This window comes from Mobula hypostoma, chromosome 13 (genome assembly GCF_963921235.1).
Source record: "Mobula hypostoma chromosome 13, sMobHyp1.1, whole genome shotgun sequence".
Classification (NCBI taxonomy): domain Eukaryota; kingdom Metazoa; phylum Chordata; class Chondrichthyes; order Myliobatiformes; family Myliobatidae; genus Mobula; species Mobula hypostoma.
The window spans coordinates 89,007,751-89,151,929 of record NC_086109.1 but is presented as its reverse complement, the minus strand read 5'-3'; the positions used below and the strand labels follow the sequence as shown (position 1 = coordinate 89,151,929).

General features: G+C 42.5%; 1 protein-coding gene across 1 annotated transcript; it reads left to right on the top strand.

The window, feature by feature from the left end:
* Positions 1-27,437: 27,437 nt before the first annotated feature.
* nox5 (NADPH oxidase, EF-hand calcium binding domain 5) lies at positions 27,438-122,030 on the top strand. The gene is made up of 17 exons (XM_063066554.1): positions 27,438-27,466; positions 32,608-32,692; positions 50,901-51,024; positions 54,625-54,775; positions 57,161-57,371; positions 59,601-59,838; positions 61,946-62,099; positions 63,550-63,725; positions 70,233-70,415; positions 77,830-77,962; positions 79,802-79,944; positions 90,962-91,006; positions 94,648-94,772; positions 96,416-96,500; positions 108,842-108,941; positions 110,933-111,099; positions 121,608-122,030. Exons 1-17 carry the CDS (start codon positions 27,460-27,462, stop codon positions 121,740-121,742), a joined length of 2,262 nt encoding a protein of 753 aa, XP_062922624.1. The 5' UTR covers positions 27,438-27,459; the 3' UTR covers positions 121,743-122,030.
* The last annotated feature ends 22,149 nt before the right edge of the window (positions 122,031-144,179 follow it).

Sequence of the window (144,179 nt, the reverse complement as noted above, 5' to 3'; positions counted from 1 at the left end):
ATGGAACTCTGTGAACACGATCCAATAACGGTGGTTGGTCAGGAAATACAGTAGGAAATGCATCTTTTAAAAGTTGAGAAAAATACTTCATAGGGTTATCAGATTCAACAGCTTCACGCACCCCAATCATTCGAAGATTCTGCAGTCGCATTCTGGATTCTAAGTCAGAGTTTTTAAAGGTCAGAAAGTTGAGTTTCTTCTTCATTACATTAATTGTTTCTTCGATTTTCTCCATCTTGAGCTCACCTTGTTGCGCGAATTTTTGAAGATCAGATATAGCCGACTGATGTTCCGTAATAGATATTTGTATCTTCTCGATTGAATCGGCAATTTTCTGGAAACTAGTTGAAATTTCCTCACGAATTAGCTCCGATATAGCTTTCAAAGTCACCGGTGGTTCAGTCGGAGGGAAATCGGTACCTTTCGGTCTACCCGGAGGTTTGCTGTCCTTCCCGTTTTTCCATTCTTAGACATAGCAGACCTTAAAAACATCCGATTATCGAAGAGCCTAATTTGTTTCAAAGTATTGTAAAAGTTGATGCCTTAATGATTAATTAAAATATAGCTGATCATAAGAAGAAAAACTCAGAGGTAATGGAGCGAGTCAGGAATGCGACTTCACTCCATGAGCGCTACCGGAAGTCCCCCCATCTTTTCTGTAGGTGGGTGACCAAAAGTACACACAATACTCCAAATTAGGCCTCACCAACATCTTATACAACTTCATAATAACATCCCATCTTCTGTACTCAATACATTGACTTATGAAGGCCAATGTGCTGAAAGCTTTCTTTATGACCCTATCCTCCTGTGATGCCATTTTCAATGAATTATGTACCAGTATTCCCAGATCCTTTTGTTCTGCCACAATGCTCAGTGCCTCACCATTCACTCTGTAAAACCTACCCTGGTTGGTCCTACCGAAGTTCAAAACCTGGCACTTGTCTGCATTAAATTCCAGCTGCCATTTTTCAGCTCATTTTTCCAGCTGATGCAAATCCCTCTGCAAGCCATGATAGCCTTCCTCACTGTGCACTATACCCTCAATCTTGGTGTCATCTACAAATTTGCTGATCCAGTTCACCACATTATCATTGAGATCATTGATACAGATGACAAACAACAAAGGTCCCAGCACCGATCCCTGTGGCACACCACTAGTCACAGGCCTCCAGTCAGAGGAGCAACCCTCTACAACCACTCTCTGGCTTCTCCCATGAAGCCAATGTCTAATCCAACTTACTGCCTAACTTTGAATGACAAGTGACTGAACCTTCTTGACCAAACTCCCGTGCGAAACCCAGTCAAGTGCTTTACTGAAGTCCATATAGACAACATCTACTGCCTTGCCTTCATCCACTTTCCTGGTAAATTCTTCGAGAAACTCTATAAGGATGGGTAGACTTGACCTACAACACACAAAGCCATGCTGACTATCCTTAATCAGTCCATGTCTATCCAAGTACTTATATATCTAGTCCCTTAGAATTCCTTCCAATAACTTTCCTACTCCTGATGTCAGACTCACTGGGCTATAATTTTTTGGTTTCAGTTTAGAGGCTTTCTTAAATAGTGGTACAACATTGGCTATCCCCCAATCCTCTGGTACCTCTCCTGTCGCTAAGGATGTTTTAAATATCTCTGCTAGGGCCCCCAGCAATTTCTTCACTTATCTCCCGTAGCGTCTGAGGGAACACCTTGTCAGACCCTGGGGATTTATCCACTCCGATTTGCCTCAGGGTAGCAAAAACCTCCTCCTCTGTATAGTGTCCATGAAGTTAATGCTGCTTTGCCTCGCTTTTATAGACTCTGAATCCATCTCCGAAGTAAATACAGATGCAAAGAATGCATTTAAGATCTCCCCCATCTGTTTTGGATCCACACATGGATTACCATTCTGGTCTTTCAGAGGACCAAATTTGTCCCTAGCAATCTTTTTGTTCTTAACATACCTGTAGAATCCCTTAGGATTGTACTTCACCTTGTCTACCAGAGCAACTTATTGCCTTATTGTATCCTTTCTGATTTCTTTCTGTTCTCTTGCATTTCTTGTATTCCATAAACACCTCATTTGTTCTTTCTTGCCTCTACCTGCTGTGCCCCTCCTTCTTTCTCTCTTAACCAGGGCCTTAATACCTGTTGAAAATCAAGGTTTCCTGTACTTGTTACCTTCACCTTTTATTCTGACAGACACATACAAGCCTTGTAATCTCACAATTTTGTTCTTGAAGGCCACTGGCTTTTCAAGAACACCTTTGCCAGAAAACTGCCTGTTCTAATCCGCAGTTGTCAGATCTTTTCTGATACTATCCAAATGACAAATGGCCTTTCCCCGATTTACAACTTCAACCCATGGACCAGACCTACCTCTTTGCATATTTACTTCGAAACTAATGGCATTGTGCTCACTGAATGCGAAATGTTCCCCGACACAAACTTTTGTCATCTGCCCTGTCTCATTCCCTAGTAGAAGATCCAATGTTGCATGTTCTCTTCATTGGGACTTTTATTTTTTTTATTTCAAAATATACTTTATTCAAAAATAAAATTATATACAATAAACCATTCAATAACTTTCCATCCTTTACATACGTTTCCATCATAGTCTGTACATATCCATACTTATGGCCACCCATGTGGCACTCCAGTTGTTCACCTTACCACATCATTGTTGAGGGGTATACTCCCCGCCACCCGACCCCTCCCACTCCCGCGGGTGAAGAAACCTATACCGTGGTCCTTCCCCACCAGGCCCTTGCAGTGGCTGCACCAAGTTTCTGTGCGTCCCTCAGCCCGTACATTGGGACTTTTATGTACTAATGAAGGAACCATTCCTGAACGCATTTGACAAACTCCATCTCATCCAGCCCTTTTACAGTATGGGACTCCCAGTCAATATGTGGAAGTTAAAATCACCTACAATAACAACCTTATGTTTCTTACAACAGTGTGGGATCTCTTTACAAATTTGATCCTTTAAATCCCTAGGAATGTTGGGTGGTCTGCAATATAGCTCCATTACGCTATTACATTATAGCTCCAACCCTGCTACGTGCCTCTGGTGAAGAGTAAACCTGCAACCTCGAGGACAGTGAGAAAATGGTCGGAGGAGGCTTATGAGGCGCTCCAGGGTTGTTTAGAGGTGACAGACTGGCAGGCACTCTGTGAGCCACATGGAGAGGATATTGATGGGCTCACAGAGTGCATCACTGATTACATTAACTTCTGTGTGGACTGCAATGTTCCGACAAGAACTGTTATTCAAATAACAAGCCATAGGTGACAAAGGACATTAAGGAAATCCTAAATGCTAAAAAGAAGGTGTTTAGAGTTGGAAATAGGGAGGAGCTGAGGGCAATACAGAGGGACCTGAAAGCCAGGATCAGGGAGGCTGAAGTCAGGTACAGGAGGAAGCTTGAGTGAAAACTCCAGCAGAACAACATGAGAGAGGTCTGGAGGGGGATGAGGACCATCACTGGGTTCCGGCAAACTAGCAACAGAGGAGCTGAAGGCAGTGTGGACAGGGCCAATGAACTTAACCTGTTCTTTAACAGATTTGACATTGTGGCCTCTGCCCATCCCCCACATGAGCCATCTGTTGTCAGCCCCCAACCAACACATATTCCACTCTCCCCTCCTACCCCTCCTCACAGTCCTCCACCCTGCTCTCATGACTATACCCCTTCCCCACACGAAACCACCATGGTGGGCTTCACAGCTGAACAGGTGAGAAGACAGCTGAAACGTCTCAACCCAAGCAAGGCTGTAGGACCGGATGGTGTCAGTACCAGGGTGCTCAAAGCCTGTGCCCCTCAGCTATGTGGAGTACTTCGCCATGTATTCAACCTGAACCTGAGGCTCCGGAGGATTCCTGTACTGTGGAAGACGTCCTGCCTCGTCCCTGTGCCGAAGACGCCACGCCCCAGCGGCCTCAATGACTACAGACCGGTGGCATTGACCTCCCACATCATGAAGACCCTGGAGAGACTTGTTCTGGAGCTGCTCCGGCCTGTGGTCAGGCCACACTTAGATCCCCTCCAGTTCGCCTACCAGCCCTGACTAGGAGTTGAGGATGCCATCGTCTACCTGCTGAACCGTGTCTCCGCCCACCTGGACAAGCCAGCGAGCACTGTGAGGGTCATGTTTTTTGACTTCTCCAGTGCGTTCAACACCATCCGCTCTGCTCTGCTGGGGGAGAAGCTGACAGCGATGCAGATGGGTGCTTCCCTGGTATCATGGATTCTTGATTACCTGACTGGCAGACCACAGTACGTGTGCTTGCAACACTGTGTGTCCGACAGAGTGATTAGCAGCACTGGAGCTCCACAGGGGACTGTCTTGTCTCCCTTTCTCTTCACCATTTACACCTCGGACTTCAACTACTGCACAGAGTCTTGTCATCTTCAGAAGTTTTCGGATGACTCTGCCATAGTTGGATGCATCAGCAAGGGAGATGAGGCTGAGTACAGGGCTACGGTAGGAAACTTAGTCACATGGTGTGAGCAGAATTATCTGCAGCTTAATGTGAAAAAGACTAAGGAGCTGGTGGTAGACCTGAGGAGAGCTAAGGTACCGGTGACCCCTGTTTCCATCCAGGGGGTCAGTGTGGACATGGTGGAGGATTACAAATACCTGGGGATACGAATTGACAATAAACTGGACTGGTCAAAGAACACTGAGACTGTCTACAAGAAGGGTCAGAGCCGTCTCTATTTCCTGAGGAGACTGAGGTCCTTTAACATCTCCCGGACGTCGCTGAGGACGTTCTATGAGTCTGTGGTGGCCAGTGCGATCATGTTAGCTGTTGTGTGCTGGGGCAGCAGGCTGAGGGTAGCAGACACCAACAGAATCAACAAACTCATTCGAAAGGCCAGTGATGTTGTGGGGATGGAACTGGTCTGTCTCACGGTGGTGTCTGAAAAGAGGATGCTGTCTAATTTGCATGCCATCTTGGTCAATGTCTCCCATCCGCTACATAATGTACTGGGTGGGCACAGGAGTATATTCAGCCAGAGACTCATTCCACCGAGATGCAACACAGAGCGTCATAGGAAGTCATTCCTGCCTGTGGCCATCAAACTTTACAACTCCTCCCTTGGGAGTCAGACACATTGAGCCAATAGGCTGGTCCTGGACTTATTTAATAATTTACTGGCATAATTTACATATTACTATTTAATTATTTATGGTTCTATTACTATTTATTATTCATGGTGCAACTGTAACGAAAACCAATTTCCCCCGGGATCAATAAAGTGTGACTATGACTATGACTAATGTGGTCATACCTTTCTTATTTCTCAGTCCCACCCATAATGCCTCACGAGTCGAGGTCTCCAGTGACGGAGCACTACCGTGTCATTTTCCCTGGCTCGTAACTCCACCCTCCTCCTTTAATCCCTCTCACTCTGTCACGTCTAAAACAATGGAACCCTGGAATATTGATCTGCCATCCTGTCCCTTCTGCAATTCAGCCTGTCAGGTCTGGTCTGTCTTTCAATCTTGGCTGATTTTGTTTTTCAACCCCATTCCAGCACCATCAAAGTTCAAAGTGAATTTATTATCAAGTACATATATGTCACTATATTCATTTTCTTGCAGGCATTCACAGTAGACATACAATAGAATCAATGGAAAAACTGCACATAAAGACTGACAAACAACCAATGTACGAAAAAAGACAAACTGCAAATAGACAAAAAACCTAATAATAAATAAATAACGCGGAGAACATGTATTGTAGTGTCCATGAAAGTGAGTCTGTAGATTGTGTTCAGTGTTGAGCTGTGTGAAGTTATCCACACTGGTCCAGGAGCCTGATGGTTGAAGGGTAATAACAGTTCCTGAACCTGGTGGTGTGCAGTCTAAGGTTTCTGTACCTCCTTCCCAATTGCAGCAGCAAGAAGAGAGCATGGCCTGGTTGGTGGGGTTTCTTGATAATGGATGCTGCTTTCTTCTGGCAGTGCTCTTATTGATGTGCTCAGTTGTGGGAGGGCTTTATCTGTGATGGATTGAGCTGTGTCCACTACTTTTTGTAGGCTTTTCCATTCTTAGGCATTGATATTTCCATACCAGGCTATCATGCAACCAGTCAGGATACTCTCCACTGTGTATCTATAGAAGTTTGTCTCTGCCGCGCATCTATACAAGTTTGTCAAATTTCTAGATGACCTGCTGAATCTGCTCAAACTTCTAAGAAAGTAGAGGCACTGCCATGCTTTCTTTGGCAATTTTTTAAAATAGGCATCTGTTAGTCTCTAGGGCGCAGGCCTGGGCAAGGTTGTATAGAAGACCGTCAGTTGCCCATGCTGCAAGTCTTCCCTCTCCACGCCACCGATGTTGTCCAAGGGAAGGGCATTAGGACCCATACAGCTTGGCACCGATGTTGTCACAGAGCAATGTGTGGTTAAGTGCCTTGCTCAAGGACACAACATGCTGCCTCAGCCAAGGCTCGAACTAGCGACCTTCAGATCACTAAATGAATGCCTTAACCACTTGGCCACGCACCAACACAATTACATTTGGCAATTACATGCTGGATAGTCATAGTCATAGTCATACTTTATTGATCCCGGGGGAAATTGATTACATCCCAGGACAGATGTAATGCCAAGAAGTTTAAAGTTACTGACCCTTTTCACCTCCAATCTTCTAATGAGGTCTGGCTCATGGATTTCTGGTTTCCTCCACTTGTAGTCAATAATCAGTTCTTTGGCTTTGCTGAAGTTGAGTGAGAGGTTGTTGTGGTACCATTCAACCAGATTTTCACTCTCTTTCCTATATGCCAATTTGTCACCATCTTTGATACAGCCAACAGTGGTGTTAGCAGCAAACTTAAAATGGCATTGGAGTCGTAAGTATATTGTGAGTAGAGCATGGGGCTAAGCTCACAGCCTTGTGGTGCACCTGATCTGAAGATGATTATGGAGGAGGTGTTGTCAATTTGAACTGACTGGGGGCTGCATTTTCCGTAACCCTTAACTCCTTTACCAATCAGTATCTGCAGTACCTTTGAGACACTCAGCATCACAACTTTTCCCAATTAAAATGTTCCTGAACTGTATATTTTTTTCTTTTGTAATAAAGCAGGGTGAAGTTGAGTAATAGCTGCTGGCTGCTGCCCCCTAGTGGATCAAGATCAACATAGTCATGTGTTGCAATCCAGAGCTAAAATTAATGCAAGTATGGGAGGCCAGATTTGTCAAGGGAAGTGGTTATTATACCTTCAGGAATCAAAGTCTAACTAATATAGGCACGTTGGAAAACAAGGATATCATTTAATTTTTATTTCTAATTAAACTGCAAACATGTACATTGCTGCTGCCATTTGGAAGGAGGTATCTCAGCCTTATGCCCCACGCCATCAGGTTATTACCCCTTCAACCGTCATGCTCTTGAATCAGCATGGATAACTTCATTCACTTCATCTCTGAACTGATTTCACAACCTATGGATGAAGGGTCCTGGCCTGATCAAAGGTCACAGCCCTAAACGACAACTGTTTATTCATTTCCAGAGATGCTGCCCGACTTGCTGAGTTCCTCCAGCACTTTGTATGTCTTGACCCACAATCTATGGACTCATTTTCAAGGGCTCTATAAAACTCATGCTCTCAATATTTATTATAATTGTATTTTTCTCTTTATCATCAATTTGTTGTCTCTTGCACAGTGATTGTCTGTCTTTGTGTGTTTTTTTCATTGGTTCTGTTGTGTTTCTTTGTACTTACAGCGAATGTGCAAGAAAATGAATCTCAGGGTTGTATATGGTGACGTAAATATACTTTGATAATAAATTCGCTTTGAACTTTGAATCTTCCCACATTGTACTTTACATAAATGTAAAGAAAAGGTTAGAACTTATTTGGAGGTATCTTGAATTCCCGTGGTATTCCTGGACTTCATCACTTGTAAAAGCCCATAATAAGGCCATAAAATATAGGAGCAGAAGTAGGCCACTCAGCCCATCAAGTCTGCTCTGCCATTCAATCATGGGCTGATCCAATTCTTTCAGTCATCTCCACTCCCCTGCCTTCTCCCCATTCCATTGATGCCCTGGCTAATTTCAGAATGTTGTGTCAGTGTAGAGATCAGGAACTTGCTGAGTGAAATCTCTCATTTCATAGCTACATTTTGTATTTGAGATGTTTATGGGGTCAACACCTGAGCTATGGGGTCAACACCTGAGCACAAACGACCTTGATATTTGCAACACCTATGCTGGGGGATCAGGCCACAGTACCAATGCCAGGTTTGACTGGCACGCGATCTATAAATCAGTTCATTTGAATGGGGGTTTTAAGGCTGTTGAAGAACAAAGGTAAGAAGAATAAGGCGAGTACTGTTTTCAAATTGTTTGTAGTTGATTATTTTGCTCAAAGATTTTTTAAAATTTTGGTAATTGTTTCCTGCTTCTGAATGTCAGGACTTTCTGAGTTGCTCAGGGCACTTGTCAATGTTTTGCTTATTTATTTAGAGATACAGGCCATTCTGTCTGTACCACCTAATTGTACCCATGTGACCAATGAACCGACGAACCTGTACATCTTTGGACTGTGGGAGGAAAGTGGATCACCTGGAGGAAACATGTGCAGTCATGGGGAGATCGTACAAACTCCTTACGCACAGGCGCGCAAGTTGGATATGGGTCACTGACCCTATGTTACTGTGTCGCACCTTTCAAAATTATTTTGGATGTTTCATGATCAGAGCATGCCCACACGATCAGGTTACATTGATCGAGGTTCTGTGGTCTCCTTAATATGGTCCTTGTTTTGGGACATGGTGTCTTAACGCTTCATCTGTGATATCTCAAATGTCTCGCATGCAATTAATAGCTGAGGGTATAGCCCACATCCTTTTCTGAATGTTTCCTACAAGATGTCCAGCAGAAACTTAAAAATAAGAGAACAGCAGACACTCAAGATATTAAAGGCAGATACTCAAAACTTTTTTTTATTGTTTAGATAGAGGTGGAACAATTCCAAAGTCAAAATTTAACAAAAAAGAGAGTAGAATTAAGATTTGACTTGTAATAAGCTTTGTATGTTCACTCTCCAGGGAAGACTGGATTGAGGAGGCTTTTGAGCATGATAAGAAAGCCAGATACCAGGCTGTGGTAGAGCAGCACCAGAGACGGGTGGAGGGCACCATGTGAGCCTTTAGAGGTGGGGTGTTCAGGTGTTGCAGGGCTGCTCGCTGTGCAGAACCCATTCTCTCCTTGGCACTATGGGGGCTGCAAAGAAAAGAGCCATCAGGACTGTCACAGAGGCCGCTGACTGAGCCTCTAGTTAGCTATGGATCAAGAAGAGTGACCCATGGACCAATACTGCTGGTACACAATCCGGGGCCTGATCGATCCTGGCTGGGAAGCCTGGGTGAGAATGTCTGATGGCGAAAGACCCAAAATACCCGATGACCCCAGGTTACATCACTGATGATGTGTCCCAGCTCATCCTAAGGTGCATCTCACCATCATTCCTTTGAATAGTTGAATTTGCCTTTTTGTAATCAGAATATCAGTATATGTAATTTTGTTGATGAGCAGTAATTCTTCTCGGGAGGAGAAGATGGCGGGACGACGCAGCTCGCAGTGGCCACTCCAGGGGTGATATCTGTTATCTGTCAAGTAGGGTGCCGTGCACAATCCTGATTTGATGGAGACGGACGTCAGAGCATGGTGGAACATCTGGTGAAACTTCTGAAATGCCTGCTTTGCTGCTGCTGCTACTGTGCGATCCAGAATCTCCGGAGGGGAAGGCTCCGAGTCCTCGGCTTTGCTTGTTGCTTGGCAGCCGGGGCGGGGTCGAAGTGCTCGGCAGAGGATGGCGCTCTGTGCTCAGTGTCTGAGGGCTGGTCGGAGCCTCGAAGCTTTTGGATGGACTCAGAGTCCGCTGCGGTTGGGTGCTTCCAATGGTGTGTCATTGGCAAGTTTGTGACGCCTGGAGGCTCATGGCAGGGAGAGTTTCTCCCTTCCTGCCGTCTGTGTGAGATGATGAGGCTATCGGAACTTTGAGACGTTTTTTTACCGTGCCCAAGGTCTGCTCTTTAACAAGTTACGGTATTGCTTTGCACTGTTGAAATTATATGTTATAATTATGTGGTTTTGTTAGTTTTAGTCTTGGTTTGTCTTGTGTTTCTGTGGTATCATTCTGGAGGAACATTGTATCATTTTTTAATGCATGCATTTCTAAATGACAATAAACGAGGACTGCGTGTTCTCATAATCTAATCTAATCTAATCTAATTCTGTGAGGCATAAGGATTGTCATGTGTAAGTCTGCTAAAAGCCGCTGAATAAACTGCATATTTATAACTATAGTGCAGAAACAGGCCTTTCGGCCCATCTAGTCCAGGCTACATTTTGTACTACTTTTATCATAAGCGCATCAGCCTACATCTTCTGCAAAAGTCATTATTAGACATAAGACATTAGAGCAGAAGGAGACCGTTTGGTTAATTGAGTCTGCTTTGCCATTTGATCTTGGCTGGTCCATTTCTCTCCAAACCCCATTCTCCTGCCTTCTCCCTGTAACCTTTCACACCCTGACTTATCAAGAATTTATCAAACTCCACCTTAAATGCAGTCAATAACCTGGCCTCCACAGCCACCTGTGGCAATGAATTCCACTGACCCACTACTCACTGTTAAAGAAATTCCTCCTCATCTCTGTTCTAAATGTACGTCCCTCTATTCTGAGGTGGTGCCCTCTGGTCTTACACTCCCCCACTATAGGAAAAATCCTCTCCACATCAAGTCGATCTAGACCTTCCAATATTCAATAGGTTTCAATGAGTGGTTATTTGAGTTATTGTCGCCTTCCTGTTAGCTTGAACCATTCTGGCCCTTTCTGCTCTTCAACAAGGTATTTTCACACACAGAACGGCTGGTCACTGGATATTTTTTGTTTTTCACACCATTCTCTGTGCACTCTAAGGACAGTTGTGCATGAAAATACCAAGAGATTCAGCAATTTCTTAGATACTCAAACCACATTGTCTGGCACCAACAATCATTCCACAGTCAAAGTTACTTAGGTCACATTTCTTACCCATTCTGATGTTTGGTTTGAATAACAACTGAACCTCTTGACCATGTCTGCATGCTTTTATATTTTGAGTTGCTGTCATATGAATAGCTAATTAGATATTTGCATTACTGAACAAGTGTACCTAGTAAAGTAGCCATTGAGTGTACTGAGCAGGGATAAAGAGCTCAATTATAAAAATGGGAGGTAGTACCTTTACCTGTCTGAAAGGTAGCACATTTCTGGAGTCTGCAGCAGTGAATAAGTCAACCTGACTGATTCCTCAAGAACAAGATGGAAAGAAAATCAGGATGCATTTTAAATCTGGCCCCTCAACTTTGTCAAGTGTGAGATATCTGAATAGATAGATAGATAGATATACTTTATTAATCCCGAGGGAAATTTGGTTTCGTTACAGCCGCACGAACCAAGAATAGAGCGTAAATATAGCAATACAAAAACCACCATCAATCAAACACCAAAATGCAAACTATGCCAGATGGAAAATAAGTGCAGGACCAGTCTATTGGCTCAGGGTGTCTGACCCTCCACGGGAAGAGCTGCATGTTCGATGGCCACAGGCAGGAACGACCTCCCGTGCCGCCAAGTGTTGTATCACGGTGGAATGTGGCCGAAGTCCAACAGTAAAAAGTTCAATATCCAGTCTGCAAACACGTTCCTCAATCGTAATATGCCCTGGATTGCACCATCCGTTGTTAGCCAGAACAGTAAGCACCCGATTCCTTTACGCTTACCGCTCTCAGTGCACTTCCGGTCAGCTGGAACGGTATTACCCACCGAACAAATGAGCTTGTTGATTAAAGTAAATGCATGACCTACTTTCTGATACTTCATTTTAATGTCTTCAATTACTTCTGGCACAGTAGTGTAGCCATTAAGACCATCTCGTTGCAGCGTCAGCAAACTCTGATTGGGTTTCAATTCCTCCTGCTCTCTGTAAGGAGTTTGTATGTTCTCCCTGTAACCATTCAGGTTTTGTCTGAGTGCTCCAGTTTCTTCCCACAATCTGAAAATGTACAGTTAGGGTTTGTGATTTGTGAGCATGCTACATTGGTACTGGAAGAGTGGCAGCCCCAGTATAATCCTTGGACTGTGTTGGTTGTAAATGGAAAACAATGGATTTCACAGTATGTTTCAGTGTTCTGATATACATGTGATAAATTCAGCTGATCAGTCAATCAATCTTTAGTTACATTCATATATTAAAAAAAGCAAATATTTTTATTTTTTTAATTGTTTAAACCCAGATGAATTTTAAAAAATGTTGCCGACATTTAAAAACTATTATCAGCAGACAAGGAATCTGATTTACAGTCCAAGTTGTCTGCTTAGTGTCCACATTGTCTCCCGAGGTGTCCTTTGGGTGTGGAGCCATAACATGGAACACTGTTGGCAAGCAGGCATTGTGGACAGCAGGCTAGGTCCCAGCCCATTGTACCTTAGAAAAAACGACCCCACTTACAGATTTAGTGATTTATTTAATAGCAACCACAATAGGAATACATTCTTAAACTTCTGATAAAAGTTAATTGAACTGGAACATCAATTAGGCCATAAGACCATCAGCCCATTGAGACTGCTCTACCATTTGACCATAGTTGATTTATTATCCCTCTCAACCCCATTCTCCTACCTTTGATACCCCTACTAATTAAGAACCTATATGACACACCCTTTTCTGGCATCTATTTTCAGCATATCCTTTCTAAATTAAGGGCTCAAAACTGCTCAGAATGCTCCAAGTGAGGCCTCGCCAGTGCTTTGTAAAGTCTCAACATTACATCCTTGCTTTTATATTCTAGTCCTCTTGAAATGAATGCTAACATCATATTTATCTTCCTTAATCTGCAAATTAACCTTTAGCAGACATCCCACCCTGCAAAAACTCATTTCAGGGAGGTAGCACCATCAATTTGTGGGAGACTTCCGGGAGAGGTGGGATGTCTGCAATAGAGTAGCTCCTTAGCAACTGGCCAGCTAGTTTAAATAATGTTAGCTATGCTAATGAATGAATGACACCTGTTAAACTCACCTCAGCATGTCTTTTACAGTCTTAACCCACCATGGGCAATAGAAAAGTCACTGTTGCAAACAGTGCAGCGAGCAACACTGTCATTATTTTGACCCCTATTAGGCAGGGGTACACTTTAGTGTAGTCTGGGGTGACGTACGTTTTATGTATTTTTTTGGAACACTCTGCCATGGCGTGTTCTCTCTCTCTCTCTCTCTCTCTCTCATGGTCGCTTGCACGCTCTCAAGCGCTCTCGCTTTCTCTCTCGCTCGTGTGCTCGCTTGCCTTCGCTCTCGCTTGCTTTCTCTCGCTCTCTCACGCGTGTTTTCTCTCGTCGCTCTCACGCTCTCTCTTGCTTTTCTCTCGCTCGCTCTCAAAAAAATTGATTTCCGTGATATTGTATATAATTTGCGGGCATCAGGGAGCCACTATTCATATGCGGGAGACTCCCAGAAGTTCCGGGAGAGGTGGGATGTCTGCTTTAGGGAATCTTGTACAATGACTCCCAAGTCCCTTTGTGCCTCAGTTTTTTTGTATTTTCTCTCCATCTAGAAAATAGTCAATCCTTTTATTTCTTCTGTCAAAGTGCATGACCGTATACTTCCTAACACTGTACTCCTTTGCCCACTGTCCTAATCTAAGTCCTTCCGTAGCGTCTCTACTTCCTCAACTTTACCTGTCCCTTCACCTATCGTCATATTGTCTGCAAACTTTGCAACAAAGCCATCAATTCCATCATCCAAGTTATTGGCAAATAACGTAAATACAATTGGCCTCAGCACAGACACCTGTGGAGCACCACTAGTTACCGGCGAAGGCTCCCTTTATTCCCACTCTTTGCCTCCTACCAATCAGCTACTGCTTTATCCATGCTAGAATATTTCCGGTAATACCATGGGCTCATAGCTTGTTAAGCAGCCTCACGTGTCGCACCTTGTCAAAGGCCTTCTGAAAATCCAAGTACACAACATCAACTGATTCTCCTTTGTCTATCCTGCTTGTTATTTCTTCAAAGAATTCCAACAGATTTGTCAGGCAGGATTTTCCCTTGAGGAAACCATGCTGACTACGGCCTATTTTATCATGTACCTCCAAGTACCCTGAGACCTCATCCTTAATAATTGCTTCCAACATCTTCCCAACCACTGAGGTCAGACTAACAGCCCTATAATTTACTTTCTTCTTCTTTCTTCCCTTCTTTTTCTTCCCTTCTTGAAGAGTGGAGTGATATTTGCAATATTCCAGTGTTTTGGAACCGTTCCAGAATTTAGTAATACTTGAAAGATCATTACTAATGCCTCCACAAACTCTTCAGCTACCTTTTTTGGAAGCCATCCAGTTCAGGTGACTTATCCACCTTCAAACCTTTCAGTTTCCCAAGAATCTTCTCTCTAGTAATGGTACCTTTACAGTTCATGACCCCTGACACCTAGAACTTCCACCATACTGCTAGTGTCTTCCACAGTGAGGACTGATGCAAAGTACTTATTCATTTCATCTGCTGTTTCCTTGTCCCTCAGTACTACCTCTCCAGCATTGTTTTCCAGTGATCTGATATCCAATCTCGCCTCTCCTTTACATCTTATGTATCTGAAGAAACTTTTGGTATCGTCTTTAATATTACTGGGTTAGTTTACTTTTTTATTCTATCTTTACCTTCTTAATGACTTTTTTAGTTGGTTTCTGCTTGTTTTTAAATGCTTCCCAAGTCCTCTAACTTCCCATTAATTTTCGCTTCATTATATGCCTTTTTTTGACTTTTATGTTGGTTTTGGCTTCTCTTGTTTGTTATGGTTGTGTCGTCTTGCCTTCAGAATAATTCTTCCTCTTTGGGATGTATATATCCTATGCCTCCGAATTGCTTCCAGAAATTCCAGCCATTGCTACTCTGCCGTCATCCCTTCTTTTCCAATCAACTCCCAAATCCTCTCTTGTGCCTCTTAAATTCCCTTTACTCCACTGTAATACTGATACATCTGACTTTGGCTTTTCCTTTTCAAATTTCAGGGTGAATTCAATCATATTAAGATCACTTTCCCCTAAGGATTCTATTACCTTAAGCTCTCTCATCAATTCCAATTCATTGCACAACACCCAATCCAGAATAGCTGATGCTCTAGTGGGCTCAACCATGAGCTGTTCTAAAAAGACATCTCGTAGGCATTCTAGAAATTCCCCCTCTTGGAATTCTTGGAATCCAGCACCAACCTGATTTTCTGAATCTACCTGCATATTGAAGTCCCCTATGACTATTGTAACATTGCCGTTTTGGCATGTATTTTCTATCTCCCGTTGTAATTTGTAGACCACATCCTTACTACTCTTTGGTGGTCTGTATACAACTCCCACAGGGTCTTTTTACCCTTGCAGTTCCTTAGCTCTATTCACAATGATTCAACACCTTCTGACCTCTTTCTAATGATTTGATTTCATTTTTTTTTACCAACAGAGCAATGCCACCCCCTCTGTCTTCCTGCCTGTCCTTTCGATACATTGTGTATCCTTGGACATTAAGCTCTCAGCTTATAATCTTCTTTCAGCCATGATTCAGTGATGCCTACAACATCATACATGTCAATGTATAATTGTGCATGTTTTGTATACTGCACCTTCATATTTTGTTGTGATTATTGGAGGTGGTTTGTGTGAGGCACTCACAGAGGCAGACCAAGCCACATGGATTAAGTGGTCCTGCAACTTCAAACATAATGCCTGTATGAAATAGCTTCCATTAAAATTTTCATGTGAGGATTTCAAGTGTGTTTGTAAGTCATATACAGTGGATTCCAGTTAATTGAGCCATCAGTTAATCGGGGCAGTCACCTATTTGAGACAACTCTTAAAGAATACAAACTAATTGAGAAAATAGCCGGGATTCCCTTTGTTTATTTGGGACACAATGTAGCTTAATTGAGACAGGAGACTATAGTCAAACAGTTTCTAACTAGTGCCAGTTGTGCACACTTGTGCGGCCATTAACCATCATGCTTAAATTGAACAGATTTTAAATAGCACCAATTTCATGTGCTTGTGTTCAAAAAGCAGTCATTTTTGACACTGATAATTGGTGAGAAATAAACAGTAAGACAATTCAGAACTGTTCTGCTCACTGCGGTTCAAAGTATTCAGGATTGGAGATGCCAGAATGGCCAGGAGTGAAAATGAAGCAATTTCACTACTTTAACAAGTTAGGAACTACAAAGAATTTGAAGGTATCGTAATCATCTGAACGTTACAATGAAAATAAAGATTTGGAAGATGCAGTTGTTGACAGTCCCATTATCTGCACTCAGTGTCTGTGCTGATTTTGTTCTTTGACAGTCAAAAGAGCATGATGCAGATCAATTCCCCCATCTAACTAACTCATACACAGTTTTCTAGTACTGTGGTATTATTGGTAGTGTTATAATTTTTCTGTACATCATTTAAATACATATTTTTCTTTTTTTTTATACCTTTTGAACTATTTCCATGAAACTTCGGCTAAATAGGGCAGCCACTTAGTTGGGTCAAATGTATTGGTCTTGATGTGTCCCAGTTAACCGGAATCCACTGTACTTTCAGGACGATTGTTGTACTGTCACAACAAACTGCAGATGATGGAATCTGGAGCAGAAAATAACCCACTGGAGGAACTGAGTGGGTCAATTGTCAGTGATTCTGGTTGAAAGCCTGCACTGACCTGAATTGTCAACAGTCCTTTATCCCTAAGGATGATTGCTGCTCTTTGTTCACTAATTCTGCTTTTGATTGAGTCAGAAGAATGTTTAGGTTTTGGAAAATATCTTTAATTTATTCAACTTTTTAAAATATCTTTTCCAGGGTGCTAATATGTCATCAAAGCTGTTTGAAATGTCATTACTTCATGCTATAAATGATTTCAACGATGAAAAAGGTGAAGCTATTTCATTTTAACAGTAATTACCTGTGAGTAGCATAACATTTGCAATAGCACATCAACAGCAAGCTATAGAAATATTGAGCTAGAATTCTGGATGTGTAGTGCAGTTTGCTTCAATGTTTTGCACCCGAGAATTCTGTTTCTTTAACAAGGAACAACAGTGTAACCATTTCTGAGCTAAGTTCCAGCTACTTACTGGATTTTCCAGGACCTCCACCATCCAGGCCATGCTCTCTTCTAGCTGTTGCCATTAGGAAGGAGCCTCAGGTCTTCTATCACCAGGTTCAGGAACGGTTACTACCTTCCAACCATCAGGCTCCTGAACCAGCGTGGATAACTACTTACCTCAACACTGAACTGATTCCACAACCTACAGACTCAACTTTCAAGGACTCTACAACTCAATATCATTTATCACTTGGCTATTTTTATTACTTTTTTTGTATTTGCACAATTACACACACACACACACACACACACACACACTGCCATTAATACATTAGTCATGGTATTTCCTTGCAGGTCAGTGTTCAGAGCCTTGTGGGAGAGATTAGATCATGTTGCCCTGGGAATAGCCATCACTAGCTAGGGATTTTTCTCTTTGCAGCGAAGGAAGATCAGTGGTGACTTGATAAAAAGGCACAAGATGATAAATGACACAGGTAGAGTGGACAGCCAAAGTCTTTTTCCCAGGGCTGAAATGGCTAATACGAAGGGCCATAATTTTAAAGTAATTGGAGTATAGGGGGAATGCCAGAGATAGGTTATTTAAAGAGTGATGGGTGTGTGGAACATTCTGCCAGGGGTGGTGATAGAAGTAGATACATTAGCGGCATTTAAGAAACTCTTAGATAGGCACATGGATGATAGAAAAATGGAGGGCCATGTGAGATCAATCTTATAGTAGGATAAAAGGTCTCCATACAGACAACACTAGAGACCAGGATTGAATGAGAGTTGACAGAGCTGTGAGTTAGCAGTGCCACCAGGTGCAGAACTGTGAAGTCCCTTAGTCCTTATCCTTCAGACCATAAAGAGGATGTGCTGGAGCTTTTGGAAAGCATCAAGTTGGATAAGTCACCGGGACCATTCAAGATGTACCCCAGGCTACCGTGGGAAGCGAGGGAGGAGATTGCTGAGCCTCTGGCGATGATCTTTGCATCATTAATGGGGACGGAAGAGGTTCTGGAGGATTGGAAGGTTGCAGATGTTATTCCCTTATTCAAGAAAGGGAGTAGAGATTGCCCAGGAAATTATAGACCAGTGAGTCTTACTTTAGTGGTTGGTACGTTGATGGAGAAGATCCTGAGAGGCAGCATTTATGAATATTTGGAGAGGCATAAAATGATTAGGAATAGTCAGCATGGCTTTGTCAAAGGCAGGTTGTGCCTTACGAGCCTGATTGAATTTTTTGAGGATGTGACTAAACACATCAATGGATATGGATTTCAGCATGGCATTTGATAAGGTACCCCATGAAAGGCTTATTGAGAAAGTAAGGAGGCATGGGATCCATGGAGGCTTTGTGGATCCAGAACTGGCTTCTCCGCAGAAGGCAAAGAGTGGTTGTAGATAGGTCATATTCTGCATGGAGAACAGTGACCAGTGGTGTGCCTCAGAGATCTGTTCTGGGACACCTACTCTTCGTTATTTTTATAAATGACCTGGAAGAGGAAGTGGAGGGATGGGTTAGTAAATTTGCTGATGACACAAAGGTTGGGGGTGTTGTGGATAGTGTGGAGGGCAGTCAGAGGTTACAGCGGGACATCGATAGGATGCAAAACTGGGCTGAGAAGTGGCAGATGGCGTTCAACCCAGATAAGTGTGAGGTGGTTCATTTTGGTAGCTCAAATATGATGGCAGAATATAGTATTAATTATTAGACTCTTGGCAGTGTGGAGGATCAGAGGGATCTTGGGGTCTGAGTCCACAAGACACTCAAAGCTGCTATGCAGGTTGACTCTGTGGTTAAGAAGGCATACAGTGCATTGGCCTTCATCAATTGTGGGATTGAGTTTAGGAGCAGAGAGGTAATGTTGCAGCTGTATAGGACCCTGTGTAGACCCCACTTGGAGTACTGTGCTCAGTTCTAGTCGCCTCACTACAGGAAGGACGTGGAAACCATAGGAAGGGTGCAGAGGAGATTTACAAGGATGTTGCCTGGATTGGGGAGCATGCCTTATGCGAATAGGTTGAGTGAACTCGGCCTTTTCTCCTTGGAGAGACAGTGGATGAAAGGTGACCTGATTGAGGTCTATAAGATGATGAGAGGCATTGATTGTGTGGATAGTCAGAGGCATTTCCCAGGGCTGAAATGGCTAGCATGAGAGGGCACAGTTTTAAGGTGCTTGGAAGGAGATACAGAGAAGATGTCAGGGGTAAGTTTTTTATGCAGAGAGTGGTGAGTGCGTGGAATGGGCTACTGGCGACGGTGGTGGAGGCGGATACGATAGGGTCTCTTAAGAGACTCCTGGATAGGTACATGGAGCTTAGAAAAATAGAGGGCTATGGGTAACCCTAGGTAATTTCTAAGGTAAGGCCATGTTCAGCACAGCTTTGTGGGCCGAAGGGCCTGTATTGTGCTGTAGGTTTTCTATGTTTCTATAAGAGTGTAAGACATAGGCCCAATTAGGCCATTCAGCCCATCCAGTCTGCTCCACCATTCTATCATGACTGATTTGCTATCCCTTTCAATCTCATTCTCCCTGTAACCTTTGACACCCTCACTAATCAAGAACCTATCCAGCTCTGCTTTAATTATACCCAATGACAGACAAAATAATTGTCTTTAATATTCCATTGGTGTAAACCAACTGGTCTAGCAGCATTTTGAATTTATAGTTTATATTCTTGTTTTCAATTCTCTCCATAGCCCAACTCTGTTTTCTACTATTGTCCCATTAGCTTCAGGTTATTCATAACTCCAGTGCTGGCCCCTTGCATAGTTTTGATTTCTTTTGTCCTTTCATTGGTGGCTTTTTTTCCAGTTTCCAAGACTCTAGAATTCACTCACTCAATCTTTACACCTCTCTTTCCTCCAGTAAGATAATATTCCATAAAAAGTACCTCTTAGTGTCATAGAAAAGTACAGCACAGAAACAGACCCTTCAGCCCATCTGGACCATGGTGAACCATTTAAACTGCCTACACCCATCAACCTGCACCGGAACCCTAGCCCTCCATACCCTTATCTGTCAAAACTTTTCCTAATTGTTGAAATCGAGCTCGCATGCACCACTTGCGCTGGCAGCTTGTTCCACACTCTCACGACCCTTGAGTGAAGAAATTTCCCCTCATGTTCCCCTTAATCCATGACCTCTGGTTGTAGTCCCATCCAACCTCAGTGGAAAAAACTTGCTTGCATTTACTCTACCTATACCCCCTCATAATTTTTCTACCTCTATCAAATCTCCACTTAATTGTCTACATTCCAAGGAATAACGTCCTAACCAATTCAATCTTTCCTTATAACTCAAGTCCTCTAGACCAGCGGTCCCCAACCACCGGGCTGTGAGGAAACGATATGAGTCAGCTGCACCTTTCCTCATTCCCTGTCACTCACTGTTGAACTTGAACATAGAGTTGCCAACTGTCCCGTATTTGCCGGGACATCCTGTATATTGGGGCTAAATTGGCTTCTCCCATACAGGACTGCCCTTGTCCCATATTTCCCTGCTAAGTTAGAGCCTTCCTATGAAACCGTCTGTGACGAAATGGCGTGAAGCGAAGAAGCAATTACTGTACCATTAATTTATATGGGAAAAATTTCTGAGCGTTCCCAGACCCAAAAAATAACCTACCAAAACATACCAAATAACACATAAAACCTAAAATAACATATCGTAAAAGCAGGAATGATATGATAAATTCACAGCCTATATAAAGTAGAAATAATGTATGTACAGTCTAGTTGGGAAGATGAAGGCAGAACCGATTTGTGGGAGAAAAAAATCGGCACGTACGCGCATGCACACATCACATACGCACGTCACGCATGCGCACACAGATGCTCGCGCAAGGCTTCATGGTCATGGCAGTCTTTCTTGGGGTAAAGTGTCCCAGGATTTGACTGCTGCTTTTGTCCCTTATTTGGGAGTGAGAAAGTTGGCAACCCTAACTGTAAAAGACATATTGAGGTGAGTTTATTCCTACTTAAGCACCCCCCAGTCAGCCGGTCCGCAAGAATACTGTCAATATTAAACCGGTCCGAGGTGCAACAAAGGTTGGGGACCCCTGCTCTAGACCCGGCAATACTCTTGTAAATTTCTCTGTACTCTTTCCTGTAGTAGGTAGGTGACCAAAACTGCACACAATCCTCCAAATTAGGCCTCACCAATGTCTTATACAACTTTAATCAAGGTTTTGGTCCCTTATTTGGACATCTACTTTTGTATGATAGCAACCCTGTGAAGCACCATGGGAAATGATAAAGGTGCAAGTCGGTTGAGTTATTAACCAGTGTTTTTAACCCATAAATAATTAGCAACACAAATTGGCATTATTACTGTACTTCTGGTTGTTCTATTGAAAAGATTCATGTAAATAAGTTCAGAGGAAATGTATGCTTGCTAAAATTGACTTTCAATGTCATATTTCTACCAGATCGTACATTGCATAAAGATGGTGCCCATAATCAAAGTGAAATACCAGAACTTACCCTGAAATATGTGGAAAAGTTAAATCAAAGTGCGACAACCCTCAACACAACAACAAATAGAGATCAAGTGAAAGAAGATGATAACAATCTAAAGAGATTTTCTAAAATCAACAGCCTATTGCAGAAACTGCACCTAAATGGAAACATTATAAAAATACTGAATGGGAAGTCCTTACTTCAACACCTCCACCAGCTACTCACTACTAAAGCAACACCGGTGAAAGACACCGAGCCTACAAGTAAAGTGGTTGCTCTCGTTGAGGTCTTGGATGGTGGTAACTCTTCACAGTCTAATGTTACAGAACAAGTTGGAAAGAAAAGTGTACCTGAAGATATTCTGAATGAGGAAGAACGTGAACCCAGTTATTTGGCTGCTCAGGTGGCAGAAGAAATCAACGATTTTTTGCAGAACCATTTATTAGCTAACAAGACGGCTGGAAATCTAACTTCGGACTCTCTACGTAGATATGAACCACGATTCTCAGAACTTCTTGGAAAACTTAACAAAACAGTAGCTACAGCAGCAGGTGACATTACAGCAGACAAAAAGAAAGACCTTCAAATTAGTGAACATACTATGCTTCACATCCTTGACCTCTGCAGTTCTATACTTAAAAATCTCAATAGTCGATTGTCTGGAAACTCGCAATACAAGGTTGGACCAGACAAATATTCTTCTGAGGAAGAAGAATTAGTCAATATAGAACCTGAAAGGGAAGAACCTGACCGAATGAATCACATTGTTCAATTGTTTCATCAGCTGGAAGAAATCCTTTCCAATCTGAAGACATTTTTGAAAAATTACAAGGAAGGAGAGAAACGCAACATGGCGGAACACCTTCTGGATCAATCACTTAGTGTGGTTAGTCAACTGGAACAGATCCCATGGCTGAAAGCGAGAAATTCTTTGACAGACTTTGAACTGGAGGCTTTAAGAGACCTTGCAGGAGTACTGTCAAATGCAGAATTAATCCCACATGAAACAGTAATTGCGTTAGTCCGAGGAGAGCAACAGTCAGAGACAGCATCAAGTTAAGCAGTTAGAGCTGTCTGCAATTGGAAATGGCAATGACAGTGGTCATTCCAAAAGAAGGCAATCTACATTTTGAAAGGAATGATAGCTGAAATGTACTTTAAAAGTTTACACAGTATATAAATACATACTTTGTATATATACCTACAGAAACAGTCAAAATAGAACATGTTTTTTTAATTAACTCTGAATAATCAAGTAAAAGTTTTAAAATCCTGGTTGGAGGCCACTTTTGTTGTATTTATTCAAAACATTCTGCTGTAAAGGTATGTGAAAAGCAAGAGGATAAGATTTGAGAGAATAGAACCAAGCAAGTGTGACAGTGGAAAAGTGTGTATGGAACCAAACTTTGCTTCAGTATTCACTATGGAAAAGGATGTTGGCGATTGTAGGGATGACTTACAGTGGACTGAAAAGCTTGAGCATATAGACATTAAGAAAGAGGATGTACTGGAGCTTTTGGAAAGCATCAAGTTGGATAAGTCACCAGGACTGGACGAGATAGACCTCAGGCTACTGTGGGAGACGAGGGAGAAGATTGCTGAGCTTCTGGTAATGATCTTTGCATTATCAATGGGGACTGGAGAGGTTCCGGAGGATTGCAGTTGTTGCTCCTTTATTCAAGAAAGGGAGTAGAGATAGCCCAAGAAATTATAGACCAGTGAGTCTTACTTCAGTGGTTGATAAGTTGATGGGGAAGATCCTGAGAGGCAGGATTTATGAACATTTGGAGAGGCATAATATGATTAGGAACAGTCAGCATGGTTTTGTCAAATTTGCTGATGACACAAAGGTTGGGGGTGTTGTGGATAGTGTGGAAGGCTGTCAGAGGTTACAGTGAAACATCGATAGGATGCAAAACTCAGCTGAGAAGTGGCAGATGGAGTTCAACCCAGATAAGTGTGAGGTGGTTCATTTTGGTAGGTCAAATATGATGGCAGAATATCGTAATAATGGTAAGACTCTTGGCAGTGTGGAAGATCCGAGGGATCTTGGGATCCGAGTCCGTAGGACACTCAAAGCTGCTCCCAAGATTGACTGTGTGGTTAAGAAGACATACGGTGCATTGGCCTTTATCAACCGTGGGACTGAGTTTAACAGCCAAGAGGTAATGTTACAGCTGTATAGGACCCTGGTCAGACTGCACTTGGAGTACTGAACTCAGTTCTGGTCACCTCACTACAGGAAGAATGTGGATAATCTAGAGAGAGTGCAGAGGAGATTTACAAGGATATTGCCTGGATTGGGGAGCATGCCTTATGAGAATAGGTTGCATGAACTCGGCCTTTTCTCCTTGGAGCGACGGAGGATGAGAGGTGACCTGATAGAGGTGTATAAGATGATGAGAGGCATTGGTCGTGTGGATAGTCAGAGGCTTTTTCCTAGGGCTGGAATGGCTAACACGAGAGGGCACAGTTTTAAAGTGCTTGGAAGCAGGTACAGAGATGTCAGGGGTAAGTTTTTTACGTGGAGGGTGGTGAGTGCGTGGAATGGGCTGCCGGCAACAGTGGTGAGGCAGATACAATAGGGCATGGAGCTTAGAAAAATTGTTGGCTATGGGTAACCCTAGGTAATTTCTAAAGTACATACATGTTTGGCACAGCATTGTGGGTTGAAGGGCCTGTATTGTGCTGTAGGTTTTCTATGTATCTAAAGGTGGGGCAAGGGTGATGAACAACTGATACAAAGTCAAAAATACAAAATGGACTTGCATTTCTATCCTGACATCCAGAACTGACTGTGTGTAGTTTGCAGTATTACCTCCCCACCCCCTACCCCCAACCCCCATGTGAGTTTCCTCTGAGTGATCTGGTCTCTTCTACATTGCTAGTTTAATAGAGAAACAGAGTCTTTACAGTATGGAAACTGGCTATTCAATCCAAATGGCCCATGCCAACCAAAATTCCACCTAAGATATTCCTATTTGCTCAGGTTTGGTTCTACATCCCTGCAAATTGTTGCTATCCACACAGCTGTCCAAGTACTATCTAAATGTTCTTAATGTACCTGCCTCAACCACTGTCATTAATTGTCATTCCACCATACGTGGAAACAGCCCCACGAAACGGCGTTGCTCTGGGGCCAAGGTGTAACACACAGTAGTAAGAGTCACACATAGCACAAAGCACATGTAGCAGATATAAGATAGCAAGTACATATAAGTTATCAGTAAAATACCGTCACATTAAAAAAAGTCCAAGTCTCTTGAGTTCATGAATGTTGCAGAAATCTACAGTCAACCACAATATAGCGTGTCTTTTGTTGAGCGAACACTGGGGGGCAGCACTGACTCCACACCACAACGCCTCTGGTTGAACGCACCGACTCCGCTGCCTCTCTCCTTGGCAGCTCCAAACAGGCGATACCACGGCTTGAGGCCTAGTCCTCACTACAACCAATGCCACAGAGCTCTGCTGATGAATCAGTAAATCAGACCTACAGCATTCCACATTAGCGATGTCCAACGGGGTCTTGCGATCACAAGAAAAGTGAGTAAGGTGATTACTCGCTGTTAGGCTGCACACAGCCTTTGCACACCGGCTCCTCTGATGCCTCTGACACAGGCAGCAGCACGGTCCGCACTGTCAGGCTCCTTCGGTTTCCCCGCCAACGAGCAATTCGCTGATGGAGTAGACCCGCAGTACTTTAAGTTCTAAAAGTCCGGAAGGGTCTTGTGATCATTAAAAAAATAGGTTTAAAAAAAAAAGACAAGAACACCTTTGGTTGACCCCATAGCAGCCGCTGCAACCGAATGCGTAGCCATCTTACTGGAAGACTGCTCATGCCATATACTAACCACTCCCTATGTAAAAATGTTACCCCTCAGCTTCCTGCTCAGCTGTAAATTGCCCCTAGTATGAGGGTGACTGTCAGAACCTAGGAAGGATGGAGAGAATTGATGGGAATATGAAGACACGTAGTCCTCTTTTATTGTCATTTAGTAATGCATGCGTTAAGAAATGATACAATATTTCCTCCAGTGTGATATCACAAAACACAGGACAGACCAAGACTGAAAAAACTGACAAAACCACATAATTATAACATATAGTTACAACAGTACAACAATACCATAACTTGATGAAGAAGTCCATGAGCACAGTAAAGTTCAAAGTCTCTCAAGTGTCCCACATCTCACGCAGACGGGAGAAGGAAGAAATACTCTCCCTGCCATGCCGACCACAATCCGACTCTGAGTCATCCGAAAACTTCGAGCTCTGATCAGCTATCTGACACCGAGTACTGAGCGCCATCTCTGTCTGAACAATTCGACCTTCTTTTTGGTCATCAAAAGCGGGCAAGGCCAGGGATTTTGAGGCCTACCCTCCGAAAGATTCCCGACCATGCAGTAACGACAGCAGCAAACGAGCGTTTCAGAAATTTCTCTAGATGTTCCTCTGTGCTTTCACGTCCATTCTCCATCAAATCAGAATTGTCCACGGCCTCTATTTAACAGATACGATATCATTTTTCACTGGAGGGCTGCGCACGCGCAGGTGCATCGCCATCTTCTCCTCCTGCTTTGAGAGGAATAAAATCAAGGATTATTATAGGCTTAATGGGTGTTTAATAGTCAGCACAGACTCTGAGTTTGCTTCTGTGCTATATGACTCTTGTGCCTATATTTATGATGAGGCAATAAACCAAGTCTCTATTCTCTTAATTAACATAAAGGGCTCCTGTTTGAAGCTCCTATTCATTCACTTCTGTTAATTGCGCTGTATATTTGCATCATCATGTTGTAACCTGCCTTCAAAATTTATTCCTGTCTTCATTTCCTAGGCATCCTTGACTTTATAGGAAGATCGAGAGAGGTCTCACCAGTGTCCTGCGCATCCTTTTACCAGAACATAGGACATCAGAATTAGATCATTCAGACCATCAAATCTGCTCCGCCATTCCATCAAGGCTGATTTATCCTTCAAAGCATTACTGAAACAGATGATCTAATAGAGTCATAGAGGGATGGAACACCACAGTACAGACACAGGCCTTTCAGCCCACCTAGTCTATACCAAACTATTATTCTGTTTGGTGCCATTGACTAGCACCTGGACCATATCCCTCCGCATAACAATGAGTGATGTTATTACATAGCCCTTTATGTGAATTTGCTGTGCAGGGTTTTGTTGTGATGTCTCTTGAATGAGAGCAGCAAAAAGGGGCTGTGAAGTATTTTGGTTGCGAAATGCATTACATAATGCAAGTTCTTCAAGGGCCACTTAAGACGGGCTATCAGCACCACCTGTTTCAAGATGAAATATGAATCAAGGACTGAGGGGAAATGAAAAATACCTTAAAGCCAATAGAATTGCTTGAATTTGGAATTTCCATTTATTTTTAGCACGGACTTATTTTGCAATTGTATATTTTGAAATCATTTAATACCAATTTGTTGTTTAGGCACACTGTCACTCATTTCTGAGTTTTATCTTTCCCCAGCAGAAAGACTCATGTACAGAATCAACACTGAAAGCAATATCTGAAAATGGAACCACTTGAAAAGTGTAACTGGGGATGGGTTGTCAGCAGCATATGCTCCCTGAGCAAACATGTAATTATGTAAGAACCTTCCATCGGGGGAGGAATTGCTCAAATCCGAGTGGGAATATAACTTGTAAGCATTCCCCACTATCAGAATTCCAAACCAGAGCAAAGTAATCTTTACTTGGACAATTCCATAGGCGGAAAGGCAGCAGGAGAAAGAGGACTTGACACAGAATTGTTGCAGGATGGCTTGGATGCACCGGTTAAAAAGTTAATTGGTCATTGTAACTTCTCCACAGGTCTTCAGGCTTGAATGTGAACGATGACAGGTAAATCCTTTCCTGACATTTTTGATTTTTTAAAGTAATGTAAATATTTGATTTGCAGACATCCAAATAATTCCATCAATGTTTTGGGGAACCTGTCTTGGATTTTTTTTTGATTTATATACTGTTGGTAAATTTGGGGTTTAGTTATATTGAATATATTTCTTTTCTTGCTATTTCTACAGTTTTTTCCTTTTGGTGAATAAGAGCTCATATTGGCAATTTGATTTCATGGTACTGAAATCCCCCATGGTCTCTCACCCAACTGATACTGGGCAGCAACTTGAACAGATCAATAGCCCTGTAGGCTTTTTGGAGGTTATAGGTGGTCAAGCCTGATCCTGAATGAAGGGTCATAGCCTGGAACGTCAACTGTTTATTCCTCACTTTAGCTGCCTGACCTGCTGAGTTCCTCCAGCATTTTGTGTGTGTGTTGCTCTGGATTTCCAGCATCTGCACAATCTCTGGTATTTCTGATCTAGTTGTCTCTAGATATTCATGACCGTAGCAACCACAAACAAAGCCAAATAAAAACAGGATGCTGGAAACACTCAGAAAGTCAGGCAGCATCTGTGTGAAGAGAAACAGGCCCAGTGTTTCAAAGACCCTTTGTCAGAACTGGGAAGCCCAAAACAATTTCAGTATTGCAGAACTCACAGTAACCCCTTATCATTATTGTGTGAAATTAGGGCAGACTATGAGATCAAGACAGATCAAGATAAGCATTAGAAGTTCTTGGCTTCCCGATCTCGCCTTCTTAATGTATTGATTCCTCATGCAGAATTCCAATAAACCAACTAATTCCCAGATACTTCCATTGTTGAGAATTCCAAACTTCCCTCTCACTTCTCTTTGTTAATACACTAGTCTTATTGATAAGCTTGAGAGATGCTGCATGGAGATTCCTTCAGTTATGAAGAGATGGTGTGAACTTTCTGAAATTTATTTTTAGGCTCAGCTGTAGCAATGTCGGGGAGACATTTTATCATGGAAAAATGCTTGGTGTCCTGGAGTCTTAAAGCTATTTAGGGAGGATTGGAGAGGAATTGAGGAGAAAAATTTTCACCGAAAGCATGGTACGGTTAAGTCTGAAATTGATATGGGGAGAAGGCAGGAACAGGGTACTGATTGTGGATGATCAGCCATGATCACAGTGAATGGTGCTGCAGGCTTGAAGGGCCGAATGGCCTACTCCTGCACCTATTGTCTATTGATATTAGCAGAGGCCCCCCTTTATTAAAAATAGTACTTAGAATGTGCTGATGAAATATAGATTACAACTAAATATTTGTATGTGAAATAAGGCTCTTCTGTGCATTTATGGTAAGCACAGATATGAATGGCTGAATGGCTCCCATGCTGCAAATTTCTTTGGTCCTCTAATTCCATAACATCATGAATAACTGGTTCTCTTTCCTGACTGTGTGTATACTTGATGTCAGCAGGGAATGTGCTAAGTTTAACAGAAGCTCTGATGGGTCCTAAAGGATTGGGGTTAGCCTTTATTTCAAGAAACAATTACATACTGTAGTCTTTCTTATTGAATATTTAGAGGAAGGAGATTAAAGAAAAAACAGCTAACTGACAGTTTGGAATCCCAACTGTCATGCAGTAGATAGGGTAATTGTTCCTGTTTTTCTGATATTGGCCTGGACGTAACATTGTCTGACTTGCACCTTTGATTAATCACATATAGGCTTTATAACAACTTGGTCTGAAGTGGAAAACTACATAGATCCCACACATCAATGGAGATTTTGATAGACCACTTAGAGAGAAAAGACTGTCTACTATGCCAGAAGGATCGTAACCTGAAGATATTGATTAAGCATAATTGACAACAGATCTAAAAGTGGGTGAGGGCAATTTGGTCTTGAGTAGAAAGTTGTTATGATCTGGCGTTGACTGCCTAAAGGGATTGAGTCTGCACATACAAAATGGATTGCACTGATTTTGGGGGTTCAAGAGTAAAAAGCTGGGCATGGGGGGGGGTGGGGTGGGAGGCAGGTGGAACTGACTTAATGTCTCTTTGAAAGACATAGGACGGCCACGATGGGCTTGAAAGTATTCTAGAGTGAAGAGTGACTCTATATATCAAATGGGGATAGTTAAAAGTTTAATTTTTTTTTTTTTATTTCGAGATTCAGCACAGAACAGGCACTTACGGCCCAGTGAGCCTCACCACCCAGCAACCCCCCTATTTAACACTAGCCTAATCACAGGAGAAGTTACAATGACCAGTTAACTTTTTAACGGGTGCGTCTGTGGAATGTGGGAGGAAATCCATGTGGTTTGTGGGGAGAATGTACAAACTGCTTACAGAGGACGTCAGAATTGAGCTCTGAACTGAAGATGCCCCAAACTGTAATAGTGTTGTATTAACCGCTATGCTACTCAGTGTGCTTGGTGGATAATCATAAATGTCATATAGAAACAAACTCAGTGATCTTTCTAGTCCGGGGATTCCCAAACTTCTTTATGCCATGGATGGAAACAAGGCGTATGTGGACTCCAGGTTGGGAACACCTGTTCTAGTCAGTGACATTCTTGACAAACTACGTCATAAAGGAGAGTCACAGTGTAATACAGCATGGAAACAGGCCATTCAGCTTAACTGGTCCATCCGAACCTGATGGCATGAACATTGACTTCTCTAACTTCCGCTAGGCCCCACCTCCCCCTCGTACCCCATCTGTTACTCTTTTTTATGCACACATTCTTTCTCTCACTCTCCTTTTTCTCCCTCTGTCCCTCTGAATATACCTCTTGCCCATCCTCTGGGTCACCCCCCCCCGTCTTTCTCATGATCCTCTCGTATCCCCTTCTGCCTATCACCTGTCCAGCTCTCGGCTCCATCCCTCCCCCTCCTGTCTTCTCCTATCATTTTGCATCTCCCCCTCCCCCTCCAGCTTTCAAATCCCTTACTCACTCTTCCTTCAGTTAGTCCTGACGAAGGGTCTCGGCCTGAAACGTCGACTGCGCCTCTTCCTATAGATGCTGCCTGGCCTGCTGCGTTCACCAGCAACTTTTATGTGTGTTACCCTCACTACTAGTCCCAGTTGCCTTCATTTGTCCCATAACCCTCTATGTACCCATCCATATGCCTCTTAAAAGTTGCAATCGTGCTAGCCTTGACCACGTCCTCTGGTAGCTCATCCCAGGTACTCACTGTCCACCATCACCTGCCTCTCAGGTCTCTCTTAATTCTAGTTTTAGACTCCCCAACACTGAGAAAAACATGACGACTGTCCACCTTATCCATATTCCTCGTAATTTTATAAAATTTGAGGTTGCCTCTCATTGTCCTATGCTCCAAGGAATGAAGATCCAATGTGGCCCTATAATTCAGAACCTGTTGTCGAGGTAGCATTCTTGTAAATCTCTTCTGACAACGCCTTTATAACAGGTGGCCAAAACTGTATGCAATACACAAGTGCGGTCTCACCAACAACTTGCAGAGCTGAAACATTATGTCCTATTCCTAAACTCGATGTCCTGACTGATGAAGGCTGGCACGCTGAGCGCCGTCTTCACCACCCTGTTGATTTGCTTGGCCACTTCCGGCAGACTTTGCACTTGTATGCCCAGATCCCTCTGTTCCGCAACACTTGTCAGTGCCCTGCCATTCACTGCACAAGTCCTCCTGTAGTCTTAATGTCCAAAATACATCATCTCACACTTATCTCTGTTGAAAGCCATTTGCAGTTCCTTGGCCCATCTTCCTAACTGCTCGAGATCTTCTTGCATTTCATTGTCACCTGCTATACTACCTCCTAATTGTGCATCAGCAAACAGTGGGCACCATGGCAGCGTAGCAGTTAGCATGACACTACTACAGCTTGGGGCATCAGAATTTGGAGTTCAGTCGCGGCATCCCCTGTAAAGTAGCTCTGTATCCCCTTCCCGTAAAATGCATAGGTTTTCTCCAGGTGCTCCATTTTCCTCCCACAGTCCAAAGATGTACCGGGCAATGAAAATCCAAGCCAACCGGAAGAAAGAAGCATCTCTCCAGCCGTTTTAAGTACTCAGAATCAGACCAAGGGAATGAATTTAAATTGTGTTCCCCACCACAGTTGAACAGATGCATTTCTACCTGGTGGAACAGAATTCATCCTCAGATCGGTATCTCCAAGGCTATTATCTACCCTTCTCCCTTGCTTCCGAAATTCAACAATTAAAACTATCCCAGCCTCAAAATCCATCTTTGGTTGTTTTCCCCCGGACCTGTTGATCTCTATCATTCTAGTTCTGCCCTTGTGATTCCTCAGCCCTCTGAGAAAGCGACATGTTCTTTGTAACTGCAGATCACTGCAACTTCCTAACTGAAAGAGCAGATTGGAGATTATTCTAGACCTCTATCAAATGCTGCACTGACTGAGATTAGTTACACAGTGATATAGTCCTTGCATGTCTTAGAATCAGAATTATTATAGTTGGCTTATACAGTATCATATGAAATTTGTTGTGCAAAGAATAAAATGACTATAAATTACAAAAATAGTGCAAATAAGAAGGGTTAACATAGTGGTTGTAGATTCATGGACAATTCAGAAATCTGATGCTGGAGGGAAAGAAGCCATTTCTGAATTGTTGAATGTAGGTCTTGAGCTTCCTGTACGTCCTTCCCAATTGTAGGAATGAGAAGAGAACATGTCCTGGATGGTGAGAGTCCTTAGTGATGGATGTCACCATCCTGAGGCACTGTCTCTTGAAAATGTGCCCGATGGGAAGGGTTGTGCCTGTGATGGAGCTGGTTGAGACCATAATTCTCTGCAGCCTCTTGTAATCCAGCACACAGGGGCTTCCATATCAGCCAAATCGTCCTCATACTTTGAAACTACCTTCTCAAACATTTTCACCTTCCCAACCTTCACAGGTTGAATGCAGGAACACAAAACAGAGATGGCTTCCACTTTGTGCAGTGTGTTGCAATGTTTACATGTTGTCTTAAGAAATCCCATCTTTAATAATATTTTATCTAGCAATCATTTAGAAGATGCATATTCTCATTTAACGATCGTAAAAGTAATGGCAAATAGCTTTAACGTGTGTATTAGTTTCAATTAACGATTCGGTGCAGGTTAACATTGTCGGTTGGGAAAGAAACCACAATTAATCTCTTTCTTGCTTTGACACTAAATCAGGAAGGGGACAACTGAGAAAACTACACATGGAGCCATCCAGATCAAGAGCAGGAATCCAGCTATACAAGCGGAAACAGAGTCTCAGGTAACAAGTAACTACACTTAACAGCAATCATGCCAAGTTAATTCAGGAAAGTAACTCATTCTGCCCCAAATTGTGCTGGGGATTTAACAAAAAAAATAGTTCTGTAACTTTTCTTTAAGGTATTTGCTGTTTTCAGTCATGTTTCCAGACCTGGCATCAGCTTGGGGAAGTTTCCTTTCAGCTACAACTATGATGTAATTGGGAGTGAGAGCACTGACAGTTTCCTCTGGCTGGTATGGGGGATTTTGAATTAGAGCATTGTCCTACTCCACCTGAAAACCAATCCAGGCTACACATAACAGATTAATAATATGTGATCTTTTTACAGTCTAATCTGAGAATTCTCTCCATAAAGCTTTTCTCCTTATTTTTTTTTGCAGTTAAAGATCAAATAATTGTCATCTACACAAGTACATGTATGTATAGGTGCAATGAAAAACTTGGCTGTATTGCACCATAGGCACATAGGATCAGATAAGCAGCATTTGCAAGAAAAATATCAATTAAACTTAAATTATAAACAGAAACAATGGTTCCTGAAGAAGGGTGTCGGCCCAAAATATCAATTATTTATTCATTTCCATTGATGCTGCCCAACCTGCTGAGTTCCTCCAGCATTTTGTGTGTGTTGAGACTTAAATTATACATGGTTTCTATAAAAAAGAACACTATTAAAACAAGAAGTAAAAAACAAAGACCATTTCAGTGCGAAGTGATAGAAGTGGTCATGGTGTTGCTAAACTGTAGTGATTAGGGCTTTGCTGGTTGGTTCAAGCACTGAATGGTTGAAGGGAAGTAGCTGTCTGTGAACTGGGTGGTATGGGACTTCAGGCTTTTGGACCCCCTGTTCGATGGTAGCTGCGAGAAGATGGCATGGCCCAGAAGGTGGGGATCATTGATGTTGGGTGTTGCCTTCTTGAGATACTACCGATGGTGGGGAGGGATGTGCCTGTGATGTATTGGGCTCCGTCCACTATTCTGCAACTGCTTATGTTCCTGTACGTTCGAATTGCTGCACCAGACCATGATGCAACCAATCATGAGACTTTCAACAATACATTAGTAGAAATTTTAAGGTCTGCCTTAAAACTTGATTCCTTCACCCTGCTTCAGACCCATTTCTTTAACCTATCCATTTAGCAGTTATACCTCTGCAAAGTGCTTCCACTTCATTAAGGCACTGAGCTGGGGAGTTCCCACTATTTTTACATTGGCTTAACAACTACAGTGTTTGGAAAGATTTAACATCTCTGAATGGGCATACAGATGAGGCCTCTGTCGGTCAGGGTCGACCATGGATGTTGTGTCCTAGCTGTCTAGATACAAAAGCCAGGGCTGTACAATATGGAGAGCAAGCTGTTGCCCATGTAGCAAGCTCCCCTTCTCCACACATCTGATGAACCCAAAGGATTGGCAGAGACCGATACAGTTTGGCTCCAGCAGTAGCGCAGGAGTTGACAGTCAGCGTTGAACTCAACATAGGACTACCTTAAGGACTCCAGCTCTGGATTTTTCCCTCAGGATTTACTCCTGAAGCCTTCCCCATGGGTATAGCCACAAGGCAGCGGAGGTTTGAGGTCAGAGCTTTCCTTCTCCTCGATGAGCTGTCAACCATGGCTGGTGAGCCCCATCTGCCTGAAGCAACTGGTTTTAGGGTGCTAGTAGCCTGCCTTTGCCCCTTCTCCTGTCAGTAGAAACAGTACCACCGGGCTTAGTAGCTAAGCCACATGTGAAAACCAGGAGCTGGACTTGGTTGTCAGAGGCTATTTGAGGCACACACACCATTGGGAGCGTTTAATAGATAGTGGGTGCTTGTCTCCAGTACCAACCCTGGCAATAACAACCTTAAGGAACCTTGGGCATCAGAAATCATAAATTAAATTTGTATCTCTTATAGAAGAGACATTACAAAAAGCAAAACATGGGATGAATCACTTACATCAGAGCACGGTCACTCAGTTTTTGAGAACAGCCTGCTCTAGAGAGAATATGTGTCATATTCTTTCCATTTCTTGATGATTGACTTAACTGTACTCCAAGGGATATTCAGTGACTTGGATATTTCCTCGTATCAATCTCCTGACTTGTGCTTTTCAATAACATTTTCACAGAGTTGCTTGGAGTGTTCTTTTGTCTTCATGGTGTAGTTTTTGCTTGTGATACTGACTCACCAGCAGTTGGACCTTTCAGATACAGGTGTATTTTTACTACAATCAATTTGAAATACCTTGACTGCACACAGATCTCCAAAACAGATCTCCATTTAACTAGTTATGTGACTTTTAAAACCAGTTGGCTGCACCAGTGATGATTTGGTGTGTCATGTTAAAGGGGATGGGGGAAGGGTTAAATACTTATGCAATCAATTATTTTGTGTTTTATGTTTGTAATTAATTTAGATCTCTTTGTAGGGATCTGTTTTTACTTCGACAGGAAAGAGTGTTTGTTGATCAGTGTTAGAAAAGCCAAATTAAATCCACTGTGATTCAATGTTGTAAAATAATAAAACATGAAAACTTCTGGGGGTGGGGAGGGAGAAATACATTTTATAGGTGTGTGTGTATATATATATATATATATATATATATACACACACACCTATAAAATGTATAGGTATATCTGGAACACACTGCCAAAGGGGATATGATAATGATATTAAGAGACACCTAGACAAGCACATGATCAGGCAAGGAATGGGGTGGTATGGATCAGATGGAGTTAGATAGGACTGCTTTACTTTGGTGTCATGGTTTTTGCAGACATTGTGGCTGAAAGGTAAGTTCTTTCGCTGTGTTATTCGCTGTCCTTTTTTGTGTGTTCAAAAGACATTGCTCAATTTAAAAAGAACTTATGGCTTTGTGGCCAAGTCATGGAAGCAAAGCATCTGCAGGACTTGAACGGATGAGGAGAATGGGCGAAAAGTGGCAGATGGAATCAGTGTTTGGTCATGCATTTTGGTAGAAAGAATAATAGCATAGACCGTTTTGTAAATAGGGAGCAAATTCAGAAATCAGAAGTGCAAAGTGATTTGAAAGTCCCAGGATTCCCTCAAGGTGAACTTGGAAGTTGAGTTGGTAGTAAGAAGGCAAATGCAATGTTAGCATTCATTTCAAGAGGACTAGAAAATAAAAGCAAGGAAGTAATGCTGAGGCTTTATAACATGTTGGTCTGGCCACATTTGGAGTATTGGGAACTGATTTGGACCCTGTGTCTAAGAAAGTATGTGCTGGCATTGAGAGGGTCCAGAGGAGGTTTACAAGAATGATCCCAGGAAGGAAAGGGTTAATGTATGAGGAGTCTTTGATGTCTCTGGGGTCACTGGAATTTAAAAGAATTGGGGGAGGGGACAAATCTTATTGAAATGCTTAGATAGAGTGTACGTGCAGAGGATGTTTACATTAGTGATACAGTCTAGCTCCTTAGGGCACACACTCAGAATACAAGGACTACCTTTTAGTACAGAGTTGAGGAGGAAATTCTTTAGTCAGAGTGTGTGAATCTGTAGAATTTGTTGCCATAGATGGCTGTGAAGGCTAAGTCATTGGTATATTTAAAGTGAAGGTTGATAGGTACTTGATTTGAAAGGGCATGAAAGGTTACAGGGAAAAGCCAAGAGAATGGCAGCACACACAAAATACTGGAGGAACTCAGCAGGCCAGGCAGCATATAACCATATAACAATGACAGCATGGAAACAGGCCATCTCGGCCCTTCTAGTCCGTGCCGTACTCTTACTCTCACCTAGTCCCACCGACCTGCACTCAGCCCATAACCTTCCATTCCTTTCCTGTCCATATAGCTATCCAATTTTATTTTAAATGACAACTTCGAACCTGCCTCAACCACTTCTGCCGGAAGCTCATTCCACACAGCTACCACTCTCTGGGTAAAGAAGTTCCCCCTCATGTTACCCCTAAACTTTTGCCCTTTGACTCTCAACTCATGTCCTTTTTTTTGAACCTTCCCCACTGTCAATGGAAAAAGCCTATACACATCAATTCTATCTATCCCCCTCATAATTTTAAATATCTCTATCAAGTCCCCCCCTCAACCTTCTACGCTCCAAAGAATAAAGACCCAACTTGTTCAACCTTTCTCTGTAACTTAGCAGATGAAACCCAGGTAACATTCTGGTAAATCTTCTCTGCACTCTCTCAATTTTGTTGACATCTTTCCTATAATTATAAGCATCAATGGAAAAGAGTACAGTCGATGTTTTGGGCCAAGACCCATATTTCTAGCATCCGCAGATTTTCTCTTATTTGAGCCAGGAGAATGTGATTGAAAGGGAAAAGAAGTCAGCTATGATCGAATGTTAGATCAGACTTGAAGGGCTGAACGATCTAATTCTGCTCCTGTATTTTATGGTCTTATGGTCTAAGAAGTATGTCAGTAAATTTTTAGATTATAAAACTGGCCCTTCCAGTGCAAGCTGCTGACTAGTTTATCAAGGATTTCCATCAATCTGTTTTTCTGTTAACATTTATCACTCTTTGACAACCCTGAGACGATATCATTGGCCTGGGGAAAGTGACAGCTGAAATAAAGCAGTTGGTTTACAGTCTGTTATCTGACATCTTCTCTTAGCTTAACAACTTCGAGATCATTTGTCTTGTGTCTAGTTTATAAATCCAGTCAGGCAGTTCTCCCAGTTCTCATTCGTCTCCAGTTGCTGAACTGAGCGGTGGGTCACAAAATCCTAAAGACAAGCAGGACATAAGGGCACAAATTTAAATAACAATTTAACTTGAGCCAATACATTTCTTGACTAAATATGTAACTTGAGTAATTTAGTAGAGACAACCCCAGTAAGGTCACAGCTAATTGGATTTTCAAAATCAGAATCAGGTTTATTATCTGTGATATATGACCTGAAGTTGGTTGTTTTGTGGCAACAGTACAGAGCAATACGCAAGAAATTACTATAAGTTATAACAAGAATATATAAAAATAAACGTGGCATGCAAAATGAAAGCAAAATTGTAAGGTGGTCTTCATGGAATATTCAGAAATCTGAGGCTATTCCCCACTCTGGCCTCTTACCTCTTCTTCTCACTTGCCTATCACCTCCCCCCGGTCCCTTACTCCTACGATCCAGTCTCTTCTCTTGTCAGATTCTTTCCTGTCCAGTCCTTTACCTTTCCCACCCACCTGGCTTCCACTATCACTTTCTAGATAGTCCTCCTTCCCTTCCCATCCCCTTTTTAAATCTGGTATCTGTCTTCCTCCTTCCTTTACCATCCTGAAGAAGGGTCTTGACCGGAAGCGTCGACTGATTATTCACTTCCATAGATGCTGCCTGACCTGGTGAGTTCATTCAGCATTTTGTGTGTGTTGCTAATCAATAAGCATCCATTCAAGTTAAGTTTCTGTTTAAATGTATGTCCCCTGATAATTTTTCTATTGCAGATTTAAAACCAACTGCATAAAGTTGGCAGGCTGAGGGTGTTTATTTAGGATCTTAATTAAATGTTAAGATGAGAGGCTTGAAGTTGTTTTGCATCCTGTTAGCTGGCTCTGACATCTCAATAGCAATGACAACCAATTTTAATCATGTATCACTGCCTGTGAAGTAGGATTTCTGTTTAAAGGAGAAGCAATGAATAGGCACAATTAATTAAAACTCATGGCCCAGGTGTTCCTGAGAGATGATAAATAAAGATGCAACTATGGGGTGCAAATACAGTTTTTAATTAGGTTCTCGTTAATTGCCTAGAATTATAGTTAAGTGGTTTTGTTTATTATTATTTTTCCAGGCTTTGGGCATCACTGGCAGGGCTGACTTTTATTGCCCTTCACTAATTGCCTCTGGGCTAGTTCAGAGATTAATCAGTGTTGGCTGTGAAATGTGGGACATCTAGCTAGTGCTCTCTGACCACAAGGGAATGATCAACTGATTTGATTTGGTTTGAGGAGATTTGGTGTGTCACCAGACTCTAGCAAATTTCTACAGATGTGCCATCATCATCATCATCATAAGACATAGGAGCAGAATTCGGCCATTTGGCCCATCAAGTCTGCTCTGTCATTCAATTATGGCTGATCCTTTTCTCCCCTCCTAAGCCCCATGCTCCAGCCTTCTCCCTGTGACTATGATGCCATGTCTAGTCAAGAAACTACCAAGCTCTACCTTGAATACACCCAACGACCTGACTTTCACAGCTACCTGCGGTAACAGGTTCCACAAATTCACCACCCTCTGGCTAAAGAAATTACTCCACATCTCCGTTTTAAATGGATGCCCTCTATCCTGAGGCTGTGCCCTCTTGTCCTACACTCCCCCATAACGGGAAACATCCTTTCCACATCTACTCAGTCTAGGCCTTTCAACATTTGAAAGACTTCAATGAGATCACCCCTCACCCTTCTAAATTCCAGCGAGTACAGACCCAGAGCCATCAAATGTTCCTTGTATGATAACCCTTTCATTCCCAGAATCATTGTAAAACCTCCTCTGAACCCTCTCCAAAGCCAGCACATCTTTTCCTAGATGAGGAGCCCAAAACCGTTCAAAATGCTCAAGGTGAACTCTCAGCAGTGCCTTATAAAGCATCACTCTTGTATTCCAGACTTCTTGAAATGAATGCTAACATTGCATTTGCCTTTCTCACCACCAACTCAACCTACAAGTTAACCTTTAGGGTGTTGTGCACAAGGACTCCCAAGTCCCTTTGCATCTCAGAGTTTTGGATTTTCTCCCTGCTTAGAAAATAACCTGCACATTTATTTCTACTACCGAAATGCATGACCATGCATTTTCCAACATTGAATTTAATTTGCCACTTTCCTAATCTGTCTAAGTCCTTCTGCAGCCTACCTATTTCCTCAGCACTACCTGCCCCTCCACCATCTGCAAACTTGGCAACAAATCCATCTATTCCATCATCTGACTCATTGATATACAGCATAAAAAGAAGCGGTCCCAATACCAATCCCTGCAGAACACCACTAGTCACTGGCAACCAACCAGAAAAAGATCCTTTTATTCCCACTGCAAGTTGAAATCTTCCGTGACTATTATAACATTGCCCTTTTGACACGCCTTTTCTATTTCCCATTGTAATCTGTGGTCCATATCCCAGCTACTGTTGGGGGGCCTGTATATTAACTGCCATCAGGGTCCTTTTATCCTTGCAGTTTCTTAACTCAACCCACAAGGATTCAACATCTTCCAATCCTATGTCACATCTTTCTAATCATTTGATGCTATTCTTTACGAGCAGTCACATCACCCCATCTGCCTACCTTCCTATCCCTCCAATGTAAAGTAACCTTGGACATTCCGCTCCCAATTACAACCATCCTTCAGCCACAATTCAGTGATGGCCACAACATCATGCCTGGCAATCTGTAATAGTGCAACAAGATCATCCACCTTATTTCTTATACTCCGTGCACTGAGATATAACACTCTGAGTAGTGTCTTTGCTACCCTTTTTGATTCTGCATCCCTAATGCACTAATACTCAGCCTGCTGGCTGTAATTTTGTCTTATCATCTGCCTGCCCTTCCTGACAGTCTGACTGCATGCTTTCTTTGTTTTTTTACCATCCATCTTCACTCTGGTTCCCATCCCCTGCCAAATTAATTTAAACCCTCCTCAACAGCTCTAACAAAGCTGCCTGTGAGAATATTGGTCCCCTTCAGGTTCAGATGCAACCCACTACTTTTGTACAGGTCATACCTCCCCCAGAAGAGATCCCAATGATTCAAAAACCTGAAACCCTGCCCCCTGCAGCAGTTTCTGAGCCGTGCATTAATCTGTCAGATCATCCTATTTCTACCCTTACTTGCTCGTGGCACAGGCACCAGTACAGAAATTACTACCCTGGAGGTTCTGCTTCTCAGCTTTCTGCCTAGCTTCCTAAATTCTCTTATCAGGACCTCTTTGCTTTTCCTTCCTATGTCATTGGTACCAGTATGTACCAAGACATCTGGCTGCTCGCCCTCTCCCTCCAGAATGCTGTGGACACGATCTGAGATGCTCCTGACCCTGGCACCTGGGAGGCAACATATCATTTGGGTGTCCCTTTCACATCCACAGAATCTCCTGTTTGTTCCTCTGACTACTGAGCCCCCTATTACTACCACTTCCCTCTTCTCCCTCTTTTCCTTCTGCACCATGGACCCATGCTCAGTGCCAGTAATCCATTCTCTGTGACATTCCCTTGGGAGGTCATCCCCTACAACAGTATCCAAAATGGTATATTTATTATTGAGGGGAATGGCCATAGGGATGCTCTGCACTAACTGCCTATTCACGTTTCTATTTCTCCTGATGGCCACCCAGCTACTTGCCTCCTGCAGCTTAGGGGTAACTACTTCCCTGTAACCCTGTGGCTTCACGTGACCCTGATAGGGGCTGGTGTGGTGGGGGTTGCTAACCAGATGCCATACCTTGCCTAAGATGACCTGCAGGCTAGCGGAGGGAAGGACCACTTTTCACCTCCTTTAGTAGAGACGTACAGTATCTCCACTCTGCCACTCTCGAGATGTACCATGGAGAGCATCCCGACTGGTTACATCACCATCTGGTATGGAAGCCCCACTGCACAGGATCGGACAGAGCTGCAAAGGGTTGTAAACACAGCCAGCTCCATCATGGGCATTAGCCTCTCCACCACTGAGGGCACCCTCAATTGGCAATGTCTCAAAATGGCAACATTTATCATTAACGACCCCCATCACCCAGTACATGCCCTCTCCACATTGCTACCATCAGAGAAGAGGTACATGAGCCTGAAGGCACACACTCAACATATTAGGAACAGCTTCTTTTCCTCTGCCAACTGAACACTACCCCTCTTTTTGCACTACTTTTCTTATTGTAACTTATAATTTTTTATGTATTGCACTGCTGCTGCAAAACAACAAATTTCACGGCATATGTCCGTGATAAAAATCCTGAACCTGAATTTAAGATTCAAGAAAGTTTTTTGGCTCTGCCATCTCCAAAAGGTCAACGGAAGATGAGGGTGAATATTATCACCAGAAGGATCTTGCCTCTACTCAGTTACTCATGTCATGTTTTTAATCAAATGACCAGAATCACATAAGACCGGACCATTTAAGGTTGGTAGGTGCCTCTGGAAGGGGGAAGAACCAGCTCTGAGCTGGAGGCATTCACGATGAGAAGATGCCAAGGAAGTGATTTCAATCAACTCTCATTAGAAACATGAAGGCAAGCAGAAACAACTGAGGGTGAACAAGGTAAAAGACAATGGTTGACATCTCAGAGCAACCACATCTCTTTCCTTAGCAATCAGGCTCCATCTCTCTTGATTGCCATCCTATCACAGACATTCCCCTTGTACTCTCCAAACCCCAATGGTAGCTCCAATATGTTTGACTTCAAACTTTTCTTGGTACTGCATTGCCAGGAAGTCTTTGTTTCTCTTTCCCAGAATTTGCTAATTTTTGCTTATCGCAAAAAATTACAAAAATGTACTGATCGGCATAAATCTTTTGTGCTTTGGTCTTAAAGGAGTAATTGATCTCCCATGTTAAGGGGCAGATTCATTGCATATGAAAAATATATTCTCATGAATCTGATTGTTGAACTAAACCAATGAATTTGGACCTGTAATGTATCAGGTTAATTGTAGACACAGTAGGAAGACTTTTTGCATTTGTTATTTTGAGTGTGATCGTAAATCTAGAGAGAGTGAGTTCCCCTACCACCCACTGGATTAAAAAAAAATTTTCCCTTGTCTCCCCTCTAATCCTTCCGCCAATTACTTTCAATCAGTGTCCACACTGAGCCCTCTGGAAAATAGGTCCTTCCTTTTTTCCCAAAGTATTTTGCATTCATCAGCACTTTTCACTTAAGGCTTGCTGACCGTAGCAGAAACACCACAGTATCTTCTACAGCTAACTTTTTACTAACACACTTTCTGTTAAAGTACAGTACTGTGCAAACGTCCTAGACGCAAATTTTGAGCTAGGGTGCCTAAGACTATTACATAATACTGTAGTAATTTTGTGTATTGTACTGTACTGCTGCCATGAAAAAATAAAGAAATTTCATGACATTTGTGAGTGATGGTAAACCTGATTCTGTTCTGGGTCTCTATTGTGTACTGAGAGTGGGAAGGGGACAGGGAGAGGGGAATCATGGCTGGGAAAAGGAGAAGGGAGAGGGGAGCGAGCAGGAAGCACCAATGAGACATTCTGTAATGATCAATAAAGCAATACTTTGGAAACAAATGACCTTGCCTGGTGTCTCAGGTCTGGGTGTGTCTACACCCATGTCATCTCCCACCCCGGCACTCCTCTGTCACTTGTCCCACACCCCTCCCGCAGCACTCCACCCTCGCCATTCTAACATCCTTTCCTCCTGCTAGATTTACAGACTTGCTCTCTGCTCCACGTTGACCATTACAGTACTGTGCAGAAGTCTGAGGCACCCTATATATGTGGCTAAGATACTTGCACGGTACTGTATAACTGCTAATCTTGAAGTATGTAAAATTCTGATGGGTTTCACAGGGTAGATCTTGGAATGTTAATATTAGAATCAGAATCAGATTTATTATCATCAACATGTGTTGTCAGATTTGTTAACTTAGCAGCAGCAGTACAGTGCAATACATGATAATATAGAAAAAAAAATAAGTAAATCAATTAAAGCAAATATATGTATGTTTATTAAATTGTTAGATTAAAAATAGCGCAAAAACAGAAATTATACAGATAAAGGGAGGTAGTGTTCAAGGGTTCAATGTCCATTTAGGAATGATATGGTAGAAGGGAAAAAGCTGTTCCTGCATCACTGAGTGTGTGCCTTTAGGCTTCTGTACCTTCTTCCTGATGGTAACAATGAGAAGAGGGCATGTCTTAGGTCATGGGAGTCCTTAATAAAGGACGCTGCCTTTCTGAGGCACAACTCCTTGAAGATATCTTAGATACTTTGGAGGCTAGTGCCTAAGATGGAGCTGACTAATTTTACAACTTTCTGTAGCTTCTTTTCATCCTGGGCAGACAGTGATGCAGCCTGTCAGAATGCTCTCCATGGTACATCTATCGAGGTTTTTGAATGTTTTAGGTGACAAGCCTTCTTTATAGCAGCGCTGATATGTTGGGACCAGGTTAGATTCTCAGAGATCTTGACAGCCCAGGAACTTGAAATTACTCACTCCCTCCACTTCTGATGCCTCAATGAGAAGGAGGTTATTTACTCATCATCCTTCTGCAACCTCCTTGTCCTGCATCGATGCTGAAGTGGTGTTAATTTAGTTTTATGTCCTCAAACCTCATATTACATGGAAACACGGGCTTTAAATAAAGAGGAGGCCACTGTGCCTGTCACTGCCCTGAATTTGAAACTTACTATGAAGAGTTGCTGTGGAATAAGTTTTACTAAATTTCATAACCTTATTTCCTTCACTATCCCTACATCTACATTACCTTCTGTAAGTAATTGCTGGTATTTTTCCAATGAATGAGTATAGCGAAGAATAAATTAAAATTCCTTTTATAAATGGTTATCTTTTTAAATTAGATTCTTTCAAGTCAAGTTTATTGTCATTTAATTAGATACATGTACGTAACATACATAACCATATAATATATATAGAAATAAGACAACGTTTCTCTGAACTAGGGTTTAAAGTACAGTAGTAGACATAACACATATTGCACAATACTTATGAAGGTAAGGATAAAACCTATAGATGAATCAAACATAAATAACAATCTAAAGTGCATAAATTAAATATTGTATGACATGTAACAGATTAACTGATGACACTTCGAATATGATGTGGCAAAGAGTTTAGAAGCCTAATGGCCAGAGGGAAGAAAATGTTTCCCATTATGACCGTTCTTGTTTTTATGCACTGCAGTCTCTTCCCTGATGGTAGAAAGTCAAAGGGGGATGCTGGATGGATGGGTGGGGTCCTTAATAATACACTAAGGACCCTGTGTACGCAGTGCTCCTGATAGTGTTCTTAATGGATGGTAGGGAGACGCTAATGATCCTCTCAGCTGTTCTCACAGTCCTTTGTAAGGACTTCTAGTCTGATGCTTGGCTGTTCCCATAACCAAGTGGAGATGCAGCTTGTCAGGATGCTCTCAATGGTGCTCCTGTAAAATGCATAAGATGGGTTGGGGGAGCCTTACTTATCTGAATCTCCGTAGGAAGTGGAGGCACAGCTGTTTCTTCATGTTCAGGAAGGTGATATTATGGGACCAGGTGGTGTTACCTGTGATATGAGCTCCCTGGAACTTGGTGCACTTAACTCTCTCTACGGAGGAACAATGTATTGTAGAGGGGGATGGTACTTCTGCCCCTTCCTGAAGTCCACAATGATTTACTTGGTCTTCTTCACGTTCGGGTTTAGGTTGTTCTCCTCCTACCAATTCACCAACTGCGCCACTTCCCCTCTGCACTCAATCTCGTCATTGGTGTTGATGAGGCCAACCAGTGTTGTGTCATTCGCAAACTTGATGACACAGTTTGAGCTGAATCCTGCGATATCGTAATGCGTCAGCAACGTGAACAGCAGTGGGCTGAGCACACGGCCTTGGGGTTTCTGCCTTTTATTAAACTATTTGACTTTGCATTACATTATTGGAAAGGTTCTTTTAGATCACTATCTCCAATTAAATCATTCTTTTATGAGTCAGTCTTCGTAATTTGAAATTAGATGAAGCAGACCATAAGATACAGGAGCATAATTAGGCCATTCAGCCCGTTGAGTCCCCTCTGCCATTTCATCATGGCAGATCCTTGATCCCGTTCAACCCCTTACCCCTGCCCTCTCAGGATGTCCTTTGATGCCCTCCAACCAATCAGGAATCTATCAACTTTTGCTTTAAATATACCCATGGACTTGGCCTCCACCTCAGTCTGTGGCAGAGCATTCCACAGATTCACCACTCTTTGGCTAAAAAAAAAACCTCCTTACTTCTAAAAGGTTGCCCTCAATTTTGAGGCTGTGCTCTCTAGTTTTGGTTACCCTCACCAGAGGAACCATCCTCTCCACATGCACGTATCTAGTCCTTTCAACGTTCGGTAGGTTTCAATAAGATTCCCCCCTCCGCCCAGCATTCTTCTAAATTCCAGTGAGTACAGGCCCAAAGCTGCCAAATGCGCCTCATATGTTGGAAGCAGTTTGAATGAAGATTGATTTGGAGGAGTTAAAGTCAGTGTTCAAAGTAAAATAAGTAACATATCTTAGAGTCATAGAGTTATTGCAAAGTACTGTACAGAAACAGGCCCTTTGGCTCATCTAGTCTGTGCCGAACATTCTTCAGAAGAGCAAAAGAATATTCCATGTATGTTGAATGGTGCCACAGCAGTAACCTCTCACTTAGCATCAGCAAAACCAAAGAGCTGATTATCAACCACTGGAGGAAGGAGCTGTAGGTCCATGAGCCAGACCGCCAAAGGGGAACAGAGGTGAACGGGGCAGCACTTTAAATTCCCTCACTTTTTCATATCACAGGATCTATCCTAGCACCAGCACATAAATGCCATTACAAAGAAGGCATGACAGTGCCTCTACTTTCTTAGAAGTTTGCACAGATTTGGCATGTCATCTAAAACTTTGATGAACTTCAAAGGTTCAGTTATTATCAAAGTACGTATCCAGTATACAACTCTGAGATTCATCCTCTCCAGATTCAAGATTCGAAGTACATTTATTATCAAAGAATGTATAAATTATACAATGTTATATTGCATTAAATTATAGTCAGGAAACAAAGGAAAGTCATGGAAGTAAGTTAAAAGAGAACCAGTAAACTGACCACCCCCCCCCCTCCCATGGCACAAAAAAAGAACGGCAACATGATCATAAACCCCACAAACCCCCTTTCTCCAGCACAAAAACACAATAAGTGGCCCCCAAATCTCCCTCCCCAACACAAAAAACCTAATAAAAATGCAACAAGAACATCGACCCCCAAATCCCACCCCCCACACAAAAAAGACAATGAGAAAGAACGGGCAACAACACATAACATGAAAACCATAACACTAAAAAAAATCCATAGTCCATGGCCCAAATCCATAAATGTAAAACCTTGGTAACATGCTAACACACCACATAAACGCAGAGGTTCCCCCCCCCCCCCCCCCGGGCCATGCAGCACCTTCTCTGACACATTTCCAGACACACATTTAAGGTGAGAAACAGACGTAAAGTGAAATAAACAGCTTCGTGGTCTATCTAGAAGGCGTTGACTGAGGGAGCATTGTTCGCAGGCACCATCTTGGCCAGATACATAGTGGAGAGTATCCTGACTGATTGCAGCATAGTCTGGTATGGAAATGCCAATGCCCAGGAATGGAAAAGTCGACAGAAAATGGTGGATACAACCCGGTCCAACTCAGGAAAAGGCGTCTCCACCACTGAGCATATTCACAAGGAGTGCTGCCAAAAGAAAGCAGCAACATCAACAAGGAACCCTGCCATCCAGGCCATGCTCTCTTCTCGCTCCTACCATTGGGTAGCAGGTAGAGATGCCTTGGGTCCCACTCCACCAGGTTTAGGAAGGGTTATTACCTGACAACCATCAGGCTCCTCCTGAACCAGCATAGATAGCTCATGTTCTCAGTTTTTATTGTCTGTCTATTTATCTATTTACCTATTTATTTATTTATTTATTTGTTTGTTTATTTACTTACTTGCTTCCTTGCACAATTTGTCTTCTTTTGCACATTGAATGTTTACCAGTCTTTGTTTATGTATAGTTTGGTTATTTATAATATGTCTTTATTTTCCTGTAAATGCCTGGAAGAAAATGGATCTCTAAGTAATATATGGTGACATATATGCACTTTGATAAATTTAATTTGACTTGAATGTTTCCTGTTCAATATACAGAGCCTGAAGATTTTTATAGTTTCAATACCATAAGATTATGTTGTGTTTCCCTTTAAGCTAACAGTGTATGAGTTTTATACCTATATATAATATTTAACATTAATTTGTAGGAAAAATAACCTTCCTTGCTCTGTATTGTATGTCTATAGTCCATCCTTCAGCAATAAAAGAGATGAATTAATATTTTAAGGGAACATTTTCAATGATTCTATATTGCTTAATTCCCTTTTTGTCTCAATATCCATAGTTCAAGTTTATTGTCATCTGACTGTACATATATACAACCAAATGAAACAATGTTCCTCTGGACTATGGTGCACCGACAATGCATATATCACGCATGGCATATAAGACAAAATATTACCACAAATAAGTTAATAAAATGTAATCATAATGCATGTGAAGTGCACAGCACAGGTATACAGTAAACAATTAAGTAAACAGCTCGCTGTGTGGTATTCACACTCTAGGGGAAGAAGTTGTTACCCATTCCTGATTCTAGGTCTGATGCTCCGATACTTCTTTACTGTTTAGAAACCAAAGAAACCATAGAAAAACTACAGCACAGAAACAAGCCTTTTGGCCCTTCTTGGCTGTGCCAAACCATTTTCTGCCTAGTCCTACTGACCCACACGGACCATATCCCTCCATACACCTCCCATCCATGTATCTGTCCAATTTATTCTTAAATGTTAAAAAAGAACCCGCATTTACCACCTCGTCTGGCAGCTCATTCCATACTCCCACCACTCTCTGTGTGAAGAATGTTCAATGTTCTCTTTAAACTTTTCCCCCTCACCCTTAACCCATGTCCTCTGGTTTTTTTTCTCCCCTTGCCTCAGTGGAAAAAGCCTGCTTGCATTCACTCTGTCTATACACATCATAATTTTATATACCTCTGTCAAATCTCCCCTCATTCTTCTACGCTCCAGGGAATGAAGTCCTAACCTATTCAACCTTTCTCTGTAACTGAGTTTCTCAAGTCCCGGCAACATCCTTGTAAACCTTCTCCGCAATCTTTCAACCTTATTAATATCCTTCCTGTAATTTGGTGACCAAAACTGAACACAATACTCGAGATTCGGCCTCACCAATGCCTTATACAACCTCATCATAACATTCCAGCTCTTATACTCAATACTTTGATTAATAAAGGCCAAAGTACCAAAAGCTCTCTTTACGACCTTAACTACCTGTGACGCCACTTTTAGGGAATTTTGTATCTGTATTCCCAGATCCCTCTGTTCTACTGCACTCCTCAGTGCCTTACCATTTACCCTGTACGTTCTACCTTGTATGTGTACTGTATTCTTTATTGTTTACCTGTGCTGTGCAGTTCACATGCATTTTGAGTTGTATTTTATTAATATTTGTGGTAATAGCTTTTTGTGGTACTATGCACTGTATGTGTATGCAGTCAGATGATAATAAACTTGAACTTAAACTTCCTGATGGTGGTGGGTCAAAGAGACTGTGGGATGGGTGGTATGGATCTTGAACAATGCTTTGGGCCCTTCATATTCAGTGCTGCCGGTAAATGTCACAAGCAGGGAGGAGGGAGACCTGGAGACCCTATTGGCAGTTTCTGCTGTCCACTGTAGGGTCTTGTGGTGCCTTGCAGCTTCTGTATCACACAATGATGTAGCTAGACAAGACACCTTCGATGATGTTCCTGTAGTAGGTTATTAGAATAGTGCCTGGGAGCCTTGCATGGCACAGTCTCCTCAGAAAGTGCAGACACTGCTGTGCCTTCTGGACTAATGAGGAGCTGTTGTGTCTCCAGGTTAGATCATTATTATGTGGACACTAAGGAACATTGTGCTCTTCACTCTGCACTGCAAAGCCATTGATGTTTAATGGGAGTGGTTGCCCTGTACATTCCCGAAGTCCACAATCATCTCTTTTGTCTTGTCCACGTTGAGAGTTAGGTTGTTTTCATACCATTGAAAGCACTTGCTAAAGCACCAAAACTTTCATGAAGGTTGGGAGCTTATATCTGCCCACACTGTAACAGTTATTACCTCCAAAATAACATGATGAAGGTAGAATAATGCAAATCTAGATTTGGATTTATTTATCACATGTACATAGAAACATACAGTGAAATACATAATTTGTGTTAACCAACACACCTTAGGGATGTACGTATGTATACATAATGTATGGAGGAAAAATAAACTTTTCACATTGTTAAGATCACAGGTCTCAATGCAACAGGAAGCAAGTTGGGATTAATAAATGAAATGAGGGGAATATTTACAGCCAATATCTCTTGGACTTCCAAGGAAAAGTATAAATGACTTCAATGTCTTGTCTCCCTTTCTCTTCACCATTTACACCTCAGACTTCAACTACTGCACAGAGTCTTGTCATCTTCAGAAGTTTTCTGATGACTCTGCCATAGTTGGATACATGAGCAAGGGAGATGAGGCTGAGTACAGGGCTACGGTAGGAAACTTTATCACATGGTGTGAGCAGAATTATCTGCAGCTTAATGTGAAAAAGACTAAGGAGCTGGTGGTAGACCTGAGAAGAGCTAAGGTACCGGTGACCCCTGTTTCCATCCAGGGGGTCAGTGTGGACATGGTGGAGGATTACAAATACCTGGGGATACGAATTGACAATAAACTGGACTGGTCAAAGAACACTGAGGCTGTCTACAAGAAGGGTCAGAGCCGTCTCTATTTCCTGAGGAGACTGAGGTCCTTTAACATCTGCCGGACGATGCTGAGGATGTTCTATGAGTCTGTGGTGGCCAGTGCTATCATGTTTGCTGTTGTGTGCTGGGGCAGCAGGCTGAGGGTAGCAGACACCAACAGAATCAACAAACTCATTCGTAAGGCCAGTGATGTTGTGGGGATGGAACTGGACTCTCTGACGGTGGTGTCTGAAAAGAGGATGCTGTCCAAGTTGCATGCCATCTTGGACAATGTTTCCCATCCAATACATAATGTACTGGTTGGGCACAGGAGTACATTCAGCCTGAGACTCATTCCACCGAGATGCAACACAGAGCGTCATAGGAAGTCATTCCTGCCCGTGGCCACCAAACTTTACAGCTTCTCCCTTGGAGGGTCAGACACCCTGAGCCAATAGGCTGGTCCTGGACTTATTTCCTGCCATAATTTACATATTACTATTTAACTATTTATGGTTTTATTACTATTTATTACTTATGGTGCAACTGTATCGAAAACCAATTTCCCCCGGGATCAATAAAGTATGACTATGACTAATGAGAAAAAAAGTTGTGGGGTTTTAGAGAAATGATTGAGAACTTTGGGGAGAAAGCGGAGAGGGACTGAAATGTTGAAAGCAATGATATTTACTGTCTCCAAGTACTGATCAGTTGTTTTATCATCCCTTGCCTGTTACAGCACTGTGACCATGGATGACGATGCCAAATGGTTGGAATGGGTAACTAAGCAGTTCGAAAACATTGCTGGCGAGGATAAGGAGATTGATTTGGAAGAATTCAAGACAGCACTCAAAGTGAAAGAGGCAAGCTTTTATTCATGCACAAAGAGAATATTCCATGTCTACTTTATACCTCAGTAGTTAAAGATTGCTGATTTTAACCAGAGAAAATGAGCTAACACTGTAGATGGACAACTGATTTGCAACACCCCGTACTTTTAAGTGCTGTGTGATTTAACTTCAGTGAGGTTGCAGAGATAACCTGAAGATTCAAACAGGCCTTCCAGGTGAAGACACTTCTCTTCTCCTCACCAGTTCTCCCTCTAGTGCCCCTCCTCTTTCTCTTTCTCCCATGGTCCACTCTCCTCTCCTATCAGATCCCCCTTCTTCAGCCCTTATTCTCTTCTACCTATCGCCTTCCAGCCTCTTACTTCGTCTCCTCCTCCCCTATCAACCCACCTTCACCCTCACCTGGTCTTAGCTATCACCTGCTAGATTGTACTCCTTACCCTCTCTCCACCTTCTTATCTCTTCCTCTTCCTTTCCAGTCCCGATGAAGGGTCTCATCCCTCCATAGATGCTGCCTGGCCTGCTGAGTTCCCTCAGCATTTTGTGTCTGTTGTTAAATTGAAGACTCTCCTTTCTGAAGTGTTCAAGTATAGAGGAGTACAGGGATGTACAGAGGCAACTGATGAACAAATGAATGCCATCACTATGACTTTGGATCACAGACAGGGCAGGTTACATGTGCAGAGAGTTGGCCTTTACAAAACTAGTGAGGGGTCAGCTTTTATGTTACCTACACTGTCTCTCCGGCTGTGGTGTGGATCCCTGACTGATGTGTCCAGCTTAGGGAATCAGTCACACTTGGATATGTACTGACCTGTCATGATGGCTCTCATTTCAGCATCCAACCCCCAGCAGCGATTTTTGTTTCATTCCGCCTCACCAACTACCTGTCTACCCCCTTGAAGCTCACATTTCATCATGATTCCTCCCCCCACCCCAAAAAGACAAACCGTGGAAAATGAGAACATTTTTTAACAGAGGATGTTATTTTGATCAGAGAAGTCCTGACCATTGTTACAATCAGTAATGCCATTTCTGGAGGCAGGTTAAAACATCACTTAAAAAAAAGAGGTACAGATAAGAAATCGAAATTTGGTTATTTACAAGCTTTTTGGCAACGAACAGGCAAATGAGCCTAATTGAATGGTTCAGTTATGTATTGCAACTTCAAAACATTAAACTAATTCAAAGGAAGACATGGGAGTCCGAAATGCGGGTCTAACTTCGTGTTTAAGAGAGGCACGCACGTATCACGTGGTGGCGTGATGATATATGCAATTCACCTATTTAAACGTATAACCTGCAATGAATTATTTAAATGAATATGAATGCTTACTCAAATATTATTGAAATATTAAACGCACAAGCCCTTTCAAAGGACTGACACTTGCACTGTGATAAGCCCCAGCATCAGAAAGGCAAAAAGAAGATTTTTGGAACAGACACAGAATGAAGTGGTTGACAAAAGAATGAAAGGTTCTTTTGACAATCATTTTTTATAGTATGAGAGATTAGGGTCTGGAATGACTGGCTGAATGTAATACTTGAAATGGATTTATTGTAATGATCAAAAGGAAAAGATTGAAGATTAAAGATTAGCTTTATTTGTCACATGAACATCGAAATGTGTCATTTGTGTCAATGGCTAACACAATTCGAGGATGTGCTGGAGGCTGCTTGCAAATGTCACCATGCCTCCGCCCCACAATGTAGGAACCCTAACCTGTATGTCTTTGGAACTGGGAGGAAACCACTTGGAGGAAATCCACACGGCCAAGGAGAGTGGCGGGAATTGACACTCACAACACGCTGGAGGAACTCAGCAGGTTGGGCAGCATCCGTGGAAAAGAACAGATAATGTTTCAGGCCGGAACCCTTCGTCAGGACTGAAGAGGGAAGGGGCAGAGGCCCTATAAAGAAGGTGGGGGGGGGGGTGGGAAGAAGGCTGGTAGGTGCCAGGTGAAAAAAACAGAAAATAATCTGCAGATGGTGGAGTCAAAGCAACACTCACAATACACTGGAGGAACTCAGCAGGTCAGGCAATTGTGGTGGGAATTGAACCTGGGTCGTGGGTGCTATTAATTGTTACGCTAACTGCTATGCTACTGTGCGGAAAGGATATACAGAATTTTGGGAATGGGGTTAGCTAGATTACTGTTAAATGGATCTAGCATTCTACTCAATCTTCTTCCATGATGAAACACTCCTGCGATTCTAGGATGGGCTGGTGACATCTACTTGCACATTGATTCCAAGAATCAATGTGGAAGTAGATACACATTGTAAGAGTGGGCTCCTTCACCTCCAACCCTCTGACTCTCAATAATAAGCAAATGCTTTGAGAGGCTGGTCAAGGTTTACATCTTCAGCTTGCTACCACCCAAAATGGACCCCCTACAGTTCGCCTACCGACATAACCGATCGACAGATGACGCAATAGCCACAGCTCTACACACAGTCCTTACACATGTGGAGAAGAAGGATGCTTATGTGAGAATGCAGTTCTTGGACTACAGTTCAGCATTCAACACCATAGTTCCATCCAGGCTCGACAAGAAGCTCAGAGTCTTTGGCCTTGACCCTACCTTGTGCAGCTGGATCCTGGACTTCCTGTCAGATCGCCGGCAGGTGGTAAGATTGAGCTCCCTCGCCTCCACCCCTCTGACTCTCAATACAGGAGCCCCTCAGGGCTGTGTGCTCAGTCCTCTCCTTTACTCCCTGTATACCCATGACTGTATCGCCACCTACAACTCCAATCTGCTAATTAAATTTGCTGGCGACACTACATTGATTGGCCTTAAATCAAACAATAACAAGGTGGCCTACAGGGAAGAACTTATCTCTTTGACACAGTGGTGTCAGGAAAACAACCTCTCCCTCAACGTCACAAAAACAAAGGAGCTGGTTGTGGATTATGGGAGGAAAGGAGACATCAATGGATCTGGAGTTGAGAGGGTAAACAGCTTCAAGTTCTTCGGCATCCATATCACCAAGGACCTCGTGGTCCGTACGCACCAGCTGTGTGGTGAAAAAGGCACAACAGCGCCTCTTTCACCTCAGATGGTTGAGGAAGTTTGGCATGGGCCCCCAAATTGTAAGAACTTCCTACAGAGCCACAATTGAGAGCATCCTGACTGGCTGCATGACTGCCTGGTATGGGAACTGTACCTCCCTTAACCGCAGGACTCTGCAGAGAGTGGTGTGGACAGCCCAGTGCATCTGTAGTTGTGAACTTCCCATGATTCAGGACATTTACAAGGACAGGTGTGTAAAGAAGGCCCGTAGGATCACTGGGGACCCAAGCCATCCCAACCACAATCTATTCCAGCTGCTACCATCTGGGAAACGGTACCACAGCATAAAAGCCAGGACCAGCAGTCTCTTCCACCAGGCCACCAGACTGATGAACTCACGCTGACTTGAGCGTACTCTGTATTACATTGACTGTGCTATTTATTATAAATTACTACAATTGCACATTGCACATTTAGATCGGGATGTAACGTAAAGATTTTTACTCCTTACGTATGTGAAGGATGTAAGAAATAAAGTCAATTCAATTCAGTTCAATTCATTTAGTCCTCTTTTTTTTCATTTTATTGTCTCTTTCCTCAGTCTTTCTTTGCAGAGAGGTTTTTCGCTTTGTTTGACTCTGACGGGAGTGGCAGCATAAGCCTGGATGAATTGTTGAAGGCTCTGAATCTCCTCACACATGGGAGTGAAACAGACAAGCTACGATTCCTTTTCCAAGTCTATGATGTAGATGGTAATATTTTCATTCCATTGCATCTGTTGATTAGCAAGACCTTGTGGTTACCAAAAAAATTAAGTTTTATATGTAACCCTCTCACCGGGCTCATATGCAAACTCTGGTCATTAGCTAGCTCTGCTAAAAGCTGTGGTGAGAAGGCCACTTTCAGAAACACTCTACATCTATGGTTGGTATGATTTGGGGCTCAACCAAACAGGAACACCATGATGTTGCAATCAGAGAAACCTCAAATTTGAGCGAATGCTCTGTAAATACTGCCCATATGCAATTATAGATTGGCAAGAAATAACAGATCACACACTGCATAAAATTATAAAATAAGTATATTTACCAATTTCAGCTTTATCAAACAGTAATTAAAAGAAAGAAAAATAAATAAACGGGCCTATTACAGTTAAACCAGTCTAAATGTGCACATGACCCTTGGAACTCGTCTCTTCCAAAGCTGGGTATAAATCCATGGTCTGCGTGAAAGCACCTGCCACAGTCTGAACTTCCCTTGAGGTCCATCTTGAACAAACTGACTCTTTCTCAGGAGTATTGGCTCTCCACTTTGGAGCCATTCATCTGCAGAAAGCACTTCTTGCAAAGGGGGCTGTCCTCCCCACGGCATTCTGCAGCATCTTCCCTTCTGTTCCACTCCGCAGGTCCCGCCAAAACATCCCCAAACTATCCCCAAACTAGACTACTGTCCATCCCACTCCCTCTCCGTCCCACTCTCTTTAGAGCTTTCTCCAGATCCCACAATCCTGATTGGTTGCCACAACATTCTTAAGTTGAACAGCAGGTCTTCTCATCTTTAGCCAAAGCCGAAACTGTCTACCTGCAGGACACACTGTTTTTTGCGGAAAACTGCTAAAATGAAATGCCTACAGCATAGCAATCGAAATCTTCACTAGGGCATTACATATATTATGAACTTTTGGATACAATAGGATCTTTTAAGACACTCTTAGATAGGTACATGGAATTTAGAAAAATAATGTGCTGTAGGTTTTCTATCTTTCTATGTTTTTATGTTTCAACGCTGCAGACAGGGCCTGGAAAGTTGCCTTCACTTTTTAGAAAAATTAAAGACGTATAAGATTTTGAGACAGATTGTCAGGGTAGATGGCAAAAAGAATAATTTCTCTAGCTGGAGAGCTGAGAACTAGGAACATGATCTCAGGTTCACAAATTGGCCTCTTGAGATTGTGATGAAAAGAAATATCTTGATTTGTTGTAAATATTTGGAATTCTTTAGCTGTGAATGAATATGTTCAAGGCAGTGGCTGAGACACTTTAAGGCACGGAGATTATGGCTGGGAGTTAGGTCAACCCACGTGAAGCAGGCGTAATGAACAATATGATCTACTCTGGCTTTTGCTTCCAATGTTCAGTTGCTGTTCTCACACCACAAAGAAAAACTGACTTCTGTTTTATTGATGGACAAAGTGGGACTGATTTCCATCACAAGGAAGGTCACTAAGGATGAGTGAGAGTAAATGAAGAATATGGAGAATCATGGTGAAGTCAATAGAAAATGCAGTAGGAGGAGAAATTTTGTTAGGTTTTATACTAGACACTGTCCAAGACCGGAAGAAGCTGCAGAAGATTGTAAACACGGCGCAGCACATCACACAAACCAATCTTCCGTCCTTGGACTCACTTTACACCGCACGCTGTCGGAGCAGTGCTTCCAGGATAATCAAGGACACGACCCACCCAGCCAACACACTTTTCGTCCCTCTTCCCTTCCGGGAGAAGACTCAGGAGCTTGAAGACTTGTACGGCCAGATTTGGGAACAGCTTCTTTCCAACTGTGATAAGACTGCTGAACAGATCCTGACTCGGATCTGGGCCGTACCCTCCAAATATCCAGACCTGCCTCTCGGGTTTTTTTGCACTACCTTACTTTCCATTTTTCTATTTTCTATTTATGATTTATAATTTAAATTTTTAATATTTATCATTGGTTTGTAATCCAGGGAGCGGGAAGCACAGAATCAAATATCACTGTGATGATTGTACGTTCTAGTATCAATTGTTTGGCAGCAATAAAGTATATAATAAGAATCTCAGTGTCACTTCAAACTTGAATTTAGCGTAATCTCCCAGTATAGAAATGTCAAATTGTCGAGGGCATAGCTTTAAGGTGAGAGGGGTAAAATTTAACTTAATTCAAAGAGGATGTGTGGGGCAAGTTATTTTTACATAGAAAGTAGAAGCAGAAATGATAGTTGCATTCAAGGGGCTTTTGGATAGACAGGTAAATATGCAGCGAGTGGAGGAATGTGGATCCTGTGCAGGTAAAGGTATTAGTTTAGTTTGGTATCTCGCTGGGCACACACATCGTGGACCAAAGGGCTTGCTGCTCTTCTGTACATCCTTTGTTTCTAGGCAGTGGCTCCATTGACCCCGATGAGTTACGCACAGTCCTCAAGTCCTGCTTGCGTGAAAGTGCCATCTCGTTGCCCGAGGAGAAGCTGGACGACCTCACTCTCGCTCTCTTTGAATCTGCTGACAAAGACAACAGTGGCACCATTACCTTTGAGGAGCTCAAGGAGGAGCTAGAGAGCTTCCCAGAAGTAATGGAGAACTTAACAATCAGGTAGGCACTCTGGATTGAATTCAGTTTCTTAACCTGTGCCTGTCTGTGCCAAAGTTACTCCTGCCGTTGTTCTAACTGGCACGATATTTTCTGTCTTGGAATTGGAATTGGTCAAGATACAGTGTTTTGCATACAGTTCGGATAAGATTCTGATGAAGAGACTCAGCCCAAAGTGTCAACTGTTTATTCCTCTCCATAGATGCTGCCTGACCTGTGAGCTCCTCCAGCATTTTGTGTGTGTTCCCTGGATTTCCAGCATCTGCAGAATCCCTTATGTTTGTCATATGCCCTGTGGTGTTTTAAATCTTCTTTATTCCCATTTCTTATCATTTATTCTTTACATAATCATTTATTCCTTACTCTTTCATATATTTCTCCATCATTTCCTTGATATGTTTAGGCTAAATGTTATCATTCCATGAGAAAAGACATTTTCCCATTAGAAGTTGATGTGACTATCTTCTATCTAATGCCTCTTGTTGTGGTATCGATCAAAGTGGTATTCCTCCACCAAACTCTTTCAGACACTCATAATTTTCTTTTTTTGAAAAAGAAATTAACTTCAGCCTGTTTAATCTTTCCTGATTGCTGTAAGATCTATAACACTTTTGCAAATCTTTTCCATACCCTTTCAAGTGCCTTTATATTGCTAATATACACGCAGTGGGCACTTTATTAGGTACACCTATACACCTGCTCATTAATGCAAATATATAATCAGCCAATCATGTGGCAGCAATAGAATGCAGAAAAAGCATGCAGACATTTTCAAGCGGTTCTGTTGTTGTTTAGACCAAACATCAGAAAGGGGAAGTAACTCTGACCATGGAATGATTATTTGTGCCAGATAGGGTGGTTTGAGTATCTGAGAAACTGCTGATCTCCTGGGATTTTTACGCACAATGGTCTCTAGAGCAGGGGTTCTTAATCTGGGGTCCACAGACCCCCTTGCTTAATGGTATTGGTCCATGGTGGAAAAAAGGTTGGGAACCCCTGCTCTAGAGTTTACAGAGAATGGTGTGGAAAATACAAGCATCTAGTGAGTGGCAGTTCTGTGGGTGAAAATGCCTTGTTAATAAGAGAGGTCACAGGAAAATGGTCAGACTGGTACAAGCTGTTAGGAAGTTGACAATAACCCGTTTCAACAGTGGTGTGCAGCAGAGTAACCCGTTTCAACAGTGGTGTGCAGCAGAGCAAGGGCTACAAGAGCAGAAGACCACGAAGGTAGTCAGTGGTCACTTTATTAGAGGCAGGACGTACCTAATAATGTGGCCACTCAGTGTATATTGCCATTTTACAGTATCAGAACGGTTTATTGTGCTCACAGCAACTTTTCATTTGTTGGAATTGGGAACTATCTGATTCAGCTCAGTATCAATTGAATTTGTGTTAAACAGCAGATCTCATAGTAGAGGTAAACAGGGATGAAAAATTACTCATAAGCTGCTTCAGCAAAGACCTAGCAGATACAAAGGAATGAATGTTTTTCTTCTGTGCTGTAATCATTCAATTGAGAAAGAGTTAGTTGTTCCTGTTTAAATCTTCTCTGATCCCATTTCTTGTCAGTATAATCTTCTATTCCTTGAAAAGCATCAGATTGCACTTAAGCTAAATGCTGAAAGTTTCAGTGAACAAAAATGTTGTCTGTATCTCGGTTTTATGTTCCTGAATCAAATATTTTGGATTTAGATCCCTCTGTAGAGGTTGAAGCATAGAATCCATATTGACACTGCAGTCCAGTGTTGAAGATCTCCAGCCTGTATTCACTAGAGTTTAGAAGAATGAGGGGGGATCTCATTGAAACTTAACAAATATTGAAAGGTCTAGGTACAGTTTACGTGGAGAGGATGTTTCTATAGTGGAGGAGTCTAGAACCAGAGGGCACAGCCTCAGAATAAAAGGATGTCCCTTTAGAAAAGAGATGAGGAGGAATTTCTTTAGTTAGAGGGTGGTGAATCTTTGCAATTCCAAGTGGCTGTGGAGGCCAAGTCATTGAGTATATTTAAAGTGGAGGTTGATAGGTTCTTGATGGTTAAGGGTGTCAAAGGTTATAGGAAGAAGGCAGGAGAATGGGGTTTAGAGAGATCCTAAATCAGTGATGATAGAATGGCAGAGAAGACTCAATGGGCAGAATGGCTTAATTCAGCACCTTTGTCTTATGCACTTAAGGACTTTAGGATATCTCCAAAGGACAGTAGCTAATTTGGTACTATGTTCACTCTCTTCTAGTGCTGCCAACTGGCTAAAGCCACCAACTGCAGAGAAATACGCAAGGAAACCCCCACGGTACCTGACACCAGCCTACTGGCAGAATAACATTCGCAAGCTGCTCTTCATGTGTGGCTACATCCTGGTCAACATCTTGCTCTTCACATTTGCGGCTATGAATTACAGCCGCTCTGGTGAATGGTTTATGCTGGCAAGGGGCTGTGGTCAGTGCCTGAACTTCAACTGTACCTTCGTCGTGGTGAGTGATGACGTACATTTCCATTTAAAGTCATCCATTCAGGGAAGAAAGTTGGGTGGACTTTCATACTGGCTCAAGGCCTGAATCTTCCATTCTGTGTGCTACTTAAGTAGAGTTTAGATTCGATGATTAGATTTAGATATTTAGTCCCCACCACTGAGGACGTCTTCAAAAGGCGGTGCCTTAAGAAGGTGGCATCCATCATTATGGAACCTCACCACCCAGACATGCCCTCTTCTCATTACTACCATCAAGGACAAGGGTTCAGGAGCCCGAAGACACACCTTCTGCATTTTCCTTTTTGCTAACAGACTTCTGAACGGTCCATGAACACTACCTCTTTATTCCTCTTCTGCTCTATTAATTTATTCTTTTTTAAAAATTGTAATTTACAGATTACTTTCTTTACATTCTTGTCTTGTACTGCTGACACAAATAGCAAATTTCTTTCTTTTCAAGTCTTTTTATTATTATTATCCAAAATTAACACGAGTACATTGAAGTAGGCAACACTTACAATGTCTCAAGAAAAAAAACATTGTTTTAAAGATTGAAAAAATATTGGTGACAAAAAAAAGAGGAAAAACCCTACTAAGCAAGGAAAAGTGGGGGAAAAACCCCATTAGGTGTTCAACCCCGGAGCCATGCGTCATACAAAAAGCTTCTAAAGATAAACATCAAACTGCCAGCAAGAAAAAAAAATACCAAAAATTTACAATTAGATCATGCAGGAGATCTATCAATTAACTCAAATGATAGTAACGAGCAAATGTACCCCATCTTTTCTCAAAATCAAACATAGGTTCAAAGGTTAAACTTCTAATTTTCTCCAAACTAAGACATAGCATCACTTGTGACAAAATGGGAACCGATGTATCCTTCCACTTCAACAAAGTGGCCCTCCTAGCTATCAATGTAACAAATGCAATAACATGTTGGTCAGACACAGAGCTACCACGGATATTTTGAGGAATTATTCCAAAAAGCACAGTTAATTTGTTGGGTTGTAAATTAGTTTTAAGTGCTTTAGAAATTGTAGAAAAAACTGAGATCCAGAACTGTTCCAGTATAGAACAGGACCAAAGCATGTGCGTCAGTATAGCTGTCTCAGTTTTACATCTATCACAAATAGCAAATTTCATGACATACGTCAACGTTGGAGAATGAAACTTCCTCTAACCAGCATCTTGTTAGCAAATGTACAGAATCTGGAAAAAAAAGATTGAGGACCTAAAGGCAAGATTGTATTTGCAAAGTTTGTTGTCTTTTGTGCATTGGTTGTTTGTCCATCTTGTGTATGGTTTTTCATTGATTCTATGGTGTTTCTTTCTGTCTACTGTGAATCCCTGCAAGAAAATGAATCTCAGGGTTGTATATGTATTTTGATAATAAAATTAATTCTGAACTGTGAATATAATAAGAAAGGAGGGAGGAGAAGATAGCAATGCGACACAGCGCGCGCGGCCGTTCCGAATGAATATCGATATGTATAACTAGGGGTGCCATGCACAATCCAGATTTGATGGGGACAGCCATGAGAAAGCGCAGAGGAACATCTGGATTAACTTCTGAAATGCCTGTTTCGCTGCCGCTGCTACTGTGTGATCGAGAATCTCCGGAGACGAAGGCCCCAAATCCTCAGCTTTGCATATCGCCTGTTGCCGGGGCCAGGGTTGAAACGCTCGGCAGAGATGGTGCTCGGTGCTCGGTGTCGAATAGGTGGTCGGAAGCTCGGAGTTTTCGGATGGACTCGGTCTGACTGTGGTCGGATGCTTCCGGGATGCTGCATCGGCAAGTTGGCGGCGCTGGAGGTTTACCATCTGCTTGAGATGATGGGACTTTCAAGAGACTCTGAGACTTTTACTGTGCCATGGTTGTTCTTATCAAATTACGGTATTGCTTTGCACTGTTGTAACTGTATGTTATAATTATGTGGTTTTTGTTAGTTTTTAAGTCGATTTGTCATGTGTTTTTGTGATATCATTCTGGAAAAACATTTTTATCATTTCTTAATGCATGCATTACTAAATGACAATAAAAGGCGACTATGTGTCCTCATAATCATAATTATAATAATAAACCTGATTCTGACTCTGATTTCTTAAAGGTGCTCATGCTGCGCCGGTGTCTGACATGGTTGAGAGCAACCTGGGTAGTGCGTGTCTTGCCACTGGACCAGCACGTTCTCCTGCATCAGTTGGTGGGATTTGCCATATTTGGATTGAGTGCCGTTCATACTGCCGCTCACGTTGTGAACTTTGGTAAGTGCTCAGAAACCGTCTCAACCAATATTGCTTAGATAGAAACATAGAAAATAGGTGCAGGAGTAGGCCATTCGGCCCTTCGAACCTGCACCGCCATTTATTATGATCATGGCTGATCATCCAACTCAGAACCCCGGCACCAGCCTTCCCTCCATACCCCTTGATCCCTGTAGCCACAAGGGCCATATCTAACTCCCTCTTAAATATAGCCAATGAACTGGCCTCAACTGTTTCCTGTGGCAGAGAATTCCACAGATTCACCACTCTCTGTGTGAAGAAGTTTTTCCTCATCTCGGTCCTAAAAGGCTTCCCCTTTATCCTCAAACTGTGACCCCTCGTTCTGGAGTAAATAGTAAAACACCACCAAGTAAAGTCTCGCAATCACTAAGAAAGCTGTAGAACTCTAACGACACCTTAACCCTGAATTGATTCCACAACCTATGACTCACTTTCAAAAGCTCTACAACTCTTATTCTTTGTATTCTCTCTCTGTCTCTGCCTGTCTCCCTGGGTCTGTCTGTCTATTCTTTTCACAGTTTGTCTTGTTTTGCACATTGGTTATTTTGTCAGTCTTTGTGGGTAGTTTTTCATTGATTCTATTGTGTTTCTCTGTTCTACTGTGAATGCTGCAGAAAATGAATCTCAGGGTAGTACATGGTGACATATATACTTTAATAAATTTGATAACTTTACTTTGAACTTTATTGTCACGTGCACAGGTGCGGTGAGATACAGGTACAGTGGAAAGCTTGCTGACAGCAGCATCACGGGGATATTGATACAGATAATACAGAGCTGAAATTATACCGAAATTCTACATGAAACCCAAACCACACACTGAAACAATTGACAGTACATAACAAAAGCAAAGCTACCATCAGTTACAAGTCCATGGTTGTGCTAAAGGTGGACCGTAGTGTTTCTATACAGATCATTCCAAAACAGGTGGTATGAAGGGAAAAGTTCATTTCATCACTTACATTTAGGATAAGGTTAGCTTTATTTGTGGCACTTACATTAGTACATTGAAACATACAGTGAGACTTGACATTTGTGTCAATGACCAACACAGTGTGAGGATGTGCCAGGGCAGCCTGCAAGTGTCGCTACGCTTCCAGCGTCAACATAACATGCCCACGACTTGCTAACCTTAACCGTATGTATTTGGAATGTTAGTCACAGAGAGAACGTACAGATTATTTACAGACTGTAGCAGAAATTGAAACCCAGTTGGTAATCACTGTCGGGATAAAGTGTGGTGCTAACTCCTAGGCTATTGTGCCACCCACATTATAGAAGAGAAATGGGCCATTAGTCTATAGTGGCCTTGCTGCCTGTGTTCCCTAGGCCGTTTGGTTCACCTTTGCCTCTGTTCCCTAACTGTGTCCGTGTCATTTGCCACAAACACTGGGGATGATTTACTGAAGTTTGCTTCTTTCTTCTTCAGTGAAAATGACTCACAGCGATGGAAGCTACCAGTTGTGGGAATACCTCTTCACCACAAGGCCAGGGATTGGATGGATCTATGGATTGGCATCCATTACTGGAATAATCTTGCAGTTCTTAATCATGTTGATGTTGATCTGCTCGAGCACGTTTATCCGCAGGAGTGGACACTTTGAGGTACAAGCAACTGTAGATCAGTATGTTAGTACAAGTTGAAACTCTCCAGTCAGCGTCCTTGGGACCTGACCAGTGCTAGATCAGAGAAAGTGCTCGACCAGGAGAGTTTCAGGCTGTGCATGTAAGCAAACTTGCCAAGTCTGTATGATGCATTGGTGTGTTTATCACTGAGCGCCTGAGTGCAATCTGAGAATCAGCTTAACAATCCAGACTCACCTTTCTTGGAATTCTCCTTGTTTCCCACGTGTTCCTCTGCTCACCCTATACTTTACCACTAATGACCAAGAGCCCAGAGGAGCATATGTGTTACACCAATGATAAAAAGCCACCAACAGCAAAGTAATTCATTGCATTTAAGTGACTGTATACTTGTGATGGTTGGATGAGTCAGACAATTCGCGATTAGTCACAGCAGCCACGTTCTTTCTTATTGCCACTTGCGTGATTTGTTCTTCTTGCATGTGGCGGGGGTGTTGATGTTTTTTCTTTGAATGGGTTCCCATGGTTTTCTTTCTTGTTTTGCTTTGTTTCATGGCTGTCTGTGGAGAAGACGAATCTCAGAGTTGTATACTGCACGCATACTTTGATAATAAATTCTTTGAATCCTTTGAAACTTTGGGGCTGGAGCTCAGATGAGAAGTAGGAGGCAGTACACGTGAATCAGAATCACTGATATTTGTCATGAAATTTGTTGTTTTGCAACAGCAGTATAGTGCAATACATAAAATATAGTATAAATTATTATAAATATCTTTATAAAAAAATTAAATGTTGTGCAAAAAGAGGGCAAACAATAGTGCAATTGTGTTCATGTATTCATTTTTGTTCATAAATCTGATGGCAGAGGGTGAGAAGCTGCCCCTGAAACGTTGAGTGTGTCTTCAGACTCCTGTACCTCGTCTCTGATGGGAACAATGAGAAGAGGTATCTACCTGGATGGTGGGGATCCTTAATGATGGATATTCCCTTAGTTCTTATCTCAAAAGAATGGAGATTAGGGATATGGAGGGCTATGGTCCAGGTACAGGTTGATGGGACTAGGCAGTGTAGCAGTTCAGCACGGGCAAGATGGATTGAATGGCCTATTTCTGTGCTGTAGTTCTCCATGACTCTGTACTTGAGAACAATCAATATTGTTGAAACTGAAGATAAGAGTGGGGATAGGCCTGGTCAGCCAAGAGCAGCTTAAGTCCAAGTTTATTGTTATAAACATACCTGTATATCAACAGGGTATAAATACCATGAAGTTTCTCTTTTGTAAACAACAGCAGCACAGTGCATTAAAGAGACTAAAGATTAGCTTTATTTGTCACATTTTCATCGAAGCACACAGCGAAATGCATCATTTTACTTTAAATCAAATCAGCGAAGATTGTGCTTAGCAGTCTTCGAGTGTCGCCATGCTTCCAGCACCAACAGAGCATGCCCAGAACTCAGTACCGCTGAACCTGTACATCTTTGGAATGTGAGAGGAAACTGGAGCACCTGGTGGAGACCAGCGCAGTCATGGGTTTCCATGCACACGGCAGCAGGAATTGAACCCTGATGGGTGATTACTTGTGCTGTAAAGCAATGCTCAAGCAGCTACACTGCTGTACCGCCACATTACAAAGATGAGAAAGAAAAGTTGATGTAAACTTAACATAAATAAATACTTTGAATGATAAAGTAAACATAAGGACGTCGGTGCTAGTTGAGAGAGAGAAAAGCACTTATTCTACGCAGACTTGATGAGTACGTCACTTTATCAAAGTTCAAAGTACATTTATTATCTAAGTATGTATACTTTATACAACCTTGAGATTTGTCTCCTTGCAGGCAGCCACAAAACAAAGAATCCCAAAAGAACCCATTAAAAAAAGTTGATCATCAAACACCCAATGTGCAGAGAGAAAAAATATCGTGCAAACAATAAAAATAAGCAAATAGCATTCAGAACAAAAGTGAGTCCACAGACACGAAGCCCGGAGCAGCCTCAGCCTCAGTTCAGCACAGAGCTGACTAAATGTCGCGGAGCCCTCAGGCACAGAGTCCGGAACCTCCTGCTGGGCATAAGTTATTCTGTTTGAAGTAGTAGTGGAGAGATTGCAGAGTCGCTTTAGCCCTGTACCATCAGAGATTGTAGAAAGTTACATAGTCAGAGCTAAAACACCTGTGGTCAGCTTGTTAACTGATTTCAGATGGCATTGGATGGGTTTGGATTTGCATGCAGCCAGATGAATTCCTCCCTTAAGCATACTTGGTGACCTAGATGGATTTCGTTCAATAATCCAATAGTTCCAAAATAGTCTTTCAAGTTAGACAATGTCTGTTTAATTTACTGAATGCAAATTATCAGCTAGAGACCCGAGAGACTGCAGATGCTGGAATCTCGAGCAATGAATAGTCTGGTGGAGGAACTCAGCAGATTGAGTAGCATCTGTGGGTGGGAAGGAATTGTTGATGTTCCAAGACAAAAATCCTGCTATGTTGTCTCCCAGCGACATCTCGGATCAGGTCCACAGCATTCTAAAGGAGGAAGGAGAGCAGCTAGAAGTCTTGGTGCATTAGAATTGGCACCAATAATTTAGGTAGGAAAAGGGAGGATTTAGAGAGCTAGGTAGAAAGCTGAAAAGCAGAACCTCCAAGGTAGTAATCTTTGGAATGCTGCCCCTGCTATGTGCCAGTGAGGGTAAGAATAGGACGATTTGGCAGCTGAATGCATGGCTGAGGAGCTGGTGCAGGGGGCAGGACTTCAGATGTATGGATCACTGAGATCTCTTCTGGGGAAGGTATGACTTATACAAAAAGGACAGGTTACACCTGAACCTGAGGGGGATCAATATCCTTGTGGGCAGGTTTGCTAGAACTGTTCTAGAGGGTTTAAACTAATTTGGCAGCGGGCTGGGAACCAGAGTGATAGGACTGAGGATGGGTTAGTTGGTATACAAACAGAGGCAGTGTGCAGTGTCCAGACTGTCAGGAAGGAAAGGCAGATAATAGGGCAAAATTATCATCAGTGGGATGGGTTGCAATGCAACAGGGGGACAAAATTGAAAAGGGTGATGAATACAGGACTGAAGGTGTTAAATGCACGTAATATACGGAATAAGATAAATGATCTTGCAGCACAGGTATGACATTGTGGACGTCACTGAGTCGTGGCTGAATGAGGATTATAGTTGGGAGCTAAATGTCCAAGGAAACACACTGTATCAATATCATATCGGCAGGCAGGAGGGCAGAGGGGGTGAGGCAGCTCTGTTGATAAAATAGGAAATCAAATCCTTTGGAAAAGGTAACACAGGATTGGAAGTTGTAGAATTAAGAACTGGGTAGAGTTAAGAAACTGCAATGGTAAAAATATTCTGATTGGAGTTATATTCGTGCCTCTAAAAAGTAGCCAGGATATGGGTACAAATTACAACTGGAGAAAGATGAGGCATGTCAAAAGGGCAATGTTACATTGGTCATGGGAGATTTCAATATGCAGATAGATTGGGAAAATCAGGTTGGTGCTGGATACAAAGAGATGGAATTTGTAGAATTCCTGTGAGATAACTTTAGAGCAGCTTGTGGTTGAGCCCTCTAGGGCATCAGTCATTCTGGGTTGGGTATTGGGTAATGAATCAGATTTGATTAGGGAGTTGAACATAAAGGAACCCTTAGCAGGCAGTGATCATAATATGATAGAATTTACCCTGCAGTTTGAGATATTGAAGCTAAAATCAGATGTATCAGCATTACAGTAGAGTAAAGGGAATTGCAGAGACATGAGTGAGGAGCTGGCCAATGTTGAGTAGAAGGGGACACTAGCAGGGTGATGGTAGAGCAGCAATGGTTGGAGTTTCTGTGAGCAATTTGGAAGGTGCAGGATAGTTAGATCCCAAAGTAGTATTTGAAAGGCAGGATGATGCAGCCTTGTCTGACAAGGGAAGTCAAAGCCAATATAAAAGCAAACAATAATATAATAAAAGTTAGTGGGAAGTTCGAGGATTGGGAAGCTTTTAAAAACCAATAGGGAAAAGATGAAATATGAAGGTAAGCTAGCCAATAATATCAAAGAGGATACCACAAGTTTTTTCAGACATGTGATGAGTAAAAGAGGCGAGAGTAGATATTGGACTCCTGGAAAATGATGCTGCAGAGATCGTAACAGGGAAAAAGGAAATGACGGACGGACTGAACATATATTTTGCATCAGTCTTCACCGTAGAAGATACCAGCAGTATGCTGGAAGATTGAGAGTGTCAGGGGACAGAAATGAATGCAGTTGCTAGGGAAAAGTTACTTGGGAAGCTGAAAGATCTGAAGATAGATAAGTAACCTGGACCTGATAAACTACACCCCAGGGTTCCGAATGAGGTAGCTGAAGAGATTGTGGAGGCATTAGTAATGATCTTTCAAGAATCAATTGATTCTGGCATGGTACCAAAGAACTGGAAAATTGTAAATGTCACTTCACTCGTTAAGAAGGGAGGCCGAAGAAAGAAAATTATAGGCCAGTTAACCTGACTTCTGTGGTTGGGAAAGTGTTTAAGGTGGAGTTTGATCGATTCTTAATTAGTCAGGGCTTGAAAAGTTACAGGGAGAAGGCAGGAGAATGGAGTTGAGAGGGAACTTGATCAGCCATGATGAAATAGCGGAGCAGATTCGATGGGCTGAATTACCTATTTCTGCTTCTACGTCTTATGGTCCTATTTACATCAACAACCAATGCATTCCAAGGATGTGCTGGGTGCAGTGCTCCTAGCGCTGATGTAGAGTACTCACATCTTACCAACTCTACCCCAAGTGTGGGAGGAAACCCACATGGTCTCGAGGTGAACATACAACTCCTTACAGACAACAAGCGGGAATTGAACCCTGGTTGCAGATTGCTGGCACTAGGAAGCGCTGCATTAACTGTTACGGCACCATCACGGTGATTGCAAGTAGCCAGTGGTAATGCCAAAACCTGAACATTGACTTACCAGTTTAGTGACTATTTAGGCATCTTAATGTAACCAGAACTGATGTGGTATTCAGCTTCTTGCACTGTTTATCTCATTGTATTACTGAGCAACAAGCAGAGGTTTCTAGGGATATTTAAGCAACCCTACAAAGAGAGGACAGCAGTTTGAGTTGTGTGGAATATGTAGATATTTCATGAGTAACTCCCCAACATTAATAACCCAGCTGATCAGGCATTAAACTGTGCAACTGGGTAGATAATTCAAAAAGGTTGTGTCAAATGACTGCTGTTGTCTGTGAGAGATGCTGATTGTGTTTTACAAGTCATAGAATACTAACTTTGTTACATTGTCAGCTTTCTACCAGATTGTATAGAACAATGCAAGCTTTGAACCATTTTAGTGGAGAGCCTGATAGCACTGAACAACTGACTCTATAAACACACACTGTGATTGTTTTTGATCAGCAGTTCAAGTTCAATTGACATTCAACCGTACAGCTAAAGGAAACATCATTCCTCCGGGAACACAGAACACAGTACATATAGTCACACACAGCACATGTAGTTACGATGGCACATACAGTCACAAAATAATATTCGCACAAGTCCTTAAGTAGCATGGCCCGAAGGTGATGATGCATGGTATGTTGACCCGGAGCCACGTTTCTGTAAGAACAAGCATGCAGCAGTTCCTCATCTCGCACTAGGTTAGCCGCAGGTGAAGGCGAATCAGCTTGTCTCATGCCCATGTATTAAATTGTCCTCCCTGTGACACTAATGGTCAACTGTTGTCCTCTTGGAAAGACCTTCATTGTTGAGATAGATGGTGGAGGGTTCAAGAATTAAGCATAGAAATTAAGGCACTTTGGAGCAGTACTGGTAGTGATGTTGTTTATGTGATGGTATGTTAAACCATGAACTCTTGAGTGGAAGCAGAACATCTATGGCACTATTTTAGTGAAGGTATCCCTGCTACACTGCCAAATATTCATCCCTTAATCATTTTGACTGAAGAAGATTATCTTGCTATTATTGCAAAGAGGCACAGTAGTGCAGCGGTTTGCGCAACTCTTTACAGCGGCAGCTGTAAAATCGATCGCAATTCAATTCCCTCTGCTGTTTGTAAGCAATTTGTACATTCTCTACATGACCGTGTGGGTTTCCTCCGGGTATTCAGGTATCCTCCCACAATCTAAAGACGTATGGGTTAGGGTTGGTGAATTGTGGACTTACTATTTTGGCACCAGAAGCATGGTGACATGTGTGGCCTGCCCTAGCACATCCTTGGATGTGTTGGTCATTGATGCAAGCAACACATTTCACTATATGTTTCAATGTACATGTTGCTAATAAAACTAATCCCTTTAATTATAAACTTGGCCAACTTGTTTCTTATGGTAGTGGGATAGTAGCAGTAAAACCTTTGGGAACTCTCAAAGTACTGTAAAAGCCATTGTGTAAGAGCAAGTATTTTTTCTTTCAATTCTCTTAAAGACATGAAATTAAAAGCTGAATCAGTTCTGTATGTTTGAATCTCATGTCACTCAGCCCTAACTGTTTGGTCTTCCCTCCAGCTGTTTTATTGGACTCATTTGTGCTATATTTGGGTCTGGGGTCTGCTAATTGTTCACTGCCCTAACTTCTGGAAATGGTTTGTGGCTGCGGGCTTCTTGTTTCTCATGGAAAAAATAGTCGGAATCACAGTCTCACGTATTGGCGGGACACAGATTGTGGAGGTCAACTTGCTACCATCCAAGGTGAGCAACTCTTTGCTGTTTCTTCATGTTTCTCAATGAAAATATGGGGATAGATGGATAGGCTGGATCATAGATCAGTATATTGAAATAGTGCATGGAAACTCTGTTACATTAATCTCATCACCTACTCATCTTCATCTCACCTAGTACTTTGTACAAGTGGACCTCAACACTCCTCTGTCTCTGAAGAAGATGGAGGAATAGATCAGAGCAGTAGAGTGTTGGGCCAACTTTGGGAGAAATGAGTCAGCAATTTGCATGTTTTTTTTCTTGAAACTGAGGGCTATTTGATCGTGTCTAGTAGGAACCTCTTCCACCACCTTCCTTTAATGAATGTTTGGATTTGAATGCCAAGTAGGTCACCTTGTGGCATTTTCCTACCATGAAAAGAAATAATTGATAACACACACATCTGGTGTGTATTGACATCCTGCAGTGAATTCTCACTGATTCACTGCTATGAAGTTTTGCAAATTCAGGGGTTTGTGTTTTTATCAGAATGATAAACCTGAGATTTATATAAAAAAAAAGTTGGCGGAGGAAATACCATAATATATGACCGGGAGAACTGGACTTCTTATTTTGTTCCGCTGCTTTATAGCTTAGAATTATAGAACACATACAGATCCTTCAGTCTATCATAACTCTACCACCCATTGTCTGTGTCTAGTCCAGGGGTTCCCAACCTTCTTTATGCCATGGACCTTTACCATTGACTGAGGGGTCTGTGGAATCCCTGGTCTAGTCCCAATTACCTGCATTAGATCCATAGTCTTCTATGCCTATGCAAGCACATGTCTAGATGCTTCTTGGAGTATTGTGAGCAGCTTTGGGCCCCGATCTAAGAAATGGTGTGTTGGCAGTGGAGGAGGTCCAGAAAGAGTTCACAAGAATGACCCTGGAATGAAAGGCTTAATGTATGAGGAGCGTTTGATGGCTCTGGGACTGTACTTGCTGAAGTTTAGAAGAATGAGTAGGGATCTCATTGAAACCTATGAAATATTGAAAGAATTAGATGGAATGGATGTTTCCTATAATGGCGGAAGCTAGGACTAGAATACACACTCAGAATAGTGGGACATCCACTTATAACAGAGATGAGGAGGAATTTCTTCACCCAGAGAGTAGTGAATCTGTGGAATTCATTGCCACAGATGGTTGTGGAGGCCAAATCATTGTGTATATTTAAAGGGGAGGTTGATAGATTTTTGATTAGTCAGGGTGTCAAAGGTTATGGGGAAGAGGCAGGAGCTGAGAGCGGTAATAAGTCGGACATGATGGAATGGTGGAGCAGATTCGATGGGCCAAATTCTGCTCCTATGTCTTATGGCCTTATGGTCTAAGTGTCAAGATGATTCTTATATTTTCAGGCAGTACATTCAGGATTTCAGACATCCTCTCTGTAAAAAAAAAAAATCCACCTCAGATCTCCTCGGAACCTATCTCTCATCTTAAGCATATACCCTCTTGTTTTTAATATCCCCACAATGGAGGAAATAATCTCTTTATCCCACCTATGTCTCCTATCATTTTGTACACCACTGGCATATCACCCCTCAGCCTCCTGTGCTCCAAAGAAAACAAGTACAGCCTCTCCTTTCAACTGTTATGCTCCAATCCAGGACTTGTCCTTCAATCTTCTCTGCACCCGTTCCATTATGGTCACATTTAACATTCAAGATTGTTTGTTGTCATTCTTCAGTATACAAATGTACAGGAGAGTGAAATGATTGTTCTGCAGATCTGATACAGCATTAAAAAAAACACAACAAACATAAAGAACACAAAAAGAAATGCAATAAATGTAAACACATAGCATTAGCTTATTTGCATTCAAAGATTCAAAGTACATTTATTATCAAAGTACGTATACAGTATACAGCCTTGAGATTTGTCTTCTTGCAGACAGCCACAAAACAAAGAAACAGCGTAGAACCTGTTTAAAGAAAACTCCCACACAAGACCATCAGACTTGTGGAAAAAAAGAACAAATCACGTAAACAGCAAAAAGCGAACAAATAACGCACAAAGCATTAAACTCAAACTATAGAGTCCCCAGAAGTAAGTGTACAAAATGATTGCATGTACGTAAAAGTGACAGTTGGTACCAGAGTGTCTGTACATAAGGTGACTGACAGGAAATGATAAAGTGTTGGTGGTGGGGGAATGTGAAAAGGTGGCTTAGTGGGTGGAGATGTTGATCATCCTGAAAGTTTGGGGGAAGTAACTGTTTTTGAGTCTGGTGGTCCTTGCGTGGATGCTACATAGCCTGTTCCCTGATGGGAGTGGGACAAATAGTCCATGAGCAGAGTGGGTGGTTCATAATATTGCTGGCCTTTCTGCATATATCCTTGATGGCAGTTAGGCTGGTGCCAGTGATGCGTTGGACAGTTTTAACTACTCATTGTGGAGCCCTCCTGTCTGTGGCAGTGCAGGTCGGTATCACACAGTGATGCAGCATGCTAGGAAGTTCATGAGCATTACGTGCGTAAACCAGTCTCCCCAGCCCTTTAGCCTTCACATACTTCCCAGAGTGTAGTGACACAATACTTCAGGTTTGGACTAACCACTATTTTTTAGAGCTGTAACATGATATCCATGCTCTTGTATTGTATACCACAGCCAATGATGGCAGTCATCCCAAATTTCCTCATTTCCCCATTTCCCATGTTTGTTCCATGTATAAATATACCTTGTTGCATGGCACAGACCTGAACAATCTACAGAGGACCATTGCAGAGGAACAGAAAAAGTTGCAGAGGGCTGTAAGCTCAGCTAGCTCCATCATCACATTAGCCACCCCAGCATCAAGGACAACTCCTAAAGATAAATCGAAAAAGGACGCATCCATCATTCAGGAGCCCATCACCTAGTGCATGCCCTCCTCTCATTACTACCATCTACAATACTCTGTACAGTATTTCATGATATATGCCAGCGATATTAAACTTGATCCTGATTCTGATTCTGTCTTCACCCTTGTCTATGCCTAATGACTTAAAGCTTAACCCCTGCAGGATGTTGGAATCTCTATTATTAATGGAGGCAAAATCTAAGAATGTTTCTGCTCATAAGTACTCTTTACTTGAACTTTTCCAGAATGTGCATGATTATGGAAGAACTGAACTTTATCCAAAAAATCTGCTTCACAATACCCTAACTCATACTAAATCCTATTCATCATTATATGCTTAGACCTAGTCTGCCAACATGCCCATTTTAAAGGTCTTGCCTTGCATTCAGAATCTTTTGTAGCCTAGTTTCTTTATCCATAAGACATAGGAGTAGAATTAGACCATCCCCCCATCGAGTCTGCTCTGCCATTCAATCATGTCTGATTTATTATCACTCTCAACCCCATTCTCCTGCCTTCTCCCCATAACCTTAGAAACCCTTACTAATCAAAAAGCTATTAATATCTGCTTTAAATATACCCAATGACTTGGCCTCTATAGCTGTCCATGGCAATTAATTCCACAAATTCATCACCTTCTGGCTAAAGAAATTCCTCTTCATCTCTGTTGTAAAGAGGCGTCCTTCTACGCCCTCTGGCCCTAGTCCCTTCCATTATTGGAAGCATCTTCTCCACATCCACTCTATCTAGACCTTTCAATATTTGATAGGGTTCACTGAGATCCCCCTTGTCCTTCTAAATTCCAGCAAGAACAGATCCAGAGCAATTAAACGCTCGGCATAAATTAACCCTTTCATTCCTAAAATCACTCTCATGGACCTTGTTTGTCCCTGAAATGTGAGGTTGAAGAGTTGGCCGATATATGACACAGTTTCTTTACGTTTTCCCTTCAAAAGAAGTGATGTCATCAGCAGAGGCAGTATTTATTTTTGTTCAGTGAAATGAAGGAGGATGAGAGGTGATTTGATAGAGGAGTACAAGATGATAAACAGCATAGATCGAGTGGACGCCCAAATACTTTACCCAGGGCAGAAATTGTTAATATGAGGGACCATGATTTTAAGGTGATTGGAAGAAAGTACAGAGGTAAGTTTTTCTTTTACACAGAGAGTGGTGGGTTCGTGGAACATGCTGCCATGGGTGCTGGTAAAGGCAGATACATTAGGGAGATTTAAGAGATTGTTAGATAGGCACATGGATGAATGAAAAATGGAAGGCTGTGTGGGAGGGAAGGGAGTAGGTTAAATATCATAAGCTGAAGGGCCTGGACTGTGCTCTGTTCTATTCCTGATTCCCCCTAGATGGTGGTGATGGGCTGCTCTCCTGAGCTGTATGAAGTTCTTCTGGTGAAGATAATTCTTTGTGCTGATAGCTAAGGCATCCCAGCATTGTGACCAGCAATCATAAAGGAAATGAGATTTATTTCCAGATCAGGATGATATGCCTTGGAGGAGAACCCTGCCAGCTGTATTCCTATGGGTCTGCTACTCTTGTTCTTCTGGGTGGGTTTGGGAGATACAACCAAAGAACTCTTGATGTGACGAGGTATTGAACTGCGTAGATCATGCACATTACAACAATGATAAAGGTAAAGGTAAGAATTAGCTTTATTTGTCACATGTACTTAAAAGCATACAGTAAAATTTGCCACTTGCATCAAATCAAATAAGCGAGGATTGTACCAGGCAGCCCACAAGTGTCGCCATGCTTCTGGCACCATCATACATTGATGATTTGGAAGAGGGGACTGAGTGTAGCATAGCAAAATTTGCTAATGACACTGAACTGAGTGGAAAAGTAAATTGTACAGAGGACGTGGAGAATTTGCAGAGGGATATAGATAGGTTAAGTGAATGGGCCAAGGTCTGGCAGATAGAATACAACGTTGGTAAGTGTGAGATCATCCACTTTGGAAGGAATAACAGAAGAGCAGATTATTATTTAAATGGTGAAAGATTGCAGCATGCTGTTGTGCAGAGGGGCTTGGGAGTGCTTGTGCATGAATTGCAAAAAGTTGGCTTGCAGGTACAGCAGGTTATTAAGAAGGCAAATGGAATGTTAGCCTTCATTGCTAGAGGGATTGAATTCAAGAGCAAGGAGGTCATGCTGCAACTATACAGGGTACTGGTGAGGCTGTACCAGGAGTGCTGTGTGCAGTTCTAGTCTCCATACTTGAGGAATGTTATACTGGTTTTGGAGGCAGTGCAGAGGAGGTTCACCAGGTTGATTCCAGGGATGAAGGGGTTAACCAATGAGGAGAGATTGAGTTGCCTGGGACTATACTGTATGGAATTCAGAAGAATGAGAGGGGATCTTATAGAAACATACAACATTTTGAAAGGGATAGATAAGGTAGAAGTAGGAAAGTTGTTTCCATTGGTAGGTGAGACTAGAACTAGGGGACATTGCCTCAAGATTCAGGGGAGAAGATTTAGGATGGAGATGAGGAGAAACTGTTTTTCCCGGAGAGTGGTGAATGTGGAATTCTCTGCCCAGGGAAGAAGTTGAGGCTTCTTCACTAAGTATATTTAAGATACAGTTAGATAGACTTTTACATAGTAGGGGAATTAAGGGTTATGGGGAAAAGGCGGGTAGATGGAGCTGAGTTTATGGGCAGATCAGCCATGATCTTTTTGAATGATGGGGCAGGCTCGATGGGCCGGATGGCCTACTCCTGCTCCTATTTCTTATGTTCTTATACCATGCCCATAACTTACTAACTCTAACCTGCATGTCTTTGAAATGTGGGAGGAAACCAGAGAAGCCGGAGGAAACCCACGTGGTCATGGGGAGAATGTACAAATTCCTAACAGACAGCATGCAAATCAAACTCCAACTTAAAAGCTAACCATTATGCTACTGTGCCACGGTACAGCACATTTTGGGCCCTTCAGTTTGCAAGGTTGTGTTGATCTTTTAACCTATTCCACAATCAATCTAACCCTTCACCCCACATAGCCCTCCATTTTTCTTTCATCCATGTGCCTATATAAGAGGCTATTAAATGTCCCTACTATCATCCCTGTCAGTACCTTCCAGGCACCAGGGAGGCAAAGCTTAGTTGTACCGAGGTCAAAGCAAAGTGTTTTTGGTCATTGGACGTGGATCACCCAGCTACAAGTAATCATTGTAGGAACTCGATGGGACAGTGTTCTCGCCCACATTCTTCAGGCACTTCATCAATAATTCCATAGGTGTACGGGTTAAGTTTAGTAAGTCGTGAGCATGCATGCTACATTGGTACTGGAAGCTTGGTGACACTTGCGGGCTACCCAGCACAATCCTCACTGATTTTATTTGACACAAACAATGCATTTCACTCTGTTTTGATGTACATGTGACAAATAAAGTTAGTCTATAATTAGATAATCTGTCTTTACTGTCCCTGTTCTATGATTCCCCGATTCACATTGACTTTAGTTTTACCAGACCTCCTTAATGCTGCATTCTTTCTGATTCCTGTGTGCCACTTGGCTCCCATAAGCCATAACTCAAGCAATACCCATGTCCAGGCATTGCATGTCTGTAGAGACAAGCTGTAAATAATGCTGAACATAGGAAATGCTTTGGGTAGAGATTAGTCAAATATACATCTCTCAAGGCCTCCCTTAGTCAGAGTTGACTATGGATGTTGCTCCCTAGGTGTCTAGGTACACAAGCCTGGGCAGTATGATATGGAAAGCAAGCTGTTGCCCATGTAGCAAGCTCCCCTTCTCCATGCATCTGATGAACTGAAAGAAGCGGCAGAGACCAATACACTGCAGGAGTTACTAGTCAGCTTTGAACTCAGTGTTGCACTGCCTTAGGTCTCAAGCTCTGGACTTCCCCATCGGGGTTTATTCCCAAAGCCTTCCCCACGAGTGGGTATAGCGGCAAGGCAGCGGAGGTTTGAAATCAGAGTTTTCCTTCTCAGTGAGCTGCCAACCACGGCTGATGTGTCTCATCTGCCCAAAGCAGCTGGTTTTAAGGCTCCAGTAACCTGCCTTTGCCCTTTCAACTGTCAGTAGAAGTGTTCCCGCTGGGCTTAGTAGCTAAGCCACACGTGAATATCAGGAGCTAAACTTGGTTGTCAGAGGCTATTTGAGGTGTATGTCATTGGGAACATTTAATTGGTAGCAACAGCCTGCCCCATTACCATCCCCGGTTATAACAACCTTAAGGAACAAAGTATATAGCCCACATTAACACAATAACACAACAGCATAAAAAAATCTACCCACCCACGCCCCACCCCATCCTGAGGTGTGATGGACATCACAAGTAAGTACTGGAGGGGAAATTGGGGGAAATTCTTGAAGAAGGGTCTCGGTCCGAAATATTGACACTTTATTCCTCTCCATAGATGCTGCCTGACCTGCTGAGTTCCTCCAGCATTTTGTATGTGTTATCCTGGATTTCCAGCATCTGCAGAATCGATCTGTTGTGCTTATGACTGGAGGGAAAATTATTGTGTAGGGTACTTTCATAAGAATATAATTCTTAATTTTTTTTGATATGTAGGTAACCCATCTAGTTATCAAGCGATCAGCATTCTTCCATTACAAGCCGGGAGACTATGTATACCTCAACATCCCAGAGATTGCCAAGTACGAGTGGCATCCATTCACGATCAGCAGTGCTCCAGAACAACAAGGTATGGAGTTCTGATGAAGGGTCTCAGAGTCTAAGTGTTGACCGTTTCTCCTTCCATAGATGCTGCCTGACCTGCTGAACATTTCCAGCACTCTGTTATTGTTGTGGAGTGAGAATATGCTCTTAGACCATAAGACAAAAGAGCAGAATTGGGTCATTCAGGCCATTGAATTGGCTGTGCCATTCAATCATGGCTGATTTATGTCCTTCTCAACCCTATTCTCCTGCCCTCTTCCCATAACATTCAACACCCTTACTAATCAAGAAATATCCCCCATGACTTGACATCCAGAGCCGTCTGTGGCAGTGAATTTCAGAGATCCACCACCCTCTGGCTGAAAAAAATCCTCCTAATTTCTGTTCTAATGGAATATCTGACGGGGTGCCCTCTGGTCCTAAACTCTCCCATTATTGGAAACATTCTTTCTATGTCCTGGCTATCTAGGCATATTCCGTATCTGTTCTTCTTCCATTGAAGATCGATGGTAGATGAAGTAAATTGGGATAGGCTAACCTAAGTAAAAGAGGCTTTGTTGCGGCCAAACAGCCATTTTCAGGCAATTGATTCACTCATTCCCCTTACCTTTTCATATTGATCATCTTACCCTACTTCTTCCTGATGAAGCGTCTCGACCCGAAATGTTGACTGCTTATTTCCCTCCATAGATGCTGCCTGACCTGCTGAGTTCCTCCAGCATTTTGTGTGTGTTGCTTCAGATTTCCAACAACAGTAGTCTCTCTTCTGTCTGTCATTTTTTGGGGTTATACACAAAAAAAAGTTTCGAATAGTAACTCATGCAAGGGATTTCTTGATTGATAACAGAAAAATGTACCTGTGTTGTTTGGCAAATGGAAATTCTTACCCAAAGGATGACAAACAAACACCAACATGGAACAGACATTGGACCAGGTTCCAAGGAAAATTAATAGAGGGAGAAAGGGAGAGAAAGTGTTGGGGTGGGGTAGGGAGAGAGAGATAGAAAGTGTGACAGTAGGGAGAGAAAGAGAGAGAGAAGGTGTGTGAGAAGGAGAGAGAGAGATAGATAGATAGATAGATAGACATACTTTATTGATCCTGAGGGAAATTAGGTTTCGTTACAGTTGCACCAACCAGGAATAGAGTATAAATAGAGAGAAATTGAGAGACAGAGAGAGAGATAGAGAAAAGTGTGAGGGGGAGGGAGAGAGGGAGATAGAGAAAGTGAGAGAGGGAGAGAGTGAAGAAAAGTAAGAGAAAACATTTTTTTTTACTTAGACATACAGCAAGTGTAACAGGCCATTATAGCCCAATGAGCCTGCACTGCCCAATTACACCCATGTGACCAATTAACCGACTCACCAGTATGTCTTTTGGAATGTTGGAAGAAACCGGAGCACCTGGAGGAATTCTATGCGGTCATGGGGAGAACATACAAATTCCTTACAGGGAGCAGCGGAATTGAACCCAGCTTGCTGGTACGATAATAGCGTTATACTAACTACTGTGTTGCCATACCAGCTCTCTGTTACCGCTTGGGTGAGTTCAAGATGGTTGCAGAGAGTCTCTAAACTTCTCTGATGAGGGGGTGAAGGAGCTCTGCATATGCAATCTGCGATTGGTCTCAAAATAACTATAACGTTGAAAAATGTGACCAAACAACTGTCTCATTTACCAGTGTTAGAGATGGCATTAATACTTCCCAGAAGAGTCTGTTGGTGATATATTTTTGCCGACTTCATTTCAAACTATGTGTAATGAGCAGCATCTAGTGGCAGGTTTTTATGACTTTGACTCATAGCAGTTTGTATGAAAGGGGAGAGAGATGATATTTGTGATGTCTGCATTTACTTTAATCCACAGACACCATTTGGCTTCACATCAGATCACTTGGCCAGTGGACCAATCAACTGTACGAATACTTCCGCCTCTCTGGAAAATCAGGCAACGAGCCAAAGAGGTTGACCAAAAACCTGAGGAACAAAAAGCATCAGAAATGTATCCAGGTCTGCTCCGCTCTGTGTGTTGTTTTCCAGTTCCTTGTCAAAGCTTTAACTTTAGCTCACAGGTTCATACTGTTTTCCAAAGCAGTTTCCCATCTATTATATGATTGTAGTTAATTCATTCCTATTTTAGTTCTTACTGGGTGAATTTTGTGCTAAGATTTAACTCTGAAAGGTGAGCAGTGTTTGTCAATAGCATCTTTCAAGAGTTGGTCCTTGTCCTCCTTTGTTCCATTGTACAGTATGATGTAGTTTTCAACATCCAGGCCAGTGAGTGAGAGGTCAACATTCCTATCCTGTCACACTCTGTCTGAAACCCGACGACACAACTTTAAGCTGATCAGATCCAGAGGGCACAGATTTAAGGTGATCTGAAATTAGAAGACATCAAAGTTCAAACAACAGGAATTCTGCAGATGCTGAAAATTCAAGCAACACACATCAAAGTTGCTGGTGAATGCAGCAGGCCAAGCAGCATCTCTAGGAAGAGGTACAGTTGACGTCTCAGGCCGAGACCCTTCGTCAGGACGAACTGAAGGAAACCCTTCAGTTAGTCCTGACGAAGGGTCTCGGTCTGAAACGTTGACTGTACCTCTTCCTAGAGATGCTGTCTGGCCTGCTGCGTTCACCAGCAACTTTGATGTGTGTTGATCAAAGTTCAAAATAAGTTTATTATCAAAGTATGTATATGCCACCATGCACTACCTGGCAATTCATTCTCTTGAAGGCATTTACAGTCAGTAAAAAAAACTACACACAAAGACTGTCAAACAGCCAAAGTACAAAAGAAGACAAACTGTGCAAATAAAAAAAATCAAATAATGAATGAATAATACTGAGAACATGAGTCGTCTTCAGGTTTAGAATGGCACCACTGGAAGTGAGTGACTACTTACTGATGGTTACCAAAACAAGGAATACAACTAGATACCGTACTAATAATATTTCATCTGGAAAAAACTATGGTAAACGATCACTGCAAACAATGAAGAGGCGAGTGAAGGTGAGGCTGAGTCAGCGGTTGATGAGTGTGGGTGTGAGGTGGGCTCGAGCCACCTTCTAGAAAAATTCAGAGTAAGTGGAGCAAAGCTGAGCAAAGTCAGAACGGCAGAGAAGCCGATTCCAGACCCATCAACTTAAACCAGAAGGGAGGTTTGATCGATCTAAACGCTGGGCTGATTTGGAAAGGTCAGGAATGGGCTGAAACGTGGAGGTGGGCTCCAAGACCAGAGCATATCAATGCCACAGGGCCCAGGTCTTAGACAGCAAAGAACGACCTGATGTTTAGACAATTTAAACGCCAGGCCAGATGGATTGAAAAGGCAAGGTGTCGGCAACAGAGGCGGCTGCTGGGCTGGTTCTGCACACTGCTCCATGACATTTAGTCGGCTCTTTGCTGCACTGAGGCTGAGGCTCTGGCCTGCTCTGGGCTCCGTGTCTTCAGGCTTTGCAATGTTTACTCTGCTGTACACTGAACCGAGGCTGTGGCCGTGGCTTGCTCCAGGCTTCATGTCTACGGACTCATTTTCATTCTAAATGCTATTTGCTTACTTGTATTGATTGCACGATTTGTTTTTTTTTCTCTCTGCACGTTGAGTGTTTGACAATCTTCTTTTCACTTATGGGTTCTTTTGTGTTTCTTTGGTTTTAGTCATAGTCATACTTTATTGATCCTGGGGGAAATTGGTTTTCATTACAGTTGTACCATAAATAACAAATAGTAATAGAACCATAAATAGTTAAATAGTAATATGTAAATTATGCCAGTAAATTATGAAATAAGTCCAGGACCAGCCTATTGGCTCAGGGTGTCTGACCCTCCAAGGGAGGAGTTGTAAAGTTTGATGGCCACAGGCAGGAATGACTTCCTATGACGTTCTGTGCTGCATCTCGGTGGAATGAGTCTCTGACTGAATGTACTCCTGTGCCCACCCAGTACATTATGTAGTGGATGGGAGACATTGACCAAGATGGCATGCAACTTGGACAGCATCCTCTTTTCAGACACCACAGTGAGAGAGTCCAGTTCCATCCCCACAACGTCACTGGCTTTTATGGCTGCCTGTAAGGAGACGAATCTCAAGGTTGTGTAATGTATGCATACTTTCATAATGAATGTACTTTGAACTTTGTAGAGTTAACATAGAAGGCTGTGAGTATATGGAAAGCCAGGGTGCTGATGAAAGGTCCTGGCCTGAAATGTCAACTCCATATTCCTTCCAAAGATGTTGCCTGATCTGAGTTCCTCCAACATATTTTGTCTGTTATGCTGGAAAGCCAGGGGAACGGGCATAGGCAGGTAAAAGAACATTTAAAAGACATTTGGACAGGTACATGGATAGGAAAGGTTTAGAGAAGGGGCTCACAACCTTTTTTATGCCATGGACTCTAGGTTGTGAACCCCTGGTTTAGAGGGATATGAGCCAAACACAGAAAAATGGGACTAGCTTGGACAGACATCTTGGTTGGCTGAAGAACCTGTTTCTGTGTTGTGTGACTGTAGAACTCCGACTCATCTCTACCAGTTACTGACATTCCCATTCCTATCTGGGTGTATTTGGCAGTTAGTGTTATGGCTGTCATGTGTATCCTGCAAGAGGGGACATATGCAAACTGATTGGAACATCAGCCTTATTCCTGAGCCAGTTATTTCCCTGTCCCCTTGCCTAATGTAAGACCCCTTCTCAATTTCCTTTGCATTCCAGGCCAGATAGCAAAAGTGAAAAATCACGGAAAAGAGGGGAAAAAAATACAAGACTCAAAAGATGAAGATTAGCTTTATTTGCCACATATACATTGAAACGTACAGAGAAGCGCATTGTTTGCATCCAATTAGATCAGTGAGGATTATCCTGGGCAGCCTGCAAGACTAGATTTTCTTCCAGTGCCACCATAGTATGCCCACAGCTCACTAACCCTAACCATATGTCTTTGGAATATGGGAATATAGAAACCCACACGGTCACGGAGAGAATGTACAAACTCCTTACAGGCAGCGGCGGGAATCAAGTCCCAACTGGCGCTGTAAAGTGTTGTGCTAACCATGTGCTACCATGCGCTACCACTGGACAATAGGTAACAAAATAATTTATTATGATTATGATTATGAGGACACGCAGTCCCCTTTTATTGTCATTTAGTAATGCATGTATTAAGAAATGATAAAATGTTTTTCCAGAATGATATCACGAAAACACATTACAAACCGACTTAAAAACTAACAAAAACCACATAATTATAACATACAGTTACAACAGTGCAAAGCAATACCGTAATTTGATAAGAACAGACCATGGCACAGTAAAAGTCACAAAGTCTCTCGAAAGTCCCATCATCTCACGCAGACGGTAAACCTCCAGTGCCACCAACTTGCCGATGCAGCATCCTGGAAGCATCCGACCACAGTCGGTCTCCGAGTCCGTCCGAAAAACTCCGAGCTTCTGACCACCTCCCGACACCGAGCACCAAGCACCACCTCTGCAGAGCGCTTCGACCCCGGCCCCGGCAACAGGCGATACGCAAAGCCGAGGATTTGGTGCTTTCGTCTCTGGAGATTCTTGGTCACACAGTAGCAACGGCAGTGAAGCAGGCATTTCAGAAGTTACTCCAGATGTTCACATGGCTGTCTCCATCAAATCCGGATTATGCACGGCACCCCTAGTTACACATATCGATATCACTCTTCCTCCTCACCCTTACTGAGCTTATGTGATGCGCTAACTTCTGGAGCAAATGATGTTTGGCGCCTTCTGTTCGCGTTACTTCTGGTCAGCTTTCATGAATCAGATGTGGGAGTCTGCCATCTGGAGTTCCTGAGCGATGTCCCTGGAGACCTATCAATAACGTCAAGTGATGTTAAGTTTGCAGATATTACTGCTTCCTGTGTGTCCTTAGGCAGCAGCATATTGAGAAATTCAGGCGACACTGATAAATGACTTCAGCTTCAGCCTCTGGAGAGATAATCCTAGCACTGTGCAATGATATAAAATGGCTGAGATTGAGGTAGCTATCTACTTTCAATGGATTTTAATGGAAATAAAATTCAGGAGAGTTGTAGCAACTGTTTTATGCTGTTGCAATGAGTCAAGATCTATTGAAATCTGTGGCATCTGCTCAGCATGTGGTTGCTATTATGTTTTTGTAACTACACGGACAAATGCACAAGCAATGTGTTTGACTGTATATTTCAATGTACATGTGACAAGTTAATGAATCTAAATCTGAATCTGCTGGCGGAACTCGGCGGATCAGGGAGCATCTATGGAGGAGAATAAGCAGCTGTCATGTCAAGCTGAGACCCTTCATGTGTCCTCTTTTAGCCCATACTGACTATTTATTCTCCTCCATGGATGTCAGGGTGGAGATACATCTCTACCAAAGGAGGTGAATGGTACTCCTTCCTTCCACTAGCCTGCAGATCACTCTTAGGCAAAGTGTAACATCTGCTTACCCACCCCCCCCCGGCCAAATCAGGGGCACGTGAAGCCATGGGAGCAGGTGGTGGACGGTCGTATGAGCAGCCAGTGCATATCACAAGACCAGGTAATGCGACCACAGACGCCACGTAGACAATCTCTGAAGAGCATTGAAAATGGGTGGAGTCACCCATCTGAAAAGACACTGCCCAGAAGAAGGCAATGGCAAACCTCTTCTGCAGAAAAATTTGCCAAGAACAATCAGGGTCGTGGAAAGACCATGACTGCCCTCATCATACAGCATGGCACATAATGATAACGACATAGATGCTACCTGACTTGCTGAGTTCCTCCAGCATTTTGTAATAACTTAGAAAATAGAACATTACAGCACAGTTACAGGCCCTTTGGCCAATGATGTTGTGCTGACCTTTTAACCTACTCTGAGATCAGTCTAACCGTTCCCTCCAACATAACCATTTTTCTACCATCCATGTGCCTATCTAAGAGTTTCTTATATGTCCCTAATGTATCTGCCTCTAACAGCACCCCAGGTAGGAAATTCCACACAGTCACCATTCTCTGTGGAAGGAACTTGCCTCTATTCACCTTAAAGTTATGCCCCCTTGCTCAAGATTGCCAGCATTGGCAGATTGTCTTGTGTCTATATTGTAACAGCTGCATTGCTGGCCTGGATCCAGTACAGTCCTAGTTAGCTGCCATCATTGCAGTTCATGCTCATTCCTTCCTACAGCATTGGACATGATCCGCCTCTGTATTACACTTTCTAGGAACACCTGATAAACTCTGCTACCTCGATTGATTCAGTCGCTACGAACAAAGATGATAGAGTGGAGCTGACATCATATAAACAAGGCTTGTCTTGCCAGAGTGAACCCTTGGAGATCACCATCAAGATGGATGATACAGATGGACCTCAACCCAAGGAGGTATGAGATGGACTAGGGTAGAAAAGGATGCATAGTTGGGATGAGAAGAGCAGGGTGCAATTGTTGGGCTGAATGGTGTATAAATGCTATGCTATTAGAGTCAAACAAAATGGAAATGGGCCTTTTGGCTCAACTGGACCACGCCGACGGTGTTGCCCAGCAGGCAAGTCCCATCTGCCCACATTTAGCCCATAGTCAACTTATCCGTGTAACTATCTGTATAGCTCTTTAAGTGTTGCTAAAATGCTTTCTTCAACTACCATATTCCAAATATGCACCTTTCTTTGTCTGAAGAAGCTGCCCTTGATGTCCATTTTAAATCTCTCATCTCTGATTATAAACCTACAGTATGCTGTTTTGTTTTTAGCACCTCCTTTGACTGTGCTTTCACCCTGTCTATGTCTCCCATGATCTTTTATACCTCCATCACATAACCCTTCAATCTCCTGCACGGCCACATCTCCTTATAATTCAGGCCCCCAAGACCAGGCAACAACCTGGTCAATCTTTTCTGCACTCTGTTAGGTTTCCTAAAACAAGGAGACCAAAATTGGTAGAAAAATGGAGGATTATATAGGAGGAAAGGATTAGATTGATCTTAGAATAGGTTAAAATATCAGTATAACATCACAGGCCCAGTAGTGTACTATGTTCTAAAACTGTACACGTAAGCACTTTATTACTAAGTTATCAAATCATTCTTGTCCTTCTGTCATACTTCAGTGTATTCCTGAGGAAGTATCATCAATGCAGAAGTAGAACACCCAGTAAGGTCCAACTCCTTGAACACTTGAATGCCTGCTTATCATCCTGGTTGTATCTACTGTTGTGTATTTAGTACTTAAGTAATGTTTGAGTAATTAGTTTGAACAGGCCATCTCAGGTTCGTTTTAAAAAAGCCCATCCTTGTCACCAATGTTATGCTTTGTATCTTCAAAACCTTAAACTAATTCAAAGGAAGACACAGGAGTCCAAAGTAAGGATCTAACCTTGAGTTTACTTTTAAGCAAGGAGTGCACGTATCAAATGGTAGCACGATGATGTGTGCAATTCACATATTTATACATTTAATCCATAATTATCTATATATATATATGTGTGTGTGTTTGTGTGTGTGTGTGTATATATATCAAGCAATTACTCAAATATTACGTAAATGTTAAATACCCAACACCTTCTATCTCAGTGAAAGTACTTGTTCTGTGTAAAATTGATTCTGCTGCTAGTATGGAATATTTCAATAATGTTTAAATAATCATTACAAAACTTTTTTAAAAAGTAAAGAAAAATATATAACTTTGTAGTACTAATTAACAAGAAAAAATTACTCAAAATACTAGAGTAACCCAGCAGGTGATGCAGCATCTCTGGAAAGAACTAAGGAGTCAATGTTTCGGGCTGAGATCCTTCATCAGGACTGGAAAAGAAGGAGCTTGTGTGTGATACTCTGGACTTCCAGCATTTGCAGAATCTCTTGTGTTAAGGAAATATGTACAGTTTTTTTTAGCACTGTTCAAACTTCTAATGGATTTGAAATCGCACTGTGTTCGTAAAAGGAACAACCAACCTGTGCACAGCAGGATCCCACAAACACTCATAAGACCTAGTTTCATTATATCAATTGGAATATAAATATTCCTAAGGCGAACGCACTCTCTGAATTTTGTGTGTATTTATTTGCTATGAAGGCCCACATACCATTTGTTTTCTCAAAAGCTTTTTACTTGCAGAACCATTGACTGGTGTACATGACTTCTGGGACTCATCGCACCCTCCCCTGTTCCCAATCTGTCAACAGAATTTATAAACACAAGTCCTGATGAAGGGTCTCAGCCTGAGCCAAGGACTGTTTACTTCCCTTCATTGATGCTGCCTGATTTGCTGAGCTGCTCCAGCATTCTACGTGTGTTGCTCCAGGCAAAAATTAGCATTGCTGGTTGTGCACCAAGGTGGATAGTCTCATATTAGCCACATTATATTGCATTTGTTGGCTCCTTTCATCTATCCAACTTGCAATGGAACCTCTGCATCTTCTGCAATGCTGACACTCATACCCAGCTTTGTGCTGTCTGCAAACCTGAAGCTACTATCTTTAGTACATTCACCTGAGTTGTTGATATATATCCTGAGTAGCTATCATCCAGTCACTGTATCCTGTGTTATTTCCACTGCTCACAGCCTGCCTCTTGGAAGAAGACACATTTATTCTGTCCTTTTTGTTTTTTTTTTGTCTGCCAAACAGTTCTCTGTCCGTGTCAGTAGATTACCCCGCAATCCCACATCTGTTAATTCTATACATCGACCACATTAATGGATTATTCAAAAGAAAGCACACCGTCAATAGTGCAGCGATCCCTCAGTACTGTGTGGGGGCATAAGCTGAAAAGTTTGTGCTCTGGGGTGGTCTTGAACGTGCTACCTTCTGTTAGCAGTCTCCAGTTAGCAGCTGTTGTATGCACCGCACGCCGAGCTGGGTTGGTATTATTTATGTAACTAATGTTTTCTGAGCTTTTCAGCTGACAGTAGGTTTGTTTATTAATTAATAATTTTGAATCATAAGGCTTGGAGGCTCAAATCCCACTCCAGCGACTGGAATGCAGAAACTTAGGCTGTTTCTCCTCTGCAGACTGAGCTTGTTGACAAATCCAAGGTTACTGAAACATGAAAGTTCTGCAGATGCTGGAAGTCCAAAGCAACACACACAATATCCTGGGGGAACTCCGCAGGTCAAGTAGCAGTCCTGAAGATGGGGTCTCAGCCTGAAACGTTGACTGTTTATTCATTTCCATTGATGCTGCCTGACCTGCTGAGTTCCTCCAGCATTTTGTGTGTTGCTGAAACACTGTCTTTTTTAAGTACCTTAAAATGAAAGTTGGGGGGGGGGCGCGGTGAGGGTGGGGGAAGGAGGAGAAACACATATATCTGAATTGCTAGAAGATTCTGGAAATGTACATAGATTGATGTTAGTATATTTAGAAAAAGGATATTTTAAGGATAACACGAAATGCTGGAGGAACTCAGAGGGTCAGGCAGTAGAGAGGAATAAAGAATCAACATTTCAGACTGAGACCCTTCATCAGGACTGGAAAGAAAGTTCAAAGTAAACTTATTATCAAAGTATGTATTGTTACCATATACTACCCTGAGATTAATTTTCTTGCAGGCATTCACAGTAGAATAAAAAGTAGAATAAAAGTGGCTGAGAAACAACCAATTTGCAAAAGAAGGCACATTGCACAAATACAAAAAATGCTAATAATAATAATAGTAATAGATAAGTAAGTTAGTAGATATGGATGAAGGGCTGAAGAAGGAACAGAGGGCAGCTTGGACCAAGGGAAGAAGGGAAGGAGGAAAGACAACAGAGGGAGATGATGGGCAGGTGAGGAGAAGGGGGTAAGAGGGGAACCAGAATGGGAAATGGAACAGGAAAAGAGAGAAGGGGAAGGGGGAATTTCAAGAATCTCACCAAACCATCTTTATTTCTTTATTATAGTAGTTTACAAACAATACAGGAACAAAACCAAAACTAATGAATTAGAAATGCCTGAGGCAGTTGTTCATCAAAGAAATAGATTTCCTGCTGTTTGTTAGATCTGCAGCAAGGTAACTTTATCTCCCGTTGTACACAGTTCTTGTCTATATTGCCAGGAGGAGATGCTTTCATGTCTGTATTTCAATCATTGTTCTTCGCTTGGTTGTACTTTAATGTAATTTCCTCCCCTTTACTTCTGCTTTCGTTAGCTATATGCCATCTCTTCGATTCTTACATCCTGAAGTCGTCCACAAGGTGGCACACAAAACTAGCCTTGTCCCTATAGTGTCTTTCTTGGCCCTTTCAGAATGTCTTAATGAATGTTACGCCAATGAGGGCTTTTGAGTTGAAAGTACTGGGTAACAGAGCAGAACTAACAGTGTGTTCTTGATCAGATCATCTGTCATCAGCATCAGTGATGACCATGTTGGCAGGACTCTGAAATACCCCTAGAGATTTTCTGAGCAAACAGAACCTCTCCTTATTTTTTTTAATGTGGTTTGTTAGTTATAAAAACGTAAAGTAAAAAGAAATATTTTGATGGCTAGATAGTGGAAGTTAGGAGGACTCACAGGAGTGTAGCTGGAAGAGGTGACTACCACAACCTCAAAGCCCAATTTCTTCCCGCTGTTGTCTGTAAAGAGCTTGTACATTCTCCCCGTGACCACGCCGGTTTTCCCCGAGTGCTCAGATTTCCTCCCACAGTCCAAAGATGTACCGGGTCGGTTAATTGGTCCTTGTAAATTGTTCTGTGGTTAGGTTAGGGTCAATTGGGTTTGCCAGAGGTTGTGCAGCTCGAAGGGCCTAGTTCATACCGTAATTCCAAATAAAATAAATAAACTGAACTCCAGAAGTCAGCCCAAACTCCAGACGCCCATTCCCGACTCCACAAACTCAGCCCCGACTCCACAAACCCAGCCCTGCTCCATAAAGCCAATCCCAACCAGAAGAACCCATCACCAACTCCACCAACCGAACTACCAACTCCAAAACCCAACTCGCCCAAGAGTAAACGTAGTTTCAAAGTCTAGATTGTGTTATTTTAGCACACTATAGTTATTACAATTATGTTAGGTGTTGACAAGACTATCTTTGGAACATTGAGTATAAGTCTGATCTTCCTTCCAAAGGAAGGATATATATATATAGAGTTGAGGGGTGGAGGAAGGGATTGTCCTTTAAAAAAGCACTTAAGCAGACTGAGTCCACACTTTCTAGAATTTCTAAAAATGAAGAATGATTTCTTTGAAGGGTATAAAACTCTTACAGGGTTTTACAGGGCAGATGCAGGAATAATGTATCCCCAGGCTGGACTGACTAACGCTAGAAATCACCATCTCAGCATAAGAAGTCGGCCATTCCAGGCTGAGATGAGAAGAAATTTCTTCATGAAAGTGTGATGAATCTTTAAACATTTCTCCCTTAGTGCTGTGGGAGCGCACTTGCAGAGTATATTCAAGACAGAGGTCTATAGATTTTTGGATGTTAAGGAGTATGATAGGTAGTGGCTGAATGGCCTAGTCTGGTTCTATTTCTCATGGTGTCAAAGCTGATCAAATTTGTCAAAAGTAATGAGAAGAAAACGGACAAATCGCATCACTATCCTATACCCCGACCTTCTGTTTTAAGATGGTGCTCAGCATGTCGTGACTATGGACTCACTTTCATCCTGAATGCTGTTGCTTGCTTTTATTTTCTGCATGTTTTGTGTTTGTTTTTCCTTCTCTGCGCTTTGGGTGTTTGTTAGTCTTTTAATAGCTTCATTAGGGTTTCTTGTTTTGTGGCTGCCTGTAAGGAGACGAATCTCAAGGTTGTATAATTTATGCATACTGTGATAATAAATGTACTTTGAATGTTGAACTTGGTCATTGTTAGCAGAAGTACACATGAGAGATTAAGGCACAGCTGGAGTTAGCATGGGCTCTAGTGTATTCCAGACTCACCAACAAAGCATGCCCATTTTCTAGAAATGCAGAAATGCAATAGGCATTTGCAAAATCATCTTTCCCTCACGATGAATAGCTTCAGAAAGAAAGAGCAAAAAGAAGGCAAAGAGGTCTTGATGAATCTGCGGAGTCTTTCGTATCACCAATTCAGCCATGGCTACTCTTGTTTTTAAGGTCTCTACAAAACTGGGTGAGAATCATCAATACTGCAACATTAAGGTAAAGAAAAACTTTCTAACGTTCAAGTCAGATTCTCTGGCACATTAGCACATCTTTAAAGGAAATGAAAGTGTTTCTGATGCACAATGCATTACCTTAAACAAGTGTCATTATTTCATGTATACAAACATGGGGTAATTTTTGACTCAACCAAGGTGTGTGAGCAGAATCAGAATCAGGTTTGGTATCACTGACATATGTCGTGAAATTTGTTGTTCTGCAGCAGCAGTACATAAAAATAAACTATAAATTGCATTAAGAAATACAGTACTTGAGTGTGTGTGTATATATATATATATTTTTAGCTAGGGTGCCTAAGATGTTTGCACGGTATTGTATTTGTCAACATGGAACAGAGAGTAAGTTTGTAAATCTGGCAGGAGCAAGTGATGTTGGAAATGGTGTGGGTGGAGTGCCGTGGGAGGGGTGTGGGACAGGTGGCAAAGGAGTGCCAGGGTGGGGAGGGTGACACGGGTGCAGACACACCCAGCTCTGAGACACCGGGCAAGGTCATTTGATTCCAATAATTGCTTTACTGATTGTTACAGAATGTCCCTTTGGTGCTTTCCCCTCCTCCCCGCTCCCTTCCCCTTCTCCCAACCATGATCCCCCTCTCCCTGTTCCCTTCCCACTCTCAGTCCACAATAGAGACTCATATCAGAATCAGGCTTACCATAACTCACAAATGTCGGGAAATTAGTTTTTTTTGTGACAGCCTCACAGTGCTGTATTACATTATTACAGTACTGAGCAAAAGTCTTAGGCTCCTTAGCTATTAATACATGCCTAAGACTTTTGCACAGTACTATATATATAAAAAATTAAATTAAATCCAATAAGTGGTGTTAATAGAAAGCTAAAATAGTGAGGTAGTATTCATTAGTTTAATGTCTATTCAGAAATCTGATGGCAGAGAGAAAGAAGGTGATATTGAGAGTGTGCCTTCAGGCTCCTGTACCTCCTCCCTGATGGTAGCAATAAGAAGAGGGTTTATCCAGGATGATGGAGTCTTTAATGATGGAAGCCACCTTTTTGAAATGGTTTTGGTTAGGTTAAAGAAATAACACTCACCAGGATACCAGGAGAATTTGCTGTTCTTTGTGGGGTGATAGCAGGAACATTAGTATTTAACAGAGCTATCAGAAAGCTAGGTGAAGATTCAGTTTAACAAGTTAACTGGTGGAGTTATCTTGTTAATAGGATTTGAATGAAGAAACCGCTTCAGGGGCCATATAGCCTACTGCTGTTCCTATTTCTTATGTTTCATATCTACTTAAAATTTCAATGGTACCTGTCAAAACAACATTGCTTCAATTTTGCACCATTCTAACTTCAATGGCATTGAGATACTAAAGTGATGCTAAGGTTTGAAGCCAGTGGCTTCAAAATGAGAATCAGAATCAGGTTTAATATCGCTGCCACATGCAGTGAAATTTATTGACTTCGGGGCAGCAGTGCAATGCAATGCATAATAATAGAGAAAGGAAAAAAGCTCTGCAATACAGTAAGTATTAAATATATTGACTACTTAAATAAATAGTGAAAGTAGAAATAAAAGAGTAGTGAGGTAGTGTTCATGGGTTCAATGTCCATTCAGAAATCGGATGGCAGAGGGGAAGAAGCTGTTCCTGAACTGTTGAGTGTGTGCCTTCAGGCTTCTGTACCTCCTGCCTGATGGTAGCAATGAGAACAAGGCATGACCTGGGGAATGTGGATCCTTAATGATGGATGCTGCCTTTCTGAGGCATCGTTCCTTGAAGATGTTTTGTATACTATGGCAGCTAGTGCCCATGATGGGGCTGACTGAGTTTACAACTCTCTGCAACTTTCATCGATACTGTGTAGTGTGCCCCCCTTCATACCAGGTAGTGATGCAGCCAGTTAAAACGCTCTCCATAGTACATCTGTCGAAATTTTTGAGTGTTTTTGGAGACATACCAAATCTTCTCAAACTCCAAATGAAATATAGCCGCTGTCGTGCCTTCTTTGTAGTGGCCACACTCATTCATTCAAAGATTCTTGAATTAGCCTGATCTTTGAGAGAATAATTCTGGCTTGTGTGAATTTGTCTTGTGCTCTGCGCAAGATACTTTAGCCAATAACCAGTTTAATGAAGCATGAACATAAAATTAAATAATGGTGCACGTGAAGAATCAGATTCAGATTTGCTATGTACATGAAATTCTCCGGATGCTGAAAATCCAGAGCAACACACACAAAATGATGGAGGAACTCAGCAAGCTGAGTAGCATCTATGGAGGGGAATAAACAGTAGACATTTTGGCTAAGACCCTTCATTAGCACTGGAAATGAAGAGGGGAGAAACCAGGATAGTAAAGAGAAGGGAGGGGAAGGTACAAGCTGGCAGGTGACAGGTGAAACCAGGTGGCTGGTGGGGGAAGGGAGATGAATTGAGAAGCTGGGAGGTGATAGGTGGGAGAGATAAATATGTGGCACTGTCTCATTTGACATGAAATTTATTGTTTTCCATCAGCAGTACAGTGCAAAGACATAAAATTGAAATAAATTACAAAATAAATAGATAGTGCATAAAAGGGAATAATGAGGTGTTGTTCATGGACCATCAGAAATCTGATGGTGTAGTGGATGAAGCTCTTTATGAATCACTACATGCGGAATTTCAGGTTCCTGTGCCTTCTCCCTGATGACAGTAATAAGAAGATAAAGCGTCTATCAAATTAACAAATTGGATGAAGAAAGCTCCCCCACCCACCCACCTTCCCCCTCACCTGTTTTCACCTGTCACCTGCTAGGTTGTAGACATTCCCTTCCCCTCAACCTTTATTTATCCTGTCTTCTTTTCCAGATGTAGCTTATAATAAAACAGTATTTTGACAAAGTAAATTTATTTCTTATTTCCTTCCTCCTGCAACCTCACAAGATTTCTTCAGTCCAACACTGTATGCTGGTAAAAGATAGAAAGAGATGTTGAAGTTGCAGGCTGATGCATAACTATGCTACTCCTGGAAAGAGTCTTGTTAGACCATAAGACATAGGAGCAGGATTCAGCCCTTTGAGTCTGCTCCGCCATTCCATCATGGCTAATTTATTTTCCTGCTCAACTCCATTCTCCTGCCTTCTCTCCATAACCTTTGACACGCTTATGAATCGCAAACCAATCAACCTTCTCATGGTCTCGTGACCAGGAATGTCTAGGCAAGTATTTCTACAGAAGTGGTTTGCCATTGCCTTCTTCCGAGCAAAACTTTAGCGATTATCTGCCTGACATCATTGGTTACATAACCAAGACGTGATGTGCACCAGTTGCTCATACAATCATCCACCACCTGCTCCCATGACTTCACGTGACCCTGGTCGGGGGGCTAAGCAGGTGCTACACCTTGCCCGAGGGTGACCTGCAGGCTAGCGGAGGGAAGGAGAGCCTTACACCTCCTTTGGTAGAGATGTATCTCCACCCTGCTACCTGTTATATTTATCAGATTTTTTTTTTGTAATTTTTTTTATTGAAGTTCATCACTTTAAAAATACAAGAAGAAACATTTATATTGGGCAAGAAATTTCACTGTCCTTTGTATCTCTTTACAGGGAATGGTACAGATTTAGTCAATACTTTCATCTGCAAGTGTGTACGTTAATGAATGTTCTGTGCTCCCTGCCAGTGCTACATTGACGGCCCGTATGGAACTCCGACTCGGTCCATCTTTACCTCCGAACACGCTGTGCTGATTGGAGCTGGCATAGGTATCACCCCATTTGCCTCAATTTTGCAAAGCATTATGTACAGGTGGGTTTCTATCACCAGCAATAATATTAACAGTAATTACAGCACCAGATTCCATCTCCCTTTTCTCCAGAATGGGTTCACCTTCTACTTTAGCCAAGCAGTGTCAACATTAAACACTCTCAGGTGAAATGAAGAACTAAAGGAAGGTATTTGGGGTATCCCAAAACTCATGACAGATGCTGTAAATGCAGGTTATTCTGCAGATGCTGGAAATCCAGAGCAACACGCACGAAATGCTGGAGGTGCTCAGCAGGTCAGGCAGCATCAATGGAGAGGAAAAGTCGGTCAATTTTTCGGGCTGAAACTGGAGAGGAAGAGGAAAGAAGCCAGAATAAGAAGATGGGCGACGGGAAGGAGTAGAAACTGAAAGGTGATAGGTGAGACTAGGTGAGGATAAGGTGGATGCGTGGGGGAGGGGGGATGAAGTAAGAAGCTGGGAGGTGATAGGTGGAAGAGGTAAAGGGTTGAAGAAGAAGAACTCTGATAGGATAGGAGAGTAGACCATGGGTGAAAAGGAAGGAGAAAGAGAACCAGAAGGAGGTGATGGGCAGATGATCAGAGAAGAGGTGAGAGGGGATGCAGGATAGGGAATGGAAAAAAAGAGAAGGGGAAGTGGGGAGAAATTAATGTCAAATACTCTTAAGCTGTAGTCAAGGCAGCCAGCTTGTAGGTAGGGAGGTCCTACACACAGCAAAGTAGTAACGTCTGGATAATCTGCTGCACCAGTATTAACTGGAAAGGGAGAGGGAAGAAGTCCCCTGCTCCTCTACGAATGGTGTCATGGGATACCCTAACAACCTCCTCAGCCCCTTGGTTGAAGTGTTCATCTGGAAACCACCTGGTAAATTCCAGCAGAAAGCAGAACAGAGCTGCCTTAACTCTGCCCAACACAAATCACCAGGTTCAATCCCAAGTGAGTGTTTCCCACTGCACCAGTGGAAAGGTTCCTAATTCCCATAGTCCGTAGCCTCTAGTTTCACGTTGAAGATTCCGAATCAGCAACGACTTCGAGCTGTACGCCCGTGTTCAGGATCTGAATTTACACCCCAAATAGAGTGTAAAGAGCTTGGAGACAATCATTTAGTCCATCTCTATGGGATAACATTAGGAGAGGTTTTATCCAGTAATACTGTAATTGAACTTCGTCCCGGGGAGAAATTTGTCTTTGATCATTGGACTAAGTATGAACAAGAATACTGGACCTTGAATGTTCATCTCTCCACATTTGGTTCTAATGAAGCTGGTGGAATTGAATGAGCAAAGACTTCATGATCAGTAATAACATTCATGCGTGTATTATGTGAAAGGTGAGTGTCTCCTCTAAAGGCTTGTTACATCATCAGGTGGCAGCCCTGATATGTAATAGGACTGCACATTGAATGGGTGGATGGAGCTCACAGGATATATATATATAAAAATTAAATAAATCGTGCAGGAAGATACTGAGGTAGTCCATTGTCCACTCAGAAATTTTATGGCGTTGGGAAAGAAGCTGTTCCTAAAACATTGAGTGTGTGTCTTTTGACTTCTGGCCATGACCAGCCTCTAAAAGGACTTACTATTGCCTGCAACTACCTTGAGTGTTTCAACATATAAAACTGATTTCCTCACCGTGGTAATCTGTTGCCTCTTGTTTATCGCAGGTATCGCATGAGAAAACAGAATTGTCCTAATTGTAACTACTCCTGGTGTGAAAGCGTCAAGGATAATGAGATGAGTTTGAGAAAGGTAATTAGACTCGCAGGAGGTGATTGCCTCGAGATACCAACAATCTGGGTGCTCTCTGTAGATGGTACACACAGAAGCCATGGTAGTGATTATAGCCAAGAAATTAAATTGCAGACCGAGTGGGAATATAACAAACAACATTTCAGAGTCACTTTCAGTCCAGAATTTCCCAACATGAGATGGTTTCATTGTTGGATTTGAATTTAATGACATCGTTCTCTGTCCTGTGTGTGTGTGTAGCTCCTTTAAGCTACTCACCCACTAATGATCCCCCCCGACAACCCACCTTCTCAAGGCTCCCAGTCCTGAAATGGGTAGCTTTTCCTATCCCACTAGCACTGACCCCAATGTTGACCACCAACCCAACCATCACCCTTGCCCTTAAACTTGTTGCTGACTCCCCACCCATCCACTGGACTCCGCCCTCTCTTCAAAACAGTCATAGGTGGTTTGGGCCCAGAGCCTATTCTGGGTCCTTATTTAATTCCATATAAAAATTGTATTATTTACAAAAATATGATGAGCATTTGGGGATCCTTTGATGAATACAAGGTATGTGTGTCCTATCCATCAAAGAACCAAGGGAATGATTCCTGTCACTAAGATGGGTGGTTCATAGGGTTGCCAACTGACCGATATTAGCCGGCACATCCCGTATATTGGGCTAAATTGGTTTGTCCCATACGGGACCGCCCTTGTCCCGTATTTCCCCCGCTAAGGTAGAGCGTTCCTATGAAACCGTTTGTAAGCCGAAATGGCGAAAAGTGAAGAAGCAATTACCATCAATTTATATGGGAAAAATTTTTGAGCGTTCCCAGACCCAAAAATAACCTGCCAAATCATACCAAATAATACATAAAACCGAAAATAACACTAACATATAATAAAGGCAGGAATGATATGATAAATACACAGCCTATATAAAGTAAAAATAATATATGTACAGTGTAGTTTCACATAACAGAATCGGGAAGATTAAGCCAAAACCCATTTGTAGAAAAAAATCGGCACGCACATGCATGCGCACACAGGTGCCCGCACAAGGCTTCATGGTCACAGTAGTCTCTCTCGGGGTAAACACAAGTGTCCCGTATTTGACTGCTACTTTGTCCCTTATTTGGGAGTGAGAAAGTTGGCAACACTAGTGGTTCAGGAAGGACCAGGTTCCAGAAGGAAGGGACAAACGCCAGGAGGGCTGGGCAGAGGCAGGGTCCTTCTCCCTGTGGCAACTGAAGAAATGCTACTGGTGAATTTCTTGCCTTCAGTGCAAGCTTTAGAGTTACAAGGCCATAAGACATGTGACCAGAATTAGGCCATTCAGCCCATTGAGTCTGCTCTGCCATTTTATCATTGATTTATTATCCCTCTCAACCCCATTCTCTTGCCTTCTCTCCATAACTTTTCATGCTTTTACTAATCAAGAACCTTTAAACCTCCACATTAAATATATTGGATGTCTTGGCCTCCACAGCCTCCTGTGGCAAAGAATTCCACAGATTCATCACCCTCTGACTAAAGAAATTCCTTCGCATCTCTGTTCTAAAGGGACGTCCTTGTATTCAGAGGCTGTTCCTTCTGGTCCTAGACTCTCCCACTATTGGAAACATTCTCTCTACATCCACTCTGGCGAGGCCTTACAATATTTGACAGGTTTCAATGGGGATCCCCCTCATTCTTTTAAACTGTAGTGAGTCAAAGAAAATTACTGAGCAGAAACTAAATCTTTGGCCAATCAAATCTGCACTGACAATCACATTAATCCTACAGTAGTTACATTTTTTTATTCTCTTCAAAATTTTTGTCAACTCTATTCATTTTTATTTATTAATTGAGATACAGCGCTGAATAGGCCCATCTGGCCCTTAAAGCTGCACTGCCCAGCAATCTTCTGATGTAATTCTAGCCTAATCATGGGAAAATTTACAATGACCAATTAACCTTCCAACTGGTATATCTTCTGGACTGTGGGGGAAAACCCACGCGGTCACTGGGAGAACGGTCAAACTCCTTACAGGCCACAGTGGGAATTGAACCCTAGTCGCCTGTACTCTAAAGCGTTATTGCTAACCACTACACTACCGTGCCTGAGGCTCTCTATGCTCACCTACACACAAGGAGCAACTTACAATACCACCCTGGATCTTTGGGATGTGGGAGGAACAAATGCTCTGTGGAAATATGGGGTTTGTTTAGGTATCACTCTGGACAGATTTGTCCCACAGAACCAGGGAATGGATGGTAGGGTGAAGAGACGATGGTTGTCAAGAGAGGTGAAACACATTGTCAAAAGGAAGAAGGAAAACAAAAGGCTTGGGAAGCAATAATCATTCAGAGCTTTTGAGAATTATAAGGTAAACAGGTTGGGTGGCAGGGTGATATGTCTAAATCAAAGGAGGTGTAATGCGCTCCTTCCCTCCACTAGCCTGGAGGTCACCCTTGGGCAAGGTGTAGCACCTGCTTAGCCTCCCGATCAGGGTCACGTGAAGCCATGGGAGCAGGTGGTGGATGGTCGTATGAGCAGCAGGTGCACATCAGAAGTCCTGGTTATGCGACCACTGACGCCAGGCAGACAATCTCTGAAGAGTATTGATAATGGCTGGGGTCGCCCGTCTTGTAAAGACACTGCCCCAAAGAAGGCACTGGCAAACCAGTTCCATAGAAAAAAAATTGCCAAAAACAATCATGGCCAATAGACCATGATCACCCACATCATACAGGATGACACATGATGATGATGATGATGAAGGCAAACAGGAAGGAGCTTAAGAAGGGATTTGGGGAGCCAGAAAGGGAAATAATAAGTCCTTGGTAAGTAGGATTTAGTTCTGGGATTCACTACGGTAATGTGGTAGAGGCAGATACAATAGTGCCATTCAATAGGCAGATGGATATAAGAAAAATGGAGGTTATAGGCAGAGTAGGAGGTGAGTAAGTGTTAGATTGATCATGGAGTAGGTTTATATTTGCCTGCGCAACATCATGGGCTGAGGGACCTGAAATGTGCCGCAGTATTCCATGTTCTCCGGGAGAAACCTGTGCGTCAGAATGAAAATGTGCAAACTCCATCGGGATCGAACTAGGATCTCTGGTGATCTCAGGCAGCAGCTTGACTCAATGAATCACTTTGCATGGGCCATGCTGCTTGTGTCTTGACCATCGTGGCTTCAAAGTCAGGTCAGGAACCAAAAGAGTTCGTCAGATGTCAATAGTTAAACGTTTACAAACCGCCTAACGTCTCTCACAAATGTTGAAATTTGATCGGAGTGTGGTGTCCTTTGGTGGTAAGTATTCTTCTCTAAACTTGAACCTTTAATATTCTTGTCAGGTACTTAAATTACGACTCAAATCCAGGCTGAAAAAGTTTTGATTGATTTATATTTAATTGTTTATTTTGATTAAAAATACTGCTATACCCAATGGATAACTGGACACCAGCCCTTTGTCTGAGATGCTCTTGCATGTAACTGTACTGAGCACAATACAGTTACAGTGGCATCAGCCCTTTGCAACACAGCGCACAACAGTTACCTATTCTATCCGTAGGCTGGGTCTGCCTCATGCTGTATGAGGCATTAACATGCTGTGTGAAATCACTAATTGAGTTGGCATCAGCTTATGGAAAAGTTAGGGACCACGCTGTGATCCCTGAAGATTAAAACTGTACGCCTGTCAATGGTCTTTTCTGTCAAAGTGAGTGGAAATAGGACATTCTTCACAGTAGGCCAATATCATTCAGAAGTCTTTTCCTTCAATTACAAATGCTAATTGCTTAATGTTATGAAATATGAACTGGTATTTTCTGACAGTAACAGACGTGGGTGGAGATTAACAGGGGTAAGGAAATAACTGGGAGATCATAATTTAAGGGAGAAATCCCAGCTGCATGTCAGAAACTATAAGAAAGAAATGCATGTGGTTTGTATTTAAAATAGGTTGGTTTTCTTTCCGGTCCTTGAGGTTCTTATCCAATGGGCAATTGGCCACCAGTCCTCTCTTTGAGATTTGTTCTGGATATTTAACCTAACGAGCTAATCATTGCATATTTAGCTCATTATGTTAAATCTGGCTGATCATCTAGAAGAAAAGCAACACGCACAAAATGCTGGAGGAACTCAGCAGGTCAGGCAGCATCTATGGAAATGAACAAACAGTCGAGGTTTTGGGCCAGGACCCTTCTTCTGAACTGAAAAAGAAGGGGGAAGATGTCAGAATAAAAAGGCAGGGATTGGGAAAGGAGGATAGCTGGAAGGTGATAGGTGAAGTCAGGTGGGTGGGAAAGATAAAGGGAGAAGAAGGAATCTGTTAGGAGAGGAGAGTGGATCACAGGAGAAGGGGAGCCAGGGGGAGGTGAGAAGAGGTAGGAGGCCATAATGGACAGTAGAAGAAGAGCGGAGGGGGGGAAGGATCTTTTAAAAACTGGAAATAGTTATCTATAAGAAAAGCAGCATTGTCACTCCTAATTCTGTCATTATCCATGTCCCCTCTCCTTTCCTGCCCCTGAATCTACATAGATAGATAGAGCTTACAGTTCCTCTCAACAGCCAGGTGGGACCCAGTCATTCTTTTCCTCATCCCACTGTATATCAAAACGTACAGTGACATGTGTTGTTTGTGTGAACGGGCAACATAGTCTGAGAATATGCTGGGGGCAGCCCGCAGGTGTCATCCTACTTCAGGGGCCAGCATAGCGTGTCTACAGCTTACTAACTCTAACCCGTAAATTTTTGAAATATGGGAGGAAACCACAGGAAACTCATGCGGTCATGGGGAGAATGTACAAACTGTTTACAGACAGTGCTGGGAATCAAACCCTGATCACTGGTGCTGTAAAGCGTCATAGATCTGTGATGCACAAATCTAAAACACGTTTGTGCTTTTTGCCTTTAAAAGTAATTTTTCCTGACTATCCTTTCAGGTTTTTTTGTGACATTCCCATATTACTGGGCCGTTTTGCTGGTCTTGTTTACAAGTGGAAACATTTTCCCTGATCTTACTGATCAAAACCTTTTATAATTTGAAAGACGTTTGTCGTCTCCCAGTCTTCCTTTTCCTGAAGATCCTTAACTTGTTCAGGCTTTCCCGATGTGCATGATTTCCTTTTGTGCGGGCGAGGGGGATTTGGGGGTCGATATGCCTGTTCCGTTTTTTTTGTATAGGGGAGGGGGATTTGGGGTTGATGATTGTGCTGCTATTCTTTTCTTTCCTGGTTTTGTGGCTATCTGGAGAAGAGGAATTTCAGAGTTGTAATCTTTGATAATAAATGAACCTTTGAACCTCTGAACTCAAAGGTCTGATTTCATTCTGGTAAATTCCTTTCTCCTATCTTCTCCTTTGGCAAGGATCAGAGAATTATTACAGCCCACTGAGTCTATACTGGGTGTTTGTAGAATGATTCAGTAAGTCGTGTTGTCTTGCTCTTCTCCTGTGACCCTGCAGAGTCATTCTGAAGTGCAGTTTAACTAACTTTCTGAATCTTTTAATTTTGCCACTTTTAAAATGAGCCACAGCTGTTTATTTCATAGTTACAAAGTGTATTATATAAGGTTTTTCAGCTCAATATGCCCATGCTGACTATCAAGAGCCTCTCTATCATTCATTTGTTACGTGCTGTGTTGTACAACATAGGCGATCATGGTCTTTCCATGACCACGATAGTGCTTAAAAGGCTGTTTATGGATAGACACGTGGATGTGTAAGGAATGGAGAGATATGGATCATACAACCATAAAACATAGGTGCAGATTTAGGCCATTTGGCCCATCGTATGTACTCTGCCATTCTATCGTGGCTGATTTATTATCACTTTCATCCCCATTCTCCTGCCTTCTCCCCATAACCTTTGACACCCTTACTAATAAAGAATCTGTTAATCTCTGCTTTAAGTATACTCAGTGACTTCGCCTCCACAGATGACTGTGGCAATAAATTCCACAGACTCACCACTCTCTGACTCAAGAAATTCCTCCTGATCTCTGTTCTAAAGGGGCATCCTTGTATTCTGATACCGTGTCCTCTGGCCCTAGACTCACCCACTAAAGGAAACATCTTGTCCACATCCACTCTATTTAGGCCTTTCAATATTCAATAGGTTTCAATGAGTTTCTTGCCTATTCTTCTAAACTCCAGTGAATATAGATCCAGAACCATCAAATGCTCCTCATACGTTAGACCTTTCATTCTCAGGATAATTCTCATGAACCTCCTCTGGACCCTTTCCAATGCTAGAACATCCTTTCTTAGATAAGGGGCCCAAAACTGTTCAACATAATCCAAGTGAGGCCTCACCAATGCTTTATTAAGCCTCAGCATTACATCCTTGCTTTTATGTACTAGTCCTCTTGAAATGAGCGCTAATATTACATTTTCCTTCCATACCTCTGACTTAACCTGCAAGTTAACCTGTAGGGAATCCTGCACGAAGACTCCCAAGTCCCTTTGCACCTCGTATTTTGAATTTGCTCTCCAATCACCTTAAAATTACGCCTCCTCATATTAGCCATGTTTATCCTTCAGGTTCTTCAGCCCATGACATATTAGATTATGAGAACACTCAGTCCTCTTTTATTGTCATTTAGAAATTTATACATGCATTAAGAAATGATACAATGTTTCTCCGGAGTGCTATCACAGAAAACAGGCCAAACCAAAGACTAACACTGACAGAACCACATAATTATAGAAACATAGAAAATAGGTGCAGGAGTAGGCCATTCGGCCCTTCGAGCCTGCACCACCATTCAGTATGATCGTGGCTGATCATCCAACTCAGAACCCTGTACCTGCCTTCTCTCCATACCCACTGATCCCTTTAGCCACAAGGGCCATATCTAACTCCCTCTTAAATATAGCCAATGAACTGGCCTCAACTGTTTCCTGTGGCAGAGAATTCCACAGATTCACCACTCTCTGTGTGAAGAAGTTTTTCCTCATCTCGGTCCTAAAAGGCTTCCCCTTTATTCTTAAACTGTGACCCCTTGTTCTGGACTTCCCCAACATTGGGAACAATCTTTCTGCATCTAGCCTGTCCAATCCCTTTAGAATTATATATGTTTCAATAAGATCCCCCCTCAATCTTCTAAATTCCAGTGAGTATAAGCCTAGTCAATCCAGTCTTTCATCATATGAAAGTCCTGCCATCCCAAGAATCAATCTGGTGAACCTTCTTTGTACTCCCTCTATGGCAAGAATGTCTTTCCTCAGATTAGGGGACCAAAACTGCACACAATACTCCAAGTGTGGTCTCACCAGGGCCTTGTACAACTGCAGTAGTACCTCCCTGCTCCTGTACTTGAATCCTGTTGCTATGAGTGCCAGCATACCATTCGCCTTTTTCACCGCTTGCTGTACCTGCACGCCCACTTTCAATGACTGGTGTATAATGACAGCCAGGTCTCATTGCACCTCCCCTTTTCCTAATCGACCACCATTCAGATAATAATTTGTTTTCCTATTTTTGCCACCAAAGTGGATAACCTCACATTTATCCACATTAAATTGCATCTGCCATGAATTTGCCCACTCACCTAACCTATCCAAGTCACCCTGCATCCTCTTAGCATCCTCCTCACAGCTAACACTGCCGCCCAGCTTCGTGTCATCCGCAAACTTGGAGATGCTGCATTTAATTCCCTCATCTAAGTCATTAATATATATTGTAAACAACTGGGGATCCCAGCACTGAGCCTTGCGGTACCCCACTAGTCACTGCCTGCCATTCTGAAAAGGTCCCATTTATTCCCACTCTTTGCTTCCTGTCTGCCAACCAGTTCTCTATCCACATCAATACCATACCCCCAATATCGTGTGCTTTACGTTTGCACACTAATCTCCTGTGCAGGACCTTGTCAAAAGCCTTTTGAAAATCCAAATATACCACATCCACTGGTTCTCCCCTATCCACTCTACTAGTTATATCCTCAAAAAATTCTGTGAGATTCATCAGACATGATTTTCCTTTCACAAATCCATGCTGACTTTGTCCGATGATTTCACCGCTTTCCAAATGTGCTGTTATCACATCTTTGATATCTGACTCTAGCATTCCCCCCCCCCCACCGATGTTAAGCTAACTGGTCTATAATTCCCAGGTTTCTCTCTCCTTCCTTTTTTAAAAAGTGGGGTTACATTAGCCACCCTCCAATCCTCAGGAACTAGTCCAGAATCTAAAGAGTTTTGAAAAATTATCACTAATGCATCCACTATTTCTTGTACTACTTCCTTAAACACTCTGGGATGCAGACCATCTGGCCCTGGGGACTTATCTGCCTTTAATCCCTTCAATTTACCTAACACCACTTCCCTACTAACATGTATTTCCCTCAGTTCCTCCATCTCACTAGACCCTCGGTCCCCTACTATTTCCGGAAGATTAATTATGTCCTCCTTAGTGAAGACAGAACCAAAGTAGTTATTCATCTGGTCTGCCATGTCCTTGTTCCCCATGATCAATTCACCTGTTTCTGACTGTAAGGGACCTACATTTGTCTTAACCAATCTTTTTCTTTTCACGTATCTATAAAAGCTTTTACAGTCAGCTTTTATGTTCCCTGCCAGTTTTCTCTCATAATCTTTTTTCCCTTTCCTAATTAAGTCCTTTGTCCTCCTCTGCTGGACTCTGAATTTCTCCCAGTCCTCAGGTGAGCCGCTTTTTCTGGCTAATTTGTATGTTTCTTCTTTGGAATTGATATTATCCCTAATTTCCCTTGTCAGCCACAGGTGCACTACCTTCCCTGGTTTATTCTTTTGCCAAACTGGGATGAACAATTGTTGTAGTTCATCCATGAGATCTTTAAATGCTTGCCATTGCATATCCATCGTCAACCCTTGAAGTATCATTTGCCAGTCTATCTTAGCTAATTCACGTCTCATACCTTCAAAGTTACCCTTCTTTAAGTCCAGAACCTTTGTTTCTGAATTAACTATATCACTCTCCATCTTAATGAAGAATTCCACCATATTATGGTCACTCTTACCTAAGGGGCCTCTCACGACAAGATTGCTAATTAATCCTTCCTCATTGCTCAATACCCAGTCTAGACCCAGCCTGCTCTCTAGTTGGTTCCTCGACATGTTGGTTCAGAAAACCATCCCGCATGCATTCCAAGAAATCCTCTTCCTCAGCACCCTTACCAATTTGGTTCACCCAATCTATATGTAGATTGAAGTCACCCATTATAACTGCTGTAATATATAGTTACAACAGTAACATATAGTTACAGCAGTGCAAAGCAATACCATAATTTGATGAAGAACAAACCATGGGCATGGTAAATAAAGTCTCAAAAGTCCCCGAGTTGATCGACTCCCGAGTCCCCAATAGCAGGCGGCAAAAGGGAGAAACTCCCTGCCATAAACCTCCAGGCACCGTCAACTTGCCGATGCCTTGGAAGCAGCTGAACACAGCCGACACAGTCCATCCAACCGAAAACTTCGAGCTTCCGACCAGCCTCTCCGATACAGCCTCCCGAGCGCCTTCGACCTCGCCCCGGCCGCTGAAACACGCAAAGCCAAGGATTTCGGGGCCTTCTGCTGTGGAGATTCCGGTTACCACACAGTAGCAGCGGCAGCGAAGTGGGCATTTCAGAAGTTTTCCAGGTGTTCCTCCGTACTCTCACATTCGTCTCCATCAAATCAGATGAACCGACTATAAGATCAATCTAGCCCTCCCCTCCCACATAACCCTCCATCTTTCTTTCATCCATGTGTTTATCTGAGAGTCTCTTAAATGTTTGTGCCTCTACCACACCCCTGGCAGTGTGTTCCATGCACCCACCACTGTATTAAAAATCACCTCTGACACACCCCCCATACTTTCCTCCGATCACCTTAAAATTATGTCCCCTCATACTAGCTATGTTTATTCTTCAGAATTTCACAACAACTCGTGTAAGGGTGCTGGCATAATTGGTTCATCATTTGGCTGCAAGGTAGGGAGAGATAATACCACTTTATTCTTTTAACGCCATACCTTCAGTCCATGTTCGAACTTGTGGGACTTTTGTTCACGGGCAACAAGCTGTTTCAGCACAACCTTTTCATCCAGCAATGAATGTCTTCTAATTACAGTGCACATTTATTCTCCCATGCTTTGAAGAACCGTGCTCAAACAACGCAGGCTCTGAGCAGCTAAGCCCCGTGAATTTTTGTGTGTAATCCGATTGCTGGTTGATAAGCCTGAGAAAGTTCATTTTAACCCTCTGTGAAGTCCCTGCATCTGGTACACTGAAACAAAACAAAACTTCTGGTTGTATTGCTAGATTTTTTTTTAAAGAAAGCATTAAATAAAAGGAAGAAAATAGAGGATGTCAGTTTAAATAGTTAAGTGGAATGTCTGTAGCCAGAGATAATTTGGAACGGTTCCCAGATGGGTTGATCAAAGTGGAGCATCTGTGGGGAGATCAGATTAGCACTTGGGAGGGGTGGAAGTATAGAGGGTTATAATGAAAGGATTAAATGAGGAAGGGTGTGAGGAGGTTTGAATGGGACGTGAGCATCCAAACACATCAAAGAGGTTCTGCAGATGCTGGAAATCCAGAGCAACACCTACAATACTTTGGAAGAACTCAGCAGGTCAGGCAGCATCTATGGAAAGAAGTAAATAGTTAACCTGTTGGACCGAGACTATTTAGTCCTGAATCCTAATCCTCTCTGACTTGAGTTGAGTGTGTTTCACACACAAAATGCTGGAGGAACTCAGCAGGTCAGGCAGCACCTATGAAGGGGAATAAACAGTTAACGTTCTGGGCAGACACCCTTCAGTCCTGGCCTGCTGAGTTCCTCCAGCACTTTGTGTGTGAAACACACTCAGTTTTGCTAGTATTTAATCTATAATGAAATTCTCAGTCACTTTCATCAGCAAATAATCAAGTAAAACTATTCACTGTTGTAGCTAATACTTTTCTCCTCTTCATCAACTTTTTGCTTGTTGGCTCCCAGGAGCAAGCTGAAGGAATTCAGTTTGTTCTGCCGTATTCCTTGCTGGTCTGTGATCATTGAGAAATTGAAGTTTACTTGGGTTCATTGGCGTAAAATGGAGGGGCAGTTTACCAAAACTGAGGCGAAATTTCCCTTATCCAGTTTGTAAAAGAAATTCATTGCAAGCGTGAATTATTGAATCAAGCATAATTCCTTGAATTTGGTAAAACAGGGATGGAGGTTTGCCTCTATCTAACTGAGGATGGCATGGTAGCGGTTAGCGCATCTCTTTACAGCGCCAACTATGAGATCGGGGTTCGATTCCTGCTGCTATCTGTAAGGAAATGGTACTTTCTCCCCATAACTGTGTGCATCTCCTCTGGGTGCTCCAGTTTCCTCCCACATTCCAAAGACGTAGGAGTTAGAGTTGGTGGCTTGTAATCATGCTGCAATGACTCTGGAATCATGGTGATATTTGTGGGCTGTCTAGCACAGTCCTTGCCGATTTGATTTGATATAAACAATGCATCTCACTGTATGTTTCAATACACATGTAACAAATAAAGCTAATCTTTGAGATGGTAAACCAGAAGTCTAGATTATGACCCCCTGATATGCTCATGTACCACCATGGCAGCTGCACAACAAATTTAGGTTTATTAATAAAGCTTGTGACTAATGGTGTTTCAAACGGATCCATACTGGGACAACTTCTGTTTGTGATATTTTGGATGAAAACTTGGACCAGTAAGTTCACAAAACCTACAAAGATTGGTGGCATTGTCAATAGTGTAGAAGAATACAAAAAGATACAATTCAATTGCCAATATGGGCAGATAGAGGAATGGGGGTGGCTGGGCATTCAGACAGGGTGTACATGTACTGTATGCTGGTTGGCGGCTGGGTGTTAAGAAATCTAACGACCAGTTCTGGAATTATAAAGGAAGTTACAGTGAGGACCAAGGAACTGCTAAATTGTTGTTAAGCTCACCCGGTTTACCAATTCCCTCTGGAGAAGGGTGACATCCTTGTGACTAAATTATAAAGGATCTCAAAATTGCACAGAGCATGTGTTTATCCTACACCTTTTAATCTTTCTTTGCAACATAAATAATGATCTTTAACAGAGTGACAAAGGAAGGTATATTTTCTTGAGTTAACTCTACTTAAGATGAACGAGCCTTCATAGTCCTTCTCTAGATCACAGCCAACTTACAACTTGCATTTAAAAACATATATCAGTGTTTGTATGGAACGATCAGGGTTTTGTTGGCAACCAGAAATATTTCTTTGCTGTGTCTGCTGATCTAATGCTGAAGTTAAAAGAAATAATAAATTTTAGATTGGAGATATAACCTTGAATAGAGTGCGGATTATGCATTGAAACTGGTTTTCAGTGAGAGACTTAAGGCTGTTTGTGGTTGCAGGTTGACTTTATCTGGATCAACAGAGACCAGAAGTCATTTGAGTGGTTTGTTAGCCTCCTGACTAAACTGGAGATGGACCAGGCAGATGAGGAACCTCAAGGTAGGTTCCTAACATATCTTCAAATTTCAACATAAGTTTATTATCAAAGTACAAAGACTGCATGTCGCCATGTACAACCCTGAGATTAATTTTCCTGTGGCATATTCAATAAATCCTATAACCATAAATCAATGAAAGACCACACCAGCAGGGCAGACTACCAGTGTGCAAAAGATAACAAAGAGTGCAAGTACAAAAAGAAAGAAACAGCAGTAATAATAATAATAAGAAATAAGAAATAAGTATCAAGAATATGAGATGAAGAGTTCTAAGAAGTGAGACCATAAGTTGTGGGAACAGGTCAGTGGTGTGGTAAGTGAAGTTGAATGAAGTTACCCCCTTTGGTTCAAGAGCCTGATGGCCGAGGGGTAATAACTGTTCCTGAATTTGGTGGTGTGAGTCCTGAGACTCCTGTACCTCCTTCCTGATGGCAGCATTGAAAAGAGAGCATATTCTGGGGGATTGCGGTTTCTCTTGATGGACGCTGCTTTCCTGCAACGGTGTCTCATGTAGATCTGCTCAATGGTGGGGTGGGCTTTACCTGTGATGGACTGGACAGTATCTTTTACTTTTTGTAGGATTTTCTGTTCGGCATTGGTGTTTCCAAACAGAAGCCTGATGCAGCCACTCAATATACACACATCTACAGAAGTCTGTCAACGTTTTAGGTGTCATGCTGAAATTTCACCAACTCCTAAGGAAGCAGAGGCACTGCCGTGCTTTCTTCACAATTACACTTAGATGCTGACCCCAGCTCAGCTCCTCTGAAATGATAGCACCGAGGAATTTAAAGTTGCTGACCTTTCCACCAGGATGAAAATGCACCCTGATGAAAACTGGCTCATGTATCTCCAATTTCCTCCTCATAAAGTCAGTAATCATCTCCTTGTTCTTGCTGAATTTGAGTGAGTGGTTGTTGTTCAGCACCACTCATCCAGATTTTCAGTCTCCCTTCTATGTGCTGATCCGTCACCATCTTTGTTTCGGCCTACGACAGTGGTGTCATCAACAAACTTAAATATGGCTTAGAGCTGTGCTTAGCCAGTCAGTGATAAGTGTAAAGTGATAAGAGTAGGGGGCTAAGCACACATCGTTGTGATGGAGATTATGGAGGAGAAGTTGTTGCCAATCCAAAGAATCGTCCTCTTATTCCATGCAAAGTTCTATCAAAACAAACAGTGATACATGGATGCACAGTACAGTTTAGTTATTACCACGCAATGTGAACCTAAATCATAGGCAAGACTCAATTTGATTATGATGTGGAACTCGCTCAACATCTAGATGGAATCTGATGACAGTAGTCCTTCCCCATCCCTTGCAGTGGACTCACATAGTTTTGAAGGGCTAAGTTCTAAGTTAAGAATTAGTAGTTTAGATTTTCCATAATTATTTCAGCACTTGAAATGCTATGTGTTGTTTTAAGTTTCAGGATTTTTAATTTAGGTTCTTCTTTCAGAAGGTTTTGATAGTTTTAATAATTTGAATGTTTCTAATTGTTCAAAAAGTTTGATGGCTTTAACAGTTCCAAGAATATTGTTTTGCTGAAAAAAAGGACTTTATTTCTCCTGATGAAGGGCCTCGGCCCAAAATGTCGACTGTTCTCTTTCCCATAGATGCTGCTTGGCCTGCTGAGTTCCTCCAGCATTTTGTATGTGTTGCTGGGATTTCCAGCATCTACAGATTTTCTCTTGTTTGTGATAGGAACCTGGAAGTCTTTGGAATGTAGGAGGAAACCAGAGCACCCAGAGGAAACTTTTCACACTAGCCATCTCGCCTCTCCACTCTCAGTCCTAATACAGGTTTTTGACCTGAAATGTCAACAGTTCCCTCCCCCCCTCCCCCCCCCCACCAATGCTGCTTGACCCACTGATTTCCTCCAGCAGATTGTTTACTGGCTTAGTTGCTATTTTCCTTATGAAACATTATCAAATACATACGCATATTGACAAACAAACACTAAATTGTTAATTTTTTTTCCAAATGTGCAGGCAGATTTTTGGAGATGCACATGTATATGACCTCTGCTCTCAGTAAAAATGACATGAAGGCTTTAGGTCTACAAATGGCTCTGGATCTACTGGCCAAGAAGGAGAAACGCGACTCTATTACAGGCCTGCGCACCAGAACACAACCAGGTCGACCAGATTGGAGCAAGGTAACTGTTCGTGCAGAGACAGAGAATGAATATAATTGTAAACCTTTCCTCTCTGATAGCCTGGGTTTTTAAATAAATCAATTCCACTGGTGACAGGTATAATCTTCACTGTAAGGGATAAGGCCATTCCGCTCATCGATATCATGCTGGCTCCCTGTGACATAATTCCACTTTCTGTTCTTTCCCATCTGTACTCCATTATTTTTCCTTGTTCCTGTCCAGATCTCTTTTGAAAGTCTGGTTCTATTTCCAGCACCCTTCCATGCAGTGAGTCCCTGGTTAGATTCTCCTTAATTATTTCAACATTTTTAAATGCTTATGTGTTTTTAAATCTCAGGATTTTTAGCTTACCTTCTTATTTTTATGAAGATTTGATACTTTAAATCATTTGAATGTGTAAAAAAAAGATTAAAAATTCCCTGGTGTTATTTTGGTCAGATGCATTAACTCTGTGCCCCCAGTTCTTAAACCATGGGCTAATGAAACCAGGTTTACTCTGTTTACCCTCTCTAAACTTGTCATAAACATATATGCCTCAGCTAAATCTTCTCCAACCTATCTGCCCTAAGAAGGACAATACACCTTTCTCTTCGCTAACCTTGTAGATGAAATCTCTCATCTCTGCAATCCTTCCAGTAGATCTTTTCCACACCCTGTCTGGGACCCTGGCCCCATTTCCTTCCTAAAATGTGACACCCAGATGAAACACAGTGGAGACTGAGCCAGTGTTTTATAAAGATGGAATGCCACCATTCCCATCATTCTGTTTATACTGCTCACTACCTCATTAAAGCAGCCAGCATAATCGAACATTTCCGCTCCCATTAGGGAGAAAGTACAAAAGCCTGAAAGCAGATTCTACCAGGCTCAAGGGCAGTTTCTGTCCCATTGTCATCGGACTCTTGAATGGACCACTTGTGTGATAAGCTGAACTTGACCTCACAAATCTAAATTGTTGTTATCTTGCCCTTTGCTATCTACCTGCACTGCACTTTCTTTGTAGATGCTACACCTTATACTGCATTGTTTTAGATTATATTGCCGCAATGCACTGTGTAATGATTTGATCTCAGTCACCATATGCAAGACAAGATTTTCACTGTAGCGCTGTGGTTGTCCATTGCGTCCAAAGAAAAGTAGGTGTATGGAGCGGTATGGTCCTGGTGTAGGTCAATGGGAATAAGCAGTTTAAATGGTTTTGGCTTGAACTAGATTGGCTGTTGCATGCAAGTAGGTCCTTGGAGCCACAGGTGAGAGCTGAGTGTCCGGTGGGGATAAAGGTGAGTGAGCTATCCCGGAATGGGCATGACAAGCCCCTTCACCAGAGGTGCTTCCCCTCCCTGGACACCCCATACATGGTGGTACACGTGACAATAATTAACCAGTGAACAAAGGTAGCAACAAAGAGCCAAATAGCCTTGGTGATAGAAAATAGTGTCATCAGTGAGGATCTCTCTTGCTAACAGAGAAAATGGATTTTCTATTGGACCTCCATCCAGTCATTCAGAACTCCAAACACTTCTGAGGGGAATAGCAACTTACAATTCTCTAATCTGGTTTGCTGCAGTCACTGTATGCAGTGCATTTCGTTGCATTGCAGACTAGATACTGCTTACACTATCCTCCAGTATGATTCTCAGCTCTCTCTCAAATATCTCTTTAATCCCATGTTCTGTTCCACCTCCCCTTCTTTGTCCAAGAGCAGAGGAATCTGTCAAAGTGGTGGGGGTCTGTTGGAAGTTTAGACCATAAGACTTCCTTACTTATTGCCCATTATGCCACTGACATTTAGGACAGCAATGAAGGTCCTCCATCAATCTGTCCATACCTTCTCAAACAGGATTCCTCATTGCTGTTTCCGTACAATTTTCTTTACCAGTCAGGGTTGTTAGCTCTGAGCTGAACCCCTGAACCTGGAGGAGTGGTGGACCACTCTCAGTCTGGCCTCTACCTTTTGACCTATTTGGCATGGGTAGCCCTACCAGGAGCCAAAACACAGGACCCTGACTCCAGCCAACATAGCTCTCTGGGTCATTAAGGCATCCAAACCTTATGGCAATGTTGTGGTCCTCCTGGAAGAGACCATAAGATATGGGATCAGAATTAGGCCACTTGGCCCATTTAGTCAGCTCCACCATTCCATTATTATCCCTTCAACCCCTTACTCTTGCCTGCTTTTGACACTGTTACTTATCAAGAACCTATCAACCTTTGCTTTAAATGTACCCAATAACATGGCCTCCACAGCCATCCATGGCAATGAATTCCACGGGTTCACCATGCTCTGGCTAAAGAAATTCTCCGTTCTAAAGGGAGAAGGGTAGTTTGTGTGGATACTCTGCCGTTTCATCATCATGGTTGATCAATTTTCGCTCTCAGCTCCAATCTCTTGCCTTCTCTCTGTATCCCTTCATGCCCTGACCAATCAAGAATCTGTCAGCCTCTGCCTTAAATATACAGTATGTAAAGACTTGGCCTCCACAGTTGCCTGTGGCAATGAATTCCGCAGATCCCCACTCTCTGGCTGAAGAAATTCCTCCTCATCTCTGTTCTAAAAGGATGCCCCTCTATTTTGAGATGGTGTCCTCTGGTCCTAGACTTCCACCATAGGAGACATCTTCTCTACATCTATACTATTGAGGCCTTCCAACACTCGACAGGTTTCAATTAGATCACCCCTCATTCTTCTGAATTCCAGTGAATACAGGCCCAGAGCCATCAAACTCTCTTCATATGAAACATCGTTCAATATAGGAATCATTTTTGCAAACTTCCTTTGAACCCTCTCCAGTGTCAACACGTCCTTTCTAAGAAAAGGGACCCAAAACTGCTCTCAGTACCCCAAGTGAGCGCTTTATAAAGACCCATCATTGCACCCAACCCGGATATTCTCACTTCTCCACTCCCATTGGTCAAAAGATGTAAAAGCCTGAAATTACATACCAGCAGACTCAAGGACAGCTTCTACCCTACTGTTAAAAGCCTTAAATAGCTCACCAGTGTGATCAGATGAACTCTTGACCTTACAATATATCTGATTATAATCCTGTATCTTATTGTTGACCTGTACTGCACTTTTCCTGTAGCCATTACACTTTATTCTGCATTGTTATTGTTTTACGTTGTTCTACCTCAATGCAATGTGTAATGATCTGATCTATATGAACGGTATTCAAGACAAGCTTATCACTGTATCTCAGTACATGTGACAATAATATTCCAATCGCAATTCCAATTCCAATCTTGGTGACTTTTCATCAGAGCGTGAATTGGGATCAGTTCTGTAGAAGCAGAGGCTATCTATGTTCTGAACTATAAGTTCATTTATGTAACAAGACAGGTACTGATCTTACCAATAATATCCAAACAATGTTGCCTTATAGCTGCCTCTTCAGTTGGGGGCAATCAGGGAGAAGAATAAGTGGCTGGTGTTCCCACCCTTGTCCAACATTGTGGCCAATCAGCAGCAGCATTTGCTACGAGGAATCCTTGTGGTGCAGTGCCACGAATGAAAATCACTTCAACTGGTTCTACTAGCAGGGACAATTTTATTTTATGTTATTTCTTTACTTATTTAGAGCTGTAACAGGCCCTTCCAGCCCAATGATCTGGCGCTGCTCAATTACACCCACGTGACTACGTTAACCTGTACATCTTTGGAATGTGGGAGGAAACCAGAGCACCTGGAGGAAACCCACATGGTCATGGGGAAGATGCCTGAACCCCACACCAAAAGCACCCAAGATCGGGAATTGAAATTGACTCGCTTGAGCCCTCTGGTGGTTCTACTGCGCCACCTCTAATTTCTTTAATGTTTCTTTCCATAACTTGATGAAAATATTATTTTAGCCGTGCAACAAGGAAAAGATAATTTAGGAGACAAAGTAAGGCAAGAGTGTCTCTAATAGAGTTGACTTTGCTGCTGTTGGCTATTGTTTAGAATCAGAATCAAGTTTATTATCACTGACATATGTTGTGAAATGTGTTGTCTTTTAGCAGTACAGTGCAATACATAAAATATACTATACATTACAATACAATATATACTATATATATGCAAAAATAGCAGGGTTGTGTTCAGGGGTTCAAGGTCTGTTCAGGAATCTGTTAGCGGAGGGGATGAGGCTGTTACTGGAACGCTGACTGTGTATTTTCAGGTTCAGGCTCCTCCTTCCTGATGGCAGTAGTGAGAAGTGGACATGTGTGGCTGGGTCCTTAATGATGGACGCCACCTTTTTGAATCTTTGCCTTTTGAAGACTGCCTTTTAAAGCTGCTAGCCTGTTGTATGTGGGTTGGAGAGAGTGGGGTTCACTGTGTTTGTAAAGTGGTTACAGCATCAACATCCAAGCCCCACCTTCTAGCAAGTTCAGTTTGTATCTCTCTGTTACAGAGGAGCGATATTAAGGAGGAGGAGGGGACAGGAAGAGAATACTAATTTTGGTTATATAAGATGGTAATTGTTACCTCTGGGAATTTAATGTATTGGACAGTTCTTTGCATTCAAAAGGCAAAGTGTTGAACAGACACATCAGAAATAATTTATAACACAGACACTTTACACGGCTTCTTAAATTACAGAACAACTGTAAAAAGAGCTTTTAGATTATGACAGAGTGACACATTGATTGTGCTCTTGTTGAGCCGTAAATCAATTGATTTTCATTCCCACCTACCTTCCTTTTGTGCTATCGATTTCAGTCAGCCATTATGTGGGTGTGAAAGGTGTATCAAACGCTTCAGGAGCAATTTAATCTAATGATGCATGATTTACAGTAACAACCTCTAATGAATTACAAAGAAAAAGTTATGCCAAGAGATATTTTAATAATATGTTGTAAAACCCTCAGTTGTTCAATACCAAAGGCAGTAACCTTGCCTTTTAACTTCCCATGGGGGTCTCTGTGGCAATTCTATTAGTGGTGTATGCATATTTAATAATTCCCACTTAGACTTTTCCTCATTGTGGTTAGTGGCTAACCACACATCCTATGGAACTAAGAAGGAACTGATAGGAATTTCGTTTAGTTTGTTTTGAAGAAAGTACAACTTTTATCTTCAAACTTGGGTCCTTGAAGAACTGGGCATTAGTAAGTGTCTGCTTCAGCCCAACTAGAGTTCAAGCCTGGGCAGTAGGTGGTTCAACAGAGAAACAGACCAAACCTTTGCTGCTGAATTCTCATGTCATGAGCCTTGCACAGTAACATTGAGGCAGGAGTAGCCCATTAGGACCTCAGAGTTTACCCTACATCATGTCAAATCACAGTGAAATGCCCCTAGAAACTGCTCATTCATCCTACTTCGTCACTGTTAGTATTTGTGGTCAGTGTGAACCTTCGTCCATCCTACTTCACCTCAGCATCCATCTACGCACCCTATCTACCCGAAGTGACTGGTCTTAAGCCGCCAGTAACCTGCCTTTGCCCCTTCTCCTGCCAGTAGAAACAGTTCTACCAGGCTTACTAGCTAAGCCACACGTGAAGGCCAGAAGCTGAACTTGGTTGTCAGAGGCTATTTGAGGTGCACGCCATTGGGAGCATTCAATAGGCAGTGGGAGCTTGTCCTCATTACCACCCCTGTCTATAACAACCTTCAGGAGCCAATCTAGTCAGTGTTGAACTATTATTCTGCCTGGTTCCATCAGAATCATATCCCTCCATATCCCTCCTATCCATGTGCTTATCTAAACTTCTCATCTGTTGAAATTGAACCTGAATCCAACACTTCCACAGGCTACAGGAATTCTGCAGATGCTGGAAATTCAAGCAACATACATCAAAGTTGCTGGTGAACGCAGCAGGCCAAGCAGCATCTATAGGAAGAGGCGCAGTCGACGTTTCAGGCCGAGACCCTTCGTCAGGACACAGGCTGCTCATTCCACACTTGCACCACCTTCTGAGTGAAGAAGTTCCCCCTCACATTCCCCTTAAATATTCCACCTCTCACCCTTAATTCCAGTCTCACCCAACCTCTGGAAAAAGCCTGTTTGCATTTATCCTATCTATGTCCCCCATGTTTCATCCCTTCCTATATCTTCCAAACCCTTTGGATTAGCGCTGCAGATTTACTGTTACTAAAAATTCCCACTGATATTTTGATTTCCATTTTGTGTTACATTCAGTTTAAAATTATGTCCACAGGCACAGAATCAAATCCTCTTTTGATTGAATGGGGTTCCAGGATTTTTTAGAGGATGTGCTGGGGTTAGACTGCAAGCCTCACCATGCTTTTGACGCAACATAGATTCAGATTTATGCATCACATGTACATCAAAACATACAGTGAAATGTGTTGTTTGTGTCAAGTCAAATCAGAATGACTGTGCTGGGCAGGCTGCAAGTGTCACTATGCTTCCAGCACCAACACAGCATGTCTATAACTCTCTAACCCTAAGTGTACGTCTTTGGAATGGGAGAGGAAACCGGAACAGCCGTAGGAAACCCACATGGTCAATGCACAAGCACCTTACAGACATGAGTGGGAATCAAACCCCAATCTTACAGCTGGCACAGTAATCGCGTTACGCAGACTGCTATGTGACCATGACACCTCTACTTGGAGTGGAATTTTTGGAAATTGCATCCCAAGTAGTTCTAAATTGATGCCCTCGCTCCTGATCTCTGCTCCACTGCTTTTCTGCCATCTGTCTTTGGCTTCTGCTGTCCCTGTAAACATTCATATTTATGGACTAAACATCAGTAAACAGAAGAGAAACAGATGCTGCAAGCAAATGTTATTTTTAAAGTGTATCTTCCCTCTGATTGTGCAGGACTTGATGCTAATGGAGTCCTTGTACTAAAATTGTTCCCAGGATTTTGCAGATCTGAGTGGGTACAAGATTCATATTGCACCTCGTTTATGTATAAGAGTATTCCAGCTCTTTGGCACCAGAATTTGTGGCGACACTTGTGGGCTGCCCCCAGCACACCCTTTGGTGTGTTGGTCGTTAACAAAAAAAGATGCATTTCCGTGCTTATTTTGATGCACGTGTCATAAATGAACTTGAATCTTTATGGGTCAAGGTATGTACATTGTTGACAATAGTTTAGATCAGGGCATGGAAATGACACATCAGAAAGCTCTGAAGCAAGCTCTGCAATTTTACACTGCACTGCTGATACCTTGACAGCACCTTGGATTCCTACCAGTTGTTCAATGAAATGTGTGGAACCAGGCAGAGAATTGGGTTACTGTGGACAAAGCTGGCAGGATGTCAGTGAGATCCTTGGAGAATTCAAAAAGAATTCAAAGAAAATTCTTTCGGAACTGAATTGAAGTATTGAAAGTTCAAAGTACCTGTATGTCACCATATACAACCCTGGGATTAATTTACTTGTGGGCATACAGAGTAAATCCAAGAACTGTAATAGAATCATTGAAAGGCCACACCCAACAGGATGAACAAACAACCAACTCGCGAAAGACAACAAATGATCTAAATACAATCAAAATAATAAATAAATAAGCAATAAACATTGAGAGCATGAGCTGAAGAGTTCTTGAGGGTGAGTCTACAGGTTGTGGGAACAGTTCAGTGATGGGGCAAGGGAAGTTGAGTGAAGTTATCTCCTTTGGTTCAAGAGCCTGATTGTTGAGTGCTAATATTGTTTATGAACCTGGTGGTGTAAGTCCAAAGTTTCCTGGACCTTCTTCCTGATGGCAGCAGTGAGAAGAGAGTATGGCCTGGATGGTGGAGGTCCTTGGTGATGAATGCTTTTCTCCTGCAACAGTGCTCTGTGTAGATAGGCTCAATTTCAGGGAGAGCTTTACCTGTGATGGACTAACTGTGTCCACTACTTTTTGTAGCCATTTCCATTCAAGGGCATTGGTGATTCCATAAACTATAACAAGTCAATAAACTGTCCTTCACACGTCTATAGAAGTTTGTCAAAGATTTAGATGTTATGGCGAATCTTCGTAAACCTCTAAGGAAGCAGACACACTGCTGTTCTTTCTTATAATGACCAAGGACAGAACCCCTGAGAGGATAACACCAAGGAACTTAAAGTTGCTGACTCACTCCACTTCTGATCCTCTGATGAGGACTGGCTCATAGACTTCTGGTTTCCTCTTCCTGGAGTCAATAATCAGCTCCGTAGTCTTACTGACATTGAGTGAGAAGTTGCTGTTGTGCCACCACTCAGAAAGACTTGCAGTCTCCCTCCTGTATGCTGATTCACCACCAGCTTTGTTTTCGGCCAGTGACAGTGGTGTCATCAGCAAACTTAAATACGACATTGGAGTTGTGCTTAGCTTCATAGTCATAAGAATAAAATGATTAGAGCAAGGGGCTAAACACACAGCCTTGTGGTGCACCTGTGCTGAAACAGATTGTGGAGGAGATGTTGTTGCCAATCTGAACTGACTGGGGCCTGCAAGTGAAGAAATTGAGGATCCAATTGCATAAGGAGACCGAGGTTTTAAAGTTTACTGATGAGCTTTGAGGGAATTATAGTATTGAATGCCGAGCTGTAGTCAATTAAGAGCATCCTGATGTATGCACCTTCACTGTCCAGATGTTCCAGGGTTAAGGGAAGAGCCAGTGAAATGGCATCTGCTGTGGACCTGTTGCTCCAAGTTGGAGTGGATCCAAGTTGCTTCTCAGCCAGGAGATAATGTTTCATCATCAACCTCTCAAAAACTCTTCATCACAATAGATGTAAGTGCTATTGGACTATAGTCATTAAGGCAGTCCACAATTTGTCTAAAGATTAGCTGTATTTGTCAGGTACATCAAAGCATGCAGTAAAATGCGTTGTTTTGTGCCATTGACCAACATAGTCTGAGAATGCGCTGAGGGTAGCCCGTGAGTGTCGCCATGCTTCCAGCACCAACATACCGTGTCCACAACATATTGCCCCTAAACCTAAACCATAAGTCTTTGGAATGTGGGAGGAAACCAGAATATCAGGAGGAAACCCACGTAGTCCCAGGGAGAACGTACAAACTCCTTACAGAGAGTCATGGGGAGAACGTACAAACTCCTTACAGACAGCCCCAGGGAGACGTACAAATTCCTTACAGACCACCCAGGGAGACGTACAAACTCCTTACAGACAGTCCCAGAGAGAACGTACAAACTCCCTACAGACAGCAGCAGGAATAGGACCCTGATCACTGGCGCCTGAAAAGTATTTTGATGATTGCCCCACTAGGAAAGCTTTGGTGAGAAACTCACCACCTAATTCCCTAAACCCGTCCACCAAAGCTCATGTCAGGAATTTGATGGAACACTCTCCGCTAGCCTGGATGAATGCCACCTCACCAATGTTCAGGAAGCTTGCACCATACAGGACACAGAAGCCCATCTGATAAACAACCCATCCACATTCATTGACTTCAGCCAACAACACACAGTGGCAGAAATTTGTACCATCTATAGGGTGCACTGCAGCAACTCACCAAGACTCCTTAGACAACACCACTTCAAACAACTAGAAGGACAAGAGGCAGAAAGACTCACCCCATCTTCCCACTGCCTTAACAGGGTTAGAGTTCCTCTTGTCCTCACCTACCATCCCATGGCCCTCCACATCCAACACATCATTCACCATAACTCCCCTCATCTTCAACAGGATCCTACCACCAAATGCATCTTTACCTCCCCCCACTCTCTGCTTTCTACAGTGGTCGCTCCATCCGTGATTCTCTTGTCCGTTCATCTGTCCACACCAATCGCCCTGCCGGCCCATATTCCTGCAAGTGACAGAAATGCTACACCTGCCCATTCACCTCCTCCATCACCTCCATACAGGACCACAAACAGTTCTTCAAGGTGAGGCAGCACTTCACTTGCAAATCTGGTGGGATTGTCTCTTGTATCCCGATGCAGCCTCCTCTACATTGGTTAGACCTGACAAAGATGGGACAATGCTTTGTTGAGAACCTCCACTCCATCCATCAAAAGCAGAATTTCCCCATGGCCAAATATTTTAATTTTGATTTGCATTCCCGTTTTGACATGTTGGTCCATGGCCTTTTCTTTTGCCATGATGAGGCCACTCTCAGGATGGAGGAGCAACACCTCAAATAACGTCTGAGTCGCCTCCAATCTGATGGTATGAACATTGATATCTCCTTCCGGTGATTTTTTTCTCCTCGCTCTTCCCTCTTCTATTTCCCACTCTGGTCTCTTACCTCTTCTCCTCACCTGCCTATTGCCTCCCCTGGTGCCCCTCCTTCTTCCCTTTCTCCCATGGTCCACTCTCCTCTCCTATCAGATTCCTTCATCTCCAGCCCTTTACCTTTCCCACCCACCCGGTTTTTCCTATCAACTTCTAGCTAGTTCTCCTTCCCCTCCACCCCCCCCACCTTTTTATTCTGACATTTTCCCCCTTCCTTTCCAGTCCTGATGAGGGGTCTCAGCCTGAAATGTTGACTGTTTATTCATTTCCATAGATGCTGCCTGACCTGCTGAGTTCCTCCAGCAATTTGTGTGTGTTGCTCTGGAGAATCTCTTGTGTTTATGATTTGTCTGTGCACTAATTGACATTTTGCTTTTAACTTCCAGGTTTTCCAAAGGGTTGCAGAAGAGAAGAAAGGAAAGGTCCATGTTTTTTTCTGTGGCTCTCCAGTCCTGGCTAAAACAATCAAGGCCCAGTGTGAGCATTTTGGCTTCAAGTTCTACAAAGAAAACTTCCAGTGACATGTTATGGTCGTGCATCAAAATAGGCTTTCCTCTGGTACCATGTACTGTGTAGCAGAATCAGAATAAGGTTTAATATCACTGATATGAGATATGTTCATATGTGGCAGCAGTACAGTGCAATACATAAAAAGCTACAAATTACCATAAGACCATAAGATATAGGAGCAGAATTGGGCCATTTGGCCCATCGAGTCTGCTCTGCCATTTCATCATGGCTGATCCATTTACCTCTCAGCCCCAATCTCCTGCTTTTTCCCCATATCGCTTCATACCCTGATTAATCAATAATCTACTAACTTCTACCTTAAATATACGTAAAGATTTGGCCTCCGTAGCTGCAGGTGGCAATGAATTCTACGGATTCACCACCCTCTGGCTAAAGAATTTCTTCCTCATTACCATTCTGAATGGACATCCCTTTATTCTGAGGCTGTACCCTCTGGTCCTAGACTCCCCCACCTTAGGAAACAACCGCTCCACATCCACTCCACATCCACTCTATTGAGGCCTTTCAGCACTCAGTAGTTTTAAATTAGATTCGCCTTCATTCTCCTGAAGTCCAGTGAATACAGGCCCAGAGCCATCAAATGCTCCTCATATGATAAGCCTTTCAATCCCGGAATCACTTCAGTGAGCCTCCTTTGAACTCTTTGCAATTAGAATAAGAATGTAAATATTAAACAAGCGGTGCAAAGGGAGAGCAAAAATAGTGAGGTACTTGTCATGGGTTGGTTCATTGTCCATTCAGAAAGTTGATGGTGGAGGGAGTGAAGCTGTTTCTAAAACAGCGAGTGTGTATCTTCAGGTTCCTGTACCTCCTAGCTGATGGTGGCAATGAGAAGAAGGAATGTCTTTGGTAATGGAGGTACTTACTGATGGATGCACTTTTGAAGATGTCCTCAATGCTTGGGAGGCTCCTGCCCATGATGAAGCTGGCTGAATTGCAGCCCTCTTCAGCCTTTTCTGATTCTGATGGTGAGGCAACTAGTTAGAATGCTCTCCACGGTCCATCTGTAGAAATTTGCTAATGTCTTTGGTGACATACTGAATCTTTTCAGACTCCTAATAAATATTGCTGCTGATGTACCTTCTGTTAATTGCATCAATTTTTGGACCCACATAAAATCTTCAAAAAAAAAAACACTGAAACCTTCACTAATCAGCCTTATGGAAAAGATTTTGCAGGGGTTTCTCTTCAGAGATTGCCTTCCTGGTGTCTGTGGTCAATAACCAGAACTTGTGATATGCACCAGCTGCTCATATGACCATCCATCACCAGCGCCCATGGCTTCACGTGACCCTGATCAGTGAGGGGTGGGTGGGGCAGGGGGGGCTAAGAAGGTGCTATACCTTGCCCAATGGTGACCTGCAGACCAGCGAAAGGAAGGGAGTGCCTTACACCTCCTTTGGCAGAGACGTATCTCCACTCTGCCACCCTGTCTGGGGTCACCCGTCTTGTAAAGACACTGAATAAGACAATGGCAAACCACTTCTGTAGAACAATTTGCCAAGTTATGGATAGATAAAGACAGATGGAAGACCATAGTCGCCCATGCAATACGACATAGCATATAATGATGATGATGATAGGAAGTTGCTGGTGACAGGGTGATCCAAGTTTTTCTGTGGAGGCTTGGTACAGAAATAGCCTAGACGCAGGAATATAGGACAGTAACAAAGCCTCGATGTTGAACTATTTTTGTCCACGAGTCTGATTAATGTCTGATAGAGGAGATTGGGCAGGCTAGCGAAGAGAAACCTTGTCTGAGCTTTATCAGAGGAGTATCTTTGCTGATAATCAGAAGGATACAGAGAGAGGCTTGTATTTCGGCTGTACCTTTCACAATTTCCAGATATCTCAGACTGCCGTGCAGCCTATAAAATAGGAAACACAGCAACTAGTTGGTACAGAGAAAGCTCCCCCCACAATAAAACAGCACTGATTCTCCATTTTTAGTGAACTTTACTGTAGATTCTGGTAAATGGTGGCATATTTGATCACAGTGGCTTCTACGGGGCCAACCAAAGCTGCAAATGTCTTTTTTTAAAATGTATTTGTTATGATCACAAGACCCTGCTGGATTTTAAGAGCTTAGGGTACAGCAGTTTTACCCCCCTAAGCGAGTTGCTTGTTGGTGGAGAAATTGAAGGAGCTGGACTTGATACGGATCTCACTGCTGCCTGTATCAGAGAGGCATCTGAGGAGTTGCAGTCTAACAGCAAGTGATTTGTTTTAATTGCTTTCCTTATGACCTCAAGTCTCTGTTGGACATTGTTAATGCTGAATGCTGCAAGTCCGATTCACTGATTCATTGGCGGACGGCAGGGGCAGACGACGGGAGGGCAGCTTGTCCTCGGTCCTATTTACAGCTACCCAGGAGAGAGATGTTGGAGTCGGTGCGCTCCACCAGAGGTGGTGTGGTGAGGCATCCATGCTGGAGTCGGTACTGCCCCCAGTGTTCTCCCTCGAAGCCAATATATAATCTAATTTACTACCTCATCCTGAATGCCTAGCAGCCAAACCTTCTCGACCAATGTCCCACGTGGGACCTTGTCAAGGGCCTTGCTAACGTCCATGTAGACAACATTCATGGCCTTGCCTTCATCAACTTTCTTGATAACTTCCTCAAAACTCCATAAGATTGGTGAGACATGACTTACCACGCACAAAGCCATGTTGACTATCTCCAATCAGCCTCTGTCTATCCAAATACTTATGCAGATAGAGTACCCCTTATCTGAAATGCTTGGAACTGGAAGTGTTTTGGATTTCAAATTTTTTTTGGATTTTGGAATATATAATGAGATATCTTGGGATCACCATCATTCCTGTATGTGAATTTACATGCTACCATTAAGCAGTTTTTGTTCTACAGCAGTTCATCACACACAGGTACTAAAACAACCATTCAGTATGTTAGATTTTCACCAGTGATGATCTTGGCGAACTGATCAATGAATTTCCCTGCTGCTCCATGATCAGCAGGTGCTTTATCACCATAGATCTTTAAAAAATTAATGCTGTGCCTTTCTCAAATTTCTGCAACCAGCCTGCTGAATACCTTCAATTTTCAGTTCATCTCAATTGATCTTTGATTGTTTCATGATCAGCATACTGTTAAGTGACATATAGTCACTCCGCTGATGAATCCACTCTGCAATACACAACTGAGATCTTCATTTTTTCACTTTATACAGTGTTTTTCTATTTTTCATGAGCTTCTGTTCATTACCTATCTGATGTCATTTCTCTGAACTGTCTGTGATGCACAAAGACCTGTGCATCACTTGGGAACCTTCCCAGTACCTTGTGAAATTTTCCATTAGTGACGTCATGTCAGTGCTCAAAAACATTTCAGATTTCAAAGGTTTTCAGATTTTGGAATTTCAGGTAAGGAGTACTCAACCTGTATATCCGGTCCCTTAGAATAGCTTCCAGTACTGATGTCAGATTCACTAGCCTATAATTTCCAGTCTTATTTTTAGAGCCTTTCTTAAACAATGGAACATTAGCTATCCTCCTTTTCAACATGGCTAAGGGTGTTTTAAATATCTCTGCTGGAGCCCCTGCAATTTCTGCACCAGCCTCCCACAAGGTCCAAGTGATCACCTTGACAGGCCCTTGGATTTATTCACCCTAATTTGCCCCAAGACAGTAAACACCTCCTCCTCTGAAATCTGCATATTGTCCGTGAGGTTGGGAAATGGATATTTGACATGTTTGGGTGGTGGGGTGGAGATACATCTTTACCAAAGGGAGGTGTAAGGGACTCTTCCCCTCTGCTAGCCTGCACGTCGCCCTTAGGCAAGGTATAGTACCTGCTCAGTTCCCCCATCAGGGTCATGCAAGCCATGGAAGAAGCTGGTGCATATCACAAGTCCTGATGTGACCACTGTTGCGTGGTAGACAGTCTCTGAAGAGTATTAATAATGGCTGGGGTCAGCTGTCTGGCAAAGACACTGCTCAGAAGAAGGCAATATCTAACTTCTTCTGTGGAAAATTTGCCAAGAGCAACCATAATCAAAAGATCATGGCACATAATGATAATGATGATGAGAATGCCAAAAGTTCTATTTACGCACCTATCCACCTGTGACACCACTTTCAAAGAATTATAGATCTGTATTCCCATTTCCCTCTCTTCTCTTTAGTCTGAGATCTTTCCCTTGCTGGTAGTTTCTTGCCATCCTCTGTCTCTCCAGCAGTTTCTCCATTTGCTTAGATAACTGAAACCATCACTTGACCAGCAAAGCAATGATCAGAACCTGCCCTTCACACACTGCCAGCTCAGTTCCCTCCATCAACCATCAGAGATGCTGGATGAATTTCTGCACTCGATTCGCCAATGTTACTACAGTGAGCACACTCCATTAGTGCTTCACCGCCTGTGAATCGTTTAGCGACGTACTAAAGATGCAAAAGGCGACACAGAAATGCCTGGCTGTCTACTGACACTGAGAATATAGTCGCAAGATAATTAAGCAGAAGGGCTGGGTCACCTGTTTTGTAAAGACACACCCAGAAGAAGGCAATGGCAAACCATTTGTGTTGAAAAATTAGCCAAGAACAATCATGGCCATAGACCATGATCACCTACGTTTTTAGACATGGCACATAACAAATGATGTTTTGCTTTTTTATATTTTGTTAACATTCTCTGTCTTATAGTGGATGGAATCAAGTCATTAAATATATGCATCATAACAGAGGAAATCCCAGGTACTTGCAATAAGTAATCCCAATGACAATTGGGGAGCTCATAATCTAGTTCATGTCTGCACTTGTCCATTTTTTCTAATGTGTTTTGGCATCTACAGAAATAACAGCAGCAGTACATGTCACTGGCCATCTTTGTGGCTGTATCATGAGTACTTTTAATGAATGGAATGCACTGCCAGCGAAGGTTGTAGAGGCAGATATAACAGAGTCTTTTAAGAGACTCTTAGATAGGTACATGGAGCTTAGAAAAATAGAAGGCTATGCAGTAGGGAAATTCTAGTCAGCTTGTAGAGTAGATTACATGGTTGGCACAACGTTGTGGGCCAAAGGGCCTGTAATGTGCTGTAGATTTCTATGTTTCTATGTGTTTTAAAGAGTAATGTAACTGATTCACGTTTCTTTGAGTAACAATAACTTGGTCGGTGCAGCTTGTAACAAGTTCCACGAAATCATCATGTGTAGCAGAAACTGAGTCTGCCTCCACACTACGGAATTATGTCCCTGTTTACATCCTGCCGTAAATCCCATTATTACAGAGGATATGAATACAAGAAAACAGAAGCATGATTAGGCACCTCTGCCACTCAACTCTGCTCTTCTGCATCTTGTTGACTTCTCCCCGCTCCCTCAAGGCCTTACAGTCTCCTTTGTGCAGACTTGCCCATTGCAGACTCTGTCTGGATACAGTCTGTAGAAAATAGAACGGGCCCTTCAGCACACACTGTTGTGAAAAGCTTCTTAATGTTCTCTTAAGATCTGTTTAACTCTTCCTTCTCATGTAGATATGCCTATCTAAGAGTCTCTTAAATGTCCCTAATGTATCTATCTGCCTCTACCACCACTCTCTCTGTGGGGAAAAAAAACTACCTCAGTCATCTCCCCTATACTTTCTTTCAAGAACCTTGTATACCTGCTCACATTCCTGAGCCCACACTCCAACCCAGCACTCCGTAGAATCCTCACTGAGAATGGACGGGAGTTCCCACTGATTACTGGGGATTGTGATGAGATCACGTACTTAACCATTATGGTGCCATATCCCAAGTTAGTGCCTGTGTGATAACATGCTCCGTTCCTCATTCATCGGCTTTCCCCCATCCCAGGTCTTCTTTTCTGAACTGTACAGTGAGAATTTATTTCAGCAGAGTTGCCTTGCTATCTAACATATTTAACTGCAAATGGCCATAGAGTGTTTCTTGCAAAATGCAGAGAGTAAAGCTACTTTGGTTCTTTGTGCAGATGCTCCAGAGACAGGCAGACACACACACCCACACACACCCACCCACCCTCCGGAGCAACTCAGCAGGTTGGGCAGCATCTTTGAAGAAAAGTAAACAGTTGACGTTTCAGGCCGAGACCCTTCATCAAGACTGGAAAGGAAGAGGGAAGAAGCCAGAATAAGAAAGTTGGGAGAGAGGAAGGAGTATAAGCTAGAAGGAGAGAGGTGAGAAGGGAGGGTGGATGGGTGGGGGAGGGAGGATCCAGGAGTTGATAGGTGGAAGGGGTGAAGAAAAAGAATCTGATAGGAGAGGAAAGTGGACTGTGGGAGAAAGGAGGGAGGGAGGAGCAACAGTGGCGCTCCAGATCCTTGCCTTTTGTCAGCTTAACAAGAGCTGGAATTCTCTTCCCTGGAATTCCTGCTCTTTTATATATGAATTTTATTTTTCATAGAGTCTTCCTTCCCCGCCTTCTTTCAGGCTATGAGAGACTAATGCTTCATCTTGGTGGCAGAGGTTGGGGAATGGATGGTGGTGGCGGAGGGGAGGGAATCTTGGGATCAGAGTTTGATAGGCGACTTTCAAAAGCACTTAGTGTGGTTTGAATGAGAAGTCAGGCGGAGTGTCCGCAGTGCTCCAGATTTCGCATTCACAAGTATAACCTTTCTCATTAGTTGCAGTCAGTCTAAGGATTCGTTCGTTAGCCATATATCATCATGTTTTTCCCAAATGCAACCAACCCCATGTGACCACATGTCAGGCTCAGCATGTAGAAAGGCTGTTTATTTCAGAAGTGGGCCCTGGGAATTTATCACATTGCCAACATTGCTTTGACGCCCAGTGTGTTTCAGGCTAAATTTGGCCACTCATCAGTCTGCCGTTGTCTACCTGAAGGTTACGGCAGCCACCAAGACCAGCAATGAGGAAATCCCTTATTGGCAATCAGGCAAAATCTCTCCTGCTCATGAACCAGGAATGGGGCAACGCCCGGAGCAAAATGCAAACTGATGGGTGCTGGAAATCTGGGGAAAGGACAAACAGATAATGCCAGAAGCACTTGGGGAAAAAGCAAAGCATCTGTGCAGAAGACGAATACAATGGCCAGGATTTTGTGTGAGACAAGCACACACAGTTTGCGAATCTCTGTTGTAAGTTTGAACTTGCCTTATTTACTTCCCACAGCAGGAATTTGCTGAAGGCAGCTGGTATGACGTTCCAATAAGCCCTGCTCACTAACTGCCGTAAGAGACTTTCACACCCGGCTCAGTCACACCAGCATAAACCAGCAAGAACATTGCCAGTTCCTGACATGTTCCAACTATGTAAAAACAAACTAGTAAAGTCTTTATTATTACTAAAACAGTGAAATGTATTTAAAATTATTCAATTATACTAATTTACTCCAAGGTCTGAAACATCTAGTGCTATCTTAAACAATGACTTTTTAAATTCTCCATTGCAATCAGCTGGAGGGATGTCCCTGACTCAGGAACAGGGTCAAGGATCAACTTTACTCACCACTTGCTTTCAGGTTTTAAGAATTTGCTGTGGTGTGTTGGTCAGTGTGTGACATGCAACAAAAACAAAACAATATTCAACAATTATAAAGAACAAAGAATTATATAAACTAAAGTATGAATGTGGAATAAAATGTGCATAAATAATTAAATATCAGCATGTATTTTCAATGTAAACAATGTTATAAAAAGTGGATTAAAGTGCTTACAGTGCAGTACAGTGACAGGGATAATAGAGGGGGTTGGGGGGGGGGGCTAACTAGAATGGCTGATCAGGTTAAATGCCTGGGGGAAGAAACTTCTACGATGCAGTGAAGCTTTTGTTTTAATATCCCGATAAGCTATTAAAACCAAAACTTCACATCACTTTAAAAGTTTCTTCCCCCAGACGGTTAATGTTCACACCATCTTAAAAGGGCGATTCCATTGGATTCCGTACCCTAAGTGATGAGCAACCGATACAACTTTGTGCTGCCTTCTGGATTCCACTCCATACCTGTCCCAAGAAATGAGGAAAACAGAGGGGAACTGAGGAATTTTGTTTCTAGTGGAAGATGAAATCAAGCACAGAATAGAGATTATAAAATGGAAGATAACATGACCTTCATGAAACAATTCTTTTAGAATATAAATACTAGAGATTCTGCAAATACTTGAAATCCAGAGCAGCACACATGGCATGCTGGAGGAATTCAGCAGGTCAAGCAGCATTTATGGAAAGGAATAAGGAGTTGATGATGAAGGGGCTCAGCCGGAAACGTTGACTCTTTATTCCTTTCCATAGGTGCTGACAGACCTGCTGAGTCCTTCCAGCATTTTGTGTGTGTTACTCTTTAAAAATATATTTTTTCCATGGGATTCGAGTGGCTACTGAACATCCCACACTGGTTCTGAACCTGGTGACTTGCTTTTCCCATTTGTATCGGAAGTGGCCAGTTCTCCTGTAAGGTTACCCCCTCTGTGATAGTAATTCCACTATTCCCCCCAACACTGTCTAAATAGATTAGCTTTATTAGGTTTATTTCTCACATGTACGTTGAAATATTAAAACATACAGCAAAAGGCACCGTTTGCGTTGATGATGCGCTGGATGCAGCCCCCAAGAGTCGCCATCGTTCTGGCATCAACATTGCATGCCCACATTTAGTAACACGTACATCTTTGGAATGTGGGAGAAAACAGGAGCACCCAGAAGAAACCCATGCATCATGGGAAGAACGTACAAATTTCTTACAGATAGTGGTGTGAATTGAACCCTGATTGCTAGCACTATAAAGTGTTGCACTAATTGCTGCGATACCATGCCATCCATGGCAGAGCTCAACACCTCAAAGGCACATCCACACAAAGTGTTGTTGCAGGAAAGCAGCATCTATCATCAGGACTCCCAGCAGCTAGGTCATGCTGTCTACTTACAGCTGCCATCAGGAAGGCGGTACAGGAGCCTCAGGACTCACATCACCAGGTTTAGTGACAGTTATTACCCCTCAACCATCAGGCTCCTGAACCAGAGAGGATAACTTCACTTATTTTCACTTGTTCCATTGTTTCATTGAAGTTTTCCAGCGACCTATGGTTTCACTTTCAAGGACTCTTCTCATGCTCTTGATATTTATTGCTTATATATTTATTATTATTTATTTCTTTTTGAACTTGCAGTTTGTTGTCTTTTGCACTGTGGTTGATCACCCAAGTTGATGTGGTCCTTCTATCATGGTTATTATTCTATTATGGATTTATTGAGTATGCCCACAAGAAAATGAATCTGGGGGTTGTATATGGTGACATATATGTGCTTTGATAATAAAATTACTTTGAACTTTAATGGATTATTGCACGTTTTTTTTTAGATTTGCAGCAAACCCATTCTGTATCAATTGTCCCAGTATATTTTTGTTGTGGCTTTACTCCTCGGACTGTGTCCCATTCACTCTCTCCTATCTCAAGCCTTCTTGTTCTCTTCTTCCTTCCCTCTCCTTTTGCAACTTAGAAACACATTTGATTTCTGACTTTTCTTATGTCTGATATCAGGTCTTCAACCTGAAATGTGAAATTTGTTTCTCTTAGCTTGGACACAGCCTGACAATCTGAGTTTTTTCAGTATTTTCTGTTTTTGTTTTAGATCTCCAGCATTGACAATCTTTTCCTTTTAGATTGTGGTGTAAGAGACAAGGAAGTGAAAATAATGAATGATGTCCAGGATAACTTCAACCCAGGACTTGGTTAAAACTTTGGCAGCCTCATGCCTCAGTCTCATTTCTCTTTCTTCTGGCTTTTGTATCTCATAAAAAATGTAGGTTGATCTTTAATGCAATTTATAATTGAACTGAAATATCAATCAGATCTGTCAAGTTAACAAAGCAGCATAAGGCTTGAATTCCACAACCCTCACACATCATGAGGCTGAGAGAAAAATGGAAGAAATCAATTTAGATTAGCTTTATTTGTCACACGTACATTGAAAAATACAGTGAAACGCGTTGTTTGCATCAACGGACAACATAGTCTAATGATGAGCTGGGAACAGCCTGTAAGTGTCAGCATGCTTCCGACACCAAAATAGCATGCCTACAGCTTACTAACCCTAACCCGTGCGCCTTTGGAATGTGGAAGGAAACCCACGTGGTCAAACTCCTTACAGACAGCGGTGGGAATTAAACCCTGATAAGTGTTGCACTACTATGGTGGCCCATTGCATGTCATGATAAAGTTGAAATCACCAGAGAACGAAAATTAAAATTTCAAACATGAGAAGTCTTCAGATGCTTGAAATCCAATGCAACACATACAAAATGTTGGAAAAACTCAGCAGGTCAGGCAGCATCTATGGAAGTGAATAAACATTCGATGTTTCGGGCCATGACCCTTCTGGACTGAGAATAAAGGGGGAGGATGCCAGAATAATAAGGTGGGGGGAAAGGAAAGAGACTAGATGAGAGGTGATAGGTGGAGCCAGGTGAGTGGGAAAGGTCAAGGGCTGGAGAAGAAAGAATCTGATAGGAGAGGAGAGTGGACCACGGGAGAAACGGAAGGAGGAGGGGACCCTGGGGAAGTAATAGGCAGATGTGAAGAAGTAAAAGTGGGGAATGGGGGTGGGAGGTGGATGGAAATTGTTTACCAGAAGGTAAAATCAATATTCATACCTTCAGGTTGGAGGGTACCCACACGGAAGATAAGGTGTTCTTCCTCCACCCAGAGAGTGGTCTCATCATGGCACAAGTGGAGGCCATGGATCAACATGTTGGAACAGGAATGGGAATCAGATTTCAAATGTTTGGCCACTGGGAAGTCCCACTTGTGGTGGATAGAGCAGTGACACTTGATGAAGTGGTCCCTCAATTTCCGATGGGCCTCACTGATGTAGAGGAGGCCACATTGGGAGCACCAGCCACAATTGACGACCCCGGCCGATTCGCAAGTGAAGTGATGCCTCACTTGGAAGGACTGTTTGGGGCCCTGAATGGAGGTGAGGGAGAGGGTGTATGGGCAGGTGTAGCACTTAGACCACTTGCAGTTAAAATTTATTTATTTTTTCTGTATACTGACCGAAAGTTTAAAAAACATAGGCATGATTGGATCTACTGTGCATATAATATTTGACTATTAAACCCTGAGTCTCTGTTTAATATTCCATTCTAAGACTGCCTTACCATAGGTCTTGCAACCTTTTTTTTCATTTGTTATGCTTTGTATTTGCAGGGAAAGAAATATCTAATACCAACATATTTTGATGAAGTCTTCACTTGTGCCTGGGGTAATTGTGTTCCTGTTTTGTGAGATGGATCTCATTAGTTCCCTTTGTCTGTGCTCAGTCTGTGACATCTGGCTTCTGAATCCAGAATTACTTTTTTTGGTTTGAAACCATTCATAAATCTGGGTAACCATTCATAAATCCACAAATCTTGCATTTGGCCTGGAGTGATGCTGTTCAGCTTTGCTTTCCCATCTGTTCAGTACAGCAGAGAGCAAGGTGCTTAATCCAAAGTACTACTGATACCTTTTTCTATGGCAACCATCAGACAGATAAAAGGTCAAGAATTTGATCTGAGCAGTCTGTGCTGAGACAGATGGCTGCAAACAATATTGTTTCGGCTCTGGAGGAGGAGAGAATGAGCCGTGGTTAGTGGCTACAACATGGAACATGCAACATTGAACATAAAGCAATACTTCAGAGGAACAGGCCCTTCATCCCACAATGTCTGTTCAGAGTACTTTGCCAAATTAAACTAAATCACTTCAACCTGCACTTGATCCATATCCCTCTATTCCCTTCATTGAAGATAGGTGTTCCAAACCAGGGGTCCACTGACCCCTTGGTTAATAGTTGGGGCCCATGACATAAAAAAGGTTGGGAACCTCCGGTTTAAATTTTTAAAGATTAGCTTTATTTGTCACCTGTAAGCTGAAACACTGAAGTACACAGTGAAATGTGTTGTTTGTGTCAATGGCCACTGCCAGTCCAAGGTATGCTGGGGACAGCAGGGCAAATATTGCCAGACTTCTAGCACCAACATAGCAAGCCCACAACTTACTAACCCTAACCCCTACGTCTTTGGAATGTAAGAGGAAACTGGAACACCTGGAGGAAACCCATGGGGAGAACATACAAGCTCCTTATAAGTACCAGCAGGAATTGAGCCCAATTGCTGATCACTGGCGCCGTAAATTCAACCAACATCCTTTTAAATGTTTCTGCTCTCAGCACTCTCCCCTGGCAACCAGTTCTGGGCACCTGACACTCTCTGATAAAAGCCATGCCCCGCACTTCTTTAAACTTTCCCTCTTACCTCAAACATACTTGCTCTCTTATACAGGCAGATCTTGAATGTTCCTGTTAGAACAAAAGCCAGGGCGAACAGGTTCAGGGAACTTTGGTTTTCTGGGGATATTGAGGTTCTGATTAAAAAGGAGGAGGTACTTAGAATCAAATGAGATGCTTGAAGAGTATAAGAGATGTAAGAAAACATTTAAGAAGGAAATAAGTAGGGCTAAAAGAAGACATGAGGTTGATCTGGCAGACAAGGGAAAAGAGAATCCCAAGGACTTCTATAGATATATTAATAGTGAAAGGATAGCAAGGAACAAAATTGGTCCTCTTGAAGATCAGCATGGTCACCTGAGCACGGAGCTGAAAGAGATGGGGGAGATCGTAAGTGAATATTATGCACCTGTATTTGCTTGGAGACAGACATAGTGTCTATAGAACTGAGGCAAAGGAGTAGTGAGGTTTATGGACCGTATCTGGATTACAGAAGAGGAAGTGTTGCTGTCTTGAGGCAAATTAAGGTGGATAAATCCCCAGGGCTGGACAAGGTGTTCCCTTTGACCTTGCAGGAGGCTAGTGCAAAAATTACAGGGGCCTTTGCAGAGATATTTAAAACATCGTTAGCCACAGATGAGGTAGCAGAGGACTAGAGGATTCCAAATCCTAAGAACAGCAAAAATAGTTCTAACAATAACCCAAGAAATTTTAGGTTAGTGAGCCTGATATCAGTCATGAGTAAATTACTGAAAGATATTATAAAGGATGGGATATATAAACATTTGGATAGACAGGGCCTAATTAGGGGCAATTAACATGGCTTTGTGCATGGTAAGTCATGTCTAAACAATCTTGCAGAATTTTTTGAGGAGGTTACAAGGAGGATTTTGACAAATTCCTGCATGGGAGGATGGCCTAGAAAGTTAAGCCACGTGATATTCAGGATGAGGTAGTAAATTAGATTCAATATTGGCTTGGTGGGAGAAGCCAGAGAGTGGTAGTAGATGGTTGTCTCTCTGACTGGAGACCTGAGACTAGTAGAGGGCCACAGGGATTGGTAGTGGATCCCTTCTTGCTTAGGTGAATTAGGTGATAATAAACTGGATCAGCAAATTTTCAGAAAACACTAAGACGGGGTGGGGGTGCAGTGGACAATGATAAAGCTTGACTGAGAAACTGGGCTGAAAAATGGCAAATGGAATAATGGATCTTAATGTACACAAGTGTGAGGACACTTTGGCAGGACAAACAAAGAAATGGCTGACACGTGGAATGGTAAGGCCATGAGGTGTGCGGTGGAACAAAGTGATCTAGAATATAGATTCACAGTTCCTTGAAATTACTGTCAAAGATAGATAGCGTGGTAAAGAGAGCTTTAGGCACATTGGCCTTCATATACCAAAGAACTGAGTACAGGAGTTGGGATGTTATGTTGAAGTTGTACAAGATCACACACAAAATGTTGGAGAAACTCAGCAGGCCAGGCAGCATCAATGGAAAAGAGTAAATAGTCAACATTTTGGGCTGAGGCTCTTCATCAGGACTGGAAAAAAAAAGATGAGAATATCTAACTGCATGCTTCTCATCTAAAATATGCTTCTTACCTTTTTTTTTCCAGGCCTGATGAAGGGTCTTGTCCCAAAACATCGACTGCTTACTCTTTTCTATAGATGCTACCTGGCCTGCTTAGTTCCTCCAGCATTTTGTGTGTTGCTTTAGATTTCCAGCATCTGCAGATTTTCTTGTGTTTGGGCAAGACGTTTGTAAGGCTGAATTTGGAGTATTGTGTGCAGCTTTGGTCACCTACGGGAAATATATCAAAAATATTGAAAGAGTACAGGGAAAATTTACAAGGATTTTCTGGACGAGGACCAGAGTTATAGGGAAAGGTTGAATATTGCAGGACTTAACTCCCTGGAGAAGAAGAGAATGAGGTGAAATTTGATAGAAATGTACAAAATTATGAGGGGTAAAGATAGGGCAAATACATGTAGACTTTTCCACTATGGTTGGATGAGACTAGAATGAGAGGTCATAGGTTTAGGGTGAAAGGTGAAATATTAAAGGGATCCTGAGGGGGAAATTCTTAACTCAGAGGGTGATGACCGAGTTGCTAGCTGAAGTGATCGATGCCGATACAATAACAAAATTTAAGAGAAGTTTGGATGAAAGTGGTGTGGAGAGCTATGGTCTGAGTTTAGATAGATAGTACTAGGCAGAAAAATGGGTCTGCATGGACTACATGGGCTGAAGGATCTGTTTATTTGTTGTACTGTTCTATGACTCTAGTTTAACCTTGGGAAGAAGATATCTGTCTACTTTATCTATATCTCTCATAATTTTATATATTTCTAATAAGCTTCCCACAGACAGTCATAGAAAACAACCCAAGTTTGTCCAACCCCTCCTCATATCTTTGGTCCAAGTTTAGGATGACCCCTGCATGCAAGAGATACCTCTCTCTCTTGATGGAGGGTGACAGCCTGTCGGTCCCTGAGTCAGGGGGCTTGGAGAAGCGACGTGGAAGATGGTAACATTGGAACAGTAAACTGCTAGTCTGCCTCTCTCGTTGCAGGAGCGATCTCTCTCCTCTCTCTCCCTCACTGGTGCGACACAGCCTGTCCGAGATACCAAAGTACCGGTTGTGGATTGTAGTTTTCAATTGGCTCTGGATTAAAGTCTCTTTGGGGGCTTTGCTATTTCTTGCTTGCTGGTGGGGGGTGCTTTTGCTGGTGCGGGGGGGGGCGAAGGGGAGGGGGAGGGTGGATGTTTTTGCTGCTGCTTGTGCATGGGAGCGGCGGGGGGCTTTGGGGTTCTGATATTACTATCGTTCATCCTTTGGGCTTTCTTGTTTCATGGATGTCCCTGTGAAGAGTAAGAATTTCAGGTTGTATACATTCTCTGATATTAAATTGAGTCATTTAAACCTCAGGTTTGGAGAATCTCAAAAGAGGAAAGATGCTTTGGTACGGGCATCTGAAGGCAGTGAGGTAAGTATCAGACAGTAAAAGGAAATTATTGAACTACTGAATATTATTAGATATGCTGGACCAAATTATTCCATGTAATTTCAAATGACGTGTGGATAATTGGAGGCAGAGTGACAGAGCCAGCAGAGCGCTACCTCCCTGCTCCAGCGACCCAAATTCAAACTTGACTTCTGGTGCTGTCCGTGTGGATTTCACACTTCTTCCTTGTGACTGTGTGGGTGTTCTTCCATATCCAAAAATATGCAGACCAGTTAACCGGACAGCGTAAATTGCTCCTCTTGTGTTGGTAAGAAGCTGAATGTTGGGGGGTGGGGTGGGGGAGGAGCTGAGAGAATAAGATAGGGTGAGTGCAGGATTAGCGTCAATGAGTGTCTGATGATTGGTGGGAAATGGGTGAACTGTAGGACTGACTTCCATGCTGTTTGGCGCTATGACACTAATATCAAAAGACAGGAGCATAACTAGACTATTAAGCCCATTGAGACTGCTCCACCATTCCATAATGATTGATTTATGATCCCTCTCAACCTCATTCTCCTGCCTTCTTCCCATAACCTTTGAAGTCCTTACTAATAAGAAACCTATTGGTCCCTGCTTTAAATATACACAATGACCTGGCCTCCACAGCCATAGGTTCACCATCCTCTGGTTAAAGAAATTCCTTCTCATCTCTGTTTTAAAGGGATGACCTTATATTCTTAGGCTGCGCTCGCTGGTCCTAGACTCCTCCTCTAAAGCAAACAGACTCTCCATGTCCACTCTATCTAGGTTGTTCAATATTCGATAGGTTTAAATGAGATCCGCCCCATCCCCATTCTCTGGGCCAGTGAGTACAAGCCCAGAGTCATCAAATGATCCTCATATGTCATCCTTTTCATTCTGGGATCATTCTCATGAATCTTCTGCGGACCATCTCCAATTCTTGAATATCCTTTCTTAGATAATGGCCCCAAATTGGTTCACAATACTCCAAGTGCGGTCTGCCCAATGCCTTATAAACCCTCAGCATTACTTCCTTGCTTTTATATTCTAATCCTCTCAAGATCAATGCTAACGTTGTCTTTGCCTTTCGTACCACCAACTCAACCTACAAGTTAACCTCTAGGGAGTCCAGCAGAAGAACCCCTCAATTCATTTTAGAACTTTTAGAAAGTTATCTTTCTTCAAACTATACTTGGTGGTAATGATGATAATAATCATAACTTATTTATGGAGCACTTTTCATTCAGATTATGTAGTTCAAAGTGCTTTACAATAGGATAAAGTGCAAATATGAAAATAAAATAAAAAATATAAAAACATAATAGATAAAAAGATGCTAGTTAAAAGCAAGGTGAAATAAATAGGTTTTGAGCTGGCATTTGAAATTGTCATCTGATCTGCATCCCTTATAGCTTTAGGTATTGAACTCCATAGTTTAGGAACGTAGTTCAAGAAAGGTGACCTGCCAATTATCTTTTGAAGGAAATGGTTTAAATTTAAGTCACCAGCAGAAGAAGACCTAAGAGCTCGAACAGGGTTATAAAGACACTCAGGCAGAATAAGGGGATTAATGCCAAATCAGAAAATTACCAAGGCTGGAAATTAAATGAAAAAACATCCCCAGAAAATTCCTAGCCTGCAGGTCAGGTGGCATCTGTAGAGAGAGGATGAGAGCTAAATGTTTTAGATCAATAACCATCCATCATTGTCGGCATTGTTAGTGTAGTTCAGCTTTGGACCAGGAGAGGGAAACACTGTCCTACCAGTTCTTCCAAAAACCCCATGACCATGAAGGACACTGCCTGTTCAATTAAATTCGACTTACTGTCACAGTTCATTTTTTCCTTCCCTCTATCTAAACAAAAACATTGAGACGATATAATTTACAACAGGTTTACTGCCTACTTAAAGTGTCTGTAAGAATTTGTTGATTCTGGTGTTGACTGGACTCTTGTGTGTGTTTTTACCGTTAATTAATGATGGAGTCAATCAATTAGTGTTCAGGAAGTAAACACGCAATTAAATCAATTATTCCAGTCAAGATCAAGTTGAGGCAGGTTATCAAGTCATTATGGTCAACGTTTGTGTGTGAAATATTGCATTGTTTGTTTCAAATACAGAATAAGTTTTTATATAACAGCTCAGAGCATGTCAAGGTGTTCCAGCAAATTAAACTTGACGCTGTCTGCATAAGATATTGGGACAGGAGACCTGAAGCTTCCTCAGTGAGAGAGGTTTGAAGAGCAGCTTAAGGAGGGAGGAGAAGTGAAGAAATTTAGAAAGGGCATTCTGAAGGTTTAGCCTCATTGGCAGAAGACACAGCCACTGGTGGTGGAGTAGCCAAACTCAGGGATGAGTAAGAAGCCAGAGGAATACAGAGATATTGAGGGCTGGAGTGGATTACAAGAATAGCAAAGGGGGAGGCCATAAAAGGATTGGAAAGAACATAGAACATTACAGCACAGTACAAGCTCTTCAGCCCACAATGTTGTACTGACCTTTAAACCCACTCTAAGATCCTACTCTAAAGCACTTTTGCCAGAGAGCAGTGAATTTGTGGAATCCGTTGCCATGGACAGCTGTAGAGGCCAAGTCATTGGGTGTATTTAAAGTGGAGGTTGATAAGCTTTTGATTAGTAAGGGTGTCAAAGGTTATGGGGAGAAATCAGGAGAAAGGGGTTAAGAGGAATAATAAATCAGCCATGAAGGAATGGTGGAGCAGACTCAATGGGCCAAGTGGCTTAATTCTGCTCCTATGTCTTATGATCTCATGCTCTAAAATGAATCTAACCTTTCCCTGTAATATGGCCCTCCACTTTTCTATCATCCATGTGTCTAAGAGATTCTTAAATGTCCCTAATGTTTTAATGAGAGAGATGAGAGAGCGAGGTGTAGGTCCTTCCGGTACCTCAAGTGCAGCACCCAGCAACCCCCGATTTAACCCTTGCCTAATCACAGGACAATTTCACAATGACCAATGAACCTACCAACCGGAACGTTCTTGGACGGTGGGAAGAAACTGGAGCACCCAGGGGAAACCTGCATGGTTATGGGGAGAATGTACAAACTCCCTACAGACAGCAGCAGGAATTGAACCTGGGTCGCTGGTACTGTAATGCATTGTGCTAACCACTATGTTACTGTGCTGCTTAATGTATCTACCTCTACCACCACCTGGCAGGGTGTACCACGCACCCAGCACTCTCTCTGTAAAAACGAACTTAACTCAAATATCCCCCCCCCCCGCCCCATATACTGGAAAGTTGTGTCTGCTGAGCCCAATTCTGATTGTTACCTGTCCTGTACAATAGACTTCCCACCGTTGTATTGATTGTGTAGCAAATGAATTGAATGATCTCAGCTGTTCCACTTGGTGACCACAGTAACATCAGAGTTAACCAGTGCCGCTGAGGTTTTTCACTGTGAGATCTGTGTTGATCCAAACCATGTATAATCAAGGACACGACCCACCCAGCCAACACATGTTTCGTCCCTCTTCCCTCCGGGAGAAGGCTCAGGAGCTTGAAGACTCGTACGGCCAGATTTGGGAACAGCTTCTTTCCAACTGTGATAAGACTGTTGAACGGATCCTGACCCGGATCTGGCCCGTACCCTCCAAATATCCGGACCTGCCTCTCGGTTTTTTTGCATTACCTTACTTTTCCTTTTTCTATTTTCTATTTATGATTTATAATTTAAATTTTTAATATTTACTATCGATTTGTACTCCAGGGAGCGGGAAGCGCAGAATCAAATATTGCTGTGATGATTGTACGTTCTAGTATCAATTGTTTGGCGACAATAAAGTATAAAGTAAAGTACTTTGGGAAAGGACCCAACTCATGGGTCCTCACTGATACCCCAGTACAACAGCTTCATGGGTGCTTCAACAAAAAAAATAGATTGGGTACCTGCCCAAGTACTAAAAACCTGTGCTGATTAACTAGCTGGAGTGTTCACTGAGATCGTTAGCCTTTTGCTTTGGCAGTCTGAGGTACCCAATTACTTCAAGGAGGCTTCAATTATTTTGGTGCCTAAGAAGAACGAGGTAATCTGCCTCAATGACTATCGTCCAGTAGCACTTACATCCACTGTGATGAAGTGTTTTGAGAAGTTGGTAGTGAAACATATCAACTCCTGCCTGAGAAGTGACTTGGATCTGCTCCAATTTGCTTACCAGCAAAACCAGTCCACAGCAGATGCTATCGCGCTAGCCTCTCACTTGACCCTAGAACATCTGCACAGTAAAAATGCATACATCAGGATGCTCTCTATCGACCACAGCTTGGCATTCAATATCATCATCTCCTCAAACTAATTAATAAGCTTCAAGACCTTGGTTTCAATACCTCCTTGTGCAATTGGATCTTCGATTTCCTCATTTGCAGACCGCAGTCAGCACAGATTGGAATCAACTTCTCCTCCACAATCTCCCTCAGCACAGATGCACTACAAAGCTGTGTACTTAGCCCCCTGCTGTATTCGCTTTACACTTATGCCTGTGTGGATAAGCACAGCTCGAATGCCATATTCAAGTTTGCTGATGACACAACTGTTGTAGGCCATATCAAAGTTGGTGATGAATCAGGATACAGGAGGGAGAGTGAAAATCTGGTGGAGCAGTGCCACAACAACACCCTGTTAATCAACGTCAGCAAGACCAAGGAGCTGATTATTGACTTCAGGAGGGAAAAACCAGAAGTTCATGAGCCAGTTCTCATTAGAGGATCAAAGGTGGACAGGTTTTAGCAACTTTAAATTCCTTGATATTATTATTTCAGAGGACCTGTCCTGGGCTCGACACATAGGTGCAATTATGAAGAAGGCACGGTGGCACCTCTACCTCTACCTCTGAGAAGATTCGGCATGACATCTTTATAGATGTGTGGTGGAGAGAATATTGACTGGTTGCATCACAGCCTGGTATGGAAACACCAATGCCCTTGAATGGAAAATCCTACAAAAAAGTAGTGGATATGGCCCAGTCCATCACAGGTAAAGCCCTCCCCACCACTGAGCATTGAACATTGTCACAGGAAAGCAGCATCCATCATCAAAGACTTCTACCACCCAGGTCATGCTCTCTTCTCACTGCTGCCTTCAGGAAAAAGGTACAGGAGCCTCAGGACTCGCATCATCCCATTCAGGAATATATATAACCCCTCGACCATCAGGCACTTGAACTGGAGGGGATAACTTCACTCAAATTTACTTGCCTCATCAATGAAATGTTCCCACAACCTATGGACTCACTTTCAAGGGCACTTCATCTCATGTTCTTGATACTTATTGCTTGTTTGTTTGTTTGTTTGTTTGTTTATTTATTTATTATATCTTTTTTTTTGTATTTGTACAATGTATTGTCTTTTGCACACCAGTTGTGCAACCAGCTGGTGCAGCCTTTCATTGATTCTATTATGGTTATTGGATTTATCAAGAATGTCTGTAGGAAAATGAATCTCAGGGTTGTACGTGGTGACATATATGTACTTTGATAATAAATTTACTTTGAACTTTGAACACCTAGGATTGTGACCTTGTGTTGGGGAATTAGGAGGAAGAACCCTGAGCCCGTTTCAGGAGTTTAGTCTCACACTTTCAGATGGCATTACTTCTGTCCTCTGTGTTATCTTTAAAAAGATCTGGCTGTCCATTGGGATGCTGGGAGCTGGCTATTGCATTCTCAAAAGATCAATATCTATAGTGCGATGTCTCTCATGATATTAAGAAACATTGAAGAACCTAGGGCAGCATGATAGCATACCGGTTATTACAGCGCCAGCAACCTCAGTTCAATCTTGTCCTGTCTGTAAGAAGTTGGTATATTCGCCCCATGTTCGCAATTTTCTTCCAGGTTGTCTCCCACATTCCAAATTGTGTGTGTGTGTTTTTAGACCGTTGTGAGGGTTTATCAAACCTAATTTCAGTTTACGGGGTCAGTAACCCTGACCATACCCCTCCCACTCTCCCCCACCACTACCATTGGCTCTGTTTACACCATAGGGACATATTATCAAACCTTCTTTAAACCAAAATGACTTGGGTGCACTGTCGATATAACAGTTTTCCCAAAGCGGACCGTTCATTAATGACAGGCATGTAAATTTTGGAATTACTTGCAAATTCACAGCAATTCCCAAAGGCAGACTGAATTCTGCATGCTAAGAACAGGGTGAATCGGCAGGTGTAAATTCCAAATGAATACGGTTTCCACCCATTGGTCGCTGATGTCCCAATGGGCTTGATTTGCAAGTGAGAAAATTCTTGTTAATTTGACCTTGAAAATCTTCAAAAGGTTTCTGTCAAACATGAGCAAATAACGGCTCATTAGTGTACAACATTACTATTGCAGTCCCATTCAGGATGTAGGCATAATTTGCTTTTGCTGTAGTCCCCCATTAGCAATTCAGGACGGTGTACACTGTCTGAATTTAATTTTTGCACCGTCTATAAGAAATTCATAGGCTCATGACCCACTTTGCAGCAATTTAAGTCTTACAGTGGATTTCAGTGAGTTACGATAATGCTAATGTTTCAGACTCAGTACATGACATCCTCCAAATCAACGCCTTTCAAATATATCACTGCACATACTTCCTTTGTCAATTTTCATTCAGCTCATTTACAAAAGAGCTGACTGTTGCTGAGCTATGTGACTACAGGAGCCATCACATCACAGGCCCTTCTGCCTAATTATCCTACAGCTACAGTCTCAGTGTCAGCAGACAAGCCGGGCATTTCTGTGTTGCCTTTTGCATCTTCAGGACATTGCAAAGCAATTCACAGGCGGTGAAGTGCTAATGAAGTGTGCTCACTGCAGTAACGTTGGCGAATCGAGTGCAGAAATTCGTCCAGCATCTCTGATGGTCGATGGAGGGAACTGAGCTGGCAGTGTGTGAAGGGCAGGTTCTGATCATTGCTTTGCTGGTCAAGTGATGGTTTCAGTTATCTAAGCAAATGGAGAAACTGTGCTGGATACTCAGAGGGTGGCAAGAAACTACCAGCGAGGGAAAGATCTACGAGATAAGGAGAAGAGAGCGATGTGGGAATGAAAATCCATAATTCCTTGGAAGTGTCATTACAGGTTGATAGGGTGTACATAGAATTTTTGGCATATTCATCATCATTATCATTATGCGTCATATCTTATAACGTGGGCAATCGTGATCTTTTAACCGTGATTGTTTTTGGCAAATTTTTCTATAGAAGTGAATTCCTAGGCAGTGTCTTTACCAGACGGGTGACC

What these genes read in the sequence shown, in the direction of transcription:
- nox5 (XM_063066554.1), top strand. An exon ending in TCAACTGTACCTTCGTCGTG is followed by an intron (nt 59,839 to 61,945) that starts GTGAGTGATGAC and finishes GATTTCTTAAAG; the next exon opens with GTGCTCATGCTGCGCCGGTG. An exon ending in GCAGGAGTGGACACTTTGAG is followed by an intron (nt 63,726 to 70,232) that starts GTACAAGCAACT and finishes TCTTCCCTCCAG; the next exon opens with CTGTTTTATTGGACTCATTT.